Below are 125,093 nucleotides of genomic sequence, written 5' to 3'. Positions count from 1 at the left end.
CTTTGCAACCAGTTTCACCTACAGCAGCTGCCAGCAACCACTCACCAACCAGACGTGGATACACACTTCTCGCAGGTAACTGCCCGCCACGTGCTCAGTGACCTGTTTCTCTATAACGCTGTGTGCAGTGATTGCACCAGTATGATTAATGCATGCAGCTTGATAACCAAGCTTGCTAATATTAGCTGCTAACTTTAGCCCTTCCAAGAATGCCCAAGAAAGAGGAAACTCCTCAAAGCAGCCGCAAAAGTTACTGGAAAGGTTTTACATCTTGTCTGGAGGAAAACCACTGAGGCAAAGGATGTCCGCTGTCACCACGACTCAACTTCAGATAAATGGAAGGCAATGGATAGATTGCGACGGAAAGCCGCTTAGTAATAACTCTGCTTCCAAGAAGTACTTCTTGCTACTTTATAAAGAATCTAGCATGATTGTAACCATAGAACATTTTCTGTTACAAACATGCAACATGGAAAGAAGCAGGACAAAAGTCTGACATCTTATAAAGAAATGGATCTGACCGAGACTGTCCAAGCCAGGGCTCAAACCGGCAACCTTCCGATTACAAGACGAACTCCCAACTCTTGAGCCACAATCGCCCCGATAGCATCAAGCTGGATATTGAGCTGGTCAGTTAAGTAGCAGAGGGGATTGTTTACCAGTTTCGGATGCTTTGGTGTCAATGAAATTAACATGTGCACTAGAGGGGCAACGATGAGACAACCACCAAAATAGGAATGATTCCTGCCCTGTCTTTTCTGACTGTTTTTTTTTTTGTTTTGTTTGTTTTTTAAACTAGTTTTGCGTTTGGTTAGTATCGGTGTTACTACTGGTAGCATGAGGTGATACCTAGACCTTACAGAGGTTGCACAGATCTCTCCAACTCATCCAGGATGGCACATCAATACTTGCCATTGCCAGAAGGTTTGCTGTGTCTTTTAGCACAGTCTCAAGGATGAACAAGGTGAGCAGTGCCAGAGCTACAAAATGACCTCCAGCAGGACACCGGTATGAACGTGTCTGACCAAATGATCAGAAACAGATGTCTGTGAAGGTTCTCAGTCATCCAGGTCATCGTAGTCAAAGGAGCTTGCAAAGAAAAGCGTCTGGACTTCTTTAAGTTGCTAAGTCCCTCTGTGGGGGGTCACTCCCACTAGGTTTATATCTGGGACTCTCCACCATTTGACCTTAGAACTGAAGAAGCTTCTCGGATGAGAGGTGAAACGTCTTCAAGCAACTTAAAGAAGTCCAGACGCTTTTCTTTGCAAGCTCCTTTGACGATCAGAAACAGACTTCATGAGGGTGGCCTCAGGTCCGATCATCCACTAGTACTCATCCTCAGTGCTCTGTGCTCCTGACCAGCACCATGGAGACATGAGTGTACACATTAGTTTTGACCCTCTCACTGAGCTAACTCAGCCAGTCCCTCAGCATTTTTGTGCTCTCTGCTCATGATGAGTTCTTCATGTTAAATCACTTTTTGCTTTTTAAAGAACTTATTTTAACTCAACAACAAACAAAAAAGGAACTTCAAGGGCAAAATTGCGTTATACTGCTTCACTTCGATATGTAGTCTGCAAGTAGGGCCGACGTGGGCCGCGAGTTTGAGACCCCTGGCGTAAACCGAACAGGAGCAGGGTGGAGAGAGACAGCCAGAGAATGTTTTTTGTCCTGCCTCTGGCCACGCTTCTGCTAAATGGAGTTTAGTATTTAGTTTGATTAGTTTAGGGATCAAGTGATCATTCCTCTTAGATTGAACCAAATTGTGAAGTTGGAGAGTTGTCGTTAGACTCATTTTTTGAACCCATTTGTTACACACTTTTGAAAAGGGTGAAAGAAAAGTTGTTTTTTGTTTGAAGACAGTTTGAAGCTCGTCAGCGATGGCAGGAATTCTGCGAATAGTGAAGTATCTGATTTTAAGGGGGCTTCCACAATAAATGTGTACTTTGATTTTCTAATCTACTGTAGGTCTGTAAACTGATTTAAATTTGTCTGCGGACGTCTTCAGGATGGTCTTCTTGTTCAGCTTTACAACACTTTCAGTTACACATGGAGCTCCTCTAGTATATCAAAGCAATGACCCTTCGACGGGAATTGAATTTTGAAGAAGACGACAAAGTCGTATTGAGCCAAATCTGCTGAGTAGCGTGGCTGATGAGAGATATTTAAAACCACAAGATGCTCTGACATGTAAAATCAAGAAAAATTTCCTATTCTGCTCTATTTCTAGATCACAAATTAAATTGAAGCGCATTAGTGGCACTGACCACGTTAACTCCACTGGACAAGAGGTCATATTCGCTTGAGTTGTATCCTTCTATTGATGCAGCATTCAGATGATGCTCAGGCGGATCTGATCTACTCATCAGCGGTGTATTAGTATCGCATTGAGATATAGTTGAAAACATGGCAACTAAGTTTAAGTGTTAGTTTGTTATTTGGAGCAAACGGGGTTTATGAGCATCTGATCATTGCTAAGCTGAAGGTTTCTATAGGGACAATGCTTGGACTAAGATAAGATAAGATAAGATAAGATAACCTTTATTAGTCCCACACGTGGGAAATTTGTTTTGTCACAGCAGGAAGTGGACAGTGCAAAAGTTATGAGGCAAAAATTAGAATACAATAAGAATAAATACAGTACACAACTGTACAGAATAGAATAAAATACTATATACAGTAGAATAAAATAAAATAAATATACAATAAGATAAAAATAGAATACAAATACAAATACTATATACAACTGAGTAAAAATACAACGATGACAGAAAGGATTATTGCACTTAGTATTATTGCATATGTATGGATGTGTGTGCTTGATCAGTTAAAGTCTTTATTATGGAGTCTGACAGCAGTGGGGAGGAAAGACTGCTAAAGGCTTTATCGGATCAGCTAAATCAAATGCATGACCAGAGTGTCAGTACGTCGAGCTTTATTCACTGAGAAATAGAAAAAAGAACTTCATTGGGGATTACGGACGAAAAGTTCTGCCAAAAGAAGGCAGGAATCAAGGACAAAAGCTCGAGGTTCTCAGAGACCACCGACATACCAGTTCATAATGGAAAAAATGTCCTATTTACTCATAAATTCTAGTTTGAGTTTAGTGACCACAATAAAAAATGGAGATGCAACAGTGGAACAAGCCCACATTGAAACACGGTGGTATCTTCTATCTCGATTTGGACATCTGGACTGGAATTACGGACATTTCCTTTTTACGATTCCTCATAAATGTGATTTGATCTTTGTCTAACCCTGAATTACAGACAGACACTCTCTCAATAAATTACATACAAACAGTTATACTTTGCGTATCTTTACTGAACACAGTGAGAAATGATTCGCTGTCCAGCCTGAGCTACAAATTCTTCAAAAGCGTCTTAGAGTCAGATGTTACAAAATGAAACTCAAATTAATTCACCGGTTCAAAACAACAGTCACCTCTAGTATACTTTTGTAAAGTAAAGACCCTACAATAAGGGAGAGAAAATCCCAATATCAGATAACGGCCTATGAGCAAACACTTGGTGACAGCAGGAAGGAAAAACTCTTTTCACAGGAAGAAACCTGATCCAGCCCTAACTACATGCTTTTAAACAACTGAAGGCTCTGCCTCCCATTCTACTTTTAAATACTCTACAAGTAAGCCTGCAGTCTGAGAGCAAGGTGCTCTAATGGGGTGATACGGCACTATGAGGTGATGGATGAGATGTGTGAGCTACTGAAGTGTCCCTCCCATAACTAAAGTCGTACAAAGTTACTAACAAACTGCTTATTTCCAGAACTGGATGAAAAACTTGATCTCAACAGCTTTCAAAAGATCTTTAGAAGATTCGTTAGAGATGCATCAAAATCTCTAAGAGGCATTTTTTTCAAAATAAGACAAACTCTCTACAAATAATGTCGTTTTGTCATAAAGATTACACTGAGATCAAAACATGTAATCTAGAAAAAGATAAAAATAAATAAATAAATAAAAAAACACCTCTAGAAGTCTTACCATAGCTTTCATGTGTACACTCTTAAACAGTGAATAGGACTGATGTTAATGGAAGGACACCACAAAGGAAACCAGCTGTTTAGCACACCAACATGGAAACCTCATTCATTAACCTCACACAAACCTTCCATTCCTGTGAAGCACGGTGGAGTGAACATCAAGGTTTAGGCCCACATCAGCACCTAAAAGCAATATGTTTACTTGGGAACTAATATATTAAAAAAGGTGATAAAAGTCGTCAAGGACCTGATGTTAAACAAGCAGTTTATGGTCACACTTTTAATAATTGCAAACAGTGGGATCTGGCACTGCCTCGATCCGTGGAGCACGTCCCAGTTTTTGCAACCAACAGATTTGGAAGTAAAAGTGTGTGAAGAACAATTCAGTACTTGAAAAGCCCTTAATCCAGGTGCTGTTGTGGAACCTGAAGTGAGCTGTTCAATCATCCGAGAAATGTTGATGAACGGAAGCAGTTTTGTTGGAGGAACATTCAGATCCGTAGCACTGGGTAACACCGCATAACCAGCAATCTGTGTAGGGTTAATGTTTTGCTTTAGCCACATGTTGAATAGGCACAATTTACGCTCAACAAAAATATAAACGCAACACCTTTGTTACTGCTCCCATTCCCCATGGGATGGACGTAGAGACCTAAAATTCATTCCAGATACACAATATAACCATCCCTCCCAAACAGTGGTCACAAATCAGTCCAAATGTGTGGTAGTGGGCACATCTGCTATATTGAGATAATCCATCCCACCTCACAGGTGTGCCACATCAGGATGCTGATCTGACATCATGAGTAGTGCACAGGTGTACCTCAGACTGCCCACAACAAAAGGCCACCCTGGAATGTGCAGTTTTGTCTCACAGCAAAATGCCACAGATGCCACAAGCAATGAGGGAGCGTGCAATTGGCATGCTGACAGCAGGAATGTCAACCAGATCTGTCGCCCGTGCATTGAATGTTCATTTCTCAACCATAAGCCGTCTCCACAGGCGTTTCAGAGAATATGGCAGCACATCCAACCGGCCTCACAACCGCAGACCTCGTGTAACCACACCAGCCCAGGACCTCCACATCCAGCAGGTTCACCTCCAAGATCGTCTGAGACCAGCCACCCAGACAGCTGCTGGAACAATTGGTTTGCACAACCAAACAATTTCTGCACAAACTGTCAGAAACCGTCTCAGGGACGCTCAACTGCATGCCCGTCGTCCTCATCGGGGTCTTGACCTGACTCCAGCTCGTCGCCGTAACAGACTTGTGTGGGCAAATGCTCACATTCGATGGCGTCTGGCACGTTGGAGAGGTGTGCGCTTCACGGATGAATCATGGTTCACATTGTTCAGGGCAGATGGCAGCTGAGAATGTCCCAGTTCTTGCATGGCCAGCATACTCACCGGACATGTCACCCATTGAGCATGTTCGGGATGTGCTTGACCTGCGTATACGACAGCGTGTACCAGTTCCCACGAATATCCAACAACCTCGCACAGCCATTGAAGTGGAGTGGACCAACATTCCACAGGCCACAATTGACAATCTGATAGACTCCATGCGACGATGTGTTGCACTGCATGAGGCAAATGGTGGTCACACCAGATACTGACCGGTTCTGGGTCCCCAGACCCCCAATAGCGCAAAAAACTGCACATTCCAGGGTGGCCTTTTGTTGTGGGCAGTCTGAGGTACACCTGTGCACTACTCATGATGTCAGATCAGCATCCTGATGTGGCACACCTGTGAGGTGGGATGGATTATCTCAATATAGCAGATGTGCCCACTACCACACATTTGGACTGATTTGTGACCACTGTTTGGGAGGGATGGTTATATTGTGTATCTGGAATGAATTTTAGGTCTCTACGTCCATCCCATGGGGAATGGGAGCAGTAACAAAGGTGTTGCGTTTATATTTTTGTTGAGTGTAAGAAACAAGATGTTCGAGAGGCGATCCATCCACAGGAGACCGTCCTTTGTTTATTGATTTAATAGCTCACCAGAAATCTTCTAAAGTACTAGAAACACAAGTGAGAAGCGGACTCGGAGGTGAAATGAAAAGCACAGAGTTGTTGCTGTTAAACAGTTTCAAATTTTAATTCCTTTTTTCAGTCTTGATTAGAGAGGTTTACACAGAACTGAACATCTACCATAAAACATGTTGGGTTAGGGGTGTGTTCAGATTTGTTAGCCAAAAGCTCAAAAAATGAGATGTTACAATTTAAGTTTCAATCATTTTGTCAAACATAAGGCCAGAATGGGCCTGACGCAAACTCTAATCCAGCCCCTGGACAACTTTTTCACACTGATACAGATCTCTCCCACAGCCACTCATACTACAGCAAATTATTTCTGCTATTTTTACATTTATTTCTGACAATTTAAGCCCAAGACTCAAACTGACAGATTGCTTTCTGCATTACATACATGTAGAAAAATTACAACATACTGTCTAAATTTTTAAACTTTCATCACTGTGCAGCTGAACTACTTAACATTAATAAAATGGGGATTTTGAGTGGGCTTTCCAGCTTCCATCAAAGATCATGTTTGTCTGTAAATGTGATAAACAGTAAAAAAAAGTAAAAAACAAAACATATTTTCTAAGGTATAAATGAAGAAGTAATTGGTCATTCGTATTACTTCTCAAATCTATTTTTAAAAGACTAAACATCACAGCAGACTTGCTTTCTTATCTTTCTTTCCTTTGATTGGGCTCCTGGCATGCGACCGATGTGTTTGTATAGTAAAAAGTCACGTAGTGCAGCAGCTCCAAAGCGCTGCGCTTCAGTCAGGGCTGGGAACTGGACCTGTTGAACTTCCCCGCGTGTACAGTGTGAGGATATGCTGTGCAACAAAAACAATAATAATAAAAAATAAAAACACAGAATCTCCTGAATACCCTGAAAAACATGGAGCTGGATGAGCGCGTGAGGGGCTATGAAAGGAAAACAAAGAAGCTAAACAGAGTGCTGAGAGATGGCTGGACGAAGAGCGAGGAGGCCCACGACAATGTGAACCACCTGCTCCTGCATACTGCCTGTTTTGACGCACATCCCCCCCCCCCCACGCCCACTCATCCACTTTAATGTTGGGAAGACGAGTGTATTTTAAGCTTCATTCTGCACCACACAACATCTTCCTTCCTGCCATCTCTTTGCCCCTGGGGACCAAAGTTCAGCCTACAGTTTGGAACCCCCCCATCCTGCATTCGTAGAAACGAAAATAAAGCCTCAAACATGCACCAATTTTATGTTTATTGTTCAGTAAACTTCACCACATTGTTTTTTTTATTTTCATCAACAGTTTTTTTCTTTGTTTAGTTTTTAATTCCCCATTGATGAGTTTTATCCGTGAATCACTCACGTCATCTGAGCTTCCTCTTTGCCTCAGAGTGTGTTTACTGTGTCACTGTTACACAACACTTTGATTTATGTATTACAGAGGTATTCAGATTTATTGTTCATTCACACAGCAGGTGGAAGGTTTTGTGTTTGCAACCACAAAACGCCCACTGAATGGACTGATCTTTGGATGGATGTGCAGGTGCTTAAATAAGAATTTGCATGCGGTGTGTTACTGAGTTACGTTCATACGGTGGATTAAAGGTTTTTTGTTTGGCAGCTGACTCACACATGCTTTTAACATGGTTGGAAACATTTTGGATGTAAACAAAATTGAAATCCCAACATAAGAAAATATTTCCTGAAGCCTCCCGAGCACTGAGGATGATTCACAATCTCATCATCGCTAATTTAAAACATAAAAAACAAAACTTCAAAAAGTCAAAGCATTCATTAGAAATATGGCAGCAGTTGTCTATAAATAATTGCAAATTACAAATAATTACATGTATATTAAATGAACTTTAATGTGTTAGTGAACAGCTTCTGGTTTTCATTGTTTAATAGCAAATTAATGCACATAACTTACAGACATTAGTTTGGTACTCTTAAAATTTTTAAATGATATTTAATGTCAACCATGTAAATGTAAAGATTTAAAGTATCTGTATAACAGCAAAACTTTGGCACAATTGGGTCATCCAGTAGGACACTGATCCCAAACACTGCAGCAAATCTGCGACAGAAAGGCTGAAAAAGAAAACCTCAATGTGACGCAGTCAAAGCGCAGACACCAACCCAGCTGAAATGTGTTGACGGGACCTTAGGAGATGCTGTGCATGAAAGCAGGACAGCGAAATTCAATGATCATGAAAATCATGCTTATGCTCACACCAAAGGGAACCCAACATGTTCATAACTGGCTCAAACTGAAGTTTCAGCCTTCAAAATAAATAATAAAACAAAAAATAATCTTTGGTCTCCTATGAGAAACAACAACTAACAAATTCGGAGCCTGTGATTAAAGACAGCTCCACCTACTGGCAGGTCTGTACGAGCAAGGAAGTCACATGTTTGACAGCAAGAAGGTTGGAAGAATCATTTACAAGGTAAAAGACAATAACAAAATATTCAGGAAGTTCAATTCCAGAAGATGATTGCTCATAGGTGTGACTGTAAGTGTGAGCTGTTGTCTGTGAGCCAGACTGGCGACCAGTCCTGGGCAGTGTTGGTCAAGTTACTTGAAAAAAGTAATCAGTAACTAATTATTCGCTTACGTCAGTGTCATGAAACACTCTCGCGAAAAAATCACGGTTTTAGTAACGCAGTAACACAGCGTGGTTACGGGAAAGTAACAGTTCACGAGTAAAACAGCCGATTAACGATCAGTGTGGGATGTGTCACTTTCCTGCTGCCATGACTTCCTTTTTCAATTCTTGCAATAAAGACCTCTCAGCTCTCCTCTCTTTTGTGTCTTTTCTGGCAGTTCATGGTCATATACACTAGGGATAGGCCAGCAGGGGCCTTCCAATGAAATGTTTGTGTTCCAGATTTTTCCCTAATACCTTACAGTTCCGTTGTATGTTGCAGTGCAATTAAAGCTTATCCAAAGAAATACGACCAAAATAATAATAAGTAAATGAAACCACCCACTATCATTGTTTTTGTGTGCTCGTTTTACCAAATGAGCATTAAATAGGGCCCTCTAGCTCTGTTAGCCATCATATGGAATCTTAAATGAAACCTCAAATGACATGAAATACTATATAACCAAAAAATGTTCAGCGGAGATGGAAAAAACTGGCCCCTGGATGAACCTAATTGCTGACCCCGGATGCACAGCGTTCGTGCTGCAGGATCTGAGCCACCAATTATACGTAGAGCCCAGCAGGAGATTCCTCTCCGCACGCCTGCCATCCTGCTGCTGTTGCTGCTGCGTGCACTGGTTTGAATTTCTGAATATAAGCGACTGGCTTCCCATACCGACAGCTGATGATGTCATGGAAACTCTTCTGAGCAGCGCACTTAAAAAACTGGAGAATGATTTATAATGAAATGCAGCCCCTGGGACTTTTTTTCAGGGAGGTTTGGGTTCGGCGCTGGACTCTGAGGGGGGAAAGGTTTTTTAATGTTCATTAAATTTATGCTTTTAGGTAACGAAAAGCAGCTTTTACATCCTGCCATGTCCAGCCTGCAGACATGTGCGGCCTTAAAGGAGCCCCCACAGCTTCTAACCGTAGATGTAGCTCATCAAAGACTCACTCAGCTCTCTCTTTCCGCTCTGAAATGAGCTTAAATGCAGTTTTGGGAATATTTTCAGTCTTCTCAAGGTGAGAAAAGATGTTACATGAACAAAAAAGCTCTCCTCAAAAATCCCAGATCCTTAATCTCCTCAGGCTGCTAATAGACCAGGCATGCCAAAAAACTCTTTGTGAGGAGAAGAGCTGACACAAAGGAGGGGAAGAACTGGACTTATTTGGAAGGAGGATGAGGGCCCTGGAGGTGGTGGTGAAGTTGGAGGTGGTGCAGAGGGGGAGTGCGGCCCATGCACCTGCATTAGTGTAGCTTCTTGGGAAAGAAAACAGGATCTGGAAGTCAAACAACATCCTGCAACCCCCCACCTCTTCCTTTCCTTCTCCTCACCGTATCCCAGAAATGTTTATGCGGGTTTTCCTGCTCCTCAGTGTAGACAGAGAAAGAGATGAATCAGTCGGAGTTAGACTTGTGTAAGGGTGGGATGGGTAAGGGGGAACTTCCATCTGCCCCTGACATGTTCATTCATCTTTTTTATTCAAATAGTCCCTCTGGGAACAAGCGCCTGTCTGATCCTGATGTGGGGAATGAAAACACAATAACACATCATCACTCTGCTCTAATCTTAAAATACGACTGCTGACTGTGACGCAACTTCTTTCATAGTAAAACTGATCCCTGCTCTGGGAAAAAAAAAATTCCAACAACCAAATACTGTAACACTTGTGAATCACATCCAGCCGTGCACACGCTTCCTGGTGCAGGTATTACTTCCTTGATGTATTTTTTTTGGAGTACAGGGATGGGAGGTAAAAGAAGAAAAACAGTGACTAAGGAGATTTTGAAAATGCACTAAACAAAGCAAAAACGAGGAAACCTGCTGCAGTGATACGTGCCTAAAGTCAGTCCATGCTTTCCTCACTTAGCCCGTAATTCAAGATAGCAGTCAAACAGTGGAAAACAGGAAAATGGAATTGGACGCGCTGCTACAAAAAACTACTACAAAGAAAACAACAAAACACAGTAAACATTCTTTTACGTGTCTTATTTTACGCGTTCAATATAAATCTCCTCAATAATATTAAATCCTTGCAATCGTAGACTTAGTACCTGTAAAGATTCCCCATTATTGGAAGCTGGATTTGAAAGCTTTGAACTGCTACATCACAGCGTGTGTGGAAATATACAAAAACATTTATTACTGTAAAAACAGAACAATCATGTAATGTCATTATACATTATACACCAAAAATATCCATTGTAACATTTTTAAATGATTAATTTAGAATTAGGCAGTTTACATTTCAATTCAATTCAGTTTTATTTATACAGCGCCAAATCACAACAACAGTGGCCTCAAGGTGCTTTATATTGTAAGGTCGACCCTACAGTAATACAAACAAAAAAGAGAGAAACCCAACAATCATATGGCCCCTTATGAACAAGCACTTTGGCGACAGTGGGAAGAAAAAACTCTCTTTTAACAGGAAGAAACCTCCGACAGAACCAGGCTCAGGGAGGGGCGGGGCCATCTGCTGTGATTGGTTGGGGTGAGAGAAGGAAGACAGGATAAAGACATGCTGTGGAAGAGAGACAGAGGTTATTAACAGATATGATTCAGTGCAGAGAGGTCTGTTAATACATAGTGAGTGAGAAAGGTGACTGAAGAAGAAATATTCAGTGCATCATGGGAATCCCTGGCAGCCTACGTCTATTGCAGCATAACTAAGGGAGGATTCAGGGTCACCTGGTCCAGCCCTAACTATATGCTTTAGCAAAAAGGAAAGTTTTAAGCCTAATCTTAAAGTAGAGATAGTGTCTGTCTCCTGAATCCAAACTGGAAGCTGGTTTCACAGAAGAGGGGCCTGAAAACTGAAGGCTCTGCCTCCCATTCTACTTTTAAATACTCTAGGAACAACAAGTAGGCCTGCAGAGCGAGAGCGAAGTGCTCTAATAGGGTGATATGGTACTACACGGTCATTAAGATAAGATGGGGCCTGATTATTCAGTCCACAAGTCTCTCCCAGCCGGAATTTGCGTGGAACTGTCCATAATCTGAGCCACTTTTTAATTTCCTTTAGATTGACTGAGCTGACCCAGCCACGTGGAGCCATAAACCAGGGTAAACATAATGCCAATACCAAGCCTGGATAAATGGGTAGGGTTGCATCAGGAAGGGCATCTGGTGCAAAATCATTGCAAAATCATTCATGGAGATGAGTTTTCCATACCAGATCAGTCACTTTACCTTACTTCACCTCCGGTTGTTGTTAACCAAGTTGGTCAACGGAGCACTGGTGGAAATGGTGCTACTGTTGGCTGAAGATAAAGGAAGAAGAAAGAAGGAAAGAAGAGCAGGAGTTTGGTGGTGAGAGGAAGGCCTTTAGATGTAAAGTGAGAGAGCTGACTGATATAATCGAGGGAAAGGAAGGAATCAAGATTTATTGTCTGTGTGCTTCCATGGTGCAGAAAGGAAAGAAGAGGAATCAAAGTCAGTAGAAGCAAGAAATACATGTGTGTGAATGAGAAGGAGACAGGTGTAACAGAGGCAGAGAAGGTAGATGAGTTGAAATACCTGGTGTCAAACATCAATGCAACAGACAGGCATGAGTGACAGAAGAGAGAAGAACGAGTTGAAGATGAGCACATCAGCTCAGGGTGAATGTTTTGGAGACAAAGTTAGAGGCAAGGCTGAGCCTTTTTGGACGTGTGCAGAGGAGAGATAGTTGATATATTGCAAAGGATGGAGTTTCCAGGCAGGAGGAAACGAGGAATACCACAGAGAAGATTTATGGATATAGTGCCGTGATGTGGTGCTCCAACATGCTTGGAAATATCATCAAATTGCTCCTGGCTGTTACAGTAGCTTATTGTTTTTCCTCCAAATCATCAGCATTTATAGTAAACCACAAAATGCCTTTGATGTATGTAAGTTATACCCTATATGCTGCATGAAAAAATGTAGATGTCAGGGTCATGGGAATGTTGTTTAACTGTTTTTTTTATTATCAGAAAAATAAAACCTCTTCTCTTTATTGGCTTTAAATCTAATAACTTTCTCTCAATAACTTGAATTTCATTGGATTATTTAAAGTAAAAGTCTTTAATAGTGAAAAACCCGAAAAAGGCCCACAGCTTCGGCCCAGCAGCACTGCCTTCCGTAATTCATCAGCATATTGATTCATTTGCAAAGACTGAGTCGCACAGCTGATGCAATGCATTGAAAAAACTTGGGGAGACGCTTCTTGCATAAAGTATTGTTATACTTTACTAAACTAACCACACATGCACAGAGTGCTCCTCATGCCTGTGGACCACAGAGGAAGCAACGGCCCAAGGAGGAAGTGAGCATGTAACTTGTATGTGGGGCCAAGGGGAAGAAGAAGTGTTAAAGTTATTAGCCGAGTGGGAACGGTGCATTTAGGGGGCATCCTGTGCACAACAAATGCTTCCTGATCCTGCCCACAATGTCACAAAACAAGCAGAGAAGGACGGGCAGCGGAGAGCAGAGGAAAACGGAGAACTCGAACCTCCAGACGTGAACCTGCTAACAACAACACACAGGTGGAAAATATACAGCAGCCATGGGAAATTACAGCCAGCTTCAATAGAGGTCCTCACACTCCTGAATGGAAAGTCTATGTTTTTCATTTTAGCAGACACATTCCTGAATACACACACACACACACACACACACACACACACACACACACACACACACACACACACACACACACACACACACACACACACACACACACCTCCTGACTTGCAGCACGGATAGCTTATTAAACTGCAGAGAACATCAAATTACTGGACATTATGAAATTATTGAATAAAATCTGTGATGCAACAGAGCAGCAGGATTGACAAAGCCATGTTCCTGGCTCTCCGCCAGCCCTTATCAGCCGCAGGTTGTGCAGCGCTGTACCTGAAGCCGACAGTGATCTGATGAGGCTCATCAGAATCGAGATAATAGGTGCAGGATGTTTTCATCCCTGGATCTGGACATTTGCGCCTCTCTTCAGTCTGGGTTTTCTGTTTCTGGCTTAGGAACTGTTTTCATCAAGGGTTTTAGGCTTAAACTGAAAAATGTGAAATAAGCTGGAGAGCGGGAGAAAAAGAGGATGTTTGCAGTCATCGGTGAAGTTTAGGAGTAGAGCAGTGTTTAAGGGATCACATGGTTAATGGGAGAGGGGTACTTTACATATGTTGAAGAAATCCCCTTTATTCAGAGGGACATGAAATCATTCCAAAAAAAATAAGAGACCATGAATAGAAGTAAAAATGGACACACAAGTTAGGAGTCCTAAACGTGCTGCAACCAAAAATAAAATAACAGCTGCAGCTGGGATACACCTGCATGAGCAGGAAGTAACTTAAAAGTAAAAGCTTTCCCGAGACGATCAACTCAGTGAGCAGCAAATACTTTCTTCTTCTCGGGAATCTTGCTTCCTGTCTGTTTCTGGACAGTAATGTCAGCTGTGCAGGAAAGGCAGGAAAAACTGAAGAAGAAAAATCTGACGTGCAAAAATAAAAATGTCACGTTCACCCTCCTGTTGTGTGCACCCCCACGCCCCTAACTGTAGTGTTCCGGTCACAATTGACCAGTTAGTTTTAACAGCTCTTAAATTAACACAAGAAACATTTTTCACCACCAAATACAGGTCAGTGGGTAGATCAATGGGTCATTCAGCGGGTTAGAGGCCAGAGGGGGTGGGGTGGGGTGGATTCCCATTCATTTCCTATGGTGGTCATAGGAACACTACAGATGTAACAAAGTTGATTAAAACACTCAAAATTCAACGAAAGAGGTGCTTATCACTTTTATGTGTTCAAATGCACAGTGTGGAGGATGTCATAAGGCCTCGAAGGAATCGGATGTAAAACACAATATTTATGAGTTTTAAAAATTTGTAAATCTGTCAGATTATAACTGAACACGACAGGAAGGTTAAGAAAAAAAGTCTGTTTAGTCACACCAAAGCAAAAACAAAGGTGTTTTGCAAAATAAAAGGAGAGTTTTTCCATTTTGCGTTCGACTGTAAATTGTTTATAACGACAAACATTTTATGGAAAAGTCATCATCTGAAGATGTACGCCTACCTTAAATATATTACTGCATGCAGATTTAATACAATTTAAAAAAATAAACTGAGCTCTGCATCACCTGAGTTAGCTAATCTGCTACAAATCTGCAGCTAGGCCGCAAACAGAGCAGCGGAGAGAGGAAGATGCAGACAGGAGAGCAGACAAGAGGAGATGCAGAGATGAAGGTGGATCCAGGAGCAGAATCTTCAACAGTAGCAGCAGGAAGAGGCGTCTGTGACTCTGGAGCTGATTCAGGAACTGAGTGGTTCTAAAGCGAACATGGCTGTAGCTAATGCTAGCAGGCTCTGGAACAGGAAAGGTGATTTGAGGTTGACTTGGCCCTGAAGAAACTGGAAATGGAGCGTTGTTAACCAGAGTGCAGGGTGAGCAGCAGTGAGAAGAAGAGGAGCGGGACCTTTGAGGTGCTGGATAGCAGAGAAGATGAGGAGCTGGCAGGCTGAGCAGCCATGACCACAGCTAGGGGAGCCAAGTTTTAAGGGGTTTAACTGCTCAAGAAAAATTTTTGAGCATGAAAGCCATACAGAGGTGGGAAGACAGGCAAATAAGGAGAAGCAGTTACCAAAATGAAGCAGAGTTTTCGTTTTGCTGGTTAATGTTGAAAACTTTGGCGAGTACGTGTTTAAGCTTCCCTGCCATCTGATTCCTAAAGCCGGTCTATTCCTGTGTGTCCGGTCAGACACGTATGGGCCTGTCTGGTCAAGAGGGGCTGTAGGTGCTCCTGCTGTGCCTACGTGATGTGACCCAGTGCCAAAACATGCGTACCACCCCTGCCAAAGGCCACCCCTCTGGCTTTTGTTTGGTCGGCTGGCACTGACAGGTTCAGCTGTTATCAGAACTCTTGTAGCAATCACACCTCACACGCCCTGGAAAGAGAGGATGATGCACGCATACCAGGGCCACCCTGTTGCTGTTTTCGCCCTCGCTCTTTCATCAGTTACTTGTTTTTGTGTTAACAATCAGAGTGGAGCTTAATGCTGCAGTTGTCTGAAATCAACAATGAAGCCAACGTGAACTCGGTCGCAACCGATTCACAGTGACCACTGAAGAATCCTGATAATAGACCAACATTAGAACAAAGTGAGCTGCAGCCTGTCCCTCTGCTGAGAACAACTTGCACATGACATGTGATCAAAGGCCACACACACCACACCATAACACACCTGGATTTGATCCATGTGCTAACCTACAATGAAGAGCATTGGTAAAGTCTCTTTACTGGGAACTTAGAACACGAATTACTTTAGGTTTGAAGAGGACAATGCATCACTCTAGGCTTCAGATTCTCACATGGTGTATGTTGTGTGTATAATAAACTTCCAGAATAAGACCAAGGCCAGCAAAAAATATTTTATCATTATTATCCAACATTATCCAAAGGATGCATTATGATTATATCCACAGTTTAGAAATGAGCCCACAGGATGTTTGAAGCAACCAGCAATACTTTACCATCCATCCAGACACTGGCAACAAGCATTTCATACATGATTTATTTTCCTAATGCTCAAAGGTTCCTGGGCAGCTCAAAAAAAGCTCCAAGAAAACATATCATACATAAATGATGTATAAGAGAACAGATAAAATGTTCTGAATGCCTAAAAATACCTCCAGAGACCTGCCTGCTAAAGTGGTAGAACTCCAGTTTCAAAAAGTTGGGCTTGTTGGTTCTAAATGTAAATAAAAACAGAATGCAATGGTTTTTAAATCTCATAAACAAAATGCACAACTTTAATCTCAATATGAGCTCATTTTGAGTTTGATAGTAGCAACATGTCTCATAAAGTTGGGATAGGGCCGTGTTTACCACTGAGCAGCATCCCCTCTTCTTTTAACAACACTCTGGAAACATCTGGGAACTGAGGAGACCAGCTGCCGGACCTTTGGGAGGAATGTTGTATTAAATTATTCTGTTATTATATGTTACCTTATATATGTAATCAAAGTAGTTGAATTAGAATACTGCTGTAGATCACATTATACCCTTTAATATAGAGTGTGTGAGCTGTATGTAGTTTAGTTCTCATTATACTTTTGAGTTAACAGAACATATTCACATATTAGTTCATTAGATAAATGTGCATCACTCTGTATCCTTGATCTGCTGGGAATGTGTTACACTGTTTTCTTGACATGCTTAATTGTTGAATCATGAAGAGAAGGTTGTAAGCAGGAGACTCTGTGTCTAAAGACAGGGGAGATAGATAGACCACATTCCACACCCCCACCTTACAGAAAGCAGAGAAACAACTGCCGAGGTCATAACTTAGGCGCTGTAACAGAGAAAAAATGTGATGTTTTGGCTTTTACGACTAGCTGGGGGCCACTAGAGACTATAAAAAGCTGAGCAACCCGTCACCATTTTGAGACATGTGCCTGACCCTCTGGTAGCATCTCTCCCATCCGGACGTTGTAATGCTCTGACTGTTGAATTGTATGGAAATAAATGATTGTTGATTGAGCATTTATACACCGAGTATTGTCCTTCCTTCAGCCCAAAGATTCAAAGAATTGGGAAAATTCAACAGTTGTCAGAGGATTCAACTAATCTACAGTCTTCTGTATCATATTTTTGATGTTGCTCTAAAACCTGTACATACCTTTCAGCACTGATGGTGTTTGGATGTGAACCAGCATCTTAAACTTGAGACACCAGAAGCATAAAGATGTTTCAGCCACCAGCACGACAGCAAAGAATGATGAAAGATCTGAGTCCATAATGTTGAGCTCCAAGTGTTGATGGTAATCATGTGCTCTATTTGTGTATCACAGATATAATTAATGCACTTTGATATGGCCTCCATCAACGTCGACCTTCACACAGACGATTTGCAGACCACCGAGTGTGACCAACCTGATATCGTCCGCTGAGCCTCGCTCACACGTCTCACAGCGGCTGCTCCGAGGTCGCACAAGTTCAGGGCCGCCGAAGTAGGAACTGAGGATTATCTCCACTCTCCCACATTTCAGCGCAAGGCAGCCGTGCTATGCCACAAACGTGAAACTCTACCCGGTAACAACAACGCACCTCCATCCTTGAAGGGACAAAGTGGAGGTCAACAGCCTCAGTAAGTCTTCTCAAGCTCCTCGAGGTAAACAACCTCTGGAGTCACAAGCTAACATGGCCTTCACGTGTATGAAGGCAGCTTCTCGTTACAGAAGCACGACACCAGAACGTCTTCACTACAACCAAAGGTTTACTTTCTAATTTTAAAGAAACCTCTAAATAGCAAAGAATATCACGTACACAGAGAGGTGCTATTTATTACTGTTACAAAACAATATTTAAAACATTCAGTTTATTAACAAGACTAAAGAAAATTCTTGGGTCCAGGGTTGTGATTGGGTTTGGAAATAGGTTTATTTTCAGAAGCTAGACGATGTCACCTTTAAATGAATTCTCAGTTCACATCAGGCTGGTATTTCAGTTTTTCTGTTGAGCTTCCAAACCGTGACTCTAAACTTTGCCTCTAATATAATCCATCTTCTGGTCAAATAGACATTCACAAACCAGCTGAGAGCTGTAATTTCCTCGGAGTGTCCTGGGTCTGCCCCTTCTGCAAGGACATTCCTGACACACCTCACACCTGCTAAGATCCCTGGACCCCCCCAATCCAGACCAAGCACAAATCAGAAGACTCATAGCCCCGGTGGCTTGACCCATGGGCTTAACCCAAAGAAGCCGCATGGGCCAGCACTCCAGTGGACCCACCGCCCACTGCCGGTGCCGTAAAGATCTCAAAAAAACATGAGAGGGTGAATTTCTGACTTTACCTTTTTATACAAACATAAACATATTTTTAAAGGGTTAAAATGAATCCATCCAGACAAATGTAGGTCTATTTTGTCTAGTTGCCGTTCTTTGATCTTACATAAATAAATCAGTTTTATGTTCTTGTTAACACCCTTGCAGTGGAAACTATATAAATATATGATGTTCGGTTAAGTTTACAAAAAGCACAAGCTGCAGGGAGAATGGCATGATGGCAGGTGTTTTCCACCTGGAACCTCCGTGCGGATAACACTTACCACATGTAATGGTAGAGATAAATAAAGTGATAAAGTTGGATCAACAGCTCTGAAACAGTTTAATCAAAAACTGATTATTGTCCTCATGAAGGCAGCTTTACTGCGCGGCTGTTTATTAGGCTCCATTAGTTTCAGCCAGGTGTGCCTAATAAACTGGGTCTTTTGAGTATTTTACTTGTCATTGCCAGTAACGGACACAAATGCTATAAGAACAGCAGTACAGCGAGTAGATAGACTATACACAGACCGCCTGTAAATGAAGGCGCACGGTCAAGTGTATAAACTTAAATAAGTGAAATCTGCAAACTCTTTTGGAAACTCTTCAATAGCCATAAGTTAATAAGTCCAGAAAGACCTCTTGTGATTAAATATGAAGACTACAGAAAGGGCAATAACTCTGAACAATAGCATTTTCCATCAACCGAAAACATCATGTCAGCAAAATCTAAAATAAGAGCCCCACACTGTGCACAAGTCATGGAATTGTTTCACGTGGTAGACCGCAGGGAGGATTTGATTCCCAAAGTGTAAACTTCCCAGACAAATCCACGCAAAGGTTAGGAGAAAGCAGAGCTGCAGAGATGTTTGGCAGCCGCACACAACTTCTCCCCTTTTGCATCCATTGTATGCTCCTCTCTATTTCCACTCACTCTTCCTCTGTGTAATTCAAGACCCCCAACACTGTCTCGGGGTAAAACCAGAACATCAAAGGAGTTGCTGAATGGATAAAAAAAGCCCAGAGATGGTGTATTCTTTCTTCTGCTGCTGCTTTGACTCGTTACATTTTTTCCATTTGAAAAGCCTGATCAGGTTCCCTGATTGCGGCTTCTTTCCCTTGTTAAAAAGAAAATAGAAAGAGTTAAATTTAGATTTGCTGAACATCTACCCAGAAACTTCTGCATCTGCTGTAATGGCTCACTACATCTGTCTGCCTATCTTTATATGCATCCCTTCAAATAGCAAGTGTGAAAAGCTGGGTTGATCTTGATTGATGGGTCTGAGCAACCATGAAGCAACAGTACTGCTGCACAGCGTTTAACTGAAAGCTCCAAAACAACTGGAGATATTAGAGGGTTATAATAAAAAGGTTTTTAAGCTGTCTCATAAAGGAATGGGTTACTAATGCAAAAATATACATCAAGTCTGTCTGGATGCTGAGTTTTCCAGGTGTGCCAAGCCTGTGGCTGCACAATCAAAGTTTTTTTTTTTATTAATCAGATGGATGCAGATGGATTTGTGTGTTTTTATGAGCCTCTGCTGCACATTATAGCCGGTGTGCACAGCAGACGAGAGTCAGGCCTTGTACATGGACTCAGAAGAGTCTGTAACATCAGTAGGCAAGAAGTTCACAGCAAGCCAAAACAACCATCAGCACACGGGGAAATGTCCTAATGGCCCGTTTACTGAACCAGTACATATATTAATGTCTCAGAACTTTTCACCTTTAATCAGAAATTGTCATCACAAAAAAATGTGGCATTTATGGGTGCGTGATTTGTCCTTTACACTTTTATTGGTTCATGTTAATACGACAGCACTTTAGGTCCATTAAAGATGAAGAAAAAGTAAATGAAAATAAAATAAATTGAATTTTTCCTTATTTGCTTTGCAGTGTATGAGGACACAGGTCTGCACAGGAAACTGAAAATTGTGCTCATATGAATTTTTTTCTGAAACTATTATTTCATGTCCACATCTTTTGTTGAGGACTTTGCATGAAAGGCGAATGTTTAAACATCTCTACAGGGCGGGGACAGTTTGTGCTTCTTTTCAGCGACTTCATCGCTTTAATTAATCAGGAATAACTTAACTGCTTTGTAATGTTTGTTGTCAAATGGACAACAATAGCAGCTGATTGTGGCCGCTCTGAGTCACGCTGTGAATTTATCATCTTTGTTTGTTGCGTTGTCTTATTGACTATACATCAAGATACGCATCAAACTCTGTGAGTAGGACAGATGCGCAGATGGCTAATTAATGCTAAAAATAAGCCTAATTTGCTGCCCTCTCTCTTTCCTTACCCTCCTTCAATCCACCTCGCTCTATTGGCACAGTAATGACTCAGCAGGCTTTGTTTGGAGGCTGCACACAGTCATAATCACTCCACTGTGACTGACGTGGCACATTTAAACCCAACCCTCCCCTAATATTTACACAGCGAGATTCGGAAAAAACAATATGATACCATGCAGGTGTTTCTTTTTGTAGCTGTGGAAAACTGGGCAACAGGAGGTGCAAATACTCTGTTATTCCCACTTGAGATCCTTAATGGGAATCATTCTGTTAATAGGAAAGGTGGGAAACACCAACAGAGTAACTCAAGCCTGGGTATCTCTGACACGTGCTCATAAGGAACTATTTTTGAATGAAGCCTTAAGGAGAAAGGCAGCACTCATAATTTACCTGTCAGTAAAGGGGCACAGCTGCCAGTCCACGAAATACTCGTACAGACACATGCAAGCAGAGGTCAGAGGAGACAACAGTGGCTGTTAGTACTTCCTTAAAGAGATGCATTTCTAGGAAGCTGCGTCAGCTCTTACTTTGTTGCAATCAGAGTTGATTTACCAAGATTGAGTAAGATTTTACTAAAACTTCTCTTTGGGGAAATTACCACAGAGGCAGAGCACTGATGTGCAGCCCAGCAGCACTGCCCTTCAATTCAAACTCTATTAGCTTTCACTTTTCCAATACAGCCAATCAGAAAACAGCGCTTAACATGAAGCACAAATATTCTGTCACTCAGACTGATTAGCTTTCAAGATGATGAGGTTAACATCCAGCAGGTCAGCCCAGCTGTTTTTAGAACATGGTTCTTTCACTTTACGCCATAATGCTTCAAAACATCACATGAAGCCTAAAGTGGAACTTTACTGTTGCCAAATTTAATCAAAACTAAACTAAAACTAACAAAAAGGGAGAAGTGCAATGGATGAAAGTTATAAATTCCATCATTTTGGACTTTTCAAGTTTAGAAAACACTTATTCATTTGTTTTCATGACAGTTTGAGTTTTAGTGCACAAAAAGTCACGGTGGAAAAGCAGGTGTGCTGAAAAAACCTGGTTTAGTGAATAAAGTCTTAATGACTGAGGAGGCTGAAATGTGTCAGTGCAGCGCTGCAGGGCCGAGCTGCGATAAACTTTTAGTAGAGGTGACGTTGGCCAACGTCCGGCCTGAGCCGAGCGGCCGGCTTGCTTGTAAACAGCTCCCCCACTGTGTCACACCGACTCCCGCAGCAGCTGGTTCCGCCTATTGTTCCCGGCTCCCGGTGAAAGCGTCACACTGACACCTCTCAAGGGTGTCCCCAGAGCGACCCAAGGCTCCTCGTTCACACAATTCATCTCAATCTGTCAGAAAAAACAGAGGCCTGTAACGGAGAGCTCCAAAACAAGCGGAGAGACTGAAACTCAGAGAACGAATGAGAACGTAAATAATGGCAAAAGCATGAAATGGCATCGCCTCAACAATTAAAGGCAATACTTTTTTGTAAAGACTTGACTTTTCTGTGAAATCTATTAATAAATTATCATTGTTTTTATACCACTACTCCATTGTTTTGTCTTGGCTGCTTTCCCTTACCTGCAGCCATTCCCCTAAACGCACACATGCTGCGAACAACACAGTTACACTAAACTGTAACTGTATATGATACATTTTTGTGCATTAAAATTGTTATTAAATTCCAAGAGAAATAATGAACTGAATTCAGAATTCAACATGAGAGCATGTACTTATATTATACAACAGTAATAACAGTTTATGGACATTACAGTGCTGCAAACATCAGAAAATGTTACCCTGTTAAACTTATGAAATGACTGAATATAAGTCAATATAAGTATGATAACATATTTTACACTAAGAAACTGTTACTGTATAGTATACTCTAAAATGACATTTCAGTACTAGCAAATCTAAATGGTAAATGATAAATGACCTGTATTTGTATAGCGCTTTTACTAGTTCCCCCTAGGGACCCCAAAGCGCTTTACACACCCAGTCATCCACACACTGGTGGAGGCAAGCTACAGTCAGCTGTCCTGGGGCAGACTGACAGAAGCGAGGCTGCCACATCGCGCCATCGGCCCTTCTGGCCAACACCAGTAGGCGGTAGGTGAAGTGTCTTCCCCAAGGACACAACGACCGAGACTGTCCAAGCCGGGGCTCAAACCGGCAACCTTCCGATTACAAGGCGAACTCCCAACTCTTGAGCCACGATCACAAAGTAGCAAAGTATTTCACTGTATGTGCCGTACAAACAGGTCATATAATGCACAAATACTTATATAAACTACAGTAATAGAAGTATAAACTGTATAACTGTATGAAGTTACATTCCTGCTGCTCATCTGTTTTTCTTACTTGTCACAACAACTCAGAGAAATATATAAATATATAAAAAAGTTACATTGCAAAATGCAATAATTTTATCTTCCACAAATGGAAAAATGAACAGTACGATTTTAAAGTAAATCACAAAACACCTCTGTGTCCTCTTTTCCTCAAAGTGAAAAGATTGCAAACCTACTGACAAACGTCATTTATGACTTTTATGTTGGACTTTTATTCGTGTTTCTGGCCAGAGTATTAAAATAGCTGCCCACGGAGTGAAGCATTCAGATATAGCCTTCTGCTGCTGAAGGACGCGTCCGCATTGCATACTTGTGCTAAAGCCTCGGCTCAGTCCTGCATCGGATTAGCAGCGGCAATGGTGAAATGTTGAGCCACAGCCCACATTTGTGGGTGTGTCTGTGAGCCTGCAGCAGCTCGGACGGGCTGTCAGTTGTTCGTGCAGAAATGTCAGTCAGACAGGTGCACCACGCCGCCACAACAGCACTGCGTGTCGAACACGCCTGTGGGCTGCTGCAGGGCAAACACAGACTATCACTCTGGGGTTGAAAGCTGTGAGCAAACTGGTGGGTAAAAACACCGCCAAAGCTACCAGGCTGTGACCTCTTTGACCCTGACGTCTGCATGTTGCCAGTATGTTTACCGCGTGTTTTTCTTTGGTCACCGAGGGACAAGATTACAGGAAATTTGCCGGAGGACCTGAATCCGGCCCTTCCTTCTATCTTTTTCCTGAAGTTAGGAAGTCCCTCGGTATATTTAGATCACAGCTGTCCACCATGGAAATATCCAAGGCTCCCAAATGACTAATGGAGGGTGACAGCAAATAAATTAAAAGGTAAACTCACGCCAGAGCCAAACAAGGTCGAAGAGGCGGCGTTAATTCAGAAACACTGAGGACACAAATCAAACTCGTGTTTGTTCTTGTCTTTTGTTTGTTGGTTTGAAGTAGTTTGAAGTTTGTGACACAAAAGCATCTGAGTGAGGGGAGGTTACAGTTTCACCATAATGCTAATAAACAATACACCAAAGCTGGTTATGGAGCCACGTGTTTAAATGTCCGCCTCTTATACAGCATTTTTCTTCTCTACATGTGGACTCCAAGCACTTTTGACAACATGCATCATTCACCAATCACACACATGCAAGCACTTATTTCTATCGCTAAACACATGCAGGGTTCTTGCACACTTTGCCAGGCAGGGCAGCCAGGGATCAAACCACCAACCTTCCAGTTTGTAGATGACCTGCTGTGACTTCCTGAGCCACAGAGGCAGATAAAGTATCGTCAACAGGAAGTTCCAGTCAATACGACAAGAAAAGCGCCATGTAAATGTCCTCTATTCCCGTGGTTATCTACAAGCTCTAAAGTGGTGGGAGATGTGCACGTGAGTGTGTGGTTGTTGGTCTGTGATTTTAAGTAGGAATACCCTGGGACGGGTCACTGCATGGATTGAGTCAGGAGCCAACTGTAGTGCCCGTACAGCGCTGTCACCATTTATTCCATCACTGACGATGTTGTCTTTAACGATAGGTGTCGCCACTCAGACAAAACTTCCACCGTAGTGCTGGTGTAGCAATAGAAGAAGTTTCCTTTTGCATAATCTGGGATCCCCTGTGCTTCTGTGCTAACATCATTAAAATGGTCGTAAAAACTCACACAGGGATACACTCTTGTCACTAGGTGCACCCAAAACTAGACTGTGGCTGACTTGATGAGCAGCTGAGAAAGTGGACAGACTGAGAAATCATTCCCTCGATGATGGGAAGACCGAGAAATAAAAACTGATTGTGCCGAATAGCCTGAAAAAGAAAGTGAAATAAAAAGTGAATCGTCGTTCATCTTTATTGGTTTAACAGCTGGCAGATGCTTTTGACCATTAGCTGCTCTCAGAACCTCCCGCCCAAGGATTTCCCACAGTTCGGTGTGGTTCCTAACCATGCTGACCTCTGTAATGTGCGCATTCCCTGCAACCAGCTGTCATGTTGCTTCTGTGAGAGAGCAGCGTGTGAGAAGGGAAAAAGGGTGTGATGGACAGGAGACAATAACTGTCGGAGGGTTTACGTCCATTTTTAGACTCCGCTGACCCGTTTCCAGTGTCATCCAAAGATTCCAGAGGATCTGGGAGTGTTTCAGCCCCTGCTGCAGGAAGGGCAGTGCAACTGCTCTGCAACTTGACACTCCATCAAAGAGCCTCTGAAAATAAGGATTTCATCCTCTTGTAATAGAGGGGGTTTTATGTGGAGGTTAGTGAGGCTGTGCCCTCGCCTTCCTGTAATTGTCCCAGTCATGCTCCCGTTTCCATGACTGAGCAGAAACTGAGCGTGAGTGCGATCTGATTTACAGCAGCCACATGTGAACCGGAGCTTATAAAGCTCCCTGACCCACATGTGGAAACTGAAAACTAAAATCGTTTTGCTGATGAATTTCTCAAATAAAGCGATTTGGTCATCACACATCGCTTTGTAGCCGGCGGTGGGTCACTAGGGGGGTATTCCAGGCTCCCTGTCATATGTCAGGATGGTAAATACATATTATAGCAGGGGTTAAGTGGTTCCCTCACAACATGCTCATCATGCTTGTTCAGGCTAGTGTGGAAGCTCTGCTTTCTTCAGCTCTAAAAATGATAAGTAAAAATTTACAAAGCGGCAAACTGTTTTTCCAGGCTAGAAGATGATCTTCTAAATTAATGAGACGCCATTTCCTCTCCAGCTCACGAGTTGTCTCCTTTAAGGTGAGTGTTTGACAATGAAGGAGCTACAGTATCTGGAGTCGCACGCGGTGAAGAAGTAAAAATATTAACTAATTATTGGGAACAGCCTTCAGGTTACTGCTATGAATAAAAAAACCCAAAGAAAAACTTTGCAAGGCTGAAGAACTATTGCTCAAGCCCACTTCAAAATTACATTTTGGCTCCCTGGAAGCAAAAACAAATGAGGGCTCAAGAGTTTTGCACAGTTCTATACTTCATTGAGTTTTGTCACACTGGGAGTTTGTCGGAGATGGTGAGTCTAAAGTTGGCTCTGATGGGTCAGCCCTGGCCAAGTTAGGGTTAGGCAGCTAAAACAGATGGTCAGGTTTGTAGCTCACACTAACCTCCAACTGCCTTACTCAAAGTTTTCACCTTGATGCTTCCTCCATTGTCTCTCAGTGAACTTTACACTGGATGCAGCTGCAATTTTGTGATTGTGATTATGATTGGTCAAAGAAGAAGTGCTGCCCTACTTTCTGAGCCACCCTGCACACCCTTTTCTCATTTACTCACCAGTTCTCAGGTTAAAAGGCCAGCTAAAACCTCTGCTCTTTGCCAGACCGTTGTCACCGTTGTGGTGGTATCAGGCTTGCAAACCTGTGGCTCTCTTTACTGAGTGCTTCCTAGTTTTCTGACCTTGTTCTCTGCTCCTCCTTTTTTGTGCTCTTTACCTTGGCTGGATCTTCTTCCTAACTTACCTGCAAACAAAGAGCTGGCAATTCTTCGTCTATTCACTTGCACAGTCCTCTGCAACTGCCTCCCTCACCTGCACTCAGAAAAAGCAAGAACTTAAACCACAGATTTTTCTCATTTCAATTCATTCCTCAGACCTCCTGAAAAAAGACAAGGGAAGATCTTTCCAATTAAACGAAGAGCAACAAAGACTGTGGCGAGGAAAGAAGGATTCAGTGACGCTAGTAACAGCAATAAAACCATAAAGCTATAACCCAGCCCTGGCCAGGGACAAATAAAAGAATAAAATGAAATGCTAAAAATATATTTTCAAAATTTACAACAGTGGAGCTAACCAGAACGATAAAATCTTCACCGCCAAGAGTCCCCAGAGCCTCCTGAAACAGCCCTAAAAGTCCAGTAAAGGTTTGCAGGGCAGTGGAGCGTTCACCCTCATGGAGCAACACGTCTTCCATCCCAGACCTCCTGTGCCGAGAGAAACAGCAACAGTCACTTGGCCAAGCCAACACCAGTCTGGTGTAACTAATGAAGGAGGCTTGGACAGAGGTCTGAGCTCTGTCTGCCACTGGTATCTTCTCCTTCTGTGTCACAGCACAAAAACCAGGACGCTATTCTTGCCGTTCTGCTCCACCTGCAGCGTCTCCACATCCTCCGTACGATAGTCCAGACAGATAAATTCAAACTTGTTGCTGCCCGTGTTTGCTTGAGCTGTAAATGAGCTGAAGTTGTGGGTAGGAAGTAACTATACTTTCAAAATAAAAGCATGCAAATACATTAAATATTAAAAAAAGAATTCTAATAAAGCTACAATATAAAGCATCCAGAATATACAATCAACATTACTATAATACCATAACTGAAACACCATTAACCTAGTCTCTGATAGGTTAATGGTGACTTTATTTACCTGCATGGGTTAAAGTGGGCTGGAATGGCATTTTCCATCAGTTAACAAGGTATTAAATCTGATAGGCAGGCTAATGCATGTCACAAATTAAGCACTATAACTAACATCACCCTACACATAAACTGTCACAAAATAAGTCTTCTAGTTGAGTGTAGACTCGCCATATTTCCCGGGGGTGGGGTGGGGAGTGGGGGTGGATAGAGGGAGATAGGATTCCCTCTCTGCTGAACTTCGTTAGCAAAACCAACAAAGAGTGAACAAGAGTGGTTATTGGAGCAGCAGCACAGGTTAGCAGATTATAGCCTCGCAAAACAAATCATTATGTCTGTTGAAGCCAGGACCATCTTTTCTCCATGTTGCACAAACCCCTGCTTTCATGTAGATTCTGTTAATGTAAAGAGTTAAACTTGCATCGCTCTGCTTGGTTCTTGCTCTTGAGGCCACTTGTTCTTACAATTATGACAGAAACTAGGCTTCTAATCCAAACATACTCAATTTGGAGAAAATTGGCAAATAAAATGCAAATTAATAACACTTTCCAGTTCAGGTGGACAGCCACTAATCCTTAGGAGAAATAAAAAGATTCAATCTGGGAGTAATTTTCAAAATGTTCCCAGGGCATGCGTTTACATAATTAAATAAAAGCTGTGTTCTCGTTCTTTTAACTAATGATTTCTTCACATTAACTTGTACATTTATCAGTGGAATTCACAAATGCCTCGTTTGCCTTTTAACAGCTCTGACACAGCAGGATTGATAACAGTGTGTTCTCCCCAAAAATCCCTTTCTTTTAATTACATTGTCATGATGTTAAATAAACTTGTACCACCCGCAAGCATGCACAGCTCATTAGCTGCAAACCAAAATGTTTGATGCGAGTAAAAGATTACTTCCTTTACCACCTTAAAGATGTGAAAACAGGTCTGATCATATAAAAACTCTTAAATAAGCACAATTACTAATTTTAGAGCACCGACTAGTTTTCCTTTTCATTTAAGAAACCACACTGTTGCTGAATTCTGTGATAAGCATGTGCATCATGTGCATGAAACAGCTCCGCACTTTAGTTTCTGTCAATCACTTGCATTTATCGGCAAAGGTTTTCTGATCGGCAGCTTTGTGAGGAAATAGCAGGTTTATATTTTTCATAAAGATCTAAAGCAGCAAATTGAGAAACTTCCTGGGAAATGCAGACAAAGCTTTGCTTTGATTCTCTTTGGACTCTCACGATCACAAAAAAAACACAACACAAAAAGAGGTCAGGGGGGCTGAAACAGGTGAAGCGACTCCAGGTCAAAGGTCAGCTGTCCTGGGCAAGTTCAAAACGACTCGTTTGACGCCGCAGTCTGCTCACATTTCCACATGAGAATCATTATATCGTCTCGGCCAGCCATTTACTCTTGTTTGTCTTTCACCTGATTCTCATATATTCTCACTTTAGATTGTGATCTTTCCAAAATTCAAATATTTAATGAATTAACTGACTGTAAGTGAAACCAAGCTTTAGAAATAAATGCATGTATATGGAGATACTAAAATAATACCTTTTAATACCTTTAAGTTAATTCTTGCGCCGTAAAATCACAAGTTGGCCTTGACCTCTTTGGCTGCTTAAAAACAGTGGAAAATCTTTAAATGGGTGGACATTAACCAACTCCTACCCACAGGCTCAGACAACAAAATCTCCCTTCCATAGACTGGATTTTCCAAATACAAGGACCTTTCGTGCTGAAAGCCTGGCCTTGCCTCTGTTGTCAGCACTAAACAAAGTGTGTACACAATGTGAACTATGAGCCAAACTGCTGAGAGTGCAGGCAGCTACATGTCTCTGTGGACATCATCGTCATTACCGATAATTATATCCAGCCCAGGTAAAAGCAGACTGAGGTCATAATGATTGGTGGAAATAAATGAGAGAAGCTGATAGTTGGTTTGACAGCAGATGGTTGTTTTTTGTCAGGCCTCTGGATTTCACCCAGCTCCACCCTCATCCTCCTCTTTTGTTAAACCAGGAAGGAGCAGAGCTGCTGTGCGTGTCATCATGTAAAAAACACTGAACTGTCATGAAATGAATAAATCAAAGAAACTGAATGTATATTTAACTTTAACAAAAATGAAACCAAAAGTAGTTTTAATGTGGCAGACTGAGGAATCCTACACTCTGTGTAATGAGCGGATATAAAAATCATATCAAGGCCCAGGCATCTATGATATGTACACTTATATAGAGTGAAAGCCCAACAATTAAAAGACTCCTTCTGTACAACCATCCTCAGCTGCTTCTGCTGGAAGTTTCTTTCTGTTAAAAGGGAGTTTTTCCTTCCCACTGGCCAAAGTGCTTGTTCATAGGGGTCATCTGATTCTCTGTATTATTGTAGGGTCTTTACCTTAAAGCAGCGATCCCCAACCTTTGTTGCCCTACAGACTGGTTTATTTTCACGGACTGGCCTTTAAGGTGTTGCGGATAAATACAACAAAATAAAACCAGTACTGGTACTAAAAAAGGAAGATTTATTCATAATACACGGGAAAAGACGCAGGGAAACCAAATGTAAAAAAAAAAAAAAAACATCCAAAAAATGATTAAAACCGATGAAAACATGGCCCGGTACCAAACGACCGTTCTGTGGCCCAGGGTTGAGGACTGTTGCCTTAGAGTATAAAGGACCTTGAGCTGACTGCTGTGATTTTTCCTGTAAAAGTAAAATTTGAAATGAGCTGCGCTGACATGGAAAATGCACACAACCTAGAGGGACAACGCAACACAGAACAAAGGGACACTGACATAAATACACAGAAGGTAATGAGGGAAGTGGGAACACACGGGGAACACAGCTGAAGACAATTACCCATGACCGAGCAGGGAGGACACGAAACTGAAAATACTGACACCAAGATGTGGACCTTAAACACAACACATTACACAGAGATGAGCACAGAGAGAGAGAGGCAGAGAAGAAGGATGAATACGAGGGGATGAGGAGAACACAGAACACAAAGGACGGGAACACGGTACCAGAACAAACACCACAATAAAAGCATGGACACAGGGGAATCCAAATACCAAACCAAACAGTCCAATGGACATAAGGAACAAAATACAAAACCACAGAAAAACTGAGAAGACTGGGTCAAAATGACCCAGGACCATGACAGTTCATTAAAAATGACGTAGTCGTGAATATATAACTCTACAAGCGCCTTGAAACAACTGCTGTTTTTGATGTGGGCATATATAAATAAACTGAATCTAAATGCATTCGTTGAATTTTAATGTCTTAATGAACACATGATGTTCTTCATTAATATCATTGATAAAGATAAGGGGGTTCCTTTGGGGGCTATTAGGTAAGTGGTGAGTCTTGTCAGTGGGCGTGCGATGTCCTCACTTTATTAATCAGGTGTGCTTTCAGTCTTATTTGAGCTTTCTCTTTAACCAATCGGTGACAGTGTTCATCTTTTTTATCCAGTTTATGGTGCCGACTCATGACTTCAAGGAGTTGCTGGCTTTTGTTTTTTTGCAGGTGTAGTTTTGGGTAAATCTCTATGTGTCCTTAGTGTCCTATATTTTTAAATAATTCACTAAACAAGTGATTTTCCCAGTAAATCTGCTGGGACAGGTGCCCTTTTTAGTTTCAGCCTTCAGCTATCGCGCTCTGATGCTTCCAAGCTGAGTATTGAACGAGGCTCGTAAACACAAACTGAACAGCTTTTCGCTTTGCTGTCTTGTGTTTCCTTAGCAGCATTCTTTCTTAATGGGAAGAGATTTGTACTGAATAACCTTATGACCAATTCTAAGCATTCACATCAAGCTGGTCATTGTGGAGCATTTTAAAAATGATATAATCTCAGTTTTACAAAGAGTGGACTCTCCAGGCGCTGTGGTCCCAGTGTGTCAAAAGCACCTTGAAGGGGACTCTGAGCTGATGAAACAAACAGCCTATTGATGATCAAATAAAAGGAGCTTCTCTTTCCTCCCCTCTTTATCTCAGGATGCATCTCATGCCTCCCCTAATACCTGCCATCCTGATTAGATGTGGAAACAAAGCTCTGTGCCATCCTTCCTCCTCCTTAATTGCATCATTAAGACGGATCGTCTTGAGATTAAATTAGATACTTTTAAATAGATCAGCGGTAAGAAATTGAAATTTTAAGGAAGCCGAGGCACAAGCCTGTGGTTCTTTGTGCATCTGCAACAGGTTTTCCTCATGTAATGCTTTGTTGGCAAGTTAAACATCGACTTCTTACTTTTTGACCTTTTTTCGCAGTTTCTCTGCACATGGACCACAGTGTTAAAACAAACAGAAAAAGGGCTTTTGGCAACACTTCTGTGCTTGAGGTTTTACTGGTTTGGAGAACTAAGTAAACGAAGAGGATGTAATTAGTTCAGGAAAGTTTGTGTATAGCAAATTCATAGATTTGACTCCAAACACTGGAAAATAATCGCTAAAAATGTGGAAAGTATAGAAACTATGTAGCACATTTCTAAAAACAAAAAAAGGAATGTGCTGAGAAAGTGGTCCTCCGTGCTGAACTGAAGATCACCGTCAATATGTGCATGTGCAGTGACGAGACATTTCACAACCTTCAGACTCACAGATAATCAGATCGCCATCACTAGTCAACAGGGACAAACTGAATGTCTTCTTAACACCATCCAACATATGGCAGGGCCATTTCTCTGTGGAGTTTGGATGTCGCCCCCCGTCATGTCCAGGCTCTCTCCGGTACTTCGGCTTCCTCGTACAGTCCAAAGATATGCAGTTTTGTTAACTGGTGATTTTAAACTGCCCTTGAGTCGATGGATAGCATCCTAGCTTCATTTCCATGTGACATCAGCTAATGTGTATATAATATTTTATTAGGATCAATAACTGCTAATCGTATGTGTACATCATCTGGTCACAGTACTTTGACCCAGGAGACTCAATATTATGTCAGTTCAGTTTTTTACTCAGTGTGTGTGTTTGTATGCCTGTGCTTAGGAACAGATAAAAGTGGTTTTGAATGGGATGCTGCATAAATACGTCCACAGCACTCTTTGGCCTGTTTGTGCTGTTGTGCTCATTGGGATTTAATCACAATGAGAGTTAAAAAAAAAAAAAAAGCGGGTGTAGATGCTATTTATGTGATAAAAATGGGGCATTTTTATCACATAAAAATGCTCCTGATGGTGGAGGACAAACACACAGAGACTTTGTGCATTATACACTGCTCAATAGATTTAATCAAACTTCTTTTTAATCAGAGTAAAGAATCAAGTCTATTAAACATCTGAGTTATTGATCTGGTCAGTTAAGTAGGAGAGAGGGTTGTTAATCAGTCTCAGCTGCTTTGGTGTTAATGAAACTAACACTGGAGGAGCGACCTGACTACTTTTGCTGTGGATTATAAAGTCTAGTCTAAGATTCATTCATTTAAACACTGAGGTCCAAGGTGTCATTAAAGAAATAACATCTTAGTGGAATGATTGCATCATATAGGTAAGAGAGAGAGACAGACACGGCTGGGTGAGCTAGGCTGACTTGCATTGAGAATGAAAGAGGGTAAAGATGATACAGCACTGTGCTGTAAATGCATCAACTTATCTCACCTACGCTTTCAAGGACACACGCTTACTCAGATTTAACAGGTATAAATCTTTTGAGACAGATCAGGATTTGCCATGATGATGGTTGCTTACTAACTAGTTTAGTTGTCTACTTGCCATGCAATGATAGCTTCACGGTTAAGTGATGCTGTTCATGCAGACTTTTCAACCAGTTGACATTTAACCTACATATAGCATCATCACAGTCGGGCTGTTTGCACAGTTCTACAGTAATGCTCTCTCTTCACAGCCAAACTGACACCTGCAATGAAGCTCAGTGAGAAATTATATTCTAAATATCCCGGCTAGAAATCTGTGAACATTAAGTTCAACAGTTCATTTTGAGGCTGAGGTATTCCAGTGTCATCATCTTTTTATGGCATTCTTGTTTTACAATACGCATCAAACCCTTTGTAACCTTGTGGAGACGGGAGGAATATGGGTGTCATAAAGTCATATCATCTGTAAATACATGGAATACTCTGCAGTCTGATGAACGACCACTTACCTGTACTTAAGGTCCATGTTCCAGAGGGACGAGCCACAGTAAACACTGTGGTCTTAAGCACAACTGTTGATTGTATGTGCTTTCAAATCTTTTTTTACCCCCTAAATTAAGCCATATATATATATATATATATAAAAAACAGGGCATCAGTCATTGTGTAAAAGAAGAGCAAAGCAGATATAATGTGGTTCTAAAATCTAACACGAATATCAAAGCTCTGTTTACCTGGTTTCTATGGAGAGGTGAGAGCTGCAAAACGGCGAGTCTCTAACTAAGGAGTCAGGCAGCGGGAACAGCTGGGGCATCAGACCAGGTGACTGTGGCAAACGCACACGTATGCACGCCAACCTAAACACACAGCACCATTAGCATCCATAAAAAGCCAGGTCTTGTCAGCATTAATCACCCCTGCTGTGTTTTTGCGAACTCTTTAGCAGAGGTGTACATGGACTTCTGAGCAGGTTTTTCCCCAGCATCATGTGTGCACAGCTCATGTTACCCAAAGAACAGCAGCGTTCCTGAAATCTGTTGTGATCTCTTGCAAGAAACTGTGTGAGCATGACAACGTTCTGGTTTTAACCGCCCCAAACCTGTGCAGGTCTTTTTATTTAAGTCTCATTTTCCAGTTTTTTTTCAGAATCAGAATCGTCATTATTTGTGCACACGAACGAGGAATTTAAATCCAGTTTTTAAAGACGGATGTGCCACGTGATTTCTCAGTCACAAAACAACTTTTACAGTGAATGGAACAACAAACAACGCAGTGACTGTTTAATTAAAAAAAGATGGATGGGGCTATTTTAATAAGCTCCTCTCCTTGGCACATTTTTTTGTGTGACTTTTGCATATAAATGTGGCAGATGATGAGGATTTTCTGTCCTTTACATGGTTTTAAATTACACTGGGAGTGTTTCTAAAGTGATTAGTCTGCACAACAGCCTTTTATTTTAAGTAGATTGGGGTCAATTTTAATTTTTTGAATTTACAAAATGTTCATTTTAACTGGAATCGCAAACTGCAGGACTTTATTTGCTATGTGTAATGCCACGAGCTCTATATAACATGTTGTGCGACGTTGGCATGACCCTTTTTCCATTAAACTACTGTCCGCCTTCGAAAAGGATCCTACCTGATTATTAGCTAATACGGCTTTTAGAGAAATGCCCCTTTGATCGTGACTGTTTAAATGAAGGCTCTTTGTTGGTTGCCTTGGTGCTGTCGGGACTGAATTGAGCCTCTGATGCTTCAGCGCAAGAACAGCACACTACTTAGGCTATTAATAAGACTATTGAAGATGGAGTGTACCCCAGCTGCACAAAGCTGCCACTCTGTAGTATAAGTGAACAATTTTGTGTCTTGAAAAGATTTGCCATATGTGAGCAGTGGAAATCATCTTCAGCTACAAGTGCTTTCCACCTCGTTTTAAAGTAAAATTCGAGACTTCATTTACTTTAAGAATATCTGTTCTGGGCAAAGAGCAATTCTTAAAGTAAATCACAGTTTTTGCTATTATATTGCAAACAATTAAAAAAGTGCTCACACAGAGTTTGAAGAGCCAAAGATAGATCTTTTTAAATGTCTTATTCAACTTATCCAAAGTCTGAAACTCAAAGATGTTTGATCTCTAACTGTAAAAAAGCACAAAAGCGACTAAAAACTACATCTGAGAAGCTGCAGGTGGTGAATATTTATTTTTGCTTATAGAATGACTGAACGTCAGATCAGTTCAGCTTTATAACTAATCCAAAAGTAACGCTGGAACTCTCCTTTAAACTCAATAGCTGGGAAAGTAAGGAGACTAGACACCAGTATTTCATGTTTCTGGATAAAGTGAAATCAAATAAATCCCAGAAAGTCATAAAATTAAGCCTTGTGGCAAAACGCTTGAAAGATCTTTTGATCTTCAGTGTTTATCACTGGAAGTAAGTAGGTTTTCAGGCATAATTGCGATGACATAATCTTGTTGGGCACAGGGCCAGTCCTGGCATGGCAGCGAAGCCAACTTTACCAAGTCATGCAGGAATCAACGATTGCGTAAAACATTTGTCTCCTGTACTTTATTTTAATTTGAACCACATTCTTTTTCCACATTGTTAATATAAGACGAGCTCTGTTTGCACCCCTGTGGGAGCTAAATCTCGGGGAAGGTGCAGAGTTTCCACCTGGTGTTGTCAAACTACAGCCTCCGGACGCCGATGAGCCTTTCTGTCAGTCAGTTACAAGAATCAGCCAAAAAGTTGTATGCAACTCTTTGACTTTGTTCTTTTTTAGCTGATGTCCTTGTATGGTACCTGCTCTGTCTTCACCTGGCTTTCCCTCAGGAGAGTCAACACAGAGCTGACGTGGTTGGCTCTCAGCGTTATCCCACTCCAGGCTGTGTGTGTCCATAGCAACCACTGGGCACAGCAGGGAGGGTGTTATATCTCTAGTGCATACAAGAAAAAAGTGCATGATGTACTCCTGTGCAGACACGGTGTAAGGTGTGCGGCTGGGACTCCAAGACGCTTTTAGGAAAACTTCACGTGGAAGTATTCTGCTCATTTTCAGCTCTATATTTTCATTTTTTGACTCATGAACTTTTTTTCAAAAATCCTTATTTATCTAATGCTGGGCCTTATTGCATTCCCTCAGTTCATCCGCTGTCTGAACGACACAACACTTGACTGTAAACCATGTTACTTTAGTCAACTTTGATCAGAGTAGGGAACGAATAAAAGTCGCTTATAAGAGTCTATTTTACTACAGTGAGCATTTTTTAAAAGCTGCAGCTCTTTGATGTCCTAATAAAAACTCCAAACAAGGCCGGTATGTTGTGCAGGCAGCTGGAACAGTGTCAAGTAAAAAAAAAAAATTAATTTCTGAATTTTGTAAATTTCATTTTCCAATCCAGTTTTTAGTACCAGCAATAAAACTGCACGCGCTGTGGCAAATGTCTCAAAGCCAAAACACATAAAATCAAAAGCATCAGCAACCTCATTACATAAGTCACAGCCTGAGTGGATGTTTTGTAATTTGGGTGAACCGACTCTTGAGTGCAACTTTTCACCTCTTTGATTGGATATCATGTCCTGACTGTTATGTTTGGAGGTCAGGCACAAGTTGCAAGGATGTATCCAGGATGTGGCTGCTCTCAGAAAAGGGCGAGAGAAGCAAAGTGCTTGCCAGACTTCTGCCAGTGCAAGGCTCGCTCTCTAAAACAGTCCTGTCCGTTCCACAGCTGTTGTTTTCTCCCCTCTCTGACCCCCCCCCCCCCCCCGACCAGTGAATATACCCCCCTCCCCTCCTCTCTCTCTCTGAATAGTTAATCCCTCTCTCTGTTTGTCTGTAGATATCTGGCGCACGCAGCAATGCGGCCTTATCCCGAGCTTCTGTGGTGTCCATTTAATCATTGACAATGTCTTTGTGTATCTTGCATCCTGTGCGATAAAATCACCATGTTAACAAAGCCATCACCCCTCCTGGCAAAATGAAAATGAATGGCACTGTATATGTAGCTCTGGAGTTACCAATTTCAATGCTAATTGTTGACTTTGCGTGCCCGCTGCAGAGGTGAATGCACTCTAAATGCGTCATGCACAATGTGTTGGCACAGTAAAGCTCAGTTTTAATTAATCTTTTCAACATCAAGGCTGATTCCACACTCGGGCTCCAGCTAGAGATCATATTTCTATTGCTGATTGGTCCAAAAAATGATAGTTTATAGTTTAAATGACATAATAAAAGCACAGAAAATTTATTTTTGTGATATAAGTTCAGCAAATTGTCAAATTTAAAAATATGAAAATATTTTCTGCATTTCTACATCATAAATCATCTTAGCAGTTTGTTATTAATCAAAATTGTTTTGCTGGAAATCCCAGCTACTCTTAGGAAAACTTGCTCATTTTATCCTCCACAGTTTTATTCTTGGGTTCATCCAAAGGAGCTTTTCATTACTCGTAATTAAAACTCTTATTTTTCTTATAATGGGCTTCAGGTCATCCAATATCTCAAATAAGACATAAGGGCGCTCTCTGTAAGACCCTGCTTTGTTCTGATTAATGGTGTCCCACCAGACTTCCACAAAAAGAGATCAAGCTGCTGCTGCTGTGAAGCTAATTAAATTGACCTGACACTTGACTCTTTCCAGCTTAGTATCAACCTCTCGCTTCATTAATGGCTCAGTCACACCAGAGTAAAACAAGAAAAAGGACATCTACCTCCGTGCGACTAAGAGAACACTTGGTGGCTGTCCTTTTGGTGGGAATAATTCTGAGAATAACTGGAATCAATCTAGGACAGCTCAGCGAGGGTTTGAAAATAAGTTTGAGTTGATGTATGAATACAGACACGTCCCAATGAGAGCTAATCGTCTTTTTAGCAGGTGATTCAGTTCACCTGATTACCTATTGCTTGTATTCTGATCATATTTCTATATAAAAACATGGCTGCCAAGCACCTCGTAATATTGCAGCTAAACTCTAAACTATGTCACTATTTATAAAGTATTTTCTTACTTGACTCTGAATGTAAGCAGTTAATGTAAATTAGTCCGTTTCTGTGTATGTGGACATCAATAGAGTTGCATTTTAGTAAAATCTGTCACAGCTAATCCCTGTATTATCACAATCAGTTTACATGTTAATTGCCTACTTTACCCCATTCAGTCAATGTCAGCTGTCACTGTCTTATTGCTGTTTTATTGGTGTCTTGAAGCACCAAAGTCACTTAAAGCAGTGGTCCCCAACATTTTGTGCCGCGAACCGGTTTATATCCGACAATATTTTCACGGACCGGCCTTTAAGGTGTTGCGGATAAATACAACAAAATAAGTTATTGTATTTATCCGCCAAGTTAACGATAAAACGCGATACAAAATAACGATAAAAACCAATAAAAACCTCAAACCATACATTTCACACCCGAGCCTCAACTCCCGCGGCCCGGTACCAAACGACTCACGGACCAGCCTGGGGGCTGGGGACCGCTGACTTAAAGGGCAGTGAGAGACTGTGAGTGGTCTTTGAGTCAGTCATTTCAAAGGTAACAAGATGGCAATAATCGTGGTCATGTTGCTGTTTCCAACAACGACTGTGCCGTAACAGTGCCCCTGTTAGTGCTGCCAACCATGACAGTAAAATCTAAAATTACTGCCGGCTGCCAGTACCTCCTCTCAGCCTCTTAGAAGTTGCACTTGTGGTTTTAATTTGAAAATCCTAAGTTTTCAGAAAACTTGACCTCTGACCTTGAGCATGATGTTGAGGTCACTGAAATTTAGGCTCGTTTAAGTAGATTTTTTTTAGATGCACCTATAATATGAATTTTCTACATCGCCTCATTCACACAATTGGGTGTCCATGCCACCTGCCCGGCAGGGCGCTGAAAACGCCCCGTCTGACTTTTATGGCTGAGGGGTGAACATGAGAGCGAGATTCAAATAATATCACACAAACTCAGGTAGTCTCCATGTTTAAAAAGATCAAAACAACTCGATTTCTAGATTTATACTCCTTAAAGGGCGATCGTGGCTCAAGAGTTGGGAGTTCGGCTTGTAATCGGAAGGTTGCCGGTTTGAGCCCCGGCTTGGACAGCCTCGGTCGTTGTGTCCTTGGGCAAGACACTTCACCCGTTGCCTACTGGTGGTGGTCAGAGGGCCTGGTGGCGCCAGTGTCCGGCAGCCTCGCCTCTGTCAGTGCGCCCCAGGGTGGCTGTGGCTACAATGTAGCTGCCATCACCAGTGTGTGAATGTGTGTGTGAATGGGTGGATGACTGGATATGTAAAGCGCTTTGGGGTCCTTAGGGAATAAGATAAGAGATAAGATAAGATAGAACTTTATTAATCCCTCGGGTGGGTTCCTCTGGGAAATTCGACTTCCAAAAAAAAAAAAAAGCACAGCAACGACCGAAGTTACAGTTACAGAATTGTTATATATATATACACACACACACACACACACACACACACACACACACACACACACACACACACACACACACACACATATAAATACAGAGACAAATATAAATAAAATATACAAAGGGGATAAATAGGAATAAAAAATAAAAATACAAGTGAATTGCACATTTCAAGCATTGAGTCTATTGCACTGTTGACTATTTACAAAAAGTATTGCACAAGGTATTTAGTAAAGCGCTATACAAATACAGGCCATTTACCATTTAAATCATCAAACGGATCTGTCCACTCAGCTACTGTTTCTATTTCTGACAGTGATATACGTCCTGAAGTCATTTACAGTGTTATGGTTTGTTCTCCAAATAAAAATAAAAATATCAGAACGAGCCCATCAGGAATAAAAACATATTTTGCCTTAAAACTGCGGGATGGCTCTCTGCAGTTAAGCTGTCACAAACAAAACCTATGGGTTTACCCTGGTCTTCAGGGGTAAACCCATAAGAACTGAATAACACCAGCCTGTGAAAAGTCAAAATAGCCCAGATCTGTGAATTAAAATATATTCTTAGGTAAGAGACGATTATCGCTCTTACGTTTTCACTCCGTTCTTCAGACTCTCCTGGTCGTAGTTAAAGCAGTCGTCCTGCGTTTGATCATCCTAAAGAGCCAGGGTGACATTTAAAGCTACTAAAGCTTGAGCAAACAGTCAGCAGATTAACAGTCCCCTGCAGTGATGCCACTCATTACTGCAACCGGAATCACTAACACCTCAGAGTGAAGAAGGAGCTGGTGTAAAAGTGTTAAAAATACAGATATGGGACAGCAGGTTGGCACATAATGGTGTGAAATCACTGTGAGACTCGTCCAGATTCTGACAGGTTAAAGTTTCTTCCTCATGGTCAGATATGTTTGACAACATCTCAGTCACGGCTTACTGAAATACTGCTTTGCCAAGATATTGCTTATGAAAGTAACTTAAAGTAACTTCTGACAGTGAGCTGCAGTAACATCTGCTATGCTCTTTGTTTACTCTTAGACACTAATAGAGTACATTTGCAAGACTTATACTTTTAAATATCCTCCTCTTAAGAAAATAAAAAGTGCTTAAAAATCTATCAGGGAATTTAACTTCAGTCCCATTGGCCTCTTGCTTAGTCATTCTCCAGTTCTGTGTTTAGCTTCCTGCCTCACATCGTCTGTTCACTTTAGCCACAATGCCAGACTGAGACCAGGCAATCTGGCTTCTTCTTATAGATTTTTGCAGCACTAAAGTTTAATATCACACTCGTTCAACCCCTGTTACAAAATGCAAGAACAGGCATCTTGGTCACACAGTAGGAATGAAAGAGGCAGCCATCTTTCACCGTTCTGTCCTTATGTGGTTTTCTTAAAATAAAAATAGGTTCATAATGTTGCAAAAACAAAGCATGAAAGGTCTTGAAAAAGGAAAGAAAAAAGAATTCTTAGCAGTTCTTAGATTTTTGCCAGAAGCTAGCAACTCTGTAAGCTAAATGCTAATAGTAGCATGCTAATATGTGCTAAAGCTGAGGGATGGCTTAATTGGCCTCACCAGCAGACTGTATGAGGAAGCAGAGTATGACAGCATCACTTTATCGTGACTGCTTGAGTGGTTAGGGGGATATTTCATAGATCAGGTTCTCACCTTGACCTTTGCTGATAGGTATTTAATGCTCTTTTTCTTTACACGTTGTTACCCATATCTGCTGCAGTTATCTAATAAAGGCAAACTTTTACTATTTAAAAAATCCTTTAGAAAACAAAAAATAAGGTGAGGAATTTATTAAATCTGTTTCCCAGCAGCCCTGCAGAGTTTCTTTTTCCTTTCCTTTTTAATATTTAGCACCAAACCAGACTACCTACCAGGTCTATTTTGTAATTTGTAACAGCTAAGGTGTATTTATTGCTCCTCTGGCCTTGTCTTTAATACCCACAATCATCTATATTCTATTTGTGATGTGATTTCAAAGCTAAAAACAGAAAAGAAACAAACTTTACCCTCTGTATTTTTGCTAATACCTCCCTAGCTTTGACCAGCAGTGAGACCAAAGTAACTGGATTGAGAAATGGCATCAGTTAGTTGAGAACAATCCAGGCCAGAGGTACAAAAACAAAACCTACCTTATTCAACTTATCCAATGTTGAACCAGCACTATGGTCTCCACCGACAGCAACAAATCAAAAACCAGCCCCCTCAGATGACCCAGCAGGGTTATGAGCTCCTGTGTATTGTGTCACTGAACTAATGTCACTAAACTATGATGGTAGCGGATGCCACAGGCAGTGCAGTTATGAAAAGCTGCGTCTCCTGCATTCAGTAGATCTACAGCTATCCGACATTACACAACATGATTTGGCTGCTCAGCAGCTGTTGCCCAGAATACAGACCGAGCCCAAATTTAGGAGGAGCACAGAGCAGAGACAATGAATGCTATTTTGCACACATGCCGTCCTACTAGATTATCCTAGATAAAGTGCCATTGATAAATCATGTAAATGTTATGTGATAAATAGTTTAAATCATTGAAGCGTTTTTAAAGCTGTTTATCCCTTTAACTTCAAGGATGTTGCATTTAATGCTTCTGTATTAAATTTTCCATTAGAAATACTAATGGTTGGATATACCATACATATAAATGTGATATACATCTCTGCTATCATTTGCACTCAATGTAACAGCTTGATTTTGACACATAACCCATGAGGATGGGTCGGTTGGCAGTGTCACCTCATAGCAAGAAGGTCCTCAGTTCGACTCCAGGCTGGAGCTTTTCTGTGTGGAGTTCCCCATGTCTGCATGGGTTTCCCCTGGATACTCCAGCTTCCTCCCATACCCCACAGACATGCATGGGGTTAGGTTATGAGTTTACATTGGATGTAGATGTGAGTGTAAGGATGAATGGTTGGTGACACATCTCTTCTGTTGGCCCTGCAATAGACTGGCAGCCTGTTGGGTTTGCAGAAGAGAATGGATGCGTGGATTTACCAGAATCAACCTGTAACCTGATGCTATTTCTTATTCCCGATGCTGTGGCACAAAAGATGACTTTACAAAAACAGACATTCACTTTGTGCAACATTGTTTTGCTGCTTTAAATTTAGTAGAGTTGCAGTTAAAAGGCTTTAGTACAGCTTCAGTACCCTCGTTGTCATAAGATTTGCAGTTTTGATTTGTTAGACGTAAACGCTGTGAAGTCCACTGTCTGCAGGGTTTATTTTGGCCTCAGGGTTGTAAGGATTACGAGTCGGAATGCTTTTGTTGCAGACCAGATTTGGGATGTCATACCTGATCTCTGGCATGAGCCTTGTGTGCTTGCTTTGTATACCCACTATTGACCCGAACCTCCGCCTGCTGACCCACATTCTAGTCTTAAATGTGTCTTAACATAATTAATTTAGAACTGGATATCAATTCATCTAAATTAGAGTAAACCTCCTCTCATGCTGTTTCAGTTAGGATAGGCTTCAGAAGTGAAAATAAAACCATCTCTAGTTTGTTTGACAAAATGTCCAAACACCCATATATTCAGTCAGCAACGATAGATGAAGAATCAATGCATCAAATCTTCTTTGAGAGTCTGTAATCTGCAAATATTAGCCACCCATAACTTAAAAAATTGCGAGTTAGCTGATCAAATGACTTTTTATTTTTACCACACGTCACTTTCTATAACTGTAATTAGGCAGCACGTTTAAGACGTAGCGACTGCAGTTGAATCTGATTACGCAGAGCGGCCTTGATCCTCATGTCACTGTTTACTGTATGCGTTCAGGTTGGTGCCTGCTCATGGCGGCTGCAGTCGGCTCTCTTTCCCAGCAGCAGACCTGAGAGGGAAAAGCTCGTCTCTGATGTGATTTGTTCAGCGTTGCTTGCCCACTGATGTTTGCAGTGTCCGTGTCATGTTCTATAAAAAGAACAAGTGAGGCTTGATTGAATTAACAAAACGATGCAGCCTTGTAATGATGATGGTGATGATGACGGGAACGCTTCCTAATTGGCCGTTACTCAGTGCATGTATGTGTGTGTTTGTGTGGTTGTCAGTGAAATGAAGCAGCTGAGGTTTGTTTCATACCACAAGGTGTATTAACCCGTGCGGTGCATTGTTACCCCGTTGTGATCTGCAACAAAAAGACTGAATGACTCTGGTGTTACGCAACCACATCACACCGCCTCTCACATCATTCGCATTCTTTGGCTTTTTTGCCAACCTGACATTCTCATGCTCATTTGATAGACGAATAATAGGAGGATCAGAACTGGAATTTGTTGAACAAACTGCGATGCTTTGACTCGGAAACCTTTATTGTGTGTCCGTAATGCTGCATTCCCCAGAGAGATAATGCTTCCTTAACGTGTTCATCGTCTTTCTGTACGCATGATTAGAAAAATGAGCTGTGTTGGAAAAAGTTATGGAAAAAGTTGCTAAACGATTTTCTGAGGGTCTTTGTTGCATTTTGTTCTAATACATAAAATTAGAAAACTTTGAAGCCTCAGTGTCGTAAAACAAAGCCGCTGGTTCTTGCCAGAGTTTCAAGATGATGTTCTGGTATCCATATCCAAACAAGCTGGACACCACTCATCCTAGCCCTGGGTTCCTTTCTAGCTTATACAGGGAGTGCAGAATTATTAGGCAAATGAGTATTTTGTCCACATCATCCTCTTCCTGCATGTTGTCTTACTCCAAGCTGTATAGGCTCGAAAGCCTACTACCAATTAAGCATATTAGGTGATGTGCAACTCTGTAATGAGAAGGGGTGTGGTCTAATGACATCAACACCCTATATCAGGTGTGCATAATTATTAGGCAACGTCCTTTCCTTTGGCAAAATGGGTCAAAAGAAGGACTTGGCAGGCTCAGAAAAGTCAAAAATAGTGAGATATCTTGCAGAGGGATGCAGCAGTCTCAAAATTGCAAAGCTTCTGAAGCGTGATCATCGAACAATCAAGCGTTTCATTCAAAATAGTCAACAGGGTCGCAAGAAGCGTGTGGAAAAACCAAGGCGCAAAATAACTGCCCATGAACTGAGAAAAGTCAAGCGTGCAGCTGCCAAGATGCCACTTGCCACCAGTCTGGCCATATTTCAGAGCTGCAACATCACTGGAGTGCCCAAAAGCACAAGGTGTGCAATACTCAGAGACATGGCCAAGGTAAGAAAGGCTGAAAGACGACCACCACTGAACAAGACACACAAACTGAAACGTCAAGACTGGGCCAAGAAATATCTCAAGACTGTTTTTTCTAAGGTTTTATGGACTGATGAAATGAGAGTGAGTCTTGATGGGCCAGATGGATGGGCCCGTGGCTGGATTGGTAAAGGGCAGAGAGCTCCAGTCCGACTCAGACGCCAGCAAGGTGGAGGTGGAGTACTGGTTTGGGCTGGTATCATCAAAGATGAGCTTGTGGGGCCTTTTCGGGTTGAGGATGGAGTCAAGCTCAACTCCCAGTCCTACTGCCAGTTTCTGGAAGACACCTTCTTCAAGCAGTGGTACAGGAAGAAGTCTGCATCCTTCAAGAAAAACATGATTTTCATGCAGGACAATGCTCCATCACACGCGTCCAAGTACTCCACAGCGTGGCTGCAAGAAAGGGTATAAAAGAAGAAAAACTAATGACATGGCCTCCTTGTTCACCTGATCTGAACCCCATTGAGAACCTGTGGTCCATCATCAAATGTGAGATTTACAAGGAGGGAAAACAGTACACCTCTCTGAACAGTGTCTGGGAGGCTGTGGTTGCTGCTGCACGCAATGTTGATGGTGAACAGATCAAAACACTGACAGAATCCATGGATGGCAGGCTTTTGAGTGTCCTTGCAAAGAAAGGTGGCTATATTGGTCGCTGATTTGTTTTTGTTTTGTTTTTGAATGTCAGAAATGTATATTTGTGAATGTGGAGATGTTATATTGGTTTCACTGGTAAAAATAAATAATTGAAATGGGTATATATTTGTGGGGATAGGTTAATTGGATAATCCAAATTGCCACTAGGTGTGAATGTGCGAGTGAATGTGAGTGTGAATGGTTGTCTGTCCCTGTGTGTTGGCCCTGCGACAGACTGGCGACCTGTCCAGGGTGTACCCTGCCTCTCGCCCTATGACAGCTGGGATAGGCTCCAGCGCCCCCCGCGACCCTGAAAAGGATAAGCGGAAGCGAATGGATGGATGGGTATATATTTGTTTTTTGTTAAGTTGCCTAATAATTGTGCACAGTAATAGTCACCTGCACACACAGATATCCCCCTAAAATAGCTAAAACTAAAAACTACTTCCACAAACATTCAGCTTTGATATTAATGAGTTTTTTGGGTTCATTGAGAACATGGTTGTTGTTCAATAATAAAATTATTCCTCAAAAATACAACTTGCCTAATAATTCTGCACTCCCTGTAATACACTTTCTTGATTCTGTGCCATACCTCTTCTGAAGTGAGCAAAGTGCCTTGATCCTTTGCAGAGTGTGTCAAGATGTTAAGGTAAGCACAGGAATGGGGTCGTGTGAAAAAAGCACCATCTTTCAAGGTTTTAAAAAGATCATCTGGTCCTGTTCTACAGTTAAATCTACGTGCACGCCACCATTTAATAGTTTGTGGAACCACTTTTGACAGCAATAACTTGAAGTAATGGTTTTCAGTTTGACTTTATCAGTTTCCCACATCATTGTAGAAGAACTTACACCATTGCTTTAGTACACTGAGATCTACAGGCATGCATAAGGTCCCACCATAATAAATCAGTTGGGTTGAGGTCTGGATTATGGCTGGGCAATTGCATGAGAGAACATCTCCACATGACTTCGTCCATCCAAACGACGTTGTTCAAGAAGTGTTGGTGAACCTAAGTTGTTCTTTTTAAGGAGAAGAGTCTTTCTCTTTGCAACCCTTCAAAGTTAAGCACACTTGTTCAGTCTTTTGAATACATTTTAACATGTGCTAACTGATGTAGACTCTGAGATGTAGCTCTCTTGGTTTTTTGCTGTTTTTCTGAGCATTACACATTCTGACTTTGGGGTGAATTTGCAGGGACATCCACTCCTGACAGGTCTGATAACTGTCTTGAATGTTTTTCTCATTGTAGAATGATCAACTTAAATTCATTTGGACATGACCCATGCTTCTCTACAGGGAGTGCAGAATTATTAGGCAAATGAGTATTTTGTCCACATCATCCTCTTCATGCATGTTGTCTTACTCCAAGCTGTATAGGCTCGAAAGCCTACTACCAATTAAGCATATTAGGTGATGTGCATCTCTGTAATGAGAAGGGGTGTGGTCTAATGACATCAACACCCTATATCAGGTGTGCATAATTATTAGGCAACGTCCTTTCCTTTGGCAAAATGGGTCAAAAGAAGGACTTGACAGGCTCAGAAAAGTCAAAAATAGTGAGATATCTTGCAGAGGGATGCAGCAGTCTCAAAATTGCAAACCTTCTGAAGCGTGATCATCGACCAATCCATACATGTCTCGTAATGTTGTAGAACAAAAGTAACACATTGATGTTTATCAAAGGTTTCTATTTGTTAAAACAGAAAACCTCTGGCATTGTTATTGCAACAATTATTATTGCAATGTGATTTAATGGGAAAAAAAGATTGAGGTGATTTTTCTGGCCTTGGAGTGTCTCGGGATCCCTCAGGAAGGATGCATGAATACCTTGTTTAGCCATGCAGCCAGGCTACACTTAATGATTTGGAAAAACTTCAAAAACCTTCCACACGTCTATGACGAGGCTACGTCTGTCATCTCTGCAGGTTCTCAAACTTGAGCATTTCGTGATTTTCTTTCATAAGGGTTTCTGTCTTTAATCGTTTGCTCCAGCCCTGTTTTTAATTTCTGTTCAGCTCGGGGAGAAACATGGCATCCAGCTGCAGAAAAACAAAGTTAAATGTTTTCCCGTTCCCTGTTGTACCTGTTTTGTTTTCCCTCTGTAAAGTGTGAAATTCTCTAGTATCTGTTCTGCCTGTGAGCAGATGCAGGAAATGGAGACACCTCTTTGGGGGATATGATTCATCTGGTCAGCTGCATAGTGAGATCTAATTTTGCTTCCAAAGAAGGCCATAAACAAGGCAGAAATGTGTTGGAAATGCTAATAAATTATTCAAGATGTGACATAACAGCGACATATTGCTTACTAACCTGCAGTTTCACCTGTGTAAAACTAGACAGGTGGATCCCACCCCACAGTCTGCTGTAATTTTCTTTTTGTGACCGAGGAAGAGGACACAGTGTCCTTACCGTTGTGCTGCTACTGATACTTCAGTGAGCTTTCTTTGTCGTTGACTGCAGCCTGTCTGTCAACAACACTGAGCAGAGAAATAACAAAGCACCTATCTGTCAAGCCCACTGCTCTCAGTTTTGCCAAATAATGCCACCAATGCCAGCAGACCTCTACAGCATGCCAGTCACCCAGAAACCCGAGGCAGGGGCCTCTAAAGGCGGTGGCTTCCCACTAAACGCCACTATGACAAGGCATTTATAAAGAATCGAAAGCTGATTAAAGTCCATTTATTTACAGGATGATGGCAGAGTTTTGTCTGCAATAGTGACGGCATTTGGCATCGCACCAAATGAGGGTCAACTACAGCTGGCGGGGCTTCAAAGCAAAGCTGCAGTGAGGCGTTTAGAGTTGGATCGCCAGCTCCTCGGAAAATTCCACTGGGTCTCTGCAGGCCTGCGCGTTTAGGATTCGCCGTTATCACCTGCGTTATTGTTAATATTCCAGTAACTGCAAATGTTTCTGTAACACACAATTACTTCCAGTCAGATATTTGTGGTTTTGCATTAGTTCTTTTTAAAAGGAAATCAAACACTATATGTTTGCTGATTGTAAAAGCACTTAGGTGGTCTATACATCCATACATGCTCAGGCAGCCTCTAAATTTCATGTTTAAATGTTATAAAATACTGAAAAGTAACCTGAGCACCAGGTTACTGCAGTAATAGAACGGTGGTTAGCAAGAAGGTCCTGAGTTCAATTCCACCATCACGCCGGGGTCTTTCTGTCTGGAGGTTCCACGTTCTCCCCGTGTCTGCGTGGGTTCTCCCCGGGTACTCTGGCTTCCTCCCACAGTCCAAAGATGTGCAGTTAGTGGGGATAGGTTAATTGGAAACACTAAATTGCCCATAGGTGTGAATGTGAGCTCGAATGGTTGTCTCTGTATATGTGTTAGCCCTGCGACAGACTGGCAACCTGTCCAGGGTGTACCCTGCTTCTTGCCCTAAGACAGCTGGGATAGGTGGATGGATGGATTGAAAAAACCCAACAGATACCACTGGGATCAAAATGAGGTTTCAGAAAAGGGTAATTAATCTCAGATAAGTTATTTTCTCTACAGTTTGTTTCACTGAGTTTGTACTTTTGGAGTAAATAGTTGCATTTATTTATTAATATGACACATTTATAGAGAGGTGTACGGAAGAGGAAAAAAAAAAATTCTGACTTTATTCTCAGAATTCTGAGATTAAAGTCAGAATTTTTTTTTTTTTCCAGTGGCCCTAATCCTCTTCCGTAGAGGTGTTAAAGTCTTAATGTACAAAAGTATATACTAATATCTGAAAAATCCAGAAGAGGTGGTGACCGCACTGAGCAGGGAAAAAATTTAAGTTTTCACAAAAGTCCTGTGAAAAACTAGCTACATGCTGTGACTCAATAACTTGTAGAACAACCATCATTCATTGTGGAGGAATTCTGACTCACTCTAATCTACAACTTTTCTGCAGTTTTGAGTTGGCTTTTGCGCAGCTCTCTTAAGGCCTGGCTACAGCGTTTCAGTAAGTTTGAGGTCTGCGCTCAACCAAAGCAGCTTGCTGCTGTGCTTGAGATTGGGCCAGGCTGTAGCCCATGGTTGACTCAGGCTACGTCCACACTAATACGTTTTCGTTTGAAAAACGTTTTCTCTCTGTTTGGCCTCCCGTCCAAACTGAGACGGCGTTTTCACTCATGGAAAACGAGGCGTTTTGAAAACGCTGTCGAAAACGCATACATTTGAAAACGGTGCTTTTGCGTTGCAGTGTGGACATTCAAAAACGGAGACTTTCTAAAACGATGATACATGTTAGTCATATGATGCAGTCATGTGACCAATTAAACTAAGATAGCAGAGGGCATTATACAGCAGCTGTTTTGTTTGCAGTCAGTTTTGACAGCCCTACTAAAGATTAATATCAGTCTGTACATACTCCAGGTAGCTTTTCTTCAAAGTTTTTAAGTCTCACTCGCTTTTGCAACTTTGGATTTTTGTGTTACTTGCAGCAACAACTCCACCTCATTGTTAGTCCGTTTAAAAAAACTCGGTGCTTTTCCTCGACCTTTTGCCGCGACGTTTCAAAGAGCCGGAAAGTAAATAAACGGCAGACAGAAACGAGGCAGGCCGAATCTTCTTGCGTTTCACGCATGCGCAGTACTGGAACGTAAGCGTTTTGGGCCGTTTCAATGTGGACGCACAACTCTGAAAACGATGGTGTGGATTCGTTTTCAAATCTATCCGGGCCAGTGTGGACGTAGTCTCAGTGAGTGCAAGGTGCTCAAATCATCACCCCTCCACCACCATGCCTGACACTTTACATGAGGTGTTTGTGCTGATATGCTGTCTTTTAGTGTTCACCCGAAAACATGAATGACAGCCAAACGACTGGTGACCTGTCCAGGGCGTACTTCGCTTTTCGCCCCACCCGCCAGCCTCTGTGTCCCTGAATTGGATAGATGCTATTTCACCTGGGATGAGTTTCAGAGCCTTTCTGATAATAGATGGGCAGATTGGCACTTGTTTGATGAGGCAACTATTGGCCTGCACTACAGCTCTATGCAGATTTAGGATTTTAATCACAGACTTTTTATTTATTCTATGTGTCTCTCTGTCAAATCAGTGTGCAGAGCTTGTTCACAAACACTACCACTTATTTTTACCACTTCCTACATGCTTTAATTAGCTCACCAGCTACTCCCTGGTGCCGTTTGCCGCTGCCCAAAAACAACAAAATTGTAGCCCAGCAGTTAAACAATGGGCTTCACTTCACTGTAAAGCTGAATGGAGCCTCAGATTCAGCTGAATGTTTGATTTAACGCTGCCATTCGATTCCTCCTCCAGCAGCTTTTTCCTAACATGCTCTGTGTCAGTGAGTACTGGCCAAGTATGAGCACGGCTTTACACCCTTCAGTTGATTGTATCCGTTCTCCCATTATTACAGCTCTTCAGCTCTCACTTCCATTGTTTTGGAAAGTATTACGTACACGGGAGGAAAACCATTTTTCAAGCTGACTGCACGAAGCAGGCACTGATAATGTCGTCACGAGCAACACTGTGATTCTGCAACAGGAAGCCAGAATTTCCACTCGGTCCAAATGGGTCATAACTCAAACACTCCACTAGCAAGGTCAAGAAGTCTTAATTGACCTAAGACCTCGGTCGTTCCCGCCCTGGAGCATCTGAGCTGCTCCAAGCCCTCCACCTTAAGCGATGGAGGTTTTGTGTCTTACCAGGCGGGGGTCCGTGTGAAGCAGGAAGACTCTGGTTGGGCTAAAGACAAAACACAGCGAGGATCACAGGTCTGGGCAACAGCTGGGGCTGTTTGAACGTCAGGTTCCCAGAAGCTTCGATAAAAGCCAGGGGTTCCGGTTATAGTTCAGGAGCACAGATTGTGTTTGTGTTGCAGGTCCAAGCTTTTTACTCCTGCATTGTTGTTTCCAGATTACGGTCGTAGCTCTGAAAGTTTGAACAGGGCTCAACGAGCTGCTGAGCGTGATGTATAAAACACAAATAAATAGTGATAAAAAGTAAACTGTTTGGATATTTGATATCTCAGGCGTTTACACAGGAATAATAGAGTTTGGCCTAACATTTACCTTTGGATGTTTACTCCACTGATACACAGTGTTATTGTTTTCATAAACAGGGCGCAAGTAGAGCCGCACAATAGAAACACAGAAGTGAGAGCACCTACAGCAGTAAGAGCTTCCACACAGCGCTCAACAATGTGCCACTATTCTTCCTTTCAGGCAGGAAGTAAGCCTCAATGTGGCTTTCCTGGTCACAACTTTAAATTAATAATCCAATAAATAAATGCAATATGAAATGGTGTGACCGGAAAGTAACTCCTTACTTTCCCACCAGTGTCGCCCTTCAGGGGTAAACTGGTGCCAAGTTCTGTGTTCAGAGAAACCCAAAACAAAATACATAAAGAAGGAGGATTTCTGGACTTGTATACACTTTTTATTTTAATCTTTTCCTCTTTGTGTTGTCTGCTGTGGATCAAAGCATGAAATTCCATTTAAAATTATGTCTCGTGAAGGAAATATGAAACACAGATCCTGATTTTAATAAGCAACTGAAAGAACTCTGTCTCATTTTCTCTGTCTGCCCCTCTCGATGTGATTGAGATGAATCAGATAGCGTAGCTGCATTATGTAAGATGAATGGAGCACACAGTAACACACATACACTGCAGCATCACGTTCAAAGCCGACTATAGTACTGACTCCGCGAGTTGACATTCGTGTCAGTCTTCCTTAGCAGTAAAGGAATTTTCCATTGACTTGGGGTGAGTTCCAGATTTTTTTTCCATGTCTGCGCTGTTAAATAAAACCAGCAAAGGTTGAAGAAGCTGAGGCAAAGCATGGGAATAATGTTTCCTCTTTATTTGCAATGAAATGCTTCTCATCAGCTCTGAACACAAATGTGAAATGTGCAGTGTTTCAGATTCTTATCCATCATGTGACAACATCAGGGAGACATCTGACATCGGACAACAAATGGTAAGGTGCCCACATCTTCGGCTTGTATTCATACATGTATGGTTTCCTACTCTTACTGAGACCTCAAAGCGCTTTTAAAACGATAAAACACAAACTCGATTATATCTCATGTAAACTCGCACAGCAAATAAAGCTTTAGGGGCCGATTTCAAAAGAGTCGAGGATCAAACCTTCTTAGCAGACAGCAGCTCGACATCCTGAGCCACACCTGCTCACAACAGAGGCGGCCATGCCCAATCCAGAATGAATGGCGTTTTGGTGCGGGACATTCAGACCCTCTTTAATCGTAGTAAGAGATTTGGTCCACATCACTGGCAGGATGTCCAGCTTGTGGTTGGACTCTGTCAGGCTGCCCTTTGTCACCGATTCTGTTCATAGCGTTTGTGGTCAGAATTTCTTGGCACAGCCGGGAGGGGGTGGGGGTCACTGGTTTAGTGGGTACTTTCAGTCCACTTAGACTGCTTCCCACTGTGTGACCGACCTGGATAAGTGGCAGAAAATGGATGGATGAACATTTAGTGTAAATATGATTGTTCTTTGGCACCTTTTACAAAAGAGATACAATATTTTGGGGCTTTTTTGGATCCATCTATACAAATTTAAGCCGTTAAATGATGTTGGTAAATGAGCAAAGTGAAAATGTAAAAATGTAAACGGAAAAGTGTCTGAAATTTTGAATAGTTTGACCGAGAGGCAAACTTGTTAAAGACTTTATTCCGTGATTCTGAGCTGAATTCATGATGACTCATAATGAATAAAAGAAAGAAGAGAGAGCGAGAGAACAGATGTTACACAAAGGACAAAGACAGATGAGAGAAAGTGATGGAAGGCAGGATGAGAGATGGATGAGTCCCAAGTATGCAGAAGCAAGAGAGGAAAAAGAAGGTGTTAATCCCTCTTGGGCTGGTGGGAAGCAGGACGAGGTGGCTGGTTAGTGTCACAGCCACGACTGCCAGCACGATCCCTGAGAGTCACACATTTGTTAAGCTTTGGGTTGTGCTACTTTATGAATTGCACCTTTAATCTTAAAAATCATTTAAGAGGAAAGAAACTAAATTTGATGAATCCATGAATAAGAGACTGAGGATCTGGGTTTAATTATGCTGATAATGATCCATTTTCCCTTCTTGTTTCCTTAAGTTAGTCTGTAAGTCTCATTTGTAGAATGTAAATAGATGAATAGATAAATGCATAATATTTAAAAAATGACTTACTAACTAAAAAAGCAGGTTGATGTGAAAGCTAATTGCACTGACTGCCTGCAGCCACTAACCCTGCCATGCATTATTATAGAAGACATGAAGACATTATTACACAGGGGCACAAAAATTTCTGAATGAAATGTTGATCTACTCTATCAGTTCTTTACGAGCATTCATTCCAGTAGACAATAGCCATTTTATGATCTTCAGCTGAACCAGTGACGGAAGTCTGTTAGGGGTAGTTGAGTAATGCTAACATGGTGCCAACCAGGCTATCGACGCACTTTGAAACCAAACATCCTGCCTGAGATAAACCAAAGTCCTTCTTGAAGCCATTCTCACCGCTTAAAAAGCCTCGGGGCACTTTTTAGGCTTTTTAGTTGGGCGTTTATGTCTTTTATTACCAAAATGAATAAAAAGTGTCAAAAGATGCTGAGAAATTTTACAGACTTTTGCTCAAAATAAGATTTTTCATCATTTCCTCCGGAAATTAAACTTCTACAGTACCGCAAGAATTGATGCTTCTGAATTCACTCACATTGTGTTTGCATTTGCAACAATTAATGCAAAATAGTCTTTGCCCCTTTAGAAGATATTTAAACCAGCAACACGAGTTGATTCCGATTGACTTTTTATTGTAAAAGAACAATATAATACCATGTACAATATTATAATAATAATAATAATAATACAAAATCTGTACATTCTGTGGTTTTGCAGTACATTTGGAAGACTGATACAAAACAACTGCAACAGGGAGGGAGGTATTTACACGTGTAGGATCTGCCTATTGAGCCCAGCGGCTTTCTGTCACAAAAGATACAGGATATAAACGTGTATTGATGCAAACTCTTGTGCAGTTACAGTACTTTTGTTTCTTTGAAATCTTACATTCTCAAGTAAAACAAAAGCGTTACAACAGAGAATGAAAACTCCAGTGGTGTTGAGGCCGATTTCTAGTTCAGCACAAAGGGAAACCGGCTGTACGTAGAGACTTGATATTTATTTATTTAAAAATTTCTTTTAGTGTATTTGATTTTTTGACACCAATACACTGACTCGTATTTTCAAACCTTAAAAATAAAGGTTTGCCTTGAAATGAACTCTTGTGTTTAAGATGAAAAATCTGGCCCATCAAAAGAACTCGTCAGTGTTGCTTTTTTACCACTACATGACCACCTTCTTCATTACACGGGTCCAGATTACGGCTTGATGAAATGGCTCCAGATACAGACAATCGACATTTTAAAAAAGAAAGAAAAGAAAAGAAACTGTACACGTTTTTGAAAAACAAACCTTACATTAAACGGCCTAAACTTTCTACGTTTTCTGTACCAAATCTAATTGTTTTTTTTTTCAGAAACATAACTATAATAATAAAAATAATAATAATAATAATAATAATACTCTTTGGCATTGTCATAGTCATTATCAAAAAAAAAAAGAAGCAACATCATAGCAGCACTTTTAAGAACATTCAGATTCTCATATTACCCCAGTCTCAGTTTAAATTAATGATTTCTGTCAGTTTGATGTCGTTAATACTACCCTGCTCGGCTCTCTTGACGCAAGCAGGCATGTTTCTATCAGTCTGACCAGCTCAAACATTTTCTGCAAAAGCACAAAGCTGAGAGAATCAGTGCTATCGAGTCAAAGGAAAGTTCTCTACAGGTTATTGCAGGCGAAAACTGCATTCAGTGACATCTGCTATGAGGCCAGCTCATGAACAAACAACGTGTACCTTCTTTGTTCCAGACATCCGATTTCTTAACTCTTTGGTTCTGTGACAGTGTCAAAATGAAAGTGTTTTAAAGGGTTTTTTGTGTAACTTCCACTTTTTCTAGCAGCACTAGAGAACTTAAAAAAACAAAAAAACAAAACACCTTTCTGAAAGAGCGTCATTCTCGCTGGACAGAGCAACTGAGACATGCCTGCAGTTTTCAAGTCATTGCAATAGCCTCCGTCCTCTCTGCAGTCACCGGACACTGAGCACACATTCATGGGGACTTGATGGAGAATTCATTCTGCGATATGCACATGGTTCATAGTGCTGTGTTTTGTCATGCTGTATGCAAAGTTCAAGCAGACTCATCAGGACAAAGTCTTACACCTCACTGCCACTTTCCACAGCAGTACCGTTTGGGTTGGCCTCTAACTCTAACCCAGCTTGGCTCGTAGTGCCTTTTCAGAGCAGAGATGCGACTCTCGGAAAATCTCTCACGAGATGTCTTAACAGTCATATTTCGGACTCTCGTCTCAGAGGCCGGGGCTCTAGAGGCACCATGGCTTGGTTATGTTCGCTCTCTGAGATGTTGTCTGTCTGAGTGCCATCAGGGCCGACGCTGCCCCCGTTCCCCTCGTCTGTGTCCTCTTTGTTGTCCAGAGCCATCTCGTTTTCGTAGCAGAAGGAGTTGGAGTTTGAGAGAATGAATTTTTTCTCTGCCAGGTCTCTGGCGCAGCACAGAGGGGTGCTCGACACCTCGTATGTCTTATGGAAGCGGGAGTAGTCCACCTTGTAATAGTTCTTTTCCTCGAAGAGCACGGGCTCAAAGCGATGGCCCCAGAGGATCTCGCTGGCGACATAGGAGCTTCGGCACTGTGTGGTCATCGCCGTCGCCTCGACCATGCCCTCCAAGATGACTACGATTTCAAACTCCGAGTTCTCCAGGTCCTGTTTGCTCATGTCATAGAAAGGGCTGTCCTCATCGATCTCGTGTACAATGGTGATCGGGGAGACCAGGAAGATGCGGTCGACTCCGCTGTCAAAGCCCACATCTATGTCCATCTGGTCGAGGGGGATGTACTCTCCCTCCGCTGTTGTTCGGGATTTGAGAAGCTGGGCTCTCACATGTGCCTCGACCAGGTGGCTCTTCCTTAAGTTGCCCACACGCCACATCAGACAGAGCTTGTTGTCCCTCATGGCCACTGTAGCGTTATGGCTGAAAACCAGTGTTTCATTCCTCTTCTTGGGCTTTGCCATTTTTGCCATGACTGCACCAATGATGAAGGCGTCAATGATGCAGCCCACAATGCTCTGGAACACCACCATAAAGACAGCCACTGGGCACTCCTCCGTTACGTATCTGAAGCCATAACCGATCGTCGTTTGAGTCTCAATGGAGAACAGGAAGGCACCAGTGAAGCTACTAACATTGGAGACACATGGATGGTCATTATTTTCTAAGTCCCCGTGAAAGATGGCCACCAGCCAGAAGACGCAGCCAAAAAACAGCCAGGACAGGAGGAAGGCCAGGCAGAAGATGATGAACATCCACCTCCAGCGGATGTCCACACATGTGGTAAAGATGTCAGCCAAGTACCGCTGACCCTTCTCGCTCACGTTGATGAACTGCACGTTGCAGTGACCGTCCTTCTTTACAAATCTGCTCTGCGGCTGGTGCCTCGTGTGCACCTTGCCCTTGCTGTTGCCGTTGGGTACTGCCATTGTGGCAAGCTTCATGCCGTCCTCCTCTGATGACACAATGCTGTAGCGGCTGGCTCGCACGCTTCCCATCACCTCAGTCTGGGAGGGCTGTGCTGCTTCTGCTTTGGAAAACAGTCTAAGTTTCTGGAAAAAGCGTTGGAGAAACAGTTTTGAAACACTTCTGGGACCAACTCAGAGAGGAAATGGTTACAAAATGAGGCGGGCTGAAGGGATCCCTCTTCAGCCTCACTGGCCTCTGGATGCAGTGCAACAAAAGGAGGGTGAAGTGGTCACTCCTCTTTCATTGGGCGACTGGGCCTCATCAATGTCAAGTGCTACAAGGAAACAGAGACAGAAGGTGTCAATTAGGAAAACTAGCATCCAGATACATAAAGGTAAGTGAGCCTGCTGAACATGAAATCCCAATAGCTTGTCAGACGTGCATGCAGCCTGAGAAAAACCATCAAGAACTTAATACACGGGGCCAGAAAAGCTCACCTCTGTGCCAACAATATTTCATCCTGTTATGACAAACAACAACAGTGATATTTAACCCTCATCTAACATTTCAGCTTCCACTGAGAGAGGCCACACAGTAATTGCACTCAGGTCCCGTTATTGGCCATTTACAAAGTGGACTTATTTTTCTTGGCTGTGCCATGCTGACCTGGTCATTTCTTGCCAGACTGCGGGCTGCTGTGTTTCTATGGGATCTCGTGCTGCTGGTCTTGCACTGCTGATGGATTATGTAAACTATTTACACTGAGAAAGCCCAGATATGCAAACTATTTTCCTTCCTCTCATCCCTCAAACAATATTCAGCAAAATTTGAGCATGCACAACAACCTGCGACTGAAAATCCCCCCTCCCAAAAAAATAAAAAATAAAAAATCAGACGTAGATGCATCTAGGTGCTCAGTGAGGTGAAAATCACCCGAGCTGTTTAGCTAACGCAACTTAAAGTTCATTTTATTATGTACTACTACCATTATTATGACATCATCTAGCTAGTAAGAAAGATTTTAAGGTTTCAAGGAGACACTAAATGTGTGAAAACATTCAACTTGATTCAGCTTTCACCAGGTCAGTTTCAGGGTGGAAATTTGTCATTTTTCGATAGGTTTTGAGGAAAAAACGTGTGCATAAGAGACATGCAGCTTGTTGACGTTCAGAAAGCCCTCAGGGGTTTCTCCTCTCTGCTGCGATAACAGCTGCCCCACGAGGATTTTCTCAGCACAACTAAAACACCTCTCATTAATTTTCCTAGCAACAGGGTCTATATCGACCTAGCACTGCCTCCAGTGCCCTGTTATGTTTTTTCTGCGTTTGTTAGGATCGATTTCTCCTTGTGGCATGAGGCTTTAAGATGGGAAAGAAGTTGGCAGCAGAGAGCAGAAAGTTCCTCCGGGCCTGGAGGGTATCACATGCACCCTTAAAGCACAGAATATGTTGCCACAGCTGAGTCATACTGAAGTTTCACACCTGCAGGATGTTTAACTGGCTGATGCAATTTGGGCTTTTACTTACTTTGATTTAACTTCAAAAAAACGAGAGAAGGCACAGTTGAGTAAAGTTCAGCCCATCAGTACATTATTTAATGTGCATGCTGATTGCAGTGTAAGCTGCACTGTTGACCAGTGTGTATTTTTTCTTCACACGGTGGCTTAAGTGCGCAGTACAGAAAAACTGCACGAATACAGCGTGTTTTCCTTTTCTCATTCAAAACAACCGAATATTTAACAATTTTTAACTATTTTAGAAAAAAAACAGTTGTACAACATTTCCTGAATAAGTAAACTCAAAATCAAAACTGTTGTTTTATTATTATTATTGCTGTATACACTTTTTTTTTAGCCTTTTAAACGTCGCTAAAAGAGTATCTAATCGTAAAGAGGCGGGCAGAGCTGCTCTCAGGCTGCACCAGATGCCAGCGACAAATGTTAACAGGTGCGAGGGGAAAAAAGGAGCTGCCTTCTGATGCAATCACCCGCACAGAGACGGACAGACCCTCAGACTGACAAAGACCCGCAGGTTTCGCTTCAACCGCAGCGTCACACTCGGGACCTCAGTGTGAAGCTTAAAGCGGTTATGACATGATAAAGTCAAACTTTTGGCGGGCCATCTGACTTCTGTGACAACAGAGAAGCCAGGGAGCTTGCGTGTGGAGAATCAAACCATCACACACGCTCCTCAGACATGCGTAAAGCACCTAATAAAGCATAACATCTTACATTAAAGCGCAAGAGCAGTAGATCTGTACAAGGAACGACTTAAAAGAAAATATCGTCTCATCTACCTGTTGCTCATTTGTAGACCGGTTGGAATCACCTCGGTGAAATAGTAATCCAGACTTCCTCTTGGGTTTTTGGGGGGGCTTTTGCGGATTCTTTTACAACCAGCGTCGTCTCCGTGCGTCTGCTTATTTTCAGTTTTGTATTATTATTATTTTGGAATCAACAGGATAAAACCACAAACCTTCTCTCATCTCTCTGGAAGACCGGTCTCTACTATGTGCTTCGCACTGAGTTCCCCCAAAGCATTTTAAACAGTAGCGCACCGGCACGGCCCGCCCACCGGCTCCGCGCCCGGCCAATGACTGGGAGGAGGGGGGGGCGAACGCGCACCGTGGTAGAGGCGTAATAACTCGCTGTTTTTTCTGTCATTTCGAGCGTTTGATCCACGCGAGCGATGAGAACAGGACACAACAAGAAGGAATGGCGAGCAATTACACTGTAGCTGGGCCACGACGCGATAAATATAAAAAACGAGGGGTGAGGGCGAAAAGTTAAAACACGAAGCGGCATAAATATAAATATTATTTTCATGGGTCTAGAAAACAAAACGTCCACGTGGTACATTTGGATGAAGTTTGCGGCTAAGATAAATGCGTTAAAGGTGGTGTGCAACTACTTTATCCTAGTAACACAAACAGAAGAAAATCCGTTTTTTAATCCCTTTCAAACTCGAGGAATCTGGGACTTCCACGCCTCTTCCCACCTGCTCCTGACAGTTTGCTTGTCATTCTTTTTTTTTTCTGTGATATTCGCTGTTTTCTTAGATCTTCTTTTTTAATGTGAGTATGGAAAATGTGCTCTGTTGGAAAGAATGACTCACTCAATAAAGGCCTACATGCCTGTATTATGATATGACAGTCTTTCTCCACTGAGCTATCGAGTTGCTTTGGATGTTTAGACTGTGCATCTGTTGCCCTATAATTTTAGGTCAGGCTCGTAGTTGTGCTGCCTTAAAGCCATTGACTAAATCATTCTTCCTGCTTACTAATTCATGATAAACATTACCCGCAACTGCGTGCTTTTTCACCAAGCCTTTTGTTAGTTTTATTTTTAGTTCTGGGTATTTATAGCAGCGCATATATTTAGCCCAAACCACCTGTGTCAGTGAGCTGTGCGCCCTATGTGTGTTTGCTTTCCATGCCCAATTTCCAGCAATAAAGGGAGCGACACATGCAGCGGGTCGGTGCTGCATGTGGACCACAAGGTGGAGAGCTGGAGACTGGAATTAACCACACCAGTGCCTCCCACACAGAGAGCTCTGAAATGTGACAGAGGGGAACTCGGGCTGACCTCTTCAAGCAGCTTTGTGTCACGGCAGCACCATGTCTGGAGAATTCAGATGAAATATGTAAACACGGTAGAGTCTTGATGTTAATTACAACGTTTTGACATCAGTAAAGACTAGATTTTTCAGCCTTTTGCACTCCAATGCTTGTGTTTTTAGCCTTTTAAACTAATGCAGGACTGAGAAGGCGCTGAGATTTCTGAGCCACTGGCCAATAATGATTGTTGTTGGCCTTTTTAATAGCCTGAGAGGGTGAATGGAGGGCTACAGCCTGGACAGCTCACCAGTTCATCATACGCAGCCACACGCGGTCACATCTACAGCCAATGTAGACTCACCAGTTATCCTAACGAGCATGAACAGTATCCCCGCTTTAAACCATCAAATTGTTTTATGCAGAGAATAAACATGATATAATTCATTGCTAATCTTCGAGCTGCTGGTTTTGGTACCAGTGGACAGAGTCATGCCAGCTCTCATGAACTCCTTTTTCCAGTTGTGTTCCTGATGTAAGCTAAATGGCTGCTGGCTTCATATTTACTCTGCTCTTTGTGTCTCTATTATAGTCTCTAATCATGTTTCCTAATGTGGACCCACCACAAGCAGGAACAAAAGCTGGATCTTCAGAGCTAACATTTGCAAAACTGCTTTTTTGCATCCTTAATGCCAAGAGTAAGTAATGCATGTGTATAAATATAGATCTGAATATATTTATTTCTGTAGGAGTGATGAGTGCTGTGTTGTTTTGTTTTCCAGTACACTCTGGGTCCAATTTTCTGTCTTTAAGCGATTATACAGAGAGAGACTGACTATGTGTGGAAGTCTGTTTGTGTTTTACTGTTAGCCAAGCTACTGTTAGCCTCTGTGCTATAGCTGAGACTTGGTGGGGAGTGTTATGGTCTAGCTTCATTTAGCAGATGTTAGCAAGTCCTCTGTGTCCAAAGACAACTGTTAGCTGTATCTCACCTGCTCTTTATAATGTATTTCATCTTTTAATAGTAGATTTATGTTTTTGTCACACAGAATACACACATGGAAGCTGATCATGACGGGGCTATATGTGACAAAGAAAATGCCCAGTTGGATACAAGTGTCTTCATTCAAGCTGTGGCGGTCCTCCCTGGTTCGGCTAGCACAGGCGTGTGTCTGCTGTCCACCAGAGCTCAAACACATGTTTGAACATATTTTAGAAGGTGCAAACTCTAAAAAACTAAAACCCATGGGAGCCAGCAGGCTTTAGTGTTAAGTTTAAGATAAAAATAGAGGTAACTAAATCAGTTTTCTTGGAATTTAAAAAAACAAAACATGATTAGTTTTGCAGGAGATGGTCTGTATCTCATTGTACAACTGTACAGTGACAATAAAGGCATTCTATCTATCTATCTATCTATCTATCTATCTATCTATCTATCTATCTATCTATCTATCTATCTATCTATCTAAACTGTTGTGCAAAAGTCTTGAACCACCCATTTATTTGTTTTTGCTATGGAAATGGATGCAATGATTTATTACAGTGTGCAAGTATACATGGAAATACAGTAAACAGAGTTTTCTACAAGTCTAATGACATTGAAAGTCAACATTTGGTATGAGCAACTTCATTCTTCAACACAGTCTAAACTTACTGAGACGGCTTTCTGTTGGCAACAAAGCAGGAACAAATTGGTTCTTTGCCAAGTTGTCCCTTATGGGCAGAAACGGCCCTAACCAATCTGGCGCCCTAGGCAAGATTTTAGGTGGCGCCCCCCTACATCAGCAGTGTAGTGTAATGTTGTAACAAATAATATTTCTATTAAATAAGCTTTACTTTGCATTTTAATTAACGTGGGATTATTTTTTGTATTTAGAAATAATAGTACCAACTTTTTTTTTTTTTCAATATTTGTGGCACTGGCGTGGCGCCCCCTGATGGACGGCGCCCTTAGCATTTGCCTATACGGCAAATTAGGTTTCCTCCAAACCTAATTCATCCCTTCCACCTACCTTCCTCTCGAACTGCCTTATGGAGATTAGATCATGGTTCTCCTACAAACTTAACAGTAATAAAACAGAAGTTTTACTCGTTGGTACAGCCTCTATCTTAACCAAATTTCACAGTTTCTCCATTAATATTGACAATTCCCCCACCCTTCCTTCCCCACAGGTAAAGAGTTGGGGTGTCATACTTGACAGTACTCTCGCATTTCAGTCTCACATTAATTACATAACCCGGTCTGCGTACTTTCACTTGCGTAACATTAACCGACTTCGTCCCTTCCTTACTCCCCATGCTGCTGCAATCTTTGTCCATAGTCTTATTACTTCCTGGATCAATTATTGCAGCTCCCTCTTGTTTGCTCTCCCCAATAAGTCCCTCCATAAACTTCAGCTTCTTCAGAATTCTGCAGCTCAGGTCATAACTCGTACTCCCTTAAGAGACCATATTACCAATTCTTCAACAGCTTCACTGGTTGCCCATAGAAGCCAGGATAAGCTTTAAAATCTTAGTTCTCACGTTTAAGTGCATTCATAACCTTGACCCTCCTTATCTCTGTGATCTGCTTCATATCACCACAGTTTCCCGCCCACTCATCTTCTTGTTCCTTCTGCTCGTCTCATCACTGTGGGGCACAGAGCTTTCAGTCGCTCTGCTCCTCGGCTCTGGAGCTCACTTCCTTCCATCTTAACAAATATAGATCCCCTTCTCTTATTTAAGTCACAGCTCAAAACCTACTTGTTTAAACTGGGTTACTCGCTTTAATACAGATCCTACTTGCTGTCAAATCTTGTTTTTTTGTTTTTTTGTTTTTATTTGTTGTTGTTTTTTCATTTTAATTAATTTTAATCTACTGTTTTATTGATATCTTTTTCTCTTTGTAAGGTGACCTTGGGTTTTAGAAAGGCACCCTCAAATAAAATGCATTATTGTTATTATTATTAGAGGTTTCCTCCTGTAAAAAGGGAGTTTTTCCTTCCCACTGTCAGCAGAGTGCTAGCTCATAGGGGTTCGTCTGATTGTTGGGGTCTTTCTGTTTTCTCTGTATTATTGTAGGGTCCTTATCTTACAGTATACAGTGACTTAAGGCAAATGTTGTTGTGCTTTGTTGCTATACAGATATTAAAATATATATTTTAAATTGAATCTCACATGTTTATAGAAGCAGAATGTCAACCAGTATTCAATTGATTTTGTTTGGTGTTTATTTCTGATATAATTTTCTGATGTCCGGTAACCCTTCTGGGGGGCACGTGCCACACCCATTTGTAAAATCCTGGAAACACCTCTGCTCATATTACATGATTTAAGTTCTTTATATTTCTCAAAATTAATCTCCACTTACAGACTAGATTCCTCTATGTTCTCCTCCTGCTTCTTTCTGCAGGTAGTAGCATAAAGTTTGCATTATTCATTATTGCCATAGGAAGATGGTACACCTGTATACAACTCGAACTCATGAATGATGCATCACATCTTTATGGCGCTGCGGCATCTATACAGCGAGTGATGGGTGTGGCTGGAGTTGTCAGATGCTGCACAGAAAGTAATTATACTGTAGATGTTTTTAAGCCTCTGTCCAAGGGAGAGTTGTTCATGTTGCTCTTCACATCGACCAACTTCCGCACACGCCGCTCATCAGCAACACTACAAATTTACTTGGACTTTCTCTTGATGCTGAGAATTATAATTCTCTTTAGTCCCTCCTTTAAAACAAGAATGTGGCTTTCAAGGTACTCTGTGTATTGTGTCAACATCAAGGATCATTAAAAGCCATGAAATTAGTGACTCATTGGTTTCACTGTAATAACAGTGTATGTTTAGCTATTCTAATAACAAGCCAATCAAATGTCCTTATGCAGTGAGGTCAGTGGTGATCATAAGACAGAGGGGGTCAGACAGGCCTGTAAAAACTAAACTGTGGCCGTCCTGGGGGCCTCTGTGGGATGACGCCGTTCATCTGAAAACAAATTTTGCTTCAGTTGCAGATGAGCTTCCAAATGTGAAGTCAGGCTTTATTTACAAGCAGCTGCAGCCAAAAGTTCTGTTTCATCATGAAAGGATCAGCGTGAAGTGTTACTGAAAATTTGTGACATTATTTCAGTTGTACTTGTTTTGTTTCAAGGGGAAAAAAATCACTGCGTCTATAAATAGATGTTTAAAAAGACCGGCCAGTGGGTGAATTCGGTCATCTGGACAATCCTGTGCTTCAGCTTGGGGAAGACTCTGTTCTTTTCCAGTGCACAATTCAAGCTCCATAGTGATATGGTTGGATGAGTATAATGTGGAAGAACTTGACTGGCCCACACAGACCACAACCATATCAAACACCTTTGAGATGAATCAGCATGAAAACTGCAAGCCCGGCCCTTTTGTCCAACATCAGCATCTGACCTCAAGAATGTTCTTCTAAATGAATGAGTGAAAATCTCCACAGTATCTTCAGAAAGCCTTCCCAGAAGAGCTGAAGAGCTCCGTGCAAGATACAAACTGTCTGAAGACATCAGCAAACAAAAGCTGAAGAGTTACAGGTGAACGGTGCATCATCAGGCCCACTGAGAGCGTGCCCAGGCTGGTCGGACCCTCTAACACAGTCAGAATCTGAGTGAACAAAACTGAGCGATTGAGTTGCCTGACGGGAAGACCGTTAAAGCAGCATGCAACATCACCATGGCCTGAACAACATCAAGCGCTTGGAACTGACCAGTTTTACATACGTGATGAAAAAGAATACATGTTTTTAATGGGATTCTGCAGCGGTGCAAATCAAAGCCACAAAGCAGCGTGTGGGGCAGGAGCATCTGGTTATCGTTGTCTGTCTGGTTCCTTCACATTAAAGTGACTTTCCCGATCAAAGCTTTTGTTCTCAGACACAAACCATGATCCATCTTAGGGATGATCATCAAAGTTGATACACAAACCATATATGTAAGCATCACTTTTTAAAATCTTTGACAATGGTAGCCTTTTATAATTAGCATTTTTTTCAGATGTAACAAAAATCTTCTTGGAAATACTTTTTTTTTTCCCACAGTGCCTTCTCCGCATCTCTTCCTCAAATCATAAAATATTTATGCATCTGCATTTTTTTTAACTTAACAAAAAGCAAACAAGTTTCTCTCTGTGTGTGTGTGTGTGTGTGTGTGTGTGTGTGTGTGTGTGTGTGTGTGTGTGTGTGTGTGTGTGTGTGTGTATGGGAACAAAATGCCAGTCCCCACACGTTTGAAGGCATTTTTGAGGCTCAAAATGTGGTTTTAGTGTCAGGGTTACAGTTGGGTTATGGTTAGGTTTAGGCTAAGGATTAGGGTTAGGCATTCATTTTTGATGGTTAGGGTAAGCGGCTAGGGAAGCATTATGTCAATTAATTAAGATATAAAAATGAGTTTGTTTGTGTGTGTGCAAGACAGAGAGAAAGATGGCTTGACGAGCAGGTTTTATTTAAAATTACTAAACAAAGATTCCTCCACCACAAACATAAAAGAACAGAACATTTTCCCTGTGTGTTATATAAACTTTGACTTACATCATAATATGGGATGTTACTGTAGTCACCTGCATGACTTCAATTTATTTGCCATCAGCAACGCCAAGACTTTAAACTTTACATTAAATATTTGACCTCTTGAGTCAAAGTCATATAGCCTTCCCCTTTAGAGGCTGTTCTTGATTATCTCATCCTGGCTCATAATTACTCATTTTTTAACCTTAAGGACACATACATATGATCACTTTTGCTTCATAAAAATTTCTCAGTGCAAGTTTTACAACTTTGTGTTTTTAACACAGAGTGACACCCGCTAAACCCAATCCAGTCAGCATGGTAATCAGTAATCACAGTTACGTGCTTGTGGTTATTGCAGCCTGGTTGTACCCCAGTGTAGTCGAACGTGGATGAACTCATCTCCAGTGTTTTTCAGATAAATGTTCTGATCCTGTGAACTCTAGTTTTAAGAACTCCACCTAATAAGCGGTAAAAAATGTTGTACTAAACCGGATGCTCAGGTGCTGTACTATCAGTATTATTTTGACAATAAGCCAAACAAGGGTTTGTGTTTACACTGCATTGTTGTGCCCGTGTTTAGACACAGAAACGGTAAAAGTCATTAGTTCAAAAGTGGAAAATGTACATTTCATTCATGAAATTCCTTTGCTGCTTATACAATTTTGGTCACATGGGGCGATCGTGGCTCAAGAGTTGGGAGTTCGCCTTGTAATCGGAAGGTTGCCGGTTTGAGCCCCGGCTTGGACAGTCTCGGTCGTTGTGTCCTTGGGCAAGACACTTCACCCGTTGCCTACTGGTGGTGGTCAGAGGGCCCGGTGGCGCCAGTGTCCGGAAGCCTCGCCTCTGTCAGTACGCCCCACGGTGGCTGTGGCTACAATGTAGCTGCCAGCACCAGTGTGTGAATGTGTGTGTGAATGGGTGGATGACTGGATATGTAAAGCGCTTTGAGGTCCTTAGGGACTAGTAAAGCGCTATACAAATACAGGCCGTTTACCATCTTCCTGCAAAATATTAAAACAAATAAAATTAAGATGTACCAAGCCACGCTCAATGGGGAAGATGTGAGGTCTTACATTGGGAGGCTTCAACAAAAGTTAGAACAATGACCTCTGTCTGCTGACAGCACTGGGTATTTTAACTGTGTTATCTGCCACAAGGACCGTCCAGCTGCCTGTACATAAAGCAAAGGGTTTATCAAGCTTCTGTGAGGTTAGAACTTCAGAATCTGGATCACCACACCGGCTATCGTCACCTGCTTTTGTAAAGTCAAGTGATATTTCCAAAAGCCTGTCTATATTTGAAACTATTTATCAATTTCTCAAGCTGCACAAGCTAAAACTTTGTCCCATCATGAACACCATTGCAGGATTCTTTGATGAAATAGAATTTCACAGCTTTGCTTTCAATTTTCTTCACTTGACTGATTATTTGGCTGAGTCAGAGTTTCTTGATCCTGACTATTGTCTGATTGAGATGGTGCAACACTTGGTATAGGTTGGCTGTCACTCACAAGTTCCACCTTTACCATCGGGGGTTTCAAATATTTATCACGGTGATCCTGAGATGGCGATTGTGAAGGGAGCCGTGGGGAAGAGCTGGGTGAATGTCGAGGTGAGTGTCGTGTGAGCTGCAGTTGCTTCTTCTCTTCGAACTCCTTAGCGCTAACCAGGGGGACGTGTATCTTTTCAGTGCGATGGAACAAGTTGTAATCCACCCTGTAGCTCTTCCTGCCGACTCTGATCATCTCCTGGAACAGCTGACCCCAGAGGATCTCGTTTGGAGTGTAAGAGGTTCGCGTCTGATGCAGAATACCTGTGGAGTCATCTGTGTAGGTAAATGACACAACCAGTTCAAAGTCTGCTCTCTGCAGATCAGCATAAGTCATGGAGTACAGCGGGCTGCCAGGTTCAATCTTGTGATAGATGGTGGTTGGTGTGGCGAGGATGATGTCCTTCTGCTGGATGACCAAGTCTTCATAAGTCACATCAACTCTCCCAGTGGCGTGCATCGTACTGCGGACTATCTGGGCGGTAGCTGTCCCCTCCACCAAGTGGTACCTGCGGAAGTCCCCAACTCTCCAGGAAAGATAAATGTAACCATTACGAAGGTTGATGACAGCACGGTTGCTGAAGCCCACCGTCTGCGCCCTCTTTCTGGCCGAGGCCATTTTGGCAACAGCAATTCCAATGACGAACGTATCAATGAAGCAGCTCATGACGTCTTGTATGGTGACGATGATGATGGCATGCATGCAGTTCTCAGACATTCCTCTGAATCCGTAACCAATGGTGGTCTGAGTTTCGAGCGAGAAGAGGAAAGCGGCTGTGAAGCTGCGGACTTCAAACACGCAGGGTTCAGTGTTGGGATCCTTGATGTCTCCATTAGCGAGAGCGATAACCCAGAAGAGGATTCCAAAAAAGAGCCAGGACAGAATGTAAGAGAGAGCAAAGATCAGAAACATCACCCTCCATCTGATCTCCACCAAGGTGGTAAAGATGTCGGTCACAAACAGCAGCCTCTCCTCAGGAACATGGCGGAACATGATGTTAGAGCTGCCTTCTTTACGTACGTAGCGGTATTTGTTGGGTCGGGGTCCATTTTCGGTCTTCATGGGGATTTCATCAGTGCGGCTCACAGACGTATACTGTCTGTGATGCATCTTCCAGAGGCTGCAGGGAACATATCAAAGATATCATATGCAAAAATGCAAAAACAATGACAAAGACAATAACAGATCATTCTTTGATGTTGCAAGGTGGTTAGTACCATGACTAGAAGGTTCCTGGTTTGAACTTCTGCTCGGTTTAATTGGTGAGTCTAAATATTTTTAGGAGTGGATGTGAAAGTGAATGGTTCCCCATGGACTGCCTGAGATCTATCCCACCTTATGTCCAAAGTCAGCTTGGAGAGTCTTTGTAAGGGATAAGCAGTTAACAAAACGTATGGAACGATGGATATTCTGATATTGTCATTGAATAACCACTTAAGTATTTTTTAAAGGAAAGATCCAACCATAAACCATTGTTTGCATTATGGTTTTAAAATATGAGAACATGTTGCTTTCCCTGCTCTTACCTTACTTTAAACAGTATATTTGAATTTTTTTGGCCTGTTGGGCGGATAACACAGGATATTTGTGCAAATCAACTGTCTTCAGGATGTTTTTCTTTGGATTAATCTTGAAAATAGCAAAAAAATTAAATTAAATGATAATAAAATCATTTGTTTGGGGGTTTTTTTTAAGCTAGAAAGGCTGGATGTGTCATGGTCTGTGGGAGTGCCTGGAGGGGTTTTCCTTCTGTGGCTGCTGAGCCATCCCTTGGGGGCGGAGACTTCAGTGCTTCACCTGAGCCTCATCTGCGAGCAATCAGCGGGAGACCTACTTAAGCTGACTCAACTGGCTCCTCTTCATCAGTTTGTTCTACTCTTCTTGGTGATAAATGACGTTTACCCTTCGTGGTGGTCCTTGTGTGATTTATCTCTTGGAGTAATTTCTGTCTTCCCTTCATTCAGCGGAGTTCCAACCCTGGCTTCACCTTACTTGGACAGTCTCTGTCTCCCAGCCTGCCCTCCGACCTCCACGCTTCAGCTTGAGACCCTCCAGATGCTTTCCACGGACCTATCTCCCCTCAGTGATACTAACCCGGTCTGGCACAGTAAGGCAAACAATTCTTCAGTTTCTAACGATCAAGCTCCAGTTTTCTCTTCAGACTATAACTACCTCTCCCTCTGTTACAGAATATTCCCCCGGCTCTCTGACCTCTTCCCCATTCCTGCAACTAGCCTTATTGGGCCTCACTCGTTACTTTAGGTCACTGTTCCAATTAAGTATCACTGTAAAGCACTCCTCGCCTGTGTTTGTCTGCGTTTTCGGGTCCACTTAACTGGACGAACCTTTCAGTTCATGACAGGATGGATAATCGTATCTCCCAGATCTTTAGAATTTACCTCCTAACTAACTTTGAATCAGTTCCTGACAAGAGTGTTAAAATCAACAGCTTTCTATAGTTTGCCACTTTGGACTGAGAGCTGTGCAGTTGGTATTGTAGTTAAATTGACCCAAAACCTGAGTGAAGGTCATTAGAGTAATGCAGGTCATGACAATTGGAGCCAACAGACAGACAAGCAGACGGGCAAGTCTGCAGACTGAACAGCCGCCGTCTGATGTCTGACCTAAATCAGGAGTCCAAAAATTGTGACACAAAAATGCACATTTTTGTTAAGGCTCTAATTACACTTCTGCACATGCACCTGAAATATCCTCATTTATATTCAGCTCCATATCCATGTTCAAACTGCCTCAGGAGAGTAGCAAAGTGCTAGATAAGAGTCGATCCATTTACTATTACCATTCATAAAGACAAACTGAATTAATTTTGACTCTACTGCTTATTAGCTATTGAGTGTTTTTGGTGTCACGATTAATTTCTGACAAGAAGCAGAGATGTGATATACATAAAGCTGTTTAATTATTTAACATCCTCATTTGGAACATCCCAAAGGGCTTTTTACTGTGAGAGTAAAACGCCCGCCCTCTTCCATTTTCCACTTTCTCTCTTTCCAGACTCTGATGCTGGAGGAATCAATTAAGAGTGGAGGTCTCCCTGTATTGAAACATCAGTTGGTAATCTCCAAGGTTATGTCATTTGTGTGGTATTTTATAATTTTGTCTTCATTGTAGATTTGTTCTGAAGGTGTATTTTTAGGCAGCAATATGGGAATGTTTACCATGAATGATCCCACTTTTCCTGCTATTTGTGTTAATATGTTTAATCCTAATGGGGCAGTTGCCTGGAGATACAAAACTCACTGCAACAGTGCTTGCTCGAGCTGCCACTTCTTTTAGCTTCTTACTTAGTTTTTGTTTAATAAGCCATTGCTAAGGTGATGGCATTCATGCACCTTCAGGCAGTAGTGGAATAAATCCATTAAAGGCTCATCTATTACGGTAATCATCATTAGACGATTAAAAGTTCTGAAAATGCATCAAACAGAAGATTTCATGTGAATTGTGCTGTTTTATCTTGTTTTATGCCACAGATTAATGTCTTTTGCACATATTTCCATGCAGAGTTTTGCTGCTGTCCAAAATCAATGGCCCAAGATCCTTTTTTTTTCTGGGTGGAGGTCAAAGTACTGTCAGAGGGCCAATAAAGGAAACACCACTGCATTGAACTGGTCAAAGTTAGCAGGGGAAAAATTAATGTGGAAACTGGAATAGTGTCATGGTGCGATCACGGGCAGAAGAAGGATCAATCACAGCCAAACCACTGAGAGCATCCTCTACGCCCAAAACAAATGGGTTTTGAATCACCGCTATCTGACTGAGTGAACCGGGCTCCAGTCACAGACTCCACTTTCTTCTGGCCACAGTGAACATCCCCACTGCCAGAGCATGGAGCTCGCTCCATGAGGTCATAGAAACAACATCCTGTTAGCTTCCCATAATCCCTTCCTAAATACCCTGATAATACAAAAAGAGAAAAGTGCAGCTTCCTACTGGAAAGTAACTGACACTGAGTTACTGATTCATTTGTAGGTTATCAATTTGAAATCTAACTTTTAGTTCCCATGTTTTTCAGAACACTAGAAAAGTGAAGGCAGTCATCGAATGTTCATTAAGATGTGTCAAACGATTCATGTATTTGATACTTTTCTTTAGTCGTATAGATTTAAGCTTCCAACAAATACTCAGTTTACATGAAACAAAGTGAAAACCACGTTCGTTACTGAACACTGGTCGTTTCAGACTTAGATACAGTAAGTCAGTCCACCACTTTGGTCCATACCAAGATATGTAAAACAATTTCAATGACTGAATAGCTGGACTGCTAAGATATTTATTCATTTTTTTTAGATATTCGTAGTGTTCAAATGAATAAATCTGACTTTATTTTGGTAATCGTGCTGCTTTTTTCTTTTAGCAGCTCCAAGTCTGTCAAACTTCTCAGTGATTCTCTGCAAGATCTCAGCGTTTTCACTGAAGAATGTCCACTCTCAGGACTAGTAGCATTCATAGGCTTTAGTACATGAGTCCTGACTTTTGCTCTCGAGCTGTATGATACACATTATTAGGTATACATACACTCAACAAAAATATAAACGCAACACTTTTGTTTTTGCTCCCATTCCCCATGGGATGGACGTAGAGACCTAAAATTCATTCCAGATACACAATATAACCATCCCTCCCAAACAGTGGTCACAAATCAGTCCAAATGTGTGGTAGTGGGCACATCTGCTTTATTGAGATAATCCATCCCACCTCACAGGTGTGCCACATCAGGATGCTGATCTGACATCATGAGTAGTGCACAGGTGTACCTCAGACTGCCCACAACAAAAGGCCACCCTGGAATGTGCAGTTTTTTGCGCTATTGGGGGTCTGGGGACCCAGAACCGGTCAGTATCTGGTGTGACCACCATTTGCCTCATGCAGTGCAACATATCGTCGCATGGAGTCTATCAGATTGTCAATTGTGGCCTGTGGAATGTTGGTCCACTCCACTTCAATGGCTGTGCGAGGTTGTTGGATATTCGTGGGAACTGGTACACGCTGTCGTATACGCCGGTCAAGCACATCCCGAACATGCTCAATGGGTGACATGTCCGGTGAGTATGCTGGCCATGCAAGAACTGGGACATTCTCAGCTGCCATCTGCCCTGAACAATGGGAACCACCTCTCCAACGTGCCAGACGCCATCGAATGTGAGCATTTGCCCACACAAGTCTGTTACGGCGACGAGCTGGAGTCAGGTCAAGACCCCGATGAGGACGACGGGCATGCAGTTGAGCGTCCCTGAGACGGTTTCTGACAGTTTGTGCAGAAATTGTTTGGTTGTGCAAACCAATTGTTCCAGCAGCTGTCTGGGTGGCTGGTCTCAGACGATCTTGGAGGTGAACCTGCTGGATGTGGAGGTCCTGGGCTGGTGTGGTTACACGAGGTCTGCGGTTGTGAGGCCGGTTGGATGTGCTGCCATATTCTCTGAAACGCCTGTGGAGACGGCTTATGGTTGAGAAATGAACATTCAATGCACGGGCGACAGATCTGGTTGACATTCCTGCTGTCAGCATGCCAATTGCACGCTCCCTCATTGCTTGTGGCATCTGTGGCATTTTGCTGTGAGACAAAACTGCACATTCCAGGGTGGCCTTTTGTTGTGGGCAGTCTGGGGTACACCTGTGCACTACTCATGATGTCAGATCAGCATCCTGATGTGGCACACCTGTGAGGTGGGATGGATTATCTCAATATGGCAGATGTGCCCACTACCACACATTTGGACTGATTTGTGACCACTGTTTGGGAGGGATGGTTATATTGTGTATCTGGAATGAATTTTAGGTCTCTACGTCCATCCCATGGGGAATGGGAGCAGAAACAAAAGTGTTGCATTTATATTTTTGTTCAGTGTATATAAGTTGCAGGGTGCTGCAGTGGTTATCACTGCTACATCACACCAAAAAAGATTCTGGGTTTGAATTCAGTGGCCATCGTGCTCCTTTCTGTGTGGACATTTTGGGTGCAGCACCATATGCTACTAAAGCTACAGTAACTAACTGCCAACTGATTGTGGAGTACACATTCTTTCTGTAGTGAGCATCAGTTGTTGGGATTCAAGATCCTTTATTTGTCACATGCATAGTTATACGAGTACAACACGCAGTGACATGTATCCTGACACGCTCCTCGACTGTGCAAAAAGCGAGAGAACATTATATACATTTAGTGACTCTATACAGGGGGACATTATGTGCAGTAAGTAGCATTATACGCACTGGGCGCGTCACTGACCGGTCTCTAGGCATGCTTCACCAGGGTTTAGCAATAAGTGACTGCCAGCAACAACTCGCTAACTGTTTGGGAAATACCGCTTTGTCTCTTGTGGCCCGTGATTGGCAGTCAATCGCCCACCACTCTCAAGGTCTGTGTGACATGACCTTAGATTAACTGATTGGCTGTAACTGGCTGAAAGTATGATTGAGAGTATGAATGAGTGTCTTTGTGTTAATTCTGTGATAGACTGGTGACCTGTCTAGGGTGTACCCCACCAAATCCCTGCATTGGTTATGCAATTTAAAAAAATAATGGACATTTATGGTGCATATTAATCCTGGCATAAGAAAGATAACGTGTGTATGTTAGTTATGCTGCAATAGGCCTGCTGAGCATTTCCTGTTCACTCACATATTTTTATTCCCCTTTGCATTTAATCATCAGTTATTCTCAATATCTGGCTCTCTCTCTCCCTCCCCTCAGCCCATCCTCTTGAAAGGGAGTTTTTCCTTCCCACTGTCGCAAAACTGTTTCATACAATCACCCGATTGTTGCGGTTTTCCCTGTATTATTGTACAATCTTTATCTTATAATAAAAAATGCTTTACGGTGACTGTTGCTCTGATTTGGTGCTGTGTAAATAAAGCTGATTTGAATGTAAAATTTCAGAAAAATTTCAAATAAAAAAAAAAATACAAATTAAAATGAACATGGTAAACATCTTGTTGGCCACGTACACAAATTGGGAAAATGCACATTAGATTTAGGTAATGTACATCTTCACATGTTTTGCAGCTACTGTTAAGAAATATTTTTTCTTCTCCTTCAGTCTAGACACCAGGACACGATGAAAACGAATCTAACAACGAATATTAAATGGAGTCATTAAAACTGCTCTTTAAGAGTAACACAAGCAGACAAGTTAAATTAAGATACTTTCATCTTGTTTCATGTGGTCAGCTAATAAATATAATTACTGCATTATTAATTTGACATTTCTTAAGGTGATGTAAGTGTTGTCAGAGTGAATTTGATCATAACAGGAAGTGGAATGTCAGGCTATGAAAAGACCTTTTAATCAGGGCCCAATGTGTTTTTAAATGTTTCAAGATACTAAGAAAAACAAAACCTGTTGCAGTCATGCGATGAATATACTGTACTGTAATCTGAGATTGCTTTGTTTCTCTAGGAAATGATAGACAGTCGTCGGAATATTCTTAGCAACGACTACAGCGGCATTCAGACAGGCCTCGCAGGTCCCTGTGAGATGTTGACTCATGAGGTTGGGCTGTTTTCACCACAACCACTTTGCTTAATTCTGTGTTCTGTGTACAAAACACAGCATCACACAGAACAACCAAAACACATCCTGACCTTTGGCATGACGTTTCCACTGCACTCAGAGTTGTGATACTTTATATTCCTGAGGTTTATGTCATTATCTTTGCAAACATTTTTGATAGCATCCTTTTGTGTTCTAAATTTAGCCTAAATGTCTAAGAATCAAAGGATGAACTCTGGGAACAACTTGGGCAATTGGCTTGTTTCCTCTCTTGCTCGGGGCACTTACAACTCCATTACATGCTCACTTACTGCAAATGACACTGTGCCACCCATTTGCGGTTCACTGAAACAGAACCGTGTATACGGGTGGCTAGCTCAACTCTACCCCGGAGCTTTCTGCCACCTCTAATGACCTTCAAAGCCTCCAATCTTTTGGGAATATTTCCAGCTCCCTTTAGACTTGCATTCAGTTGTCATTGAGCCTTGCTGCAGGAGGTTTAGTGCCTGAAGTTTTTAAATGCACAATAAAGGATGTTGGTCATTTTTAAGCAGCCCACTCCTGAAGGTTAATGGTTTATTCACGCTTCAAATACCACATAAACGAAACACGTGTTTGGATTTGTGTTCGCTTCATCAGAGACAGTTCTTCATATTTCAGTATATTTCTACTAATTTTAGTTTCTACCATCCTATTACAGTGTCATTGTTCAGGACTTCTTTTTTTTAATTGTAGACCTGGGTAATTTAATTTAAATGTGTTGTGTGACTTTTAAATTTTGCTACAACTGCACGATCTTTCTCCATAACCAGCATGACCTTTGCAGTCTGCATTCTTGCTTGTTTGAATGTTCAATAGACACATATTTATAAAACAGTCAGTGCTGCTGTGATGAGCCGTGCCACCTCTTACATTCACCTCATCTCTTTACTTTTGAAATTAATTTCCTGCATCGCTTAAAACACATGTGATGTTTAAAGTAACCCTCCAGGCAAAATCAGATTTCGTTGTGAAACACGAGTACAGGCATTACTTATCACCTTGACCACATCTCGTCATGTACTTTGTTTTTTTTAAACAGCCAGGCGTCGTGTTCCTGCTCGTACTACTGAAGCTCAGATTACCAATTGTTCTGCGTACTTCTTGCAGTAGAAGTTATTCATCTAATTATAAGAGCCTCAGGCAACCAATAGGTAACACCAGTGCTTATATAGTATACAGTAGGGAATTAGCTAAATGGGCAAAGACGTTTTACCATTTTTATCTAGTAGAATAAAATTATTTCTTTTATTCTTTGAAGTCTCTAAATCCATATTTAATGTCAGTTCCATCAGGCCTGCAGATCAGTTTGACACTCTGACACTGACATTTCTGATTAGCAAAACAGTAAAAATATAAAGACTTGACAGATCAGTTCTTACCTTTCTGTAAAGTTAAATGCTGATCAGAGTGCAGGACTGTCTGTACCTGGGTTGAGAGGTTCTCCGAGCAGCCACCTGCTGGAATGAACCAGCCCACTCGCCACTGTAAAAAACAAAGATTAACACCTCCCTTTAGCATCTTGTGATGTCACACAGGCAGGTGAGCATTTGTAATTTTGAAGGTGTGTCTATGCAGAGTAAGGAGGGCAGGAGTGCGTACATGTAGATACAACTTGGGCTTCGCACATGTTTCTGTTTTGCATGTCCAGATCAGTTAATACAATGCATACAGCTGAGTGCAAAAGTCTTGAGCCACACCTTATTCCTTTTGTTCCATTCTGTCGAGATGATCCCACACTGCTTTAATAACACTAAAGTGTTTCAGTTATTGGCATATTAAAAGAATAAGTCTCTGATAATCAGATGCTTTCCAGATGATATTGCATGGTGGATCACAAAATCACAGTACTTTTCTGCTCATTGTTCCGTTAGTTTTTGACGACGTCTCCAACACCACTGACTGAAATGCAGCCCATGACAGAGCCTCCACTGTGTTTCACAAATGCTGTTGGACCTCTCTCCTCCATACATGTTGATGATGACTTGAAACAGAAATTAAAAATTTGGATTCATCGCTCCATCAGACCTGTTGAATCAGTTTAGAGAGCATTTCTGACGAGGCTTTAGTGAACATTAGATGGATCAATTTAAGGGTCAGATATTCAGGTCTCTCAGGTTTTTGAAGAACCTGATTTTTTGGTATTGTTCATCTGCTGTAGATGGTACTTTCTACATAACTAAACATTAACATTTTATATCTGTCTAAAGACAATATTTTTTAGTTTCACACACTCACACACACAATTTAGAAAAATTTGTAAAAACAAACAAAAAAATACAGGTAAGATTAGTGCTTGAGTAACCTTGATATGCATCTGCAAGCTGCTTTGCAACCCAAGTGCACTCTGTGTCTGACTTAATCAAAGTCATATCTGTTCTCATCGATGCCTGCTCCGTTCTGGAGGTTTATACTATAGCCGTGCTGTTAGATACATCATAAATAAATGCAACACATCAGTGTTCTTTTGACTATATGTAAATACATTTCTGTTATGCATCCTGAAATGGTTTTGGTTACAAATTTCATCAGACTGATTCAGCAAGCGTGAACGGAGAAAATGCAGAACAGTAAAAACGTAGCCGCTAACCCATAACCGATGTGTTATGGGATTAGCTGTGAATTATAGGACTTGAACAGGAGGCTCAAAAAACAGTGAATAATAACAAGGCCGGAGCGGTCACACTGAGAATGTTACAGGTAAGAGTGTGAAGGAGCACATGCATGAACATCTGCTGGTAACAACACCAGCAGAAACGGTAATAATTCTAAAAATGTTGCAACAGCCAGCAGAATGTTAACTTAAATGTTTCCAAGGACGAGCTTTATTGGAGGCTTGGTTGCCATGTCACTTTCTTCACGTCATCTTTACAATCTCAAAAAGCTCTCAGCCTTTTGATTTCACCGCTCGTCATACATTTATGTCGTTATTATGCTTCAGGTGGAGTCTCTGTCTGAGTGATGGCGTGGGACCTCTACCTGTGAGGTTTGATGTTTCCTCGCAACTTTCCTTAGTTGACGAGGAATCGGTTTATTTGGTGTCAGCCTGTGAATCAGTCCTTCTCTTCGGCCTTTGGCTGTGCACGAAAAAGAAAACAACGTTTAGCTCATCCGCCTGCATTCACAACAACGAGTTAACAACTGGTGAACTCAGTGCTTTCTTGTACCTCTCTTTTTGAAAGGTCTAGTGTAAATTCCCTTATTCCCAGCACTCAACTCAAACATCTAATCTCTTACTTAATAACTGCTCTGCTATTTCAGTCTTCTTCCAGGACCTAAAGCATGACTCAGGTTTCAAACAGGGAATTCTTTTGCCTGCAAGCCTGTGTGTGGTGGTGGAGAAAGCATTCATAAATCTTACTTTGATTGTACATGCAATCCTTTTCATATAGCTACAAACAAATCTGGGACTATGGAAATTAGAGCCTGCTGTTAGGTCAATAACCCCCTTAAGTGTTTATAGTATGAATAGTGGCAAGTATAGATGCCACAAATGGCTGAAAGACTGACTTGTGCCTTTAAGTATACCTGTGTTCGTGTTCTGTGCAGACAGTGGATGCTCATATTAAATGTTTTAAATAGTGAGGTCAGCGCATGGGTACGTAATCCCTATGAGCCAAAAGCTCAGGCTTCGCACTGCTCCAAACAAAAGGTAGACGTAGCCAAAGCGTTCCTACTCACTGGTTCCTGGACTTCATTTTGAAGCTTTGCTGGTGCCATGTTGTTTTCATTTGGAGTCACAAGTGACCATATTTGGACAAGAGCGCTTTGAGGGCCCCGAAAAGCGCTATATAAATGCAATCCATTATTATTAAGAGAGTGGGGTGCCATGTTCTGAACTAACTGCCTGGCTAGATGCATCTATTAGAGTCACACGTCATGCACGGACACAGATACCTGCTCATTAGTCTTAAGAAACAGATTGGAAAAATAGAAGAAGTGGAAACTTTCTGTACTGCACAGCAGCAAACACAATCATGAGGTCCAGTTCTGGGAATTGGTGGAAGTGAGGCCCACCTGAGAGCCATCAGCTACCTTATGTTAGCACACCTGTCACCACACCCCTAACTTTAAGTCACTGTCCAAACAGCTGAGCTCCAACATTCATCCATCACACAGCCGAATAGGTTTTTCTACTCTTGGCTCTGTATGATGTCAGCGAGGGCAGATATTTACCTGCTAATAAGATATATGAGGATTACTTTGAATTGTGAATCATGCAAAGCTGCTCTAGTATTGAAAAATAGGGAGCTGGAAATAAGCTCTAAGTATGAAGTACCCTTCGTGTAGTTAAAAAAAATTAGTTAAAAGATGTTATAGCAGCCTTTAGTCTCAGTGTAGGGGAAACTCACTGATTTTCATATTTTTTTAACCATTCAGAAAAAGATCAAATCTCCTTTATCAGACCTCTCTCACTCTGACGCACAAACGCTTCGTCAGCCGACCCATCTGTGAATACTCCTTCATTTCTGCGTCGACTGAATCAAAACACAATGATGCATGTGAGGAAAGCTTGTTGTTGGCTTCCCCCTGCAGAGACAAGACTTATCAACAGTTTTTTTGTGTGTTTTTCAAACGGCGTGATAAAACAAATCTTTTAAAAATATTTTACCCAGAAAACTGAGTTTTACCCTGTAAAAGAATGATCTTTTCCTTACTGTACCAAAACAACAGTAAAAAGTGAATGAAAGAAAATCTCCACACAAAAAGCCGGTTAGTTTGTGCCACGTCTTCTGCATCCTGTGGAAGAGGAACATGTGCTTGTATAGGTCGTTTATCATGGTAGAAAACATCATTTTGCTGGACTTTGTGGTTCATTTTGGTTGTGAACTTAACCCTCCACTGTTTTGCTGGGACAGCACTATATGTTCACTGGCTTCTGCTGCAGGAAAACACATTAATGCCAGTTATTTGACACCTGAGCAAAATCTGCAGACTCAGAAGGCAAAGTACATGAAATGACTCAGTGCTTTTATTTTTCTAGTTGGGGCACAGTGGGGGGTCCTCACATTAAATTCCTCTGGGTGTCTAAGAGTATGTCTGCCAGTTTTTCTGCTTATGAACCTGACTGCATTTTTTGAAAGTGAACACATTTTAGTGTGTGTGTGTGTGTGTTCCCTTGTGTCTGCGTGCATGCTAATGTTACGTGTGCATGAAGTTGGTGGGTTAACAGGGGTCTCAGCAAAACGCAGACCCATAACAAATCACCTCATTTCCAGGAAAAAGAAATAATTTGTTCCCAATAAAAATGATCCACAAAAATACATGAGAACAGTGTGCACGGGGCTCTGATCAAACGTCCGCTTGCAAAGCCAAGGCACAAAATTAAAGAGGCCAGAAAGATTTCAGGGTGTGAAATGCAGACACTGGCTGCTTTCTGAGCAGAGATGCTTCCAAAGAAGTGCTAGAAAAAAGGAAGAGATTTTCAAATGATAAAAGATCAGCCAAAATCTTTTCTTGTAGCAGCTTTAAACAGACAGACTGCATCAGAGAAAAGGTGAAAAGGGGTAGACATCATTTTCTGAATAATTTAATGTTTATTTTAAGTGAGGCTTCAGTTTTATGCTGATTTATTTATCTTGATCTTGAATTTCCCATTTAGACTAAAACATGTGCTTCTGAAACGTGCCGACTAGCAAAATCTACATTTATTATGTGATATGCATTTAAACTGTGCATCGAGAGGAAAAGCTGTTTGCTTTCTCCTCATTTTTTGGACTTTCTTTTTGCCTTTTATGGGATGTGCCTCTGGGTGTCCACTCAGGAAGTCCTGATGGTAAATCTGGCCGTGGCCCCAATCCCACATTTGTTTCCTCTGTGTGCATGTCTGTGTTTGCGTGTGTGTATCTCTTGAGCATCTGTGCAGCGTGTGTGTGTGTGAAAGATTGCATGCATGTAGTGTGTATACCGGCATTTGTGAGGCTGTGTAGTTGGCATGAAATGATTCAGAGTGTATCTTCTTCTAAAAGGGAGAATAAGCAAACAAACAGTGTTGCAGTAGGAAGCTGTTTAACAGCTGCTGAGGTTTGGTTCACTGCAGTTCAGTGATAATGACTGTTAGAGCAGGAGCCGCCGCGCTGGACATCCTGCTCCGATTTCACCTTGATTACACGTGCTTGTCGTTCATGTTCGCTACATGACTTCAGCGGAGAACGCAATCTCTCTCCTTTTCTCAGGTGGAGAATTTATTCAACTTGTACAGAAGCGCAGACCATAAATAAACATTGGCAAAATCAAGTATTTAACTCTTTAAAGCAATATGAAAACCTGAAAAATCTCAAAAGTTTTTTCAGTAATGGTCCATGCTCAAAGGCTTACGATAAGCCACCACCCACCACCATGGATTTATCACAGAACTGGAAACAAGATTTTTAAAAACTGACTCATCTGGGGGAAAGCTGCTTAGTGATAAAAGCACCAGAGAAAGTTTTCCAAGCCTCCACCACGGGGTACCCGAGCGTGCCGACATTAAAGGTGCAACCGATGATCAGGGGAACCAAACCGAACTGAAGACATTAGCTTTCTGCACCTTAAGGTTGACTACATAGGTGGTCAACACGAGCGGTGAAGGAGAACATCAGAAAAGGTTTTCACATTTTTCCAGAGGAAGCGCATTTACATCTGGAACGGCTGAGGATGGTATTCCCTCCTTTATTGGCAGCTGGGGCTTTGGATAAGCTGGTGGCATTGGCTCAAGTTGGAAAAAAGACTTAAAACTTCCTGCTGACGTTTTAACCAGTAGACATCGAACAGCTTTTTATTTAATTTTCCTAATTATTTATTTTTAAAAATAGTCAAAATCTTCATGAGTCCATGAATTCAAGTTTTTGGTTTTTCTTTTTGTTTTCTCTTGTTGCTCTTTCAGTGACCATTGCTTTGCTATGTGATCTTATAATTGTTTGCAGATTAAGGAATTACTCAGTTTTCCTTGGTAACGGAGCAAAAATGAAATGAACACCAGACAGCTTGAGGAGTTCCTCCACTACAACATTAATTCCCTAAGCTGAATCAATGTAATATTTATAAGGTATATAAACAAGATTTTACTGATGCAGTTCCTCACACGTTACTCATTTAGAAAAAAAATATGCGCGGGGTGTGAAGTTTTTTCGGCTTCTAAAGTCAGGCGTGCAAAGGAAACGTTGGTGAGTCACTGCAGCGTCACTTTAAGCTGCAGTCAGTTTTGCTTGAAGACAAACGCCGATTAAGACACGCTGCTTTGCTTAGCCTTGCTCTGAGGGCAGCTCTGAAGCAGTTGCTGTGTTCGTGTGTGACCGGGCCTTCTTTGGATTACAGAAGATTTTCTTTAGCCCGTATTACTCAACTGTATAGAAAACAGCTGAAATTTCAAAATGTTTCTGCATTTAGATAGTTACACACAGACACATGCTCATATACCGACCAAAGAAAAAGAAAGAAAGAAAAAGCGCTAAATCGTCAGGAGGGAATTTTGGGCTGAGTACACTGGCCGGGGATCCGTGAGGTTCCAGTAATTTCACTGTGTCTCCTGTTTCATTCAGAAGCAACTGTTATGTGCTGCATGTGTGAGTTTCATAAGCATTCTTATGTCATGGCTCATGAGGCTGTGATGTGACGCTAATCTAGCCCAGCACCACCAGGGGAAACAGCTACTTTATACTGGCTCTCAACCACAGCGGACCATTTGGCGAACTTTGTAGGTTTCCATCTTCACTATTGATTCTTCTCTCACTGTTCTCTTTCTCGTCTCTTTCATTTTAATATTTGTCTTAACGATATTAAACAAATGAAGAAATCATTTTGTTGTTATCACAGCCAATTGTGACCCCATTTGGGACTTTGTTACACCCAAATGCAAGCGGGCCTAATCTGTGCTGAAAGCAGGGCCCTGATTTGAACACTTTGTACACCTGTATCAGGGCTGACTTTCAGAGTTATTTCAGTCACAAAAGAAAACTGCCAGCTTTTATCCAAGAAGCTGATGAGCCATAGATTTTCAGTAGCCTCAATCAAAATGTTAATTTGTTCAAAGTTAGCTTCACTTAACCTCCCCAGTGATTAAAAATGCATCACAAATACACAACAAGCGTGAACCAAAGACAGCATGACTGCAGTAATAATGCTGCACACAGTGCAATGGGCCACCTGTACCTGAACATCAATCGTTCCTCAGCATCTTTACCTTCTGACGAGCCACTGTGTGGTGGGTGTTTTTTTCTGTTTTATTAACAGCACAGAACCCAATTTTTAAATCACAGCACGTCACTTTAAAAGCAATCATTATTATTAGCTTTCTTTTATTTCCTGGACTGGGATTTTTAGCCCTGTGACATTTAGCTCTGTTGTGTCGTGCGGTGGTTTATACATTTGCCTTACAAGTAAAAGATCACTGGTTTGGTTCAAGGTGGAAATATAACTCTATAAGGAGGTAAGTGACGGAAGTGATGTTGTAGGTGACGTCAGACGCCGGAGATTTTGGCGGAGAAAAAGCAAATGGTAGCATAGAGTTTAACAAAGGTTTTCCAAGCTTCAGTATTACCAAATATACTAATCAATTGTCATATAACTAACAACATCTGTTTTATCATCTCTAACACCCTGGAGGACAACGGGGAGAGTTTAGACGCTCTCCAAGATTACATCGACCGCTGTTTTCAAGATTTAGTAATGCATAAGGCCCAGAGTGCATCTTCCCCGGCCAAAATCGAGACGCCGTCATCGAAGAGAAGTCGCCAGGCAGACTCCCCCGGTACAACATCGCCTGCCGGCAAAGACATCGCAGAAATCCTGGAGTCAATCGACAAGCGATTGTCCAGTTTCGATGCGAGGCTGTCCCTGGTGGAGATTTTACACCGGGAATTTAAATCTCTGAGAGAATCCCTGGAATTCAGCCAGCGGCAGGTGGAAACGCTTGCCGCTGAAAATGCCACGCTACGGGAGTCGGTTAAATCTCTCACCGATAACGTGACCCAGCTAAACATTGAAAATAAAAAAATAAAAGAGTCCGTTATCGATCTACAAGCCCGTAGCATGAGAGATAATCTTGTGTTTTCTGGTATTCCAGAAACTGCCGGAGAGGACGCAGAGGCAACGGTGAAAAGCTTCATAAAAATCCACCTGAAGCTGCCGGAGGACACCGTAAAGAACATCGACTTCGATAGAGTACATCGCTTGGGGGGCGCGCGGTCGCGGACCGGGAGACCACGGCCTATGGTGGCCAAATTCAGTCAATTCAAACAGAAGGAACAGGTGAAGAGTCGCGGCAGAGAGCTGAAAGGAACGGACTTCAGCGTGAACGACCAGTTCCCCAAAGAGATCCTGGAACGACGCAAGGTCCTGTTCCCAGTTCGACGTAGCTTTATCCAGAAAGGCTCCCGTGCTGTCATCGCTGTGGACCGGCTCTACGTGGACGGACAGCTGTACCGCGACCCCGGCACCACACCGTGGTTATACTGACTGCACTCCAGATAAGAACCCGCTACACTCTTTTCTTATTCATTCACACTTTCTCCTTTAAAATGTGTTTAACCTAGTAATATCAGTAGGATGTCATAGCAGATATAACACCGTCACCCTCCGTCATTGCTTTAATTGGAATGTTTCCGTTTCATTTCCTTTTTTTTGTTGTCGCTCACAGTTCATGTGGTTTCTTTCTTTCTCTTGTCTTTCACTGCTGTGGTCACCTACTTCCCCACTCACCTACAAACAACACCCTCTATTTCTCCATATTTTCACAACACGATCACGCAAACACATCAGCTCAACGGCAGCACATTCACAACAGCCTAACAGCACGCACAGACTTGCAGGACACATAAGCAAGCCACGCTTGTTCATATTAGTGAATATTCACACACATAGTCAGACTTATGGAGTCTCTCACCACACTTCTTTTTCTCTTTCTATTTACAAACAAGGGATGTTTCCATATTCTCTCCACCTGTCTAAACGAAACACCCAGCATACATCATTAAACATACACGCACAATTAAGGGCATGCTGAGGTTTGTCACATGGAATGTAAATGGAGCTGGCACCAGAGGAAAGAGGTTAAAAATATTTAACCAGCTTAAAAAACTACAGGCAGATGTTGTTTTATTACAAGAAACTCACAAACCTGTCACAGGTTTAAATGAACTTAAAACACCTGAGTTTCCTAACGTGTTTGCAGCCGGTTATAATTCTAGACAACGGGGAGTAGCAATTTTAATACATAAAAATGTTAATTTTACAGTACTCGATACAGTTATAGATCCAGAGGGTAGATTTCTAATTATTAAACTATCAATATTGAACAAAAAACTATGTATTGTTAGTATATATGGTCCAAATGTTGATGAACCCTCATTCTTCCACGGTTTTTTTAGTGCACTCTCTGAACACCTTGATTGCACACTCATTCTTGGCGGTGACCTCAACCTTGGACTAAATGAAGACATGGATAGGCTCAACACAACAGGAACTCAGCGTAATTGGCAGTCCACAAATATAATCAAACAGTATATGAACGACTTTGGTCTTTGCGATGCATGGCGCTCTCTTCACCCCACCAGTAAGGAATATACTTTTTTCTCGCATGTTCATCACTCTTACTCTCGTCTGGATTATTTTTTGGTCAGCAGCTCACTGCTGTGTGACATTTCAGACACTGAGATTCATCCTATAGCTGTCAGCGATCATGCTCCTGTATCTTTAACACTAATGCACAAGAATAATACTACGCCAAGTAAAAACTGGAGATTTAATATATCACTACTTAAAGATGAAGACTTTATTAAATACTTTAAAAAGGAATGGACTTCATATTTAGACTTTAATGACACTCCCGGAATATCTGCTTCTGTTCTATGGGAAGCAGGGAAAGCTGTGATGAGAGGTAAAATAATTTCTTTCTCATCACACAAAAAGAAAGAAGAAAACAAAAATATTCAGGAATTAGAAAAAAACATCAAATCACTAGAAGAAGCCTACGCGTCCCACCAAGATCAGGAAACATTGAACAAAATACGCAAAACAAAACTAGAATTAAATGAAACTATTAATAAAAAAACACAATTCCTTATACAAAGACTTCGCTTGCAGAATTTTGAACACAGTAACAAATCAGGTCGATTTCTAGCTAACCAGCTAAAAATAAATAAAGAAAAAACAACTATATGTGCTGCTAAAGATTTATCGGGGAACACAATATATGATCCTGGAAGAATAAACAACATTTTTAGGGATTTCTATGAAACTTTATACTCACCACAAATAAACCCATCTAAAAATGAAATTGATCTGTTTCTTGACAACGTAACTCTTCCAAAATTACTAGACAGTCAAGCAATGGAATTGGATTCGCCACTGACGCCAAGTGAACTCCAGGAAGCCCTGATAAGTATGCCCAATAATAAGGCTCCAGGTCCAGACGGCTTCCCTGCAGAATTCTACAAAGAATTCTGGACAATTTTGGCACCAGTATTCCACAGAATGTTGCAGGAAATCGAGGAAAAGGGCAGACTACCACCAAATATGAATTCTGCCAACATTAGTCTCCTGCTAAAACCAGGCAAAGACCCTTTATTTCCCTCAAGCTATCGTCCAATTTCTCTCTTAAATGTAGACCTTAAAATAATCTGCAAAGCTCTCTCAAAGAGATTAGAGAAAATGACCCCCCTCTTAATTCATCCTGACCAAACTGGTTTCATAAAAGGTCGGCACTCCTCAACAAACACTCGTAGATTACTTAATTTAATAGACTACTCATACGATAAAAACATCGAAGCCATAATATTATCTCTAGATGCAGAAAAAGCATTTGACAGAGTTAATTGGAAATTTTTATTCGCAACTTTACACAAATTTGGTTTTGGAAACTCTTTCATAAACTGGATAAGAATATTATACAATTCCCCAACGGCTCGTATCAGAACAAATGACCAGACATCCTCCAGCTTCTGTCTCCTGAGGGGCACCAGACAGGGATGCCCACTCTCCCCCTCACTTTTTGCAATTTTTATCGAACCTCTAGCAGCAGCATTTAGACAGGCTACAACAATTAAGGGCATAAAATGTAAGAACATAGAACATAAAATCAGTCTCTATGCGGATGATGTGTTGCTTTTTCTGCAAAACACACAAACCAACCTCTCTGAGGTAATTACTTTAATAAACTGGTTTTCAAGAGTTTCAGATTATTCAATTAACTGGCCAAAATCTACAGTTCTCCCCATTAACTGCTCCTTCCATAATTCTTCCTCTGCCCCACTGCAATCCGGAAATATTAAATATTTAGGTATTAATATCTCTCCTAAGCTTTCAGACTTAACTAAACTAAACCACATCCCACTTCTAAAGAAAGTAGAAGGCGATCTGACTAGATGGAAATCTTTACCCATATCACTCATGGGAAGGGTCGCCACTATAAAAATGATGATCTTGCCAAAAATAAATTACTTATTTTTGATGATCCCTAACAAACCATCACAAGATTGGTTCAGATCTCTGGATTCATATATTTCCAAATTCCTTTGGAAAGATAAACCCCCGCGTATTAGCTTAAAAACGCTACAAAGAACCAAGGATAGAGGAGGATTAGATCTGCCTAATTTTCACCAATACTTCTTAGCCAACAGGCTTCAGTTCATCTCAGAATGGTTAAAACATACCTTCTTAGTTGAGCCCTGGCTAGATGTTGAACAGGCACTATGCAAGGATCTAGAGATTTCAGACCTACCATTTATTAGCTCAAACATCAAAAGACATGAATGCTTTAAAAGTATCAACATCAGCTTTTCTCTAACAGCATGGTGGGAGTTTCTAAAAATAACGGAGTCTTCATTAATCCCATGCAAACGTACACCTATCTGGAATAACCCTGACATATTACAAAACAATAATATGATTAATTTCCCAGAATGGAGTTGTAAAGGAATTAAATACTTAGAACATATATTAGAGGGAACAGAATTTATTCCATTTGACAGACTAGTTGAACAATATGGGATCAACAAGACAAGGTTTTTAGAATATCAACAAATTAAATCCATAGTAAAAAAGAAATTTAACCTCAGTCAAGTTGAACTACAAACACCACTAAGTGCGGCACATTTTCTTACTCTTAAATCCCCCAAATTATTATCTAAAATATACAGAACACTTTCTAAATTAGATGAATCAATATCCCTTCCTACTGCAAAGTGGGAAGCAGATTTATCAGTCAACCTAGACCAAAACTTCTGGTCTCAGATTTGCTTAAAAACTTTTAAATTAATTAAAAATCCCAGTCTGCAATTAATACAATACAAAATACTTCATAGAGTGCACTATACAGGTCATCGGATGTTCAAGATGGGCTTTACATCTTCCAACAACTGCTCACACTGTCAAGGCAATACACCAGACAATTACATCCACGCTCTTTGGTTCTGTCCACCAGTGCAAAAGTTTTGGCGCGAGATATGTGAAGACTTATCAAAATGTCTGAAACGTAACATTCCAACCTCCCCCTTAGTGTGTTTGTTGGGCAGCTTAGATAATGTCACTTCAGAAAAGAATATAGCCCATATGATCTTCACTGCCCTATGCATAGCCAAGAAAACAGTCCTCATGAACTGGAAAAATAAAAATAATCTTAATTCTAACCAATATAGAAATTATCTATTAGATTACATTAGTCTTGACACAGCCTCTGCCACCACATCAGATCAATTGCTCTGGGCCCCTTTTATCAGCTCCATCACCTAGTGGGGGTGGGGGGTCATAGTTTGGTCCCGCCTTCACTGTTGTGATTGGTGAGGGGGTAGGGACAGGCTTAGGGCGTCGGGGGGTTCCCCGGAGGCATCTTCCTTGGGGGGCTCAACCCGGGGTAGCGGTCACGTCCGGTTGAGGGCTCTGTTGGCTCTCAGGTGACTGTTTCCTCGCGGCTGCGTGCAGCGGGGCTAGGGGAGGGTCTGTGCTGACGGACGCGGGTTACTGACCTGGCAACCTGGCTGCCCCTGGGTGGGTCCGGGATGGGCGTGAGGTTCTGGGGGCGCTCCGTCTCTGGGCTGGGGCCCGGGCCGGGCCTCGGGGGCTCGGGTCCTGGTTGGTGTGTTGCCGGGGTTGTGGGCGGGTGGGTGCATGGGGGCCCGGCCCTGGAGCAGGGTGCCGCCAGTGCATCGAGCCGCCTGGGGGGCTCTTCAACTGGTGGGGGGGATGGTCACACCTTGCAGGAGCTTTCTTCTCTCAGGAACTCTCTGCAGGAGGGGGAGATACAGGAGAGGTGGAGGAAGATCTCAGCCTGGGCGTTTACCGTCTTATGTAGTCTGGAAGATGTGTGGTTGGTGGGGTGGGTGCAGTTTTCTCTGTGGTGGGGTTGGGTGGACTGTCCAGGGCTCTGTGGAGCCGGGGGGCGCTACTGCACTGGGCCCCGGTCTGATGGGCCTGGGCCCCCCTTCCCTGGCGGGTCGCGGAGGGTGGGAGTGCCTACTGGGGTCAGCGGGGGAGCTGGCCCCAGGGAGGGGTCACTTGCCCCTCCCTTCCTTCCCTCCCCATCTCCAGCTGCCTCCCTCTTCCCGCTCCTCCACAACCACCCACACATGCAGGGCCTTGGAGTGGGGGTATGTCACCAGGGTGCAGAGGAGGCTACCCCCCCCCCCCCCCCCCCCCCCCCCCCGTCCCCTTCTGGCTGCCTCTGCCTCAATTTTATCCCACAACTTAGACATTCACATTATTCACACTCTCATTACACATACATATAGGATCTTGGGGGTGGGCACAATCACGGAGTCCAAATCACCATCAGGGTGTATACCTCACCCCTGACGTCGTTGCCCACCTCTCAATTTTAAATACACTTAGTCATTGAGGGTTAGCAGGAGGGACTATGCGCTTACCTGCTGCTCCTTGGCAGGTAGCTCCATGCCCTCCTGGGTTTTAATTGCACCTTAGAACACATATGCATCAACACTACAATGAGCGGGTGGAGGGAGGTTTGGAGTCTTCTCCCACCCCCATTCTCTGCGGCCTGCTGGAGCGGGAGGGCTAGTAGGAGGAGTTGGCCGTCCGACTGCGGTCTGGGGTGTGGGGCCTCCCTGCTGCTGCGGAGTCGGGGTGGTCTGCCTCTCCCCACCGCAGGGAAAAGGGTAACACCACCTGGGTCTGGGTGCAATTCCCCCCTCCAGGGGCAAGGGTACCTAGACCCGGTTTGTAGAGTACGCTTGGGGAGTGTGATTGTGTGTACAGCGTCTCTTTATGTCTGTCTCCACGTTGGTTGAGTGTGGAGTGAGTGCATATGAGAGCATGAGGGTGGGAATGGATGTTTGTGTCTGTGTGTGCCTGTATGTCTGTGTCTATATGTCAGGTTGGGTATCAGACGCCACCTCTCTGGGGACACCTCAGGCCCTCCAAGGTTTGGAGGCCTATCTCCACCCACCACCACTTCCCCTGCCGGTGGCGGACTCCCTCAGGTGTCGGTGTGTTGGTGGTTCTTTGTGTCTGGGGGTGGGCGTCCGGGTACACGCCGGCTCACTCCTTGGCGGCCGCTTGTCGGGGCCTGGGGCCTGGGGCTCGCTCGGGCCCCTTTGGAGGTGGGGTGCCCCCGGCCTCTCGGCCTAGGGCTCGGTCACTCAGGCGCAGCTGGGGGCCGGCGGAGCTCACAGGCGCGTCACTGCAACTCCCCCTGACTTCTGCTCCGCGGCTGCTGGGCGAGCCCTCATCTGGGACTCTCCTCAGCTCTTACTGGGACAGTGGCGCGGCTGCCCCTCTGTTGGTCTTCCATGGTCTCTTGTGTTCTGGGGGCCTCTGGATGTCTGGAGTTTTGATCTCCTCCATACCCGCTTCACACCCTGGAGGACGGGGCTGTGGCCCCCCCACACTCCCTAGCAGATCATTACATGGAGAAACCTTTGGAATGCAAGCATGCTGATCCACACAGGTATGCACACATGGGTATTCACAGACGCGGACTAAAGCTTTCTTGGCTGCTGCCTCAAAGCACACTGTGCGCTGTCTATCTTGCGTGCTGCACAATATCGTTTATTACTTAGTAAATACTGATATCTATGACTAGCTAGTTTATTGTGATGGTGCTTTGTTTTCTCTATTATTATGTTGCTCTTTGTTGTTTGCTGTCTCCTCTGTTTGTTTTTGTTTGTTTGTTTGTTTGTTTTTTTTCTCCATACAGGTGACCCAGGAGTTTTTTTTGTTTTTTGTTTTTTTTTGTCTCTCTTCCCCCCCCTTCTCACCGTCTCTTCTCCCCTTTGGTTTTCTTTCTTTCTCTCCCCCTCTCTCTCTCATTCATTCCCCCTGTCCTATTTATTAAAAAAAAAAAAAAAAAAAAAAAAAATGACAAAGGATGAACTGAAGCTCTGCCATCACGTAATGTCGCATACTGCTGTTTCTGATGTCATTTAGGAAAAAAAAAAAAAAAAAAAAAAAAAGGAAATATAACTCCCTTTGGGGAAGTGTCAGAAAGGGAGTCTGGTGTGAAACATCTGCCTTATCAGTCAATGGTTGCTTGCTGCCCATCTAATGTATAAATACAAATTGTTTGTAATATGTTGGCAATCTGATGTAGTCTTAGCACAACACATCAGCGATGCGTCTCTTTGCAATAGAGACGTGACTCTTGACTCAACTTAACTCATCTGGTTGTATTCCTGAATAAAAGTAATATTGCCAAAAGCCTATGTCGCTTTGCAGTTGGATTTCCAACCTGAAGCAACTATGTCACAATTTGTGGAGGAATTTTTTTAATTTCTTTTTCAAATCTCTAAATTTTTCCTTCTGGACTTCTAGGCGTGAACTTCTGTTTGCGTATGTACATGACAACAGACAAGTTATTTGTCACAGTTAATTGCAGTGTTATCACAAATTGCATGTAATCGCCAACTTGACCCCATTCACTCACAGACTGATAACAGACCGATTCCATTTCATTGCATTTCAATTTGATGCATCAAAGTCACTTTGAAGACAAGAGGTGATAGCCTCTAGTTAACCATTAGTTTACTTACTACTATTAAAAGGTTCGTTTAGCACTCATATACCTGTATACTATATTAAACTGTCTGCTGACCCTGTCTCTTTCATTAACTCTTTAAAATCCAACAATTCTGTTTAAATCTTAAAAGCTTCAGTAAGCTTCAGGTATCAACTGACAACTTAAGACTTACTGACTGTGCCATTTGCCCTCCAGCTTTGTGGACATGAAGCACTTCCTGTATAAAGGCTAATTTACACCATTGAGCTATGATCTCAAACACTAACATAGATGGGGCTCTGTCTGTGTAGCTGGATTCAAGAATTACGTGCTTAAAGTTACATTTTAAAAACATGTCTTGTGCCAGTACAGATTGTGGCATCATCAGGTTGATTGGCTGGTTGCGGTCAATAGACTTACATTAGTTTATGTTAGTGGACTAATGACATAACCAATAACTCAGGGAGAACAAGGTGACTTAAACTAAAAATAAGTTTAAGGGGGGCCTTTTATTATTCTGGCTGTAACAATGAGGTTTATGTTAAAACCGAGGATATACTGTCCACTTTTTTAGGGGGCAGACTTTGTCGTACGTTACAAAAAGAAATGTGTTTCAGAAATTTTGTTCTGTTGACATTTAAATGAGAAAAAATTTCAAATTTCTTTGGCAAAACTGTTGTGTTGCTTTTGATGTTAGGGGAGAAACCCAACCTCCTAGAGCTAACGTGGACAAACATACAAGTTCAACACATACAGGAAGAGCCATCTAGCTAGTGCCAAGAACTGTTTGCCTGCATGCAGCCAAAGCAAAGGCAGTCGTGACTGGTCAACATTTCTTTGACCACAAATGGAAACCAGAAAGCTTCCAGTAACAAAATCAGATCCCCTTTCCTAAAGACTTTGCATGTCCATGTGCTGATGTGAGTTTATAGAGTTTGAAAACCAAAATCAGCATTTTTAAATCAACTTTTTTGTTAACCTGTGTAGATATAATGCTACCTTACATATTTTTTCCCACAAAGCGGAGACTGCTTTTCACTGAGCCTATTCTAGAAATGTTTCTGCGCTTAATATTGCATAACAACTGGCGCTGGTGCAAATAACCTGGCAACTGCACACCACAAAAGTGCTGGGCCCAAAGTTGGAACCACTGTCATCTGTGGTTTTGGGAGGTGCTATCCCATGAAATTCACCAAAGATTCATGGATACTGTCTGCAGATTCAGTCCATCGTGTTTTCTTCCCATATCTGTGGTCCTAATTTTATCTACGTAACATTAAACAGTGTTTGGTTCTTGAACCTGTGGAAATAAACCTGTATGCAGAAGAGATAAAGATCTATCAACAGCATCTTTGTAAATCTGAAATAATCGATGCTCAAAATGAGATACCGACACGACTGCATGAAGCAAATTAAGTAAATGCCACTTTTCAACTTTTACAACTTTCAGTTGAACGCAATCCCTTTAGGATCACCACTTTTTCACATGTATCACCACAAATTATTACTTTCCTGCACCAAAAACTAAATGGAAGAGTGGAACAGCATGGTTTATGGTGCCCACTGGATCCACAGCAATCCAGGCTTAAACACTGTGATCCCCATTTCTGTCCATTTCATCACAGAATATGTAGACGTTAATCAAACAGGCTCAATTCACACGATGTTAAAAGATTACAATCTCTATAAGCCTATGGGGGTTTAAATCACAGATTAAATACTTTATAAAACTTTGTTTTATGGTGCCATGTTTAGAGTTTGGATCTATAAAATTAAGGTGTCTGAAACAGACAAAAAACACTTGCCTTAATCTATTTGTTTACTGGCCATTATACAAGCTGTGTAAACAGCCTCTTAGGTACCTCAATAAAAGCATGTCTGTGTTCACCCAGCTAGTATGCTAATGCCTGAAGGGGCCTTGTTTGGAGCTACCACTGTACCTTCCTGTCTTCATTGCTAACTTGGTTTTGTTTCTTTTGTAACATATCCGTTCCCTTTCTTGCACAACTATGTCATTACTTTTCAAGTTCAAGAAATCTGATCGTTGATTTAACATCCAGTCTTTAACTTGCCAAACTCTCTTTTTTCTGTAACGGACAAAATGATTCAACCTCTCAGAATCTCTTGGAAATATCTTTGTTGAAACAATCTCATTCCAACTGCACTAAAAATATCATCGACTTCAAGAGTTGTCTTGCGGTCTTGGGCTCACAACTTGGGTCTGAATATCAGGTCCAAAGTTTCCAATCAGATTGACAGCATTCTGCGGGGCGATTGTTCAGATCTTAGCATGAGGTCGAAATTCAATGATATGACTACAGCTTGCTTATTTAGCCTAATTCAACCACAATCTCCATCAAGAAAGTCTTGGCTCTGATTTTCTTCAACCTCTGTTCTGCGGTAAAAATAGCCTTTAACACAGGCGAAGAGTTCAGAGTCAGGAAAACAACCTTGTTTAGAACATTTAATGAGAATTGAAGCTCACTGACAAACTTATGCTCACAAATCAACACAGACCACAAATGCACATCCTTATTGCTTTGTGCTAAAGTCACTTACTTTTTTGATGCACTCAAGTCCAGAAGAAGAGCGACCACTGAGGCTTATATGAGGCGTTCCGATCTTGGTTTTCCCCCCAGATGTTTTTCCTCATATTTTACTATTTAACTAGCTCTAAAAAAAAAAAAAAGACATTGCAGCAGAAATGCTCCTCACAAAGGTTGTGTTGGTGTCTGTGCTCTAGACTCTCATTGTACATTAAACCCCTTCCTGGAATGTCTTACCTGATGGCACGTGGAGGACAAAGTCCCATCTGAGTGTTTTGCAATCTGTAAGCTGGAGCAAGTTTGCGAGAGGTACTCGGGGCTGAAAACCTTCCCAAAATTTGAAAATAAACTTCAGAAAATATTTGTTTTACTACAGTGATTTAGTAGAAGTATTTGTCTCCAATGGTTCACTTGGTTCTGAGAGAGCAATATGAGAAATTGTTCGTGCTAAGTGGAATGTGTAAGAGGATGCTACTCATCCACTCGGCCTTGTTAAAACAGTTGCATAATCACCAACTGAGGTAAATATGCTCATCTCACAGTGCTTCTGAAGCTACTGTTGAAGCTTTACTTGGGTGATTAAAGGAAGCTTCTCAGTCAATTGCCAGTAGTACATCAATGATACTGGTGTAGAGACTATTTTAACTGGTTTTGAATCAGCCCAATAGCATTCCTCTTATGATTTATGAGGTGGCACTCTCTGTGTTGTTGTTTTTTTCAAGTCAACTAATTTACTATGAAAAAGATAAGAAGTGCAACTGGTTGTCTGCTAGTCAGAAGTTTAGAGGTTCAATCCAGGTTTACACCAGTTTGCATGTTCATGTGGGCAAACTACAGAACCCCTTGTTTCCAATGTATTTGTCAGAGTGTGAGTACGTATGTGCAAATGTTAGACAAGGTATAGAAGAGCACGCTTGCATGGATGTGATTGTATTGAAAAGTGCTATACAAGTACCGGTCCATCTAGTTTCATGCTACTACATCATCCCTAATACTGTGCAGATGACATTATGAACTTTTTCTCTTATGCTGTCACTGTCCGTAGACATCGATCGTCGGTCCTTTAGTTAAAACTGTTCAGACTGCTTCCATCAGGAAGGAGGTTCTGCAGCATCCGGTCCCGTACCAGCAGACTGAGAGACAGCTTTTTCCATCAGGCCATCAGACTGCTGAACACGTCATAGACACCTCAGCTTCACTACTGGAACTTCAACATTATGCACTCCACACTGTATATAAATGCCACTTGTTTTGCACATATTCAACTCTGTATATTTTATATATTTTATTATTATTATTATTATTATTATTATTATTTTATTTTATTTTTTTACTATTTAATTTGTAAAAATGTGTACACACACACACACACACACACACACACGTAGGAAAATATTTAGTATACACATCCAGAAATGCATACACTATTATATATTGTACATATATTTATTAGTTTCAGGTTGGCCATTCTTGTATTTTGCTCGTTTGTGTTGTTGTGTTTGCACATCTCTGTTGCTTGTGGGGCTCGCACACAAGAATTTCACTCGCATGTGCTGTGCCAGTGTGCCTGCACATGTGATGTGACAATAAAAAGTGATTTGATTTGATTTGATTTTGATTTAAAACACAGCAGTCGCACATCCTAAACTCAAGTCTACATAGCATGAGAAAGACAAATTAAAGGTCAGGCCTTCAATTCTGCACAGCTTTGGAAAATTCTCTGGAGTTTATTTGTAGATTGAAACAGTGGAAGAGACTTGTAAGTGTTTCCAGCCATTTGGGTTTTTCCATGGTTTCCACTGGCTTTTTGGTCTAGTCAGCATCTTCGGGATGTATACCTTTTTTTGGTTGTCAACCGAAGATACATTCTGTGCTCGGTTCTCTCTCGCAGGCCTTTCATTATCAGATTCTGAAACTGCAAATAAAGTCTGCTATTACTGATCGTTCCTTCTCTCAGATGGCCGCAGTGATGACAAATTGAAAGAACGAGGGTAGGAAACAGATAATGGTTATTTGTTTTGGATAATGCAACAAGCAGGGGCAACTTCAAAGACAGGATTAAGGATTGCACAGTGAAGCATTGAAGCACAGTAAGATGAGAGGTGCTGTGGGACTCTCAGCATTAGGCAGCTGGATAACAAGCAAAAGAAACCCTGTGAACCCAGACACTCGAGAGCCTCGGTCAACATAAAACAGAAATAAAGGAAATATATTTTCCTCTTCTGGAAGTGCTGAAGTGGGTGTTGAGTCATTTGAGTGAAAAAAGGATGAGGAAACGTTGAAAAGCTGCATCTGTGTGAATGCACAACTCACAGGGGAACAGCAATAAAGGCTTTGCTGAAAGGTCTGGAGATTTATAGGCTCTGGATAACTGATCTGCATCGAGATGCTCAGCTGTAGGAAAGAAAAAAGACAGCGCGTAGCAGCCAGTGGATGAAAAACTGAGAAACCGCTGCAGCGCTGCACTGAGTCCCTTGCCAGTGTGCGGTAGTGTGGTAAGATCCATCTGGGGCCTGACCCTGGGGCAAGTGGTGAACAGAGAGGGTCACAAGACAGCTGCCTGCCAAACCAGCCCAGTACAGTACACCACAGTATAGACAAACTGTTTCCCCTTTCTGTCACTCTTGAACTCTGATTCTTGGACTTTCTCTTTCCGCCTTGAGGCTCCGCTCTGCTGCACCAAAAAGTGACGCCATGTGTCATTTGCAGCCACAGTGCATTAACCTACATCCGGGACATGAACAGTTTTATACTGACGAGTAGATAGTTGAACACCTTGTAAGTTTTTGTCCGAAATCAAGCTGTAACTAATCAACCTAATAATCTGATAAATCCGTGCATCCATCTATCTGTTCTTCGGCTCTCCCAATTACACCTTCATCTCACCCTAATAAGGGCGATGCCATGTTTAAGGTAGTTTGGATAAGAGGTTCTCATAGTTTGGTAAAAGTTTTTCTCTGTTACTGCCTGCTCCACTCTGTGTGTAGGGGGCGGGGCATACATCTGAAACAGGCCTTTGAAAGATATGAAAAAGCATAAAGAGCTTTTCCAACCTTCCCATTCCAATCTGTAAATCTCCCAAAGACAACTGGCCACATTTGGTTGATTTACTGTCTTTGGCTTCTGGTTGTCATTGACACCACGCACTCACTCATCTTGTCTGTATGAGCAGTTTTTAGGAGAAGGCTCAGAGCCACGGTCAGTCACCCAACGTTCAGTGAATGTAGCGTTTCATGATAACCTGCATATGACAATCAGTGTTGGGAAGGTTACTATTAAAATGTATTCCACTACAGATTACAGAATACATGTCCCAAAATGTATTCTGTAACGTATTCCGTTACATTACAGAATAGAATAGAATCCATTTATTTCAACAAAGTAACTGTATTCTGAATATCACCCTTTTAAACGGTAACTGTAACGGAATACAGTTACACATATTTTGTATTTTAAATACATAACACTGGTATTCCATTACTCCCCAACACTGATGACAATATTAAGAGAACTTCGACTCTCCACAGTCAGCAAATATGAGAATTACAATTCCAAATAAATCAGTTTTTAAAAATCTCAATTTTTCTCTGTCTGAAAAAAAAATGAAACACTGATCTGTGTGAGAAGAGAATTTCCCCAACATATTCAATTTATAACAAAGTTTCATTAGCTGGATGTAGATTTTTTTTCTACCTGGCAACCACTAAAATCATTTAGTTTCAAGGTTTATGTCCACATGGTAATGTTTAAGTAGGAGTTTGTCATTGATACCGTTTTTATGTAGCAGCTGGAAATTCAAACATTTATGTTTACAATAAATAAGTCATGAATAACAGTCTCAGTGCTGCAGTCACATATCCAGTTGATCATGGAGAGGGCCCTCAGGCACGGCCCGGCTTCATTCTTAACACTGCTGGTTCCTCCAGCTGGGCCTACAGCCTCAACAGCATCGCACACTCTACCCCACCTGTGACAATAAACAGCTTTATTACCTCCTCCCGTCCACTGACGCCATTTAATGCTTTCACTGGTCTCATACTGCGGACAGATCAACCAGCGATATGCAACTCTCCCATGCATTTACGTCACACGACCCCCTATAGGAGAACTCGTACTGACTGCTGTACTTATCAGCATACTTATTTGTATTTATGTTACCAAGTTTCTTTACTCCTTTATTGTAAACACAGTCCTGAGTGATGCTATTTATCGATCTAAACATGTGATATGTCAAACTGAAATAGTTTGAAAACTCCAACGTCATGATTGAGCTGCTGAATCTGCACAAGATTATGTGTTTACACAACTAAATCCTTTTCTCTGTTGTGCTAAAGTGAAAATTTTTTGAAAGCATGAGTCACGTATGTGCGTCACAAGTCATCTGCTTGTCTAGCACGGTGGTGTGGTGGTTAGCACAGTTGCCTCATAGCAGTAAGGACTTGACTTCAGATCCAGACTGAGGCCTTTCTGTGTGTTGTGTCTGAAAAAGAGCAAAGCTACACATGAAGCGAGGGCTTTTTTTAAAAAATACATCATTTTGATGTTCCACAAAAGATAAATATACCTGAAGATGTTTGTGTGGATTTGTAAAAATGTTTTAAAAACGATGTAGGCGTGTTGTATACTGTGGTTTGAGTATTCAAGAAAATAACCAGTTCATTTAACTGACTGTATCTTGAATTTACTGCAGTGGTTTGTCAATGATAATAACTGTTCTTTGATTATTTTTCTAAGAAGAAAAACATTAATTCACCCTGTTCTTTATATTTATCACCTGTGCCCAACTCTGAGACCCACAGACTTGTGTTATCTTTTACTTCACCTGATTCAGCTACATCCAAAACTCAGTATCATTTTCTCTCTCTCTTTTCTTCCACTTTTTGTTCATTTTCAAGCTCTCAACAGATCCGACTGATGAATAAATAAGTGAAGGGCTACGATTAAAATATGATGCACGCCACGCTGAGTTATAAAGTTTGGTAAAACAAACCAAAATCTTGAAATCATAAATGGCCTGTTTTATTTTTTAATAATAAATTGCATTTATCATTAGAGTGAATTTGTTGCATTTCTGTTTAAATTGAGTAAAAGAGTCATGCATATCAAATTCCATTAACATGATGCTTCCATGTGTTTATTTATTTAGAGCCTGCAACTGTAAAGATGCCGGGGCCTAACTGAGAAGGTCCATCGTCTGGTGCTGGCCGTGTTTTTCATGCTTTTATGCTTTCTGTGCCTAAGCGCTAAGAGTAAAGACCCTTGGATACTTTGCCATGCAGACAGGAGCAGCCAGAGATCAAACCAACCTCCGATTAGTAGATAACCTGCTCTAGTTAATGTCATATTGTCTGATTGTATTTTTTAAATCAGTATCAGAGACATGGTTACTGGGTACCAGCTTTCATTTAAGAGACTTCGTATTACTCAGTTCCTAGCTGTGTAGAGTAACTCAGAAGTATAGTCCATTGAGGACGAAATGACTGGTCAGACAGATTAATTGATCTCAGATGTGTGAACGGTTCCAGTCCTGGTGAGAGAGTTAATTCTTCTCCCTATTTTACAACCTCTGGCTTATTCACACATTTCTATATTTGTGTTTTTATTTATTTATTTATTTTTTAGTGGGGCCATATTCTGGCCAGTCCTCAGAATTCCCTTTAAGTCCCACAGACTCATTAAATTGATTGATTGGCTGCTTAGAGATTTGCTTTTTCCATCAGTTTATTGACCTGCTTTGGAGCATATGTGAGTTTGCACTCATATGGTAACACGACCTCTCTTTTTTTTCCCTTCCAGCTAAAATGTATACACCATACGTCACTGTGGAGTGGGAGTTAATGTTCCTACTGGCCACAGAGTCTTTTCCGAGGCAGCGTCAAAGGCCGCTCTGTAGGTTAAGGAGTGTTAAAGAGCCACACACATGGTTTTCCTAAGCTGTAAATTTTATGGATAATTTCTGATGTGGTTACAGATTTATACCCCCCCAACTAAGCAGAGCAGCTGCAGGTAATTTACTGACTCGCCAGCCTTACCCTGTCTGCTCTTCTTGTTCTTGTTCAGTTTGTGTCTCCTGACAAACATTTATCTACCGACATGGAGACACTGAAATCAGAATCAGAATCAGAATACTTTATTGATCCCTGGGGGAAATTATTTTTTGTTACAGTGCTCCATTTTAAACCAAGAGGACAAATAGAGCGTCGGGCCTCAATTTCAACTGAAATGCAAACATTTGAACCTGACATGTGGTTTGAGAAACGTAGCTCTACTGGAGTACGATAGTAATGTGGTTTAAGTTTTTGACATCCACTGAAGGTTTAATGTGACTATTGTTAAGACTCCCGAGTCTTGAAAATGTGAACATCTAAGGAACTCTGAACTAATAACAACTTTCTGAATAGTATAGGAATCTAGAGTGTAAAAGCTCCCAATTCATTTTTTGTAAATAAGCTGATGAGAAAGTCTGCAATATTTTTAGAAATTCTGCATGCAGTTTTTTTTAAAATATAAATGTAAAATTATATGACTCTACCATGTTGTCTTACAAGAAGACTGTTGTTTGTAGACATCTGTATACAGACAGACTTCATACATGTGTTCTCTAAAACTCAATTCAACAATTCAACACTCAATGATGATCTTATGATTACATATATACATAATTATACAATAAATTGCTGACAAATACATAGACTGACAAAGTTACTGATATGACAAGAGCTTATCACACTGAATCATGATATATATATTAAAAATAAAGACAAATGTACTGTTTAAAGATGAGTAAAAACATGAATACTAACATTGCATTTAAAAATTACACAAAAATTTGAACTATAACAAATAAACTTAACAAATAAGGTCAGTTTCAAGACGTTAGGTTTAGCTACTGGATGTCGGCACTTTCTTGGATGAGTCTCCAAAGGTTGATTCTGTTGATCTGGACGTAGCGTATTCAGTGGGAGAAACGTTTCATCACTCATCCAAGTGACTTCTTCAGTCTCAGCTGACTGCAGGTTTCTCCAATCTTACAGCTGATAGAGCTGTTTCTTGGATGAGTTTTTCCAGAACCAGGATGTTTGGATTTCACTTTAGCCATCTGCAAGGCTCAAAAGTGCATCTTAGCTCTCAGACTTAGAAACCAAAGAACCCCTGAAACACATTTATTGCCCAACCAGTTGGCAAGTTGTTGATGGGTGAAAGGGGTGGCAAATCTAGCAGATTGCTGCAGAACTTTAAAGTTTGCGTGGAAGACCCTGACTTGTCCTCACGCTCCTCAGACACGTGGCTTTACTCTCTTTCGCTGACAGTTAAACTTGTGTGACACAAACTGATCAACATTTGCCTTTAAAGTAAAAGTTGGGCCTTAACACGGTGACAAACACATTTAAAAATTTACGGTTTGTGTTGCACTTTTCTTTTTCACTACTATTCGGCCTGCAGTTTACCAGTGCTTCTACAGGTGAATGCGACAATTTTCAAGCGTCTTTGGTGCAGCAACGCTGCATTATCAAGCAACATCCAGTAAACACTGACCAACAAGTTGCAGAAAGCACACTTCCCTAGTGAGCAATGGTTGCTTATTGGTCTCTATGCCTGCGTGACTTGGGTTTTAGCAATCGATTTCACGCATACAGCCAGCAACCTCCAGCCACCAGTCGGGGAATAAATATTTTTCTTTTGTCACCAGTGGTTGCCAGATGGTTGCTGACCAGCCTGAATGACTGAGTCCTTATCCAAAGATGCCTCAAGACAGGAAGAAGATAGACTGAGTTGGGAACTCTACTGTATAAGCTCCAAAAAGCATAGAAAATGTATATGTTCTCAAGCTGAGTTAACAGAGGGTCTCAGTACAGTGTCACTCAAAAGCTGAGGGTTTTTTTGTTTTCTTTAAACTGCAGCTTAACTCAAAGTACAGGAAGCAAGTACTTCGTGCAAACTGCTTGTGAAGAGCTCGTGACAGCCGTGTCGTGTGTCCTTCATCGGCCAATGGCTGCAGGCTGATAAATCAGCGTGTGCAGTTAGGTGCACTCAGTACACTCTCCCAGGCTGGGGTGAGGTCCCACCATGCGCTCATGCCCATAACTCAACTGCAGCCAAACCAACTCATTAGTGAAACAATCCTCACCACGCACCGGTGTGTATATGTGTGTGTGTCCGAATGAGTAAATGAGAAAGTACGGGTTGAGATTTCATGTTGTTCTGGAAGATTTGTCATCACAAGCTCAGAATGCATTATATTGTTACAATATCTCTTGTATTCCAACTACCTGTAACATTTTCCGATTTGCTAATATTTTCCATGATATTTTCCCACATTCGCTCAATCACTCCCAACACATTATCCACACATTATCCAGTCGTTGCTCGCAGAATATTTATTCATGTTACACAATATTCCAAATGTGTGCCCCCTATTTAATGTGCTTATTAACCTTTATAAAAACAGACACGTTACGAATGTGTGTGTACAAGCAACACCTCAAAACCGACTGTGAAGACTTTAATGAGGAAAGTTAGCAGTTCAGTGTGCTCTTTGGCAATATGCGCTGATCCATTTATGCACATTTTGCTTTTTTTCATCAGAGGCAGCGAATAAATGATTAAAGCATCTGGATGTTAAAGCTCCAACATAGCGTGACAAAGTGCTCATTAGTATTCACCGGCCCATGTGATGGCATTAGCAAAGGCACAAGTTTCACAGTAACAGGCTTCCTGATGTTTGTTCTCCCACATACCAGACGAGTCTTTGAATTGGGCCATTAATGAACTGCTTTTAGGTGCCGCAGCAATTACACCTGTGTTCAGATAGGGCGATCGCGTCATTGTGAACAATTACAGAATAATATCTCTGAACTGACGATGATGCATTTGAATGCAACTTCCTTTTCACTGTATTCCATACAATGTGGGTGCTTCCTTCAGATGCTCAAAAATATGTTTATCTTAACACAATTTCATACAATACTATATTTTGTTACTGGAGAACGGGAACACTGGACCAGGTGTAAAACTGGTACTTTGAGGGGATTTTTGTGGGGAAAGTTGCACGTTCTTCTGGATTTCATAACTTGCAAGCATTCATGCCCTCAAGCAACTTATAATGCAGCCTACACACTGTGGTTTTAGCTGTCAATCCCCACTCTTTTATACTTGAATTTGGAGAGCCTTTGACCTAACTTAATTTCAATGAATTCAAAGGGTTTACATGGCCATAAGTACCCATCACCCAGTTTTAGATCATCTTTAGCATCCACTCAGTTGCTCAGGACTGATCTAGAGTTAGGTTCACATCTAATCACATCCAATGCCCATTCCTGAATGTCCATAAAGCATTCAGAAATGGAAACAAAAGAATTATAAGCCCAACATGCATTCACTTAATCGGAAAGGTAACATCTTCTAGTTTCGGAAACTAACCAAGCAGTTCCATCTTACTACACAACAACCAGAAGCTACTAGACTAAATTGGCAGTACCACACCAAAGTAATGCAAGCATTAAAAGCCTAATTCATTCTCGAGGGATGGTTGGTAGCCAACAGGTTCCCAGTTTTCAAGCATTTGTACTTCCAGACAACTTAAGATACAGCGTCGGTCAGTTTAGCAATCTTATAAGTTCATTACAAGCTGCACCATGTGTATGTGACCTGGATCTGATGATCTTGGGTGGGGTATTTTTTCCATGATGCAACACGTTGTTATAAGACCTTACAAGCCATCACCTTATATCTTGATGACAGGTTTCTGCCAGGAATGTTGGTACACCCATCTTGGGCTCCAATATTTATTCTTGCTTAGCATGTGACTAAAAAAGCAGCCTAACCCTAAGTCGTTCAGCTGCAGCCTAGTGGATGTTAAGAGGTTGGTTCAGCTGGATACTGCTATATTAACAAACTCAGCATACCGGTACTAACAATCGTTGGCTTACATATTGACTCCTGGATGTCTTTTGACCAGATACAAAGTTGGTTATCAACAAACTCTGGAAAATAATACCTCACCTGATAAGCAGGTAGATTTTCCATAAGAGTAAAGCATGCTTTCCAGCTTTTATTCATACACCATTTCACTAATGATTCCAACTGCTTATTCCCATGAGGTTCAGGGTTAAGAGCTTATCATTAGACGCCAGTGTCTGACTTGGCCTGAGAGCTCTGCCTCTGAAGGATTTGTCCAATTTATCATCCTTAATTTCTTTTCCTAGTTTTATGGATGTGAGAGGCAGAACAGTCAGGACCTAAGCTTCGGTTTGTTCCAGTCCTCCAATCTGCAGCTATAAAGGCAATGGCAGAGGAAAGTCAAGTTATAACAAGGGTAAAGTTCACCTTTTCTGTCCTGTCTACATGAAGAATTTACTGGTATGACTTTGAACTAACAACCAAGCAATAACTTTAACCCAGTTGTGGGCAAAAGACCTGCAACTGACAAATAAAGGCTATCTCTCATCAAAGAAACGCTTCAGGCAAAAACACGAGCGTTCGTCTCATTATGCAGTCCTTGTTATGTTGCATTTATTGTTAGGCCACAGACACGTTAATGTGTGGAGTAATACTTTTGAAGGGTGCATTTTAATCCTTGTCTTCTGTTCCAGTCACTTTTGAATGATTATGGATGGCTCAGTGTATAAATCAATTCTCTCTCCCCTCCTCTCTCTCTCATACACACTCAGGGCTGGACTCAATTATTTAGCCCAGTTGGGTTGATTTTGATTGTTGAACAAGCAAATGAGACATGACATGGAAAAACATATCCCTTATTATATGAACCTGAAACTCCTTTAAGTGTGAGCTGTGCCTGCCCATTGGACTTGATGTATTTTTTGGGAAATTGATACAACCTTTTATTCTTTTAAGAGCCAATTGAGCCTCTGCTCTTACCCCCTTTTTAATCATTGTTATGTATTTGTTGGCATGAACAGAGCTGAACAGCAAATACCTTGTTGATACAGTCACCAGACAAATAAAAGCACACTAACAGAATAATGAAATGTATTCTGCTTATCGTTATAGTCTTCATTGGCTAGTTTCATTGATCTGCTGGGAGACTGAGCGTCACTTGCCATATAAGATTTGAAAGAAATAGAATCCGTTCGTGTGCAAATAACACAATTTCATAAGGCATAGGGGTTTTTAAATGCATTATATTCTATTACTGGAGAGTGTACCAGGCCCATGGAAGGGATATTGGTGGTGAAACATGCACCCTGTGAGTTCTTATGGAGCGCCTCATTGGGCAATCCAAACACAGTATTTTGATTCAGGTTATACAACAAACAGAGACCCAATTTCCTTAACCGTTCTTTTTTGTTTGTGTGCGTGATTTTGGAAATTTAAGGAACAATTGGTATCCATTGGCATAATCGGACCAGTTTCACGTAAATGCATAACAACCAAACTAAACCAGACTAAAGCGTCCGTCTCTGATAAGCAACATCGTACTTACGCTGGCTAAACCTTCACTCATTCTTGTGGGATGGACGGTCGCCAACAGATTCCCAGTCTGCAAGCGTTTACACCACCAGACAACTTGATATAGTGTTGAGGTGGCCTACACACGCTGTAATTTTAGCAATCTGATAAGTTCATTCCAAGCCACACTGTGTGGCGTGGATCTGATAACCTTGGGCGGGACATTTTTTCCATAATGCAACAGCTCACACGCCATCACCTCTTATCTCGATGGAGGATTTCCACAAAGAAAGTGATCCAGCTCAGCAGTAGTTGCTCTTTTTGGAATATTCATTGCTGCACTCATGTAGTGCTGTCCATGTAATATAAGGCTAGGTGCTAATTGTGTGGTCGCACCACAGAATTTACAGCAATGCAATGCAAAGCTCTACATGCAGGGTGAATCTGAATCTGCATCACATCTGTCTTATATAAAGACAGACAGTGATGCAGAACAGGAAGAGGAACTTTGTTGGGTGACCAAGCCCCAACATGGGATATACCATCGACAAATACAGGAAGTGGCTGACATCAGGAAATCCTAAAAGTGTCTAGAAAAGTCTGAGTTAAAGGACAGCACAGGGGCTCTGATCATAGCTGCTTAAGACCAGGCCCTGAGAGCTGGACCATATAGGCAGGAGTCTAACAAAGTTGACAGGACTCAAGCTGCAGACTATGCAAAGGTGCCCCAGAGACTATCCAACACACAGTAGCAGCATGTAAGTTGCAAATTGGGACCTAAGCAACTGGCTGGGATAGTGTGCAGGAGCCTCTGTGTTAGTGAGCTAAACTAATAGAACCAAAACTAAAAAACAGGACTGCTGGTAACTCCCAGCTTAACTCAAGTGCAAAAACAACAGAAAGATAATATCAATGCTCTGGCTTCATTTACTCATAAAGAGCCTTCTGCAATCAATGAGCAGTAAGTAAGAATAAATCAGAAGGGTGATCAAGTTAATGTGAATGACAAGTAGACAATAAGGAAATAATAGAGGTGCCGGCACACTGATGGCATGCATGATTAATTTAATAATTAGTATAATAAAGATTTTATGTTTGCTATTTAGGCTCATCAGCACAGCCGTTTTCGATCCTTCCACTTTGGATCCGGGTTGTCTGCAACCATCTGTGGTTTTCCTGCAAGATGGCTGATAACTATGATGTGTTTTTGTGTGAGTAAAGTTAAACATTGTGTTTATGGGGTGTCTATCATTGACACTAAGAGTGCACTTTGCATTCACAAAGTGCACTCTTAGGAAGAAGGTGATGTGACTGGTGTCTAATGAATGAGTCCTCAGTTCATTTTATTGCTGTTTGCAGGAGGTTTTGGATTTTGCAGAATGTAAAGCATACCTGTCTGTGAAGGTTAGTCATAGGTCAGTCATACAGGTCATCAAAGTCAGCACAGCATAACTGGTTACCGGAAGGAGTTTAGTTCAAACTTGCAGCATTCACATGGCTGTCAGGTCAGATCGAGGTCTGATCACATCCTCACCTTAAACCAACTACTCTGAAGATCATTTGAAACGGGACCGGCACAGTTTCATCAAAAGAGTGTTGGTGTAGTTGCTTCTGTCCAAACATGATTATTGTGCTCATCTGCACAAACAAAGCACAGCGAAGAAGAAAACTAAGCAGACTTTGATTTAAAAGCTAAAATATCTCAGTCTATTCTCAGTCTATTCCCACAAAGATGATGTAATATAATCAGGAAGTTACAATTCTCGATAAGGAAAGATGCACTGTTGCAATGTGCTTAAAACATGTTGATTTTTGATCATTTTATTACATTACTAATCTAAAACAAATATATGAATTCTTAAATATTAGGCACTCAGCTCTTAATGTTTTGTATTCAGGAACAAGCAGAATCAGTCATTCTGCCTTTTTAATCTTTTTAAAGGTATATGCATGCATTGCATGGTTCATGCAATACATTTACCTCTGTGAAAATAAGCTTAAATAAATACATGTGTGAAAACACCCTTTGCTTATCTAATGTTCGCTGGGAAGCAGCTATTGGCACTCTATGCAAACCTTTGAGTCAAGGACAAATAAGGTTAACTTTTATGCTGGTATAAAACCACTTACTGGTTATTGTGATAGACTGATTATGAGTTGAAGTTCAGAATGAAGTAAACAGTTGTGGTCAAAAGTCACTTAATTTATTTCAAAAATGTAAATGTATAAATAAGGGTAAAAGAAGTCCCATCAAAGAGATGTAATGTAATGTAACACAGGTTAAAACAGTTAAAAGAGTTCATGACATTGTTCAACTGGATAACAATCCTTAATGTGACTACAATCTGTTTAAAACTGAATTCATGATCTACTTGTCGAGCCTGGGAATAATCCATGTGATTTAGTGATCATAATTGATTAATTATGCCTGCCGTTGCTGGAAGGGGAAGCTCAGTCTGGCCATAATGTCTCATTTGGAATGAAGCTACTGAAAGAGAAGCATCATGTCTGAGTGTCATCATCATTATATCCCCTTATCAGGTAGTAATTGAGCACTTCTGCTTTTTAACTGGACAAATATGTATGTTAAACTGTTCTGACTGTGTTTCCAAATGCACCAAGAGGATACTAGGAAAATTTAGATGATTTATGTTCACTGTCTTGTTAGGATACTGTTAAGCAGCTAGCTAAGCTAAGCTCTCTGTTGGTGGCTAGCATGGAGCACTATCTTGCCAGATTTTGTACAAAACATACAGCATTGTGTGCATTTTGCATTTGATCTAGTTGAAGAATATTTATTTATTTTGTGTAAAGAGGCAAATGCCTATTAATATTTTTACCTTGTTTTTTTCAGTACATATAAGTTTAATGATCTGAGTTTGTTTATTGATTTAGAGTTAGAACTATTTTTGTAAATTCTTACATTTAATTTAATCTGTAACTTAGAGGAAAGGAAAGAAAATGGTCTTGAGGTATAATGTCTTAGAACCAACAGAGACTGTACATCGTTGTTGAGATGTTTACTTTTGTATGTTTGTATTTCTGCTCATTCGCAATGAAGCTGCTGAAAGAGAAGCATCGTGTCTAAGCGTCTACATCAATTTATCCCCTTTTCATGTGTAACATTTTCAGTAAGGAACTGACAACATCATAATAAGGAAAGCTCAACAGAATTTAAATATCATTTTTCAGACCTGCAGCTGAATAAAGAAACAGTAAGACCCATTTCCCAAAGCCTTGCTAGTTTCCTTTCTAACGTGGCCTCATGCAGAATGTTGCCAGTCTTTCAGCCTTCATTACAGCCACATGAACGTGTTACTGTAACAAAGGTTGGTGGTTACAAACCTGGACATTATCAGGCCTTTATTAGATGACGTGAGATTAAATCTCGGACTCAGCTGGGATAAAGCACAGCTACGGTTACTACGGTCTTTGAGGTCAGTGTTCCTGGCCATGGATGTCGGGAAGTTCATAATGTGATGAAAGTGTGCCAGCATCCTGAAAGAAAAACAGAGCAGCGTGTCCTCCTATCTCTCTGTTACTTAGTGAGAAAAATAGTGGCTGATTTAAGCAGTAGATGTGTTTTAATTTACTGATTACTGACTTTTGAACGAGGTATTTATCTTTAACCTCTTTTATCTGTCAACTGCTTAATATGCCACATTTTCCTAAGAGTGGAGATACTGTTGAAGGGGCTAAAACTGCTCTGGGTGCTGGCCAGGCAGAACAAAACTTGTGGTTTCCTATTCGCATGAAGTGGAGCTGGTCCACATTCTGGTGGGTAAAAATAATGAGAGGCTGACCGGGACAGAGTGTGCGGTGAAGATGCTGAGGTGAGGAAGGGAGAGGAGGGAGGGAAGCAGGAAAGGAGACGGGGAGCGTGGAAAAGGGAGCGGCAGAAAGAAAAAGGACATAGGGTGACAGACAGGCCACACACTCACCATGATGTAAGGAGGAAAGATGCCAAAGGAACCAAAAGTAGGCATGGGTGACGTGCTTTGCAGTAGGTGCTGAAACTGTTGGTTAATAGAGCTGACTGGTACGACAGCATTTCTTTGCAGGACACTTCAGATGAATGGGTCACTAAGTAGGCCCAAGATATCCGAGGTTCACGGCATGGCATCTCGGTATTACTTTTAAAAGTCACGCAGGCATAAAACTACAGCAAGACAGACAAATAACCACAAAGTGACAAAAACGTGAAGCAAAATAACCAAAGACAAGAGACAAAAAATTGTAAAAATCTTTTTGAAAATGACCAACAATTGACGTGAAAAAACAACTGCAAAGAGATAATGTGAAACACAAAATGACTACATAGTGACAAACATTACCACAGGGGGAGGGGGGGAAAAAAACAACGACAAAGAAGAATAAAAAAATATAAATAAATAAATATAAGCTCAAAGATTGCAAAAATGACCACCAAGTGACAACAACTACAAAGAGAGAAAAAAAGTTAGCACAGGCAGACAAAACAACTTAAAAAAGGGACATAGTGAACACAACCAAAAAGCGAAACAAAATAAGCACAAAGAAAGATCAACAACTTTAAGCTCCAGTTTTGGTCTCCACCAGTCGGACGAGCCCCCAATTATGTTACGACCCCTCTGCTAGGGGACAGGAGGGGAGTAACATATACGAGCTCTCGCACGGGAAACTGTTGTCGGTCTTTTGCTTGAAGTTTCCAATAAACCGACGGGGCTGTTCAAAAGACCGCTGTGCTGGGCGCTCCGTCTCTGGGCTTGGGCCCGGGCCGGGCCTCGGGGGCTTGGGTCCTGGTTGGTGTGTTGCCGGGGTTGTGGGCGGGTGGGTGCATGGGGGCCCAGCCCTGGAGCAGGGTGCCGCCGGTGCATCGAGCCACCTGGGGGGCTCTTCAACTGGTGGGGGAGATTGTCACATCTTGCAGGAGCTTTCCTCTCCTCAGGGGCTCTCTCTACAGGAGGGGGAGATACAGGAGAGGTGGAGGAAGATCTCAGCCTGGGTGTTTATTGTCTTATGTAGTCTGGAAGAAGAGTGGATGGTGGGGTGGGTGCAGTTTTCTCTGTGGTGGGGTTGGGTGGACTGTCCTGGGCTCTGTGGGGCCGGGGGGCGCTGCTGCGCTGGGCCCCGGTCTGGATGGGCCTGGGCCCCCTTTCCCTGGTGGGTCGCGGAGTATGGGGGTGCCTACTGTGGTCAGCGGGGGAGCTGGCCCCAGGGAGGGGTCACTTGCCCCTCCCTTCCTTCCCTCCCCATCTCCAACTGCCTCCCTCTTCCCGCTCCATCACAACCACCCACACATGCAGGACCTTGGAGTAGGGGTATGTCACCAGGGTGCAGAGGAGGCCCCCCCCTGTCCCCTTCTGGCTGCCCCTGCCTCAATTTTATCCCACAACTTAGACATTCACATTACTCACACTCTCATTACACATACATATAGGATCTTGGGGGTGGGCACGATACACGGAATCCAAAGTACCATCAGGGTGTACACCCCACCCCTGGCGTCGTTGCCCACCTCTCAATGTTAAATACACGTAGACATTGAGGGCCAGCAGGAGGGACCATGCGCTTACCTGCTGCTCTCTGGCAGGTAGCTCCATGCCCTCCTGGGTTTTAAATGCACCTTAGAACACACATGCATCAACACTAAAATGAGCGGGTGGAGGGAGGTTTGGAGTCTTCTCTCACCCCCATTCTCTGCGACCTGCTGGAGCGTGGGGGCTAGGACTAGTAGGAGGAGTTGGCCGTCCGACTGCGGTCTGGAGTGTGGGGCCTCCCTGCTGCTGCGGAGTCGAGGCGGTCTGCCTCCCCCCACCGCAGGGAAAAGGGTAACACCACCTGGGTCTGGGTGCAGTTCCCCCCCCTCCAGGGGCAAGGGTACCTAGACCCGGGGCTTAGAGTACGCTTGGGGAGTGTGATCGTGTGTACAGCGTCTCTTTATGTCTGTCTCCACGTTGGTTGAGTGTGGAGTAAGTGTATATGAGAGCATGAGGGTGGGAATGGATGTTTGTATATGTGTGTGCCTGTATTTCTGTGTCTATATGTCAGTTTGGGTGTCAGGCGCCACCTCTCTGGGGACATCTTAGGCCCTCCAAGGTATGGAGGCCTATCTCCCCCTACCACCACTTCCCCTGCCAGTGGCGGACTCCCTCAGACGTCGGTGCGTTGGTGGTTCTTTGTGTCCGGGGATGGGCGTCCAGGTACACACCGGCTCACTCCTTGGGCTCAGTCACTCAGGCACGGCTGGCGGCCGGCGGAGCTCACGGGCGCGTCACTGCAACTCCCCCTGGCTTCTGCTCCGCGGCTGCTGAGTGAGCCCTCATCTGGGACTCTCCTCAGCTCTTTCTGGGACAGTGGCGCGGCTGCCCCTCTGTTGGTCTTCCTTGGTCTCTTGTGTTCTGGGGGCCTCTGGATGTCTGGAGTTTTGATCTCCTCCACACCTGCTTCATGCCCTGGAGGACGGGGCTGTGGCCCCCCCACACCCTCTAGCAGATCATTACATGAAGGAACCTTTTAAAAAACAAAAAACAAGCGCGTCCATGCTCACAGGTGTACACACGGGGGATCACACCCACAAACTACACCCTTTTTGGCTCCTACCTCAAAGCACACTGTGTTCTGTTGATCTTATGTGCTGCACAATAATGTTTAATATTTAGTATTTACTGTCATATTCCCATATATCATTGTGATGTTGTTTATTCTATTACTCTTGTTCGCTTCTGCTTGTTTTCTTTTTTCTTTCTCAGCAGGTGACCCAGGTGATTGATATATGCATTTTTTTTTTCTTCTTTTTTTTCTTTTTCTGCTCATTCTGTTGGTTTTTGGTTTTTGCCCTTCTCCCCCGTTCCTCTTCTCAGCTGTTTCTCTTTCCCTCTTTCTTTCTCCCCTTCTTTCCCCCAGTCAAGTCTGTCCCATGTTCAGTAAGTGAAAATAAAATAAACAATAAAAGGTGAATCAAATGGACCATTATGGCAAGGCTGGATGGTCAATTTGGTAAAGTAAATCCGTTGGGCATCTTTCTTTGCCTTTAGACAACAATTCTGATGGCAAAAGAGCCAAACGGGACAGGCCAAAAAAAAAAAAAAAAAGACCGCTGTGCAACCAATTAACACACCTAATAAATTAACACAGACGAAAGTAAAAGCTAAGGGTTAACTAAGGCAAGCTAGCATCACAAAATTAATCTAAGGCAAGCTAGCTGCTCCACAGTGGTGTCTAGCAGCTGCTCTCTCCTGCTAGCTGCTAGACACCAACGAGCCGCTTTTTGATGCTAAATATTTATGGAGAGATCAATCCATTTGTTTTAGCTATATCGATGAACATTTTATCGTATTAAAATTGGAGATGCTGCTTTATGAATATTGATCCTTGCATGCTCTACCTTTGCCACATGTGCTTTCTCCAGATGCTCCAGCTTCTTACTGCTGTGCAAAGACATGCATGGATTAATTGGTGAATCAGCTGTATAGTGACTGTGGGCATGGTCTGTCTCTATGTTGGCAATTTCCGTCACTTGTTTGATTAACCACAAAGTTACTTTGAAGTGATTATTTGCAGCTCCCGCCACAACAGCAGCATTGTCAACTGTTGAGGTTTGAAGCTTTCAGAAATTCTTGGCTCATAAGCTGTTTTGGAACAAAACACTTCTCCAGCTGACACGCTGCCCCCTCCTCAACCTGTAAATGAATGGAAACCCATTGTTTTACTTGCATGGTCATGTAGCTTCTCTTTATTGTTTGTATTCATGATAGGAGGGTCTCAGGATGCTCATCACGTAAGATAAAGGATCTCCCTTTAAGAGATTTCAGTCAAATAACCTATGCATACACCTCTGCATGACACACATTGGAAGGTCAGAGAGTTAAGTCCAGCTGGACAGTCCAGGTCAGTTGAGGTGTTTACACTAACATGCTGGTCTAAACCTCCTCCTGCCCTCCCAGTCAGGCCTGTGATGTGTGTAATGTCTCCTACCCCATCCACGAAGTAACAGCCCCGGTCCCCTGCAGAGGAAGGCTGGACTCTGCATAGTTTCCACTCACTCGTTCACTTACACTTACAAAAATAATTAAAGGGCATGTTTTTAAGGGGGCGCTGAAGTGGTCCCTTCTTCTCGCTGGCGCCCGCTGTCTGATCTAAGCTGGGTTCTAATCAGAGGGACCACCGAGTCAGGTCACTAACTGTTAAAGGAATAAACAGTGCTGAACCCGTTGCGATAGAGGCCACTAGTTTGGATCAGACCTTTTCGAGGGGAAAGGCATTAAATTCCAAGATGTTCTGTACAGGAAAACTTTGTCAGATGTTGTTTTAAGATGATGGGAAAGTGATTCTCTTTGTTTTCATTGAGAATTTTTTTTATTAGCTTGTACTTGTGATCACAAGGCCAACTGTTTACAAACTGCTGTTATGTCTCTGCTGCATGACATGCAGATGTCACAGCGGAAGGCGGGTTTGTCTGCCGAGCATCGTGGCCTAGTTTAAGAACCAATTATACCGCAGATCACTGACTCTCTCACAAATACCTGCATCCATTGGGAACGCATTAGAAAGCAATGTGTTCATTCTTTCCGAACAGGGGTGAAGCACTCGTCCGGTATGGGCGTTTGTGTTTGGTGGATGGCCTCAGCCAAACCCTCTTAAGAGTGGGAAAGAAGGAGAGTTCTGCTACTACTTAACATACATCTGTAGCGCTGGTGGACAAAAGCTGGACCTCAAAGGCCGCAGCGCGGGTAGATAAATGCTGCAAAATGAAATACAGCAGCCGCTTACAGAAACACGCACGCACGTCCAGGCATCCAGACGTACATCGCAGAGAGGCCTGCGAGCCGCTCGGCATCCGTTTGCGTGTCTGGTTTCACCTATTTTCATAAACTTGTGCGAGTGAGCCAAAGTGCGCCGCTGCCATGTGTTTCTCCCTCCATGCCACACGTTAATGAGCAGAGATATCAGCGGCTGGGAGGCCAGGCAACTGCATCTGTGTCACAGGAGTGTTTAGCCCAGCTAACCTGGCCCCTGCTGGCGTTCCTGCATCTGTTTACATGGGCTCCCACTGACAGCAGTGAACTCTGTAATTCAATTTTATTCTCCAGTTCAACACATGGGAAAAAGACAGCTACTTTACCCACAAATATTCTACTGTCTCCCCTGACTGTCTTGTTTTTCAGGAGGAGAGTTTTCAATTGAAATTTGTTTTCACTTCTCTCACGGCTTCCAATTTGCCATCGACAACAAACATCCCACTCATTGCCTCCAAACATGCTCTGTTGTTCTTTGTCGCCTTGTGAATTTCCAAGAGGAGGCGTTTCTACGAGTGTGGCATTGATGCAGGATATACTATATAAGCGTAACCCTCAGGGAGCCGTACAGACGAATGGCTTACAGCTGCGCTCGTGTCACAGGACCTTATTGACACATTAGGCCCCTTCACTGTGCACCCCCAAACACTGAATGTGACCACACAACCAGGCCCTTCAGCACTGATCAGAACCAGATGCCTTTGCATGAGCATGGACCGTCTATCTCACTCTCGCATACACTGACCCACTCCCTCACTCATCTGTAATAATGCACAGTGGTAAACATTTCCATTTTGGAATCTCTTCAGTGCACTTTTTAGTGAAATCCCAGTTGGATCCTCTATCCTTTCCAGCGTCTGCTTAGATCGTGTATTCCTTTGCAAGCCACATGTTATCAAATATTCTATCAGACTTTTTGGTATTTCACTTAAGAAGCTTGAGATTTCTTTGTGCACGAGATATTGAAACAGCTGGACTTTGAACACCTGTAATGTGCATTTCAGCCTCAGATCCTGTATGTTTGTCCCTACAGAGTGCCGAAAAGAGTTTTTCTCTTCCCTCTGTGCAAGTGCTTCTTGGCCGGTGAGGTGTGCAGCCATGGAAAGTGTTTAAAACTGCCTGCTGAGAGGTAGTTAGCCATAGACACTAATTACATGGCAGAAGGCATGTTAAAAGCCCCAAGAACTCTTGTAAAAACACATACACAAACAGCTGAATGCTCTAAAATAAAGCAACCGCATTTGAGGGAAGCCAAAATCCGTTTTGTGCACAGTTGTCTTGTGCACCATCCGTCCGACAGGGAGAGCGTTTCAAGAAATGTAAAAGCTGTCCTCGCCGCTCGTGAAAGAATTCAAAACAGAGTTCTAAATGCAATCTTTTTTGGTCCATTTTGATTGGCAAAAAGATTGTTTTCTCTCTCTTTGCAAGCAGGCTTATTTTAGTGCAGAGAATTTCTCATGAAAGAAAATTAACTGCTAACCTGCTAAGGTTTCTTTAAATAACTCGAATTTGTGGAATACATTGAATAGATCAGGGGTCGGCAACCAATGGCACGACCATAGCTGGACTGGCCATCAAGCATACCAGGCATTTGCACGGTGGGCCCATGGTTGTACCAGTGCCAAAGACTGTGTTGTACCAGTGCCAAAGACTTCACGCCCCAAGGACCTCAACAGCTACAGGCCGGTGGCTCTGACATCCCACCTGATGAAGACCCTGGAGCGGTTGGTCCTGGCTCAGCTTCGGCGCCTAATAAGCTCATCACTGGACCCACTTCAGTTTGCCTACCAGCCTGGCATTGGAACAGATGATGCCGTCATTCACCTCCTACATCGTTCCCTCGCTCACCTGGAGACCGCTGGAAGCACTGTGAGAATCATGTTCTTTGATTTCTCCAGTGCCTTCAACACTATTCTTCCCTCGGTTCTAAAGGACAAGCTGGTGAACTCTGGAGTGGACCATCACCTCACTACCTGGATCCTGGACTACCTCACCGACCGACCACAGTATGTGAGGACTCAGGGCTGTGTGTCGGACAGGGTCGTCTGCAGTACGGGGGCCCCACAGGGAACGGTTCTGGCTCCGTTCCTCTTCACCATCTACACTGCAGACTTCTCCCACAATTCCACCCAGTGCTTCCTGCAGAAGTTCTCTGATGGCTCTGCAATAGTCGGCCTCATCACTGATGGGGACGACAAGGAGTACAGAGGTCTGACCCAAGACTTTGTGGACTGGTGCCAGCTGAACTACCTCCAGATCAACGCCAGTAAAACCAAGGAACTGGTGGTAGACTTCCGCAGGCACAAGCATTCTCCACTGCAACCACTGAACATCCAAGGTATGGACATTGAGGCTGTGGACAGCTACAGGTACCTTGGTGTTCATCTGAACAATAGACTGGACTGGACTCATAACTCAGACGCCCTCTACAGGAAAGGGCAGAGCAGGCTGTACCTGCTGCGGAGACTCAGGTCATTTGGAGTGGAGGGCCCACTCCTGAAGACCTTCTATGACTCTGTTGTGGCTTCTGCTATCTTTTATGGTGTGGTCTGCTGGGGCGGCAGCATCTCTGCTGGGGACAGGAAGAGACTGAACAGGGTGATCCGAAGGGCCAGCTCTGTTCTAGGATGCCCTCTGGACCCAGTGGAGGTGGTGAGTGACAGGAGAACGGCGGCTAAGCTGTCATCCCTGATGGACAACATCTCCCACCCCATGCAGCAGACTGTGACAGCACTGAGCAGCTCCTTCAGTGGGAGACTGCGGCACCCACGGTGTGGGACGGAGAGATTTCGCAGGTCTTTCCTCCCCACTGCTGTCAGACTCCATAATAAAGACTTTAACTGATCAAGCACACACATCCATACATATGCAATAATACTAAGTGCAATAATCCTTTCTGTCATTGTTGTATTTTTACTCAGTTGTATATAGTATTTGTATTTGTATTCTATTTTTATCTTATTGTATATTTATTTTATTTTATTCTACTGTATATAGTATTTTATTTTATTCTATTCTGTACAGTTGTGTACTGTATTTATTCTTATTGTATTCTAATTTTTGCCTCATAACTTTTGCACTGTCCACTTCCTGCTGTGACAAAACAAATTTCCCACGTGTGGGACTAATAAAGGTTATCTTATCTTATCTTATCTTATCTTATTTTTCATTTTTATGGGCCGTTTATACCGTTTTTTGTAACGGTATGAACAATGAAAGGTGGTGGATTGGCCAGATACTGGCCGGTGTGTAAAAATAACTCAGTTGTTTGGTGGTGGCTACGGCATAGCTTCCACAGATTCAGTAACATTATCAAGTGGTGGAGGCCAGCAGGTGGATGAGGGAGAGGGGAGGCAAGAGGACCCGAGGCGGCCGCCGGTCCGAGTGTCAGGTCAACTGAACTTCAGGTAAGAAGTTATGACCTGCAGTCTATCTGAGTCAGATATAAACCAAGTTTAGGTGGAGTTTATTTTCGTTATGCTGACTTTTTACAGTGAGTTACAATAATTCGTACTGCGTACTAGCTAGCATGATGGAGTTTCTATACAGCTGGGTGGGTGCTATGATGTTACTGATGTTGAACTTTATTTTATTCATAAGGTTAGTTAGTAGAGTTGCCAACCGTCCCGTAAAAAGACGGAATCATCTCGTATTCAGAGAAAATATTACGCGTTTCATATTGAGCTGAAAATGAACAGTTTGTCCCGGACTTCAGCTAGAATGGAAAAAGACACAAAGCTGGAGTTATTCTGTGTTTACGCTGCACAGCTGCCTCTTCTTCTCTTCTTCTCTCCCTATTTCTCTTCTGTTGCTACTTCAATCATGAAGCTGATCAATGATCAGCTGATCGGCGCCAGAAAGAGGAAACCAGTGGTTGTCGCGCTAAACAACAGCAGCTCGTTTAAGCTTGATCAGCTGTTGTTAGAATTTATTTAAGGCAAGGCAAGTTTATTTGTATAGCACAATTCAATATTGGACCAATTTAATATTAATTTCTAGTATCAGCTGATGTTTGCTGGAGCCACAGCTGTAAAAGCTGCTGGTCATGGTGTCGGTTTGGATATGTGGTGAGAGGGAAACATGAAGATGAAACCAGGAGATGTCCTTACTGAATCATCAGAGCTGAACAGATGATGGAGAAACAGGTTTACCTTTTAGGTGACGTGAATGAGTTGAAGGGGAGTTATGAACTGTTTCTGAGAGACAAATAACACCTGGATCCTTTTCTAAGTAGCTGACAGCTGATAACTGTGCAGGGGCGGGTCTAGCAAAGTGTTGCCAGGGGGCCAGGTAGGGCATTAACATGGAGAGGGGTGCACAAAGAAATACTTTTCTTTCTTATTCTCATTTAAAATATCTCGCTTTTAACAAAGAATTATCTGAATCTTACAACCAAAGTTTTTATCTGACATAAAATGTATAGAAATCATACATATATCAACAAGACTGTACATCACTGTCACAACAGCGTTTGTTTTCATTCAAAGGCTTTAATACCTGGTGGGCCGGTCTCTAGTCAAAATGCCCGGGCCCATTTTTTGTCCCAGTCCAGCTCTGGGCACAACACGCAGTGAATTAATCTGAGAAGGTACATTAAAAAATAAATGGCGGCGCCAGCGGTGCACTTCGCAGATTAGCTCGCATAGACACATTAGTTGTGCCTCTTTTCAATGACGGTATCTTAGCTAACTACCAGATTCAACTTGTAATTGGCTAAAAATAACTTAGCCTACTGGTGAGAGGGACGTTGTTAGCTTTCCACATTCCGACACTTCAAATGCTTCAGCAGCTGTCCGCTCAGCACAGCATCAGCACCACGGAGATACACGGATACATCCGTAGACTGGAGACAGAATTCACTATGCGTCTTTGGGACTTTCAGGTGTATGGACCAATGTTTTCTTTTCTGATCAAACCAGAAAGCTTTAATAAGCAGCTCGATTTGTCTCCCATTAACTGGCTGATTTAATGCCAGTTAATGCAACATATCTTGCCGACCCCTGGAATAGATTGAAGCACAAGTGGAACCAGGGGACGTGGGGGGAAGCAACAAATCGAAAATATATTGGCTCACAAATATGATCTTCATCGTGTAGCTCTTATGTAGCAGCAATTACACAATAAATACCCAAACAAGCAGCAACAATATGATCTTCCACCAATCTCCAATCCATCTCACTGCAGGTTTTAGGCATTTTACTTCCAAATTTTGCTACCAGACAACTCACGAATGCTCATCGTCTCCAGGCTGGACCACATGAGCAGCATCTGCAGTGATGAGGGGGAGAGGTGTTTTCACAGCTGTCTGTGGCTGCGTGCACTTGCATCCCCACATGTAGACAATACTCTCCCACACAATCTCACACACACTCTGAGCTCACTGCCAAAGTTTCCCAGTATACACAGCAGAGAGTGAAGATTACATCCCTGCACCAGCAGATGCGCTGCAGAGGCAGCTCCTTATTGTGAGCATCAGAAAACGAAACTAATTATATCAACATGAATCTTTATCTTTTCTAGATTAATGCAATATAATAAGAGATGTGCATGTTTTGTGAGCCTGTTGTCCACAAAAGCATCTCACTCTCCACCTTCCCCTTGTAAGTGAAGTCCACTAGGTTTATAAGATGTGATTTGGTCAGACTGCTGACGTCTCTTGTTAACTCTTTTGTATAAAATAAGGCTTTTGTCCTCCATCTTTTTCCTGTGAGCCATGGGTCACTTCAAGACGAGTATTGGCAGGAAGAGTTATTACACCAACCACCAACCTCCGGATATCCATACAATGTGGAAAAGTTTGAAACCTGTCCTAAACCATTTCATGTCATCAATAGTCTGCGTATTCAAGCATTTGAGGCCCAGCCCTGGATAAATGGCAGAAAATGGATGGATAGTTATGAATTACTTTTCCGGAGTGAGTTCCCAAACATTGACCTTCAGCTTTGATGACGTTGTGGGTTAGCTGACTCATGATGGCCTTCCACATCTACATATACCAGATCCAGAAAAGTGGACTCAAATGAAATGGGTTGTTTCCTGGATGCCAAATGCTTCTAAGTGCACCTACTGTTCTTGCTCCAACTAATACCAGCTTTGTTCAAGTTATCTGGCTGTATTGTGACACTGTGATTGCATATAGTGCTGTCATATAGCACCGGTCATTTTTGGTGAAAATCAAAATCCTATATTTCAGAGTAACGCAAAACTGATGTTTTTGGGGAAAGAATGCAAATTGTTTTTAATGGGCGTCAGTTAGAATGACTGAATCTTTTTTTAACTGGTGCCAAATCTGGAAGAACCATAACAAAAACACAAATTACATATTCTGATTTCCTTGATCTGAGGTTGTTGCCAATGGTCAGGAGACTTCAGAAGATTAAACATTTACCATGCAATAGGTCACTGGAGAACCATTTAGCAGTTAGGTTGCCTTTAGAGACGTACTCATTACATTTCCCTCTGGTAGGATTTCCATCTGACTTTGGCAAATACATAGAAATTACATATCAAGATGCACACAAGTTAGCCCTAGCCCTATGACTTATCCTAAGCAACAGTTTGGCGGATGTTAAAGACTAAGGGTTCAGTAAATTCTAAACTGACAAAAGGCAAAAAAGCAAGAGTTTCAAAGCTGCTGTATTTGATGGTGGCTGGCTGTATCGAACATCCTCCTTTATTTCTTCTAATGCTCTGCCTATTTTTTATGCTCTTGATGTTCAAGGTCAAGTGAAAGGAAAGATTCCAGATAAAAAAACACAAAGGAACACTTGTGTTTTTCATAGAAAAGTCATCGCAAAGCACTGTACAATAGAAAATGAGTAAAATATATTTAATCTGGACCAGCTTCAGCTACAAGTGCTTTAAATTACACATGCCATGGTAATTATTTGCTGGGAGGCCGTTAAATAAGCAGAATAAAATGATAAAAATCCAAATGAGTTGACATCAAAACAAATAATAGATGACAAACTCAGATTTTTCTAATCAACCAGCTTCACTGGCTGGATGTTCACATGCAGCCTAAGGCGTAAACTCGACACCTCTTTTGTTAACTCTGGGATGTTGTGGCGGGTGTTGCACACACACACATACACACACACACACACACACTCAGTTTTCTAATTTGTCATCATGTTTGAGTGTATGTGGAAAACGTCCTCTATATTTACAGGCGTGTGTAAGTTCTGTGAGCCTGCAGGTGCCTGCACACGTGTATGCAGAAAGTATAGCTTTGTATCTGTTGCTCTCCTGAGACCAACAACAAAGCAACCTCCGCAACACAACGTCGATGGCAGAGATAATTCGCAGAATATTGCGACTGCTTGCACGGAGGACTCTCTATACCTCTATATCTCTCTATACACTCCAACCCCACCTCCCTGACCGCAGCCTCTGCAGCAGCCAACTGTTGACTCCACCGCTGACATTCCAGCTGCATCTCATTTGGCTGTGCTCTCTGCCTTTTGTAAATTTTATTATTATTTTTAATCATAACTGTTTCCTCTTGCGGTCATGTTAATATCTGGAAATACGCTCCGGCAGCCTCAGATCACTCAAAAGTGTTTGCATGGTGTATGATTAAGGGTGCCTGGCGAGTCTGAAGTCGGGCCTTCGCGTGGGTAGGCAGAGGCAGCGGCAGTGGCAAGATCTTCCAGGAATATCTCAAATAAATCAGGTGTGATAGCTGGATGGAAAAAATGGCCCATTTTCCATGTTCACTTTCCAAACATTCCTTCTACCAGGAAATCCAAGGTTTAACACCTTTTGTCACAGAACACTCCTGTTGGTGTTTTGAACAGAGGATGAGAAGAAAGGATTTGGTCTGTAAGCATAAACATCTTTTTCCATGGTTTGTTTGTTGTATTTTCCCAGGCAACAACAGAATCATCCGTTTATGCACCTCCGTCATGCTATCAGCCACCTCCATCCCACCCCACCCCTCTATTATTGCCCTCATTCAACCAAAGCTTTTCCAATACATTCTCAGCAACACTCTTTGAGTAATTGTCGTGGTCAACGTGGCAGGCCAGATATCCAAACAGGAAAAAGTGCTGAAACTATTCCGACCAAGTGAGACTGGGTGATGGAAAACAAGGCGAGAGGAGAAATGAAAGGAAAGTCGCTGCTTGTTTTGATAGCAGTGTTTAAAAATGCACAGCTGAAGAAATGTCTAGAGTCACAAACTTATCTTTGCAGCCCCCTTTTAATCCTCTGGTTTATTTTTAGCTCAGTGCACCGGTGCTCTCAGAGGTCTCCCGGTGACTGGATTCAGCTGTATGGGATTATTAGACACAGAGGTCTTTGCATGCAGACGGGCCCAGAGTGCGGTCACGCAGAGGTCTCTGCATCCACACTGGGGCCGCTTCCATCAGAGGCCGCTCATGTCTTTGGCCTGTCACACGGTGTTGATGTTTGCATGGAGAAAATGTAAATGGAGTGTAATTTTTGGATGACGAATCTCTCCTCTGTCTCGCTCCTTTCTGTCATCTGTTGCCAGTCGTATCGATTCTGAAAATGAGTAAATATTGTCTTGTGAGGCATTACAGAGGAAAGTGGATTAGATCATTTTCCTTTCATAACACTCCTTCGTGTCTCGGTGCACTTGACTGTTCATTCCTTTGGTGAGGAGCAAATGGGTAATATGAATTTTTTTTTCTTCAACTTTAGTTGTCATGGGAAACATTGTGGGAATGGTGGCGGTCAAACACAGCATCTAAACCTCAGGCCTGTCAGTTGTCCCAACTTGGCAGCGTGTGGTTTGAAGCTAAGGCTATTTGGAACTGGCATTTCCATTTCCTGAGTCAATGTTCATGTTTGCATTTTCTTGGGGGCAAAGGGAGTGGGTGTTTTCTGTTGTTTTGCACTAACAAAGTGGTGAAAAAAAGAAGAAGGCCAACGTGCCAAAAACCACTGGAATGGCCACTTGGAGTTATTCAAAACACTCAAAACATTCACAACATAGTAGTCACATTCAACTTGTACACAAAACACATGCTTACCTGAGGGGTAGACTATAAAGGAAGCTCAATATAACCAGGCTTTCTTCATGTTGGGTGGCCTGACAAAACCCCTGCTGGAGATTACAAGTATCACAGTGGCATAGTGGCAGTTACTAACTTTAAAAAGAGTTGTTTCACTTCATATGCCTCTTCTTCTGCAAAGAGCGATCCTATGAGTGCCCCTAATCCAATCAGGGATGTTATCAGGTGATAATAATGATAAACAACTATAAAGGACATAAAAATATGAGTTGTAAATGAGAAAAACGATGAGTGCTGCAGAAAACTAGTTGATCTACTAATCGAGCAAATCCAGTGGGAAAATAAACATTTGAATCCACGTTCATAAATGTATTTTAATGCTGAGTGCGCTCTCTGTGCTCCTGTTTATTTGTGAAGTAATAGCTGCTCATTAGCGCTCCGAAACTTTAAACCGGATACGTTTAAGCATTAAAGGTTACTGTGCCATAGCCTCATAAAGGACATGTGGAAATTTAGCTTGTTGGCAGATCAAACTTCAATTAATTTGAGTGATTGAACAGGTATTCATTGTGGTTGTCTTGTTTCTAGAAGCTGCATTTCCAGGGGTGTAAAAGAGACTTAGCAGAATCAACTATAAAACATGCTGTAGAGCTATTCTTCATCCATAATGCGCCCAAGGTATAGCTTGAGCATGCACAATGTGTCTCTGAAAGGATAAAATCTATGTTGCCCTTAAAAGATGCTATAAATGAAAGAATATGAGAAAATGTACGGAAGTCCTTCCATTTAATTTTAACCTGCTCCCGGGTTTGTATTATTATACCTTACGATACAAAGACTAAGGAGCTTGGAAAGAAAAGCGTTTCTTCAGTTATAAGGTCAAATGGTGGACAGTCCCAGATTTAAGCCCTATGGAACTGTCCCCCAAGAGGGACATGGACCCTCTATTGATCCGCTACCTAATCACACAACCCAAGGTGTGAAAACGGGTGTAGGTCACAATCAGCCAAGATTTTGGGTGAGCTCACTGTGAAACCTAGCCCCAACCTATCATGTGATTTCCTGAGGTCAGAAGGCCCAGGATGTGAGTGGGTGTTAAGGCGTCTGGGAGGGGATCTCAAAACTGGATTATAGATGGCAGACGGCTGGTGTCGATATAAAGCACCTTGAAGCGACTGCTCCTGTTATTTGACACTAAATAAAACTGAATTGAACCCAAGTTACGTTTTCAGCATACGTTACCATGGTGATACAGCCAGGTAAGACGAAAGTCACCTTCTTTAAATCAAAACCTCTGACTTGAAGCTCACTAACACATTACTCTTACTTTGTAGTCCACCCCTCTAGATATGGATATTTGCGTAATTGTATAATTGCTTGTTGAAGCTCTTGTGCAATATATTGTAAACACCAAAACTGCGTTGACACTTTTTTCCGTCATGCAGACAGCCAAGACTTGTTAAGGTT

General features: G+C 42.1%; 2 protein-coding genes and 3 long non-coding RNA genes across 5 annotated transcripts; 2 read left to right on the top strand and 3 right to left on the bottom strand.

Moving 5' to 3' along the window:
- Window positions 1-21,755: 21,755 nt before the first annotated feature.
- Window positions 21,756-36,682, bottom strand: LOC143419982 (uncharacterized). Its single transcript, XR_013100010.1, has 3 exons — window positions 36,588-36,682; window positions 33,767-33,889; window positions 21,756-22,090 (listed from the first exon to the last, which is right to left on the bottom strand). It is a non-coding gene; the product is annotated as an uncharacterized LOC143419982 (long non-coding RNA).
- A 17,940-nt stretch (window positions 36,683-54,622) lies between these two features.
- kcnj2a (potassium inwardly rectifying channel subfamily J member 2a) lies at window positions 54,623-59,330 on the bottom strand. Its single transcript, XM_004565956.4, has 2 exons — window positions 59,128-59,330; window positions 54,623-57,166 (listed from the first exon to the last, which is right to left on the bottom strand). The coding sequence occupies exon 2, from the start codon at window positions 56,919-56,921 to the stop codon at window positions 55,644-55,646; it is 1,278 nt and encodes a 425-aa protein (XP_004566013.1). The 5' UTR covers window positions 56,922-57,166; window positions 59,128-59,330; the 3' UTR covers window positions 54,623-55,643.
- A 177-nt stretch (window positions 59,331-59,507) lies between these two features.
- Window positions 59,508-64,176, top strand: LOC105941252 (uncharacterized). Its single transcript, XR_013099931.1, has 3 exons — window positions 59,508-59,904; window positions 60,977-61,082; window positions 61,434-64,176. It is a non-coding gene; the product is annotated as an uncharacterized LOC105941252 (long non-coding RNA).
- Window positions 64,177-65,810: 1,634 nt separating this feature from the next.
- Window positions 65,811-94,637, bottom strand: kcnj16a (potassium inwardly rectifying channel subfamily J member 16a). The gene is made up of 3 exons (XM_004565955.3): window positions 94,473-94,637; window positions 76,372-76,474; window positions 65,811-68,559 (listed from the first exon to the last, which is right to left on the bottom strand). The coding sequence occupies exon 3, from the start codon at window positions 68,547-68,549 to the stop codon at window positions 67,293-67,295; it is 1,257 nt and encodes a 418-aa protein (XP_004566012.1). The 5' UTR covers window positions 68,550-68,559; window positions 76,372-76,474; window positions 94,473-94,637; the 3' UTR covers window positions 65,811-67,292.
- LOC143419981 (uncharacterized) lies at window positions 69,321-71,773 on the top strand. Its single transcript, XR_013100009.1, has 3 exons — window positions 69,321-69,546; window positions 70,455-70,514; window positions 70,962-71,773. It is a non-coding gene; the product is annotated as an uncharacterized LOC143419981 (long non-coding RNA).
- Window positions 94,638-125,093: the final 30,456 nt, after the last annotated feature.

The sequence above is a fragment of the Maylandia zebra genome, linkage group LG8 (assembly GCF_041146795.1).
Source record: "Maylandia zebra isolate NMK-2024a linkage group LG8, Mzebra_GT3a, whole genome shotgun sequence".
Lineage (NCBI taxonomy): Eukaryota > Metazoa > Chordata > Actinopteri > Cichliformes > Cichlidae > Maylandia > Maylandia zebra.
This window is presented reverse-complemented; position numbering and strand designations above follow the sequence as displayed.

Coding starts and splice junctions, on each gene's coding strand:
- kcnj2a (XM_004565956.4), bottom strand. CDS start 56,921: ATGGGAAGCGTGCGAGCCAGCCGCTACAGCATTGTGTCATCAGAGGAG.
- kcnj16a (XM_004565955.3), bottom strand. CDS start 68,549: ATGCATCACAGACAGTATACGTCTGTGAGCCGCACTGATGAAATCCCC.